This window comes from Euprymna scolopes, chromosome 24 (assembly GCF_053919585.1).
Source record: "Euprymna scolopes isolate OS-2025 chromosome 24, ASM5391958v1, whole genome shotgun sequence".
NCBI classification, from domain to species: Eukaryota; Metazoa; Mollusca; class Cephalopoda; order Sepiida; family Sepiolidae; genus Euprymna; species Euprymna scolopes.
The window spans coordinates 1,117,094-1,257,500 of record NC_136505.1 but is presented as its reverse complement, the minus strand read 5'-3'; the positions used below and the strand labels follow the sequence as shown (position 1 = coordinate 1,257,500).

Genomic DNA, 140,407 nt, shown 5'->3' with positions numbered 1-140,407 from the left:
AATAATTGAGTAGTAGTGTTAGTAGTAGAACATAATTAAAGAGAAAATAAATAATTGAATATTCATAAAGTTTATTCAATAAAATTCTACACTGTCGATCAAATGGGAACAGTAACAACTATAAATCAAGTTGCTCAATTAACAATTCATATCATGGCGAAAACAATAATCAATAAAATAAAATCAAAATGATAATCGCAGATCATTGTGCAGATTTTTATTTATAATCAAGTTGAGAAACACCTAGTGATGTTACTAGAAGCTTTCACTGCCCCCTAAACGATCTCAGGGGCCCCCTATATAATAAATTTGGCCACCACCCACCTAAAGTCTCATACAGACCCCTTTGTGAAACCCTGGTTTAGAGCTTTTGGTATCTTGATAGTTTTGTTTTTTTTTAAATATTTATTTTTTATTTGTGGACTTTTTCAGAGAATATTAAAGAGCAGCTGTTGTCTATGAAGCTATAACAGTCAATCAAATAGGGGAATATCTCGCTTTACAATGAATTCGAATGACCAATTTGTTTTTTAAAACAATTATCAAATGTTTTGCTGTTATTTATGCTGATGATTATTTCCTCCAGAAATGGGAACCAGCTGCTAAGACTCAAATAAAGAAGAATACCAAAATCTACGAAAGGGAATGCCACAAAAATAAAGATGCAGAGAAAAGGGAGGTAAGTCATGATTATTTGAATTTCTTTATTGTTGATTCCACCGTCAGTGGCTTTTGCTTATTTGTTCTTTGATCTCATTATTGAAGCAGTAGAAAAGAAGGTACTCCCTTCTATTGGTGATCTTTTTAAACCAATGCATTTCAGGTGAAAACATTACATACTTACATATCACGTCAAAATTAGTATAAATTTTAACAAGTTATGAAAGTATTTAAGTAAAAATTCAGTCACAAATACAGTTTGATATCTTTATTAAAAATGGTGATACAGATCATTTAGTTAAAATTATAATAAAATAAAATATGCATCAAGTGCGCTTGAAACCAAATCACAACGTAATATTAGGAAAATAAACAAATATTTGACTTGTTTGAAATTTATCACAAAAATATTTTACCCTGCATATCAAATTTTGAGTCTGTAGACTTAAAATTGACACAGTTATTGCGTAGGGAAATGTACACACACAGACACGTTCACTTTTATATATATATATATATATATATATAATCATATGAAAGTTATCAAGTAAAATTAAAAAGATGCCACATGAATCCATTTCAAGTATTTAGGGAAACTGAGAAAGTAAATGACAAATTAAATCTCCCCTGGCCCTTCATTCTATTTTCATAAGGAGACATTTCCTTTTTTTTTTTCTTTCTATATACAGGTTTTTTCCCTCCTTTCTTTTAAGCTATCTGGTTTGAGACATTTAAAGAATTTTTTTTTAACTTCATTAACTCTGACATTTAATTTATGAATAATATAACCACATTGAAAGAATAGATGAGTTTTTGGTTAGTAGAACAGTTGAAACAGCAGTTTCATTTCAGGAAGGCTAAAAATAAAAACATGGGAGAAAGTAATAAAAATTGAACTGTGTTATTAAATACAAATCTAACCAGAGATAGATTTTAAAATTCAATTTCTTAAAACCATCACACGTATGCCAGTATGTAAAATGTCCATTCATATAAAGATGAATGTTAATTTGAACACCAACAATTTTATATTTGACATTTATTTATGAGTGTACTCTTGTAATAAAATATTTAGCCATTTTGAAAACTGATTTTTATTCTAAAATGTTATACTTTTTTTTTCTTCAAAATCTTAGGCTGAAGATCAAGAGAGGAGGGAGAAAAACCTTGAAGAAGCAAAAAAGATTGTGATTGAACAAGACATGTCTTTACCAGAACCAAAGCAGGTTTGTATTTATGCATGTGCACTAAATTAAACTAAATATAGCCTACATTACCCACTTTTCAACTGTCAGCTATGTTTCAAAATTCATAAGGATTGTTTATTTATTTATTTTTTTTTAACTTTAACTTAAATTTCATGAAAATATATATATATATGTAAAGAAGAGATGTTCTCATCTGGAGCATTATTTTCACGTTTTGGTAGATGTAACTTCAGATCTTCAAGTTTGGGAATCTGCACAGAATTTTGAATAGAATTCTTTAGTTAATCGATGGGGATAGCATGGTTTCGTTCCATCAGCCATGATTTGGCAGAAGTTTAAAATAATTCACAATTGTATTTTGAGTGTCGCCCATACTGAGGATTGGACTTTCCGCCTCCAGAAGAGTGTAACTTCGAACTAAATTTTATCTAGTACTTTATCCACTACACCACGGATTCTTGTGGACAATTTTGCTATGAATTCAAGGCTCTTAAAATGGTTCTATTCCAAATTCCATGCAAATTCTTAAGTTTGACAGAAAGATTCCTATACACCTGATTAAGATCAGAGATTATATCAAACGAAATGTGAAAATAACACTAAAGATAAGAACAGAATAAGCTTGAATAATTCAAATAATACAAATAACTAATCCTGTCAAAAATTCAGAAATGTAAAGAGATTTTTTTTTTTTTTTTTTTTTTTTTTTTTGTGAAATCCATTAAAATTTTTTTGGGGTGCAAATTAAATGACATCACCCGTCAGATGGATTATATACTGATATAAGATTAAAGAATTTTCTAAGTATAAAAAAATGTTTTGGATATTATAAATCTTTTTTTTTTTTAATATTTAGTCTTGGTTTTATTTATGGGGTATTTTTTTTTTTTTACTTATAGTCTCTACTAATAGGACAGATTATCACTATGATGTAACTGGGATATTGTGAATTAGGGTCCAAATTTATAGGAGCATTCCATTTAAAGTTCTGCATGTTAATACAGTTTGGGAAACAGAAAGCCGGGGGGGGATATTCTAAAAGCAAGTAGTTTGAGGAAAGAAGCTATTAGAATAGAAAGGTTTCCAGCATCTGGATAACTTCATAGTGAATGAGTGAGATCTTGCTAATTGTTGGCGATATTAATTTTGAGGGAGCAAAACAAGTGCAGCAATTTTATCGTGGGTGATTCCATTGAAGTACTTATAAAACGAGCACAACAATGCAATGTTGTGACGATGGTGCTGGAGCTTGGTAGACAGTGTTTAAAGGGAGAAACTAGTAGTTGGAGCACCAGCCCAAATGTGGCAACAATACTTTATGGCAGTTGAGATGTTTTATATTCTCCTAGAAATACTCAACTGAAATAGTTCACTGTAGCAGACTTGACAATGTTTTCTATGTATTTGTTCCAGTTTATATGACCTGTGAATGCTAGGCCTCAAAGTTTTAATGTTGGACTCTCAGTTCGGGACTCTTGTTGAAGGAAAGGAGCATTCAGCTTCTCTTATTGTGTATGTGTTTATAGATGATCATTAAGATATCCACAGTAGAACAAGCTTGTCTAAATCCATACTGTTGCCCAGCAAAAAGTTTATTAATCATGAAGTGATGCATTATTATAAGATTAATGATTCAAAGATTTCAGTAAAGAGCATGAGACGACTGAGGCAACAATAATTTTGAAGGTTAGTTGATACCACAGAGCCAAGTTTTCTAGCTATCAGGGAAGCAAGATTTGGTGAAACATTTATTATAAAGTTTGAAGCTGAGCATTTTTTTTATGAAAGATTGTTTATTTCATATATATTCAAGATTAAAATTTAAATTGAATACATTTATTAAATGTTCCATTTTGCACACGTTAAAAAGTTTCTATAAATATTGTTGTTCTATTCTGAATAATTTGTTTTAACTGCCAATTTTTATATTTGTTGTTAAAAATTGTTCTTGCTGAAAAAACATGAGTTCTATGATATGTTCTCCTCTAAAATGTTTGTTACTTAAAAAATTTTTTGATTATCTGATATTTAGATCTTTAAAAACGTGTGCATTTTTTTTTTTTTTGTGGTAAGATGAATTTTTTTACTCTTAAGTCAAATCTAAAATGGGTCTTTCTACTTGATTGTTAGTAAAAAAATACTGTTTATTTTTATGATTTTAAGCATTTTAATCATTAAATATAAAATTTTAAAAAGCAAACTTCAATATTCTACCTGAATTAAAATACAAAATTATTGAAACAAAAAAATACATTCCATTGTTCTGTAATTATTTCAACCAATTTCAGATCAAATTGCGAGATTGTGGTCAGACACGTAATGTCCGGGTGAAGATTTTTGGCTGGGTTCATCGCATACGAAGACAAGGTCAGTTTTTTTTTTTTTCTCTTTATCCTTTAGTAAAATACAATGAATTTGCTTTTTACAATTTTTGTTCTTCCATTCCGATACATAATTCTGTGTTTAAATGTGTTATGTAAGTATGCAGAATACGGAACCATATTTTACATACTGTCTTCATTAGAATTTAAAATTCAACCGAAATATTTTTTTCATTTTCTGTTTTCTTTTTCTATCCTTTCAGGTCGTACTTTAATATTTATCGTCCTTCGTGATGGAACAGGATTTTTGCAATGTGTCATAGCAGATACAATGGTAAGTAGTAGATATATGGGTTGTTTTTATATATATATATATATATATATATATATATATATATATATATATATACAAGTTAATTTAGTATCCAACCAAATGGCTACATATAGGCATACATGTTTCGGCGAAAACCCGGCAAGGGAATCGCTTCGTCAGGCCAAAGACATCTCTTACTGTTTCAACTCAAAAATTTCCAATTTATAACTAGTACTACATCGTATTTACGTGTAAAGGGGGAGACAGGATCTAAAGAGAAAGTATATACATTAAAATGTGATCATCCATTATGTCAATTATATTAATTTATTAATTATTTTATTTTATTTTATTTATAGTGAGTAATGAGTTTCAAGTAGAGTTTCAATGTTATTAGTAAATTCCTAGTTCAGTAGGTAAGTTGTGTAGAATAGGTACCCTAGATTAAAAAAAAAAAAAAAAAAATTTACGTATAAAATAAATGGTTAACGTGTAAATAAATTAGTATCCGTATAATATTACTTTTGTAAATTCTAACATTACAAAGATTACGTGTAAAATAGGCGATTAAAATATAAAAATAAAATAAATTAAATAAATTAGGCTCGATGAGGTGACCATTAAAACCTACGTTAAACGATTATGAAAAGTATACTAATGGTAAGATAACTACATTACAATTAAAGATAAATAAAAAATAAGAAATAAATATCTTTAGTTAAAAATTTAACCTATTAGGTATAGGGTATGGTTATTTGATGGTAAAATACAAATATTTAAAATAATTAACGTTTAGAATGGTTTCATGTATAGAAAAAAATTAATTATGAGAAAGGGCGGGGGGAACTGGAAAAAAACTATGAAAATATTATTTACAAACTTAGGCGTTTTATAATTTTTTTAAGCGTATGTATCTGAAAATGCTTGCAGGAGATGGCCGATTCTTGTTTTATATTTAAAAGTTTGTCACGGTCTTTAAAATTAGTAATCTCCATTTTCTCATGCAGGCATAAGAAACAAGGTGACTGCAAAGAGTAACATGCTTTAGCCTTTATTATTATTTTCCAATGTATTCAAGGCGTTTTGTTTTCTCTAATTAGCTTCCAATAGTGTATAGATAAGGAAGTATTTTTTCGTAAGTTAGGTTGTTCATCGATCTTTTATGCCCGTAGTATCTCCCTTTGAACGTTAATTTTGTACTCCCAATATAAAATTTTTCATCATTAGGGTTTTCTTCTGGGAATATTTTAGCTAGATACACTACCGAAGGTGTTAGACACATTTTGTTTACGGGACAGGTCGTAGGAAATTTACAATTACAATTGTTAACTACTTTAGGATCATTAACTGTTGCAACATTAGATTTCATTAATATCTTATTGTTATGCTTTTTTATGATTCTTTCTAAGTTGTCGCAACAGCTGTAACTCACTTTTATGGTATTTCTGTTAAAAATCTTGTGTAGTAAATTACCCGGAGGAAAGTGTTTGTCGATTAATTGCAAAAACTTTTTTCCAATTTTAGTTTTAGTGAGCTATTGTATGTAGGTGAAAACCAAATCACTTTTCTAGATCTATTATTAGTACCGCTATTTTCATTATTACTATCATTATTACTATCATTATTATTATTATTATTATTATCAATACTACTGCCCTCCTCCAGATTATTGCTTTTATTATGCATATTATTTTCATGTTTATACGTAATGTTAGCGTTTTTGTAACCACTATTTTTTAGTTCCAGGTTATAAATATTTTTATGATTATTGAATACCTCTTCATTAGATGAGTTAATACTAATTCTACTTTCTATAGAGATGGGTAAACGTAAATTTTTTTTAATCTAGGGTTCCTATTCTACACAACTTACCTACTGAACTAGGAATTTACTAATAATATTGAAACTCTACTTGAAACTCATTACGCACTATAAATAAAATAAAATAATTAATAAATTAAAATTGACATAATGGACGATCACATTTTAATGTATATACTTTCTCTTTAGATCCTGTCTCCCCCTTTACACGTAAATACGATGTAGTACTAGTTATAAATTGGAAATTTTTGAGTTGAAACAGCAAGAGATGTCTTTGGCCTGACGAAGCGATTCCCTTGCCGAGTTTTCGCCGAAACATGTATGCCTATATGTAGCCATTTGGTTGGATACTAAATTAACTTATTTTGGCTCTGTCTAAACATTGAGCACTCTTTTGGTAGACACACTTAATAATTACTACCAATACAATATATATATATATATATATAAAGAGGGGATTAATGAAGTATTTAAGGATTGTTTAAATGGAAACTTACCGGAATAAGAAGCTCACTATGCACAGTGGAGATACAAGAGGAAAAATATCAACACTACAAAATGTATTTACTTGTGCATATGGATTTAATTATCAATTCAATAAGTAAAATACATCAATGGGAGCAGGAATTATCAAAGCTCTTTATGTCAGGGCATTTCAAAGCCTAATGCTTCTCATTAGAAGGTGAGGGTACTAGGTAAACAAAAGGAATGTGACATTTAGTAATAAGCACATTAGGGATGAAAATTGCTAGACGTATTTCTAAACAGTTTTCAGTTTTCACCTTAATTTTATTTTTTGCTTTGAAGTTTTTGAAAGTCATCCTTTTGCACTTGTAAAAGAGTTTTAAATAAAGAAGAGAGTTAGCGACATCAGAAGTTCTTATTGGAATCCTTTGAGATGAGTAATTTGAATATTTATTTATTTGCAGACTGTTATTTTCATCTTAATAGTTGTTGTTTCACAACATTTCAGCCTTCATCAGGTGATTAACCGCAATGGGATAGGAATGCTAAGTCTCTTAACTGTATCCTCATTAATTACTGCCTTCCATAGTTGTTGTTGTACTCACCACGTTTTTGTCAACTAATCCTACAGCCTACTTTCGGTAGGATAGAAACTGTTATCTTCAGACAGTGCTCACCTGGAACCATAGAGATTCAATGTCTCCATCCACCACGCCACGGGAAAACACCTGATGAAGGCTAGAGGAATAGTTGCCCGAAACATCATAAACAACAACTATGAAGATGAGGATAACGGTCCACAAATGAATAAATATTAGAAGCTCTGATTGGCTGAGCAAAACTGTGTTGAGAGAGGACATATTTGAAGTTGTCAAGTAGTTTTGTAAGTGTTCAGCAGCAGTGGCAATCAGAATCCTCAAATAGTTTTCTATCCATATAAAGAACTATGAAGAGAAATCTTAATGGAAAGTTTCCCCAGAATATTTGCAACTGATCACTTGGATAAGTCAGATGCATAAACTGGCTTTTTGTTTCAAGATTTTATTTTGTTTTTACAATAAAAATATCTACTTCATTTTCTTTTCTTTTTTATTCCTATAAGAAATACTTTTTTTTTTCTCTAGAAAAAAAAAAGTATTTTCTTTTTCTCTTTGTTTCACCACTATAAAAGAAAATCTATTTCATTTTTTTCTTTTCTTAGTGTCAAACCTATGATGCCCTTTTGTTATCTCGAGAAGCTTCTATTTGTGTCTATGGAGAAATCAAAGAGTTACCAGAAGGAAAAACTGTAAGTATATGCATGACACACAAAAAAAACTTACTGGCCTCTGACAAAAGAAGGGATTGGACCTAATAATTCACTCCCATTTGTTTGTTTGCACTTTTTTCAATAATGCCTTGAATTTTTTTTGAAATTTTACACAAACATTAGTCATGGTGAAATATATTTTCCAGGGTAACTGGTTGTTCCCCTTGGGGAACATTACAGGGGTAAAATTACCCCAAAATAGTTTCTCAGTTCATTTGCTCGCACTTTTCTCATTAACCACACTTTGGATTTTTTGTTAAATTTTACACAAATATTAGTCAGGGTGAAAGTAAATTTTTCACTCGTGGAGGGGGACCCCGCATGCTCGGCTTGTTACATTAAACAATAGTAATATTATCTCTAAATTTCAAACGAGACATATTTTTGCATTTTTCCTGTTGATAAAATCAGTTCAACTGTTTAAACAAAGAAAACTATTTTATTTCAACACTTTTGTCATCTATTGGAAAGAAAATTTTGTCCATTTTTTAGCTTAATAAACAAATTTTATTTAACCATTAATATCACCATTCTTTTCTATGACCATCTCTCTGTTTTGTGTACTAGTTTAAGAGTATCAACTATTTACTGTAAAATGGATTTCAGTATTTCCAAACAACTCATTTTTATCTAAAGTATGTTAGTAAAAATAAGGATAAAAAAATAACATTAAATTAATTTTAGCAAATTGATTTGTGAACTAATGAATAATGCACAAAGGCTGTTGCAAAGAAGGTAGGCTCTCTCTACCGTGCTAGAAAGCTACTTATGCCTGGAAGTATCCTGTACCTCTATAAGGCCACCATTCGCCCATGTATGAAGTACTGTTGTCACATTTGGGTTGGGACATCTGCTGCTTGTCTCTCACTCCTGGGTAGGGTTCAAAAGAGAGTCGCCAACTTGATAGATCCTGAACTGTCATCTAGGCTTTAGCCTCTGTTCCATTGACGAAATGTTGCATTCCTCTGCCTGTTTTACAAGTATTTTAATGATAGATGCTCTGACGAACTACAAGCACTTGTACTCCCCAACAGACCCGACAAGCAGCTAAATCCCACCCCCTACACAGTAGAGATCCCTAGGCGTAAGAAAGCCTTCTACTCCAATAGTCTCTTCCTCGGAACTTTGGAACTCCCTCCTGGGATTCTGCTTTCCCAACTGTACTGACATGCAGAAGTTTAAGTGTCATGTGAACAGACATCTTGCTACTCTTCTCCCTTCATAATATCCCTGCAACTTATGTCCCCGATAGTAGCCCTCTACTTGTGCCTTGTTTGGGATGAAAATTGAATAAAAAAATAAAAATTAGAACAAAATAATACTAAAGAACACTTTTTATGTATATGAATTTTTCATTTATGCTTCAGAAGTTTTTTAGATGAGGATTGATTATTTGTATTGTTTGGATTATTGTTTTCACCTTGTATGCCATATCACAATGCTTTGGCCAATCGCTGACCTTCTTCTGGTGCTTCTTCTCGTCTTTGGGAATCTGTGCGAAATATAAAAAGTTTGGTTCTAAATTCCATGTAGATTCCTAAATTTTACAAGTTGCAGACAAAGTTAAAGGTTATGTTTGCCAAAATGTGAGAATGGCATTCAAGATGAGAAAGTAGACAAATGATTTAATTTATTGGATACAAGCTGAAGGTTTTAGACGTATCTCAAAAATGATATCTTTTCTATTTTTGTTGCAACGGAATAATGGGAAATCTATGTTTCAGTGTTTCATTCTGTAATTTAGTTTAGTCTAGCCTACTATTCAGTCCATAGCTGAAGGGAAGATGAATGGACATGTACGTTTTCCGAGGGTATTAATGAGTGATGTAATGGACACATTGTTGCCACATTTGGGCTGAAACACCTTCCAGGGTCTAAAGAGTCTTAAATCTAATAGATTCTACACTATCAACTAAACTTAGAACTACACGCCTGTGGAACTGTCTTTCGTTTTCCTGCTTTCCAGCTGACTACAATACGGTTGTCTTCAAGTCCAATGTAAACAAGTTCTTGATAAGCCATTCTCCTTAAGTTAACAAAATTACTGAATTTCCATTACTGACAATTACTATATTGTCCAATTGACTACTGTACACGTTTTAACCCTTATCCTTGAGTGGCCCCTGGGCCTTGATAAGTGATGATACCTATTGTAAAAAAAATAAATAAATAAAAGGCTCATAAGAGTAGTGGTTGATGGGCAGAAATAAAAAGCCCACAGTATTAATGCTGGACTCCCTCAGGGGTCCATCCTGGGCCCAACTCTCTTCCTGATCTACATCAATGATCTCCCAAAACACATACTTAAATCATTCATTGACATCTATGCTGATGACATGACCATCTATGGCAACACATCAAAGGCTGTAAATGACAAAGTTCTCTCTGATTCTCTTTCCTCTGATCTTGAGCGCGTGGTACAATGGGGATAGAGGTGGCTGGTTACTTTTAATGCATCTAAAACCAAGCTTCTATATTTACATCATCAACGCTCTGATCCCCATTTGGCATCAATTGAAATGGATGGCTCTCATCTTGTGGAGGCTCCATATTTTTTGACAAGCTTCTGGAATTGAACTTTACTCCTGATCTGAAATGAAACACGTACATCAAATCTGTTGCCAAGGTCGCTGGAAAAATGGTGGAATCGTTCTACCGCTCCAGAAGATATCTCGCTAATGTGCAATTCCCTATCTATATAAAAGCCAAGTACGTCCAAGGATGGAGTACTGCTGCCACATCTGGGCAGGAGTTGCTAAAAACAGCCTATCCTGCCTTGACAAAGTACAAAATAGACTTCGTAGCTTAGTAGGGGATGCCCTTTTTTCTTCCCTGCAGCCTCTCTCCCACAGGAGAGACATTGCGAGCCTGTCTTTGTTTTATCATTCCATGGCAAGTGCTTGTCTGAGCTCCAATCTATGGTCTCCCTTCGCCAATCATTCACAAAAAACACCCGTCTAGCTGAAACCACTGTCAATAATTTTCCCTACTCTTTGACTGCCTAAGTACAAACGCAGATTCCATGAACAAAGCTTCTTTCTTAGAACTGCACGCCTGTAGAACTCTCTTCGGCTTGTCTGTTTCCCACCTGACTACAACTTGGATGTCTTCAAGTTTAACATAAACAAATTCCTGATAAACCGCCCCCTTAAGTAATCCAATTTATCAAATCTCCATTACTAACGATTACTACGATATTATCCTATTGATTACTGTACACGCAATAACCCTTATCCCCAAGTGGCCTCCAGGCCTTGATAAGTGGTGACTACCATGTAAAAAAAAAAAAAAAAAAAAAACCCTCCCTTTTTCCCATTGCCGCAATGTCACATTCCTGTGCCTGTTTTACAAGTACTTTTAATGGAATGTGATCGCAACTAACCTGATAAGCAGCAAAATCCCATCCCTTCACTGTTAAAGTCCCTAGATGCCGCAAGGCCTTCTACTATAATAGTTTATCCCCTCAGGCTGCTGGACTTTGGTATTCCTCCTTGTTTCTCTAACTGTACTAACCCACAAAAGTTTAAATGTAATGTGAACAAACCTCCTGCTGCTCCACTCTACTCAGATCCTAAATAGTAGCCCCTTACATTCCAAGTGGCAGTTATTATATTATTGTGGGTGAAAATAAGTTTAAAAAAAAAAACAGGAAGGACCTACACTCTCTGCCTGTAACCACTTTACTTCCATGGCTGGCAAGTATAACGACTGAAATCTAGTGCAAATCATAAAATGATGAAAATAGTCTGAAACAACTGATGAAGACGATAATGTACATTTTTTTTTTTTTTTTTTTTTTTTTTTTACACAGTGATCACCACTTATCAAGGCCCGGAAGCCACTCAGGGATAAGGGTTATTGCAAGTACATTAATTTAGTGAGGAGATTTGCTGAAGTGTTTACTTAAGGGGGCGGTTCATTAGGAATTTGTTAACATTGGACTTGAAGACATCCAAGTTGTAGTCCGGAGGGAAGCAGGCAGACGGAACAGAGTTCCACAGACGTGCAGTTCTAGGAAAGAAGCTTTGTTCATGGAATCCGCGTTTTGATTTAGGCACAGATAAAGAGTGGGGGAAATTTTTCACAGTGGATTCAGCTAGACGGGTGTTTTTCGTGAAAGATTGGCGAGGGGGGACCAGAGACTGGAGTTCAGACGAGCATCTGCCATGGAAATAACGATAAAACAAGGACAGGCTCGCAATGTCTCTTCTGTGGGAGAGAGGTTGCAGGGTAGAGAAAAGGGCATCCCCCACTAAGCCACGAAGTCTATTTTGTACTCTGTCAAGGCAGGATAGGCTGTTTTTAGCAGCTCCTGCCCAGATATGGCAACAGTATTCCATCCTTGGACGTACTTGGCTTTTATATAGATAGAGAATTGTATCAGTAGTGAGATATCTTCTGGAGCGGTAGAAGGATCCCACCATCTTTCCAGCGACCTTGGCAACAGACTTGATGTACGTGTTCCATTTCAGATCAGGAGTAAAGGTCAAACCCAGAAGCTTGTCAAAACACGGAGCCTCACCCAGACGAGAGCCATCCATCACAATTGATGCCAGCTGGGGATCAGAGCGTTGATGATGTAAGGATAGGAGTTTGGTTTTGGATGCATTAAAAGTAACCAGCCACATCTTCCCCCACTGAAACACGCGCTCGAGATCAGAGGATAGAGAATCAGAGAACTTTGTCATTTACAGCCTTTGATGTGTTGCCGTAGATGGTTGTGTCATCAGCATAGATGTCAACGAATGATTTAAGTATGTGTTTAGGGAGGTCATTGATGTAGATCAGGAAGAGAGTTGGGCCCAGGATTGACCCCTGGGGGACTCCAGCATTTATATTGCAGGCCTCCGATTTTTGTCCATCGACCACTACTCTTATGAGCCTATCGGAGAGAAATGATTTAATGATTGAGAAAACATTTCCCGTTATACCGTAGCTGGAAATAGTTTTATTTTTTATTTATTTATTTTTATTTATTTATTTATTTATTTATTTTTATTTATTTATTTTTTAAGGCTCCTGGCAACCATGAAATGATTGTTGATTATTGGGAAGTGGTTGGACACTCCCCACCTGGCGGTGCTGACAACTTGCTGAACGAGGTAAGAGTTTTTTAGTTTTTTTTATTGGCTTTTTAGATTTGTCAAAACGTAATTCTATTGAACTTCAGTGTTATAATTTTTGTTTATTTTTTACTTATAATTTATTTACTATTTAATTTTAAGATGTTTTATAATTATAATTTTTCTAATTTGGATTTTGTTTATATATTTTAGAAAATAAATTTTGAATTAAAGTTTTTTGTTTTTTTTTTAAGATATTTGTAAATTTATTTTGATTTTTAATTTTGGTTTTTATTTAGAATTCAACTTATTTAAGAAACAAAAATACAGACAAATCTTTATGATGTATGTACACATCACTGAAAAAAGATGTCATACTCAAAAAATCATGTAAATTGATAAAGTATTTTTTTTTATAACTAAGAAAATCTAAATTTATGATATTAACCAATGAATTTTGAATACAAACAAAATTTCAATAGTCGAATTGAGTTGTCACCCTTAAATTTTAAATCCTTCCGAAATAACATGGTGGCTTCTGCCTCTTTCATCACAGAATTTAATTTTGATAGTTTTTTTTTTTTACTCCAGTTCACCCCAACAAGGCATATCACCACTTTGACGTGAGGGGCTACTATTTGGGACCATTATTAAGATTAATGGGCCACTATTAATTAAGATTGACAAAATGTTGGTTTACATCATATTTAAACTTCTGCATATCAGTACAGTCAAGAAAGCAGGCAACAGAAAGGAAAACTATTACTGTTAGAGTAGAAAACTTTCTGGTATTTAGGGACCTCAACAATGAAGGGGTGTGATTTTGTTGCTAAAGTGGGTTTGTCAAGGGGGCATAAGTGCAACAAGTTCATCAGAGCGCATTCCATTAAAATACTTGTAAAACAAGCACAGAGATGCAACATTGCGATGATGGGACAGAGATTGGAGTTTAGTTGACAAACCTATTAGACTGAAGACTCTTTTTTGGACTCTACTGCTTGACCAATTTTCATGATTTTTGGAATATGACAACTTTGTTTCCTAACAGGTACAAACGTCAAAAGATTTTTCTACATTTTTTTTTAAATTAAGTTGAAATCTGAATAAGAATCTTAATTTCTTTTGTCATTCTACAAAATGTTATTCTTAGAAATTAAAATTCTTCTTACTAAAAATAATTTTGTTGAAAAGTTTTATTAATTTTTTATTTTTATTTTTGTTTTTTTTTTAATTTCTATTTTAAATTTAAATATTTTATTTTTTTCTACATAGAATTTTTCTTAAGCACAAAAATAATGAAGCTTTTTCCTATTATTTTCTTCAGGAGGCTGGCGTTGATGTGCTGTTAGATAACAGACATATGCACATCAGAGGAGAAAACGTAAGTTTTTTTGTTTAAATAAGAGTAAATGGTAACGGATAAAACATTTAAGATTCACTGATAAAAAGTTATTTTCAAATCTTTTTAATTAAATTTCATGAAAAGTACAAAATGAATAATTTATAAAAATGTTAAAATCCTTACAAGTTTGTCATATTGTCAGGTTATGTGCATCAAATTGATATGATTACATATTACACATCTTCATCGTTATTTTGCTTGCTGCTCAAATGATTGTCTTGTAGAAAAATTACATCTACTACTAGAACACTGGTCCATGCTACCCCTATGGATTAAGTAAAGAGTTCCATTCAAAATTCCTTGAAGATTCTTGAGTTTAACAAGATACATGGAGATTACATTGACTGAAACATTGTTAAAACGGTCATACATAATTAAACTTTCATACGATGCAAACCTAATATCTAATTCATGGCTCCTACATATTTTTTTTTTTTTTTTTTTTTACTTTTTTTACTTATCAAGGCCCAGAGGCCACTCAAGGATAAGGGTTAATGGATGTAAGGTGGTAGTGAAGTAGTCATTAATGATGTAAATTGTGTGGAATTTGATTATTTATGAAGATGACTTAATAGGAACTTGTTTACATTAGATTTGAAGGCTACCATGTTGTATTTAACCAGGAAGCATGCCAATGGAACAATGTTCCAAAGGCAGGCAGTTCTGGGAAAGAATCTTTGTTCATGGAATCTGTGTTTACATTTAGGCACAGTTATTGAGTGAGGAAAATCATATATATAGTGGTTTTAGCTAGTCAAGTGTTTTTTATGAAAGTTTGGCAAGGCGAAACCATAGATTTGAGTTCAGACGAGCACTTACCATGAAAATAGCAATAGAGCAGAGACAGGCTCACAACGTCTCTTCTGTGAGAAAAAGGTGGCAGAGGGAAAAAAAGAGCATTACCTACTAGGTTTCAAATCCGGTTATGAACTATCAAGACAGGGTAGGGCATGCTAAGCAGCTTCTACCCAGATGTGGCAACAGCACTACACTGTTGAGCACACTCGGCTCTTATACAGATAGAGGATTGTATCGACAATGAAATACTTACTGGAGCGGAAGAGTCATCTTTCCAGCGATCTTAGCAACCGATTTGATTTCAGATCAGGAGTAAAGGTCAGTCCTAGAAGCTTGTCAAGATACAGAGCTTCCCCAATACTGCCATTCATTTCAATTGGGGCATAGTGGGGATAAGAGCAATTATGATGAAAGGAGAGAAGCTTGATTTTCAATGCATTAAAATTAACCAGCCACCTTATTCCCCATTGCACCATATTCTCATGATCAAAAGAGAGAGATTCAGTAAGATCTTTGTCATTACTGGCCTTTGAAAGTGTCACCATAGATTGTTATTTGTCTCCATAAATGTCTACATTGCTCTGGAGACAAAGCCTGTATCAAACGATTCGCTAATCCTGTGTGATATAACAGTTAGTTCATCAGCTGTAGATCTCACAGAATGGAAACCATACTGCATGTCACTGAGCAGGTGGTTGGCCAATTCTCTGTTTATCAGTTTCTAGCAACTCATGATGCACAGGAGGCTGATTGGTCTGTACTGAGAGGGAGATTATTGATCACCAGAACATATATGTCCTATCAGTGAAACTCTTCTTTTTGATTTACATTTTCCATATAAACAACTACATAAACTTCTAACACACTTATGTCTACAAAAAAAAAATAACCTCCCCCAAATTAAAACTGACTCTGCAATAGATAACCAAAAACAGTTGATTTGCTGTAAAAACAAACAAACAATAAAACAAATACAAATTACCATTGCTCATCTCAAAAACTACAAAACCTGATTTTTTTTTTTTTTTTTTTTTTTTCAGACATCTCGTGTGTTGAAGATGAGATCTGTGGTGACACAATGTTTCAGAGAACATTATTTTGCTGAAGGTTATTTTGAGGTAAGTATTTGAAATTCTGATTATTTTCTAGATATGTCTCTTAAACAGCATCCATTTATTTCTTCAACTTGAACTAACTGTATTTACCGGGTTTAGAGTAAGTTTTTTCCATCTTCTATTATATGCATATAAAATACCAAACAAACCACCACAAAGTTGGTATTGTCTTGATCAGTATTGCCCCATATATATAATATCTAAATATTTAGAAAAAAAAATATCCTTACTGTGAGGGTTAACTGGGCTTGGTTTTGTATGAGGGTCGGTTTTTCAGCTATTTCCAATGTTATCTATTCTGTTAAGAAATGAATGACTTTAACTGTTTTCAATTAAGAGGAATGGCCTTAGCAGAGGTAAAAAAAGGGTAGAGGAAGAGTAAAATAGAAAAGGAAGAAAGACAAAAGTTTTAATAGGAAAATGTCAGACACATTTTAACCTTTCCTATTTTATTTTATGGTCTTGGGCAATGCCGAGTAGGTAGCCCTATTAGTTCAATATAAAACTTAATGAGATAGATTGTCAGTTAAATGATTCCTTTGCTTTTTTTAAATATGATCTGTTTTGTTCTTTTAGATAACTCCTCCATCTTTGGTGCAAACACAAGTTGAAGGTGGTGCAACGTTATTCAAATTAGATTATTTTGGTGAACAAGTAAGTATTTTTCTGCACAAATCTATGGATTGTGTACAATAGTCCGTTTATAGGTGATTTGTTTTTTCTAAGTTGAAATCAGAACAAGAAAGTAATAAATCTGCCTGTTTAAAACCGTTTTCAAAGTTAGCATTTTCACTGATTGATCATGCTCAAGTTTACAATATCATTTTCATTGGTCAGTCATGCTTAAGCTTGAAATATCATTTTCACTAGTCAGTCATGCTTAAGTTTGAAATATCATTTTCACTAGTCAATCATGCTTAAGCTTGAAATATCATTTTCATTGATTAATCATGCTAAAATTTGAAATAAAATGAATATGCCTTTTCTTTATTTGTTTAAAATCATTGCACTTTCTTTTAAAACCCTAAATAATCTGTCTTCTAACTACAAAAACATTTTTTAGTGAAATATTCAAATTAAAAAAAAAAAAATGTTTTTTTTTTTATAATCCACAGAAGTACGAAAAAGTGGTCAAAAATTAAAAAGTATAATAAATGTTATCAAAGGCAAAATAAGTTACTCTTCTAATTATCTGGAAAAGTTTTTAGTGGTTTTACACACTTTAAAACGTGGAATCGGTTCTGAAAAACATCATGTAAAACGATTGGTGCAAACAAGATAATGGTGGTGAAAACTGACACCCTAAATATTTAAAGTTCTAATAATTCTTAAAGATAAAATTAAACAAATTACTGTTAGAAATCCACGCAATATATGTTACCGTTACATTTATTTTTTACGTCTTTGAATTTTTTACCACTTTTTCATACCTCTGTGGATTGTAAAACATTTTGAAATGTTTTTTATTTAAAATTGTACTATACAGCATAATTTGATTTTAAAACAATTAATTTTTAATGGGTAAATTTGGAATTATTTATCTTAACGACATCAGATTTATAATCATCTTTGCTTACCAGATAATCCTAAAATGAGGGTGGAGGATGATAGCATATATACAAACATTAAATTGCTTTAGCATATCATATTTTTATTTGATTGTTTTTTTTTTTAAGGCCTACTTGACTCAATCGTCTCAACTCTACCTTGAAACCTGCATTCCAACTTTGGGTGATACTTTTTGTATAGCTTCATCATTCCGTGCCGAGCAGTCTCGTACCCGACGACATTTGGCAGAGTGAGTTATCTTTTTGTTTTTTTTTGTTTTGTGTTTTTTTTCTTCACCCTAAAAATGATTCATTTTTGTTGCTCTCTTGTCCCGATTAACTTTCCTCATCATGATGGCAGTTAAATGCAAGGTTGATTTTCAATGTAGAGCAAATCCAGCTCCTCTAAAACAAAAAGATAATCTGATTTAGGACAAAAATAAAAATTGCCTCAATCTAAAAGGGTTTCTCCTTCATTGAGCAAAGATAGAATAAAAAAAATGAAGTGTAACATCAAAACAGATACTACACTTTTGCAGAAGTATTTAAAAAAAGCTACATTTACAACAAATTAGACACAGGCCATCAAAAATGGGGGGGGGAATGGGTGTCACATGTCATTTTTGGTCACAAATACTTATAAATGTTTATGCTACTGTTAACTGGAATTATATAGGTCACCACAATACCACATTTACACTAGAGGCCATCCTACTTAAGATATCCTCAGATTGATTGGAAAATTTTAATTTTTCATAAATATGCATATTTATAAATGTATATATATATATATATATACAAAGATTTCACTGGAAGAAAAATGGTGAGTGGAGAAAGAACAAAAATTAAAATTTTGTTAGATCCTTTTTAAATAATAGATAATAAACTGATACTACACTTTGCTTGTAGTCAAAAGGCTAACGGCTCTTGCTATATTTAATAAAAAGATAAAGTTTACATTATTTTCCTTCTATATCATATTCTGATTCAACTACTCGTCACCTCATTTTGACTTTTTCACAAGTTTATACTTGGGTTTTTTTTTTTGAAGATAATTATTTGATTGGGTTCTGAGATAGTTTGCTGTACACTAAACTTTTCTAACCTCCCACACGCTTAAACTTTTGCTATTTGAAACCGTTATCTTCAGACAATGCTCACTTGGAATTGTAAAAACTCAACACCTCTATCTAAGCAGGCCAACTAATCTGACCTGCTTGGATAAAGGTGTAGATTCTATACGACTCCCAGTGAATATTGTCTGAAGATAATGGTTTCAATCCTACCCAAGCAGGCCAGAGGATTAGTTGGCCAAAACGTGCAACAACAATTATGGAAGGCAGTAATTACTGGGAATAAGTTATAAGACTCAGCATTCTTATCCCGTTGTGGTTAATCACCTGAAGAAGGGCAGCTGATGAGTTGGCCGAAACGTAGTGAAGCAACAACGACTATGAAGATGAGGATAAGTTTGCAAAAAGAATGAATGCACAAATTATGAAACCTTATCTCAAAGGATTCAAGAAAAAAAAAAAAAAATTAATTTCTGTTGTTTTTGCTTTTTCAGATATTCGCATGTGGAAGCAGAATGTCCATTTATAACGTTCGATGATTTGCTCAACCGTTTGGAATTTCTTGTTGTCGATGTCGTCGATCGAGTATTGAAATCACCATTTGCTCACATCCTGAAAGAGCTGAACCCTGTAAGTTACATCATTTGAGATTTTGAAATTTTTTTACATTCGTCGTCTGGTTTATTCAGATGACCATTCTCACAACGTTTCGTTCGATCTAACCTCTGACCTTCACATCTTGTCAAAATCAGAAACCTATATCAAATTTCAAACGGAACTTCTTATTAAATCCATATGAGTAGATTATTCTCATTCTGTCAGCCTGACTGGGTAAAAATCTGAAGTAATTTGAACCTTCAATCTCCAAAAGACTTGTCAGTTAGAAGTGATTGTTACTTAAGATCTTTATCATTTGCTTCGTATGTCCATGTTCAGTTTGAAATTTCGTATAGATTTCAGAGTTGGACAAGTTGCACGTGAAGAAGATTACATTATGAGAATAACATCTAAGATGAGAATAGTTTTCTGAATAATCCATTGAATATCGTTCATTATTTAAAATCTTTATCTCGATGAATTCATTCGAATGTGTAAGAATGTTTTGTCTTTTTTGACATCGATATTTTGTTACTTTGTGTACCGTTCCAAGCGATAGTGCAAGTTCGAAAGGTTTTACTAATCATTTTCTCACTATGTTCTATATTTTTTTTTTCAATAATTAGTCATGAAAGCCACTCGAGGATAAGGATTAATGAGATTGTTAACTGACAATGAACATCATGTTTTACACTTTAATAATTCATAAAAATAAAACTGGAAAGAAATAAAATCGGGTCGGCATTTTTTTCTTTTTTTACAAAACATTTTTATTACCATTACTTTCAACACCCTGTAAAAAATCGTTCGCTGCCACCTGTCCATTTTAGCCTGGCATGCGCTTTTCTTTCTTCTGCCCACATACTGGGCACAGCCAGCCCATTATCATCCTTGACTTTATGCATCTATTTTCTTAGACGTTGACTTTCTTTCTACCCCGAGCACGTGCATTTTTCTTCTTTTTTTTTCCATTTTCTTTTTGCACACATTTCCAACTTTGCATATGCACGTTGTTCTGCTGCTGCTGCTAATCTTTTTGCATGACAGCCATTCTCTGCTGCTGCTGATATATTCACACGCACTCATATGCACTGTTACACATGTTTGATGGATTAGAAACAATGGATGAAATGGTCAGATTATTTAGGCGAGTGGCTTAACAAGAATTTAACATTGGGCTTGAAAAACGATTATGTTGTAGTTAGATGGACAGCAGCCACCTGATATTGTATTCCACGGATGGAGGTTTTAGTTTTTGGTACACAAAAAGAAATGAAAATTCTAAAGTTTGGAAATTAATGTTTTAGAGAGGAGAACCAAAAATTGGCGCTTAGTCGAGCACCTACCATGCAAATAATGTTAGAATCCTCCATATTAGACATTTTTTTTTTCTTTTACAAATGATTCACCACTTATCAAGGCACATAGATCACTTGAGGATAAGGATTAATGAATGTACGGTAGTCAATGGGACAATATCGTCGTAAAGTCTTGAATAATTCTGTAATTGATTTATCCTCAACTTCCAGAAGAGTGTCACTTAAAACTGAATTTTACTTATGTCACAGTGAGAGAGAACGGAGGCAAACACGGTCTTAAATTTTAAAACAACTTTATTACAAAAAAGAATAATAGGCTAAGGGAGGGGAGGGGGGAGAAGATTAAATCAAACAACAAAAGAAAAATAAATCTTGAGGGTGGGGGTATTACGCTAGTGTCCAAAAATTCCAACAAAAAATATATCAATGCAAAACAACAAAAATGGCGAAATAAAGGAATCGCCGATACCTTGCATGAAAGATATATATAGAGAGAGAGGACTTACAGTTCATACTTTTTCTATGTTAGGTTTCTTCGGCAGTCTGTTATTTTGAAATTCTGTGCAGATTCCTAAGTTTCGACAAAATACACGTAAAAAAGTTCCAACCCTCCCCCTCCTCAAGAAAAAACAAAAATAAAGAAAAATCTTTTCTTTACATACATATTGACGGAAAATATTGTACGCTAAAAATCATGTAAATTTATCAAGTAGTTTTATTTTTATAAAGAAAATTATTTTTAAGTGAATTTGAGTTTTCTAATACTCTCTCCTTGCATGTTAAGAATGTTTTTTTAAATTTCGCAAAAGTTTGAATTATTTTGAATTATCTCCCTTATCCTGCAAAATTGCATTTAGAGATTATTGTTTAGCCATAAAATTTCATTTGTTTTTTATATAAATAAAACTGTAGATGTATGTCTATGTGCCTGTATATATTTAACCATTAAACTCTTAAACTACTGGTAATATAACACTGAAGTTAACTGGAAATAATAATCCTACACCAAGGATGGTTTATAACGAGTAAAATCTTTATCTGAGTGGATGAATGCATACTGACATGTATCAGCAAGTTGAAATGCAAACTGTTCATTTCAACTTGCTAACATATTTTTACTTCTTTCTGCACGTGCCAAAATTAGATTAATTTCTTCAAATCATTTAATATTAATTCTTTTTTTTACGAGGCTGAAGTGTTGAATGTTTTGGTTTCGATTTTAGCTGATTGCACCAAGGTCTTTTTTTTTTTTTTTTTCTTTTTTTGAAAACTTTTGAAATCTTTACTAAATATTAGGTACAATATAATATTTAATAGAGAATTGACTCTGTAGTAATAAATATGTAATCTGCATGAATTAAAATATCTTTAAATGTATTTTACGACCCAGCAAGGCTTGTAATAGACTTGCACCTTGTGTTGTCTGCATAAATTGGAAGATCTGGATTCATTTGGATGATATAATCTGTGCTAGTGGTCAGGTAGGTGGAATTTAGTTTCATGATGCCTATACGGACTAAATTTTATGAGATTTCTCATCTTAACCTGTTGGTGACTTATTACTTGGAGTTGAGTTCACTAAAGCTATATCTTGTATGTCACATGCAAGTTAATACTGATTTTTTTTTTTTTCTTTGTTTTGTCTGAGAATATAGTGAAATGACATGCCTATGGTTTTATGGATTTGTGGTGTATGTTTTGGCATTTCTGGTTTCCTGCTATTTAGGTTGAAGATGCTCAGACAAGTCAGCTCTGCATTGCAACCGCTTACACTATTGTGGGGCGTTAATTGAAGCTCTGGTTGGGCAAATAAATGTATACACATCCAAATTGAAGATAATTCTAGAAAAAGGCAGATCAAGAAACAATAGATAGAAATATGAACAAAGAAAGGAAAAACACAAACGCGTATGTTCACATATAAATTGACTGTTGGACTTGTGTGTGTGTGTGTCTTCTCCCCGTCCTATTGATGTTACATTCGTCTATCCCTGCTTCACAGTCAACTCTAAAATTGTCATGACTCTATTTCACAGTCAACTTTATAACTGTTCAAATGTAATCGTTATCAACTCCCATCTGTCATCTAACGCATCTAGATCTCAACTGCCTGTCTCCTCTGTCTTGGTCTCTCAAGTCGCCCACCCCACCCTGGCTACCGGAAGCTGCCCTTCCCTGTTTTATCAGAAGGTTTCTATTCTTATTGTTTTGCTATTTCCTATCCATTGTTGATTGTAGGATATTTCCGGTTTCTTTGTTTATTCTAAGCTATTTCCTCTTCCTTTGTCTATTCCCCCCCTCTCAGCACTTAGTGGCTCAAATCCACCCCAGGGCCACTTTATAGTATCACAGAGCATGGTTTAGTTTGAAAGTCTTTTAATGTCAGTTGATTAGTAAGTATCATTCTGTGATATCCTAACCAGAGAAATATAACATAAATAAATCTATGAACCGAAAAACATGTATGTTGTGTTTTCTTGATAAAAGTTTTTGTGCGAGTTCCTGCATGTGTTTTTTTTTTTTTTATAAGTCATGCAGCCATTTTGATGTACGTTATGTTTTGGATACGAATGAATAAAGATGATATTTTACCTCTTTAAAAGATAGGACCACAAAACCATATTAGCCAGATTCTTTTCTGTTATTGAAACTGTAATACTAAATCTGTTAAACCTGACAGTGATATGGGATGAAGAGGGAGTAGCAATCCTAATTTAAGTCGGTGTCCTTAACGATTTTGTCTTAAACAGAACTAAAGAGGAGATAACTAAATACCAAGGTTTTATGTATGATATGAAAAGAAACTGGAATCTTAGGAAGATTTCCATTATTCCAATAATTATAGTAGCTACTGGGCTCATAAAAAAGTATTTCAAAAACTACCTGGCAAATATACCCAGTAAACAAAGTGCAAGAGAGATCAAAACAATTGCACTTAAAACAATCTCTTGATTGGAGTCTCTGTAATAGTTGGTGAATGTCTGACCTATTGTAGGATGCCACATCCTCAGCAAAAACGAAAATAAAATGAAAAATTTATTTTATTTCAAGCTTACAATGTTTGAAGGAAAGATGGTTCTAACCTTAAAAAAGAATATCCTTTACATTTTCAACCTCTTCAGTAAGCCAATCATGATCCGTCCTTAATTCAGTAAAATTACTACCATATGCAAATTTCACACAGTCATGTAAGTTTACTGACAGCGCCACCTACTGACTACTTTATTCTATTCTTATAATTCTTGAAAGAAAGATAACTCTAACCTCAAAAATTAGTATTCATTATTTAATATTTATTTCATTACAGAACTTTGAGCCACCAAAACGTCCATTTAGACGAATGGATTATAAGGAAGCGATTGAATACTTGAGGGAACACGAGATTACCAAGGAAGATGGCACTTTCTATGAATTTGGAGAGGTGAGTAAATTTAGAAAGAATTGATATGATTTATTTCCAACTGTTCTTTTTGGTATGTGTTCCAAGGACTTTCTACTACATGCACTATTAAATTTTTTTTACAGATCGTCCAGCGGAGATATATTTACACATTCCACTGTGTCAGATTGTATATTAGCTATCCCCCAGCAGAATGTTACAACTGAATGTCAGGTTGCTCATAATCTAGTTTTGTGTGGCAGAACATGCGCTTGTTGTCATTGCTGAGACCACTCATTTTCTTGAAAGCATTCGTCATCAAGCCTTGATCTTGGATAGCTATTATAATCATACCTGATCATAGTGAAACAATCTTCTTTTTTCCTTATTTATATAGTCCTGGATAAATTCATCCACAAAATACTTGGTATGCTGTTGGTCAGACCATTCTTCCAGTTTTTTAGGGTTTTTTTTTTTTTTTTTTTTTTTTTTTTTTTGCAATGGAAGGTCTTGATGTATTTTTAGCGACTCTTTTGGACTATTTTTGTAGCAGACTTGGTTTCTAATTCCGTCTTATTTGTAAAAATGTTTTGTCCAAAATGCCTGGCCAGTTTTTTTGTTTTTATTTTTTTGAATGGAAATCTGTCCAGGCAAAGCATGAAACCACTTGATGTGAGGAGTTAAGAAAAAATTAAAAGAGCCAATGATAAGTGTTGACAGATTTCGACCTAGAAAACAGCAATTCTTTCCCCAATGTCAGAACATCTCTCATGGAACATGAGGGCTAACAGACAAATAAGGGAAGTGAGTTACAAGGTTACGGAAAGTAAAGTTACGGTTCACTTTCTATTCTCCTTGTTTGTCGATGTATCATCTTGATATGTCAGAGTTTATACATTTTCAAATGAAAACAAAGTCAAATAATGATTGTGAATCTACGAATCGCGGTGTATTACTGGTATTACTATAATTTTGCTATTAATCTTATTTATTTTATTTATAAAGTTTAGTATTTATTCGTTTATTGAAAGTCAGAATATAGATTAAAGCAATTATCTAGTATGTAAATATATTAAAATTGGATTTGGTGACAAACATAAATTTTGATTGTTTTTGAGGATAAGTAAAAAAACATTTTCTTCAGAATTTTTTTTTATTCTGTTTTGTTTTTTCTCCTCATATTTGATTGTATTTTGAAATTATTGTATTTTTTAGGACATTCCTGAAGCTCCAGAGAGAAAAATGACCGACCAAATAAACGAACCTATTTTCTTGTGTCGCTTTCCGGCAGAAATCAAATCATTTTACATGCAGCGTTGCGAAGATGACAAACGTGTCACCGAGTCTGTACGTATATAAAATTTTCTTAACGTTTTTCATTTTTTTTTTTTTTTTTTTTTTCATAAAATTTCTTACGTAGAGCTGCATTTATTACTATAGCAGACATTTTTTTATTGATTACATCCCCCACTGCTACCCTCAGTAAAAGAAGAGAAACAAATCAGAAGCAGAAATATGAGTTCTTATTACTTATTAAGAATTACATTTAGTTAAAAAAAAATATATTGAAAAATCATTATGATGTACATATTCATCATGTTACGAAGATATATTCTAAAAATCATGTAAATTGATCATATAATTTTTTTTTTTTTTTTTAAATTGAGAAAAATTTTATGAGGAAACAAAGATGAGGGCAAAAGCAACCATCTTGTTTTAAATTTTGCCAAAATTTAAGGATGACAATTGAATTCGACTACAAAAATTTTGTTTGTATTCAAAATAATTAAAACTTTTTAATCATTAAAAATCGTAAAATATGATTTCTTAAAAAAAATATATTCTACTTGATCAATTTACATGATTTTTGGAATATGAAATCTTCCTTCCATCACGAATACATACATCATAAAGATTTTTCTATATTTTAATTTTTTTAATCAAGTGTAATTCTAAACAGAGTTCTCTACTTTTTAGTAGAATTCTGCCTCCCACTTTTTTTTTAATCCAGAAAACATAGGTTTCCGCTTAAATGTTTATGGAATTGTCTGTTTTTTTATCAAAATACGCTTTTTCTGTTAACAAATCACTGAAGCTCTATCTTATTTTTTTCATTGCTATTCAACTGAAATTTTTTTCTTTCTCATTTTATTTTCTTTCACTTTTTCTGTTTTTTCTCTTTTCCTCTTCTCTTCATTTTGTTTTATCTTACCTTCTTTTTCTCTCTGACAGTTCTCTCTGAAAACTGAAAATTTTTATTTTGCCATTAAAGCTAAAATTTCTAATGATTCATGATAGGGGTTGGGGAGTAAGATGATTTTATCAACAAATGACTTCCCACCTTCTCTCCCCCCCCCCATGTATACTTGGCGCATTTCCCTCCCTTAATTTTTTTTTTTTTTTTTTTTTTTTTTTTTTGCTACCATAAAAACCTGAATCCATTTGTTAATATTTTTCATATTCTTAGGTTGATCTTTTGATGCCAAATGTCGGAGAGATAATTGGCGGTTCCATGAGGATGAACGATTTGGACGAATTGATGAAAGGTTATGAACGAGAGGGCATCGATCCAACTCCTTATTATTGGTACACTGACCAGGTAAATAAAAAAAACTTGCATTTTGTTATATTTTAACATTGTGTAACGTGATTCATCAACTTCAACATATTTCAGGAATATTGTTATGTGTCGGGGGTTGACAATAGAGAACTCTTGACTTAGAATGATTGCCAACACATGCCCTACAGCAATGACGTTTACATCGTTTATTAATCCTTTCATAAATATTGAAATTATTAAATATTTTAATTCAAAGTACTATTACATCGGCTTGATCTGTAACACCAATATGAATTCTAATGATAACAGCGACATCGACTAAGAGCAACGTACAAACCCACTGACAAATGACTCAAGTGTTGTGCTTATGATACTCCTGGACGGGTGCATTCTCGTACCACTTCAAGGGATGTCTACTGAGAGCATGCACACATCATTTTCGGGCACTCTCATGCATGCCTGTCACATTCTTTTTGTTTTTATTATTTTCCTTCTTGGTGTATTATTATTCTTCAATCCTTCCAATAACATAGATGACAGTTTTTTTTTTTTTTTTTTTTTTTTTTTACAAAGGCATCACCACATTATCAAGGCCCAGAGGCCACTCAAGGATAAGGGTTAAAGAGTGTACAGTAGAAATTGGTCAATATAGTAATCATTAGTAATGAAAATTTGGTAAATTTAATAACTTATATGGAACGGCTCATCAAGAACTTATTTACTTTAGACTTGAACACAACCATATTGTAGTCAGCCGGAAAGCAGGAAAACGGAAGACAATTCCACAGGCGTGCAGTTCTAAGAAAGAAGCTTTGTTCATGGAATCTACGTTTAGGTTTAGCCACAGATAAAGAGTGGGGGAAATTATTGATAGTGTTTACAGCTAGACGAGTGTTTCTTGTGAAAGTTTGGCGAGGGGGGACCAAAGATTGAAGCTCAGTTGAACACTTTCCATGAAAATAACGATACATCAGAGACAAACTCGCAACATCTCTTCTGTGAGATAGAGGTTGCAAGGAGGAGAAAAGGACATCTCCTACGAGGCTACGAAGTCTATTTTGAACTCTATCAAGGCAGGACAAGTCCTTTCTAGCAGCTCCTGCCCAGATGTGGCAACAGTATTCCATCCTTGGACGTACCTGGCTCTTATATAGGTAGAGAATAGCATCAGCAGTGAGATATCTACTGGATCGATAGAAAGATCCCACCATTTTTCCAGCGGCCTTCGCAACAGATTTGATATACGTGTTCCATTTAAGATCAGGAGTAATGGTCAAGCCCAGAAGCTTGTCAAAACTTGAGGCCTTTCTTAATAACTTAAAAATGTTTTTTGAAATAATAATAATAATCTATCTGGTTCATACATTTTAAACATTTATGATTGTTAATGCTGAGTCAATCTTTATAGATTGATTTTAAAAAATGAAGACAGCAATACTGTCCACAGATTTTCTTTAATCATTAAAATGAAAAAGAAATAATTGATTTGAAACTCTTTAAACTAAATATGATATTGTTATATTAATCCTTTCATAAATATTGAAATTATTAAATATTTTAATTCAAAATACTATTTCAAATTCTTCTCACTAAATAAAGTTTTAAGTGAACAATAAGTTTGATTTATTAAAAACAATTATTTTCAAAACCTTCTCAGATTTGTAGCAAGCTTTAAAGTTGAGCATTATTAATACAAGAATAAAATAGTATCGAGCTGATCAGCAAAAAATAATTTTAAAGCCTCACCAGAGATACATATACATACATATATATATATATATAACTACTTTTTTTAAATTTGGAGTAAATATTGAAGCTTATACTTCAAATCAGTTAGTATGGTTAAGGTATTTCAGGGGATTGGTGAGGTATGCACTCTCCAAGTGCTTTGTTGTTTTATAACTATTTTAATTTTTACTTTTTGTCTTTCTACATGTCTGTTATAAAGTGCATTTATTTCTTTCAATCAAAGTTATCTGTTTGAGGATGACTACATATTTCTTTTTGCATTCCAATAAAAACAATGCACAACAGACAATTGCACAAATATGCAATGCCTCTGTTCAGTTTTAAGAGCAATGGATACCCACTGAAAGATTAGTTGTGCGTGAAATTGTGAGGCAAGGGTTGTGCAGTCCCAACCACATCTTTCCTGAATCAGAAATGCTCAAGTCCAGTGGTAAGGAGAAATACTACACAACTGGAAATGCTAAGATAAATGGAGAGTACATAAAGCACCTGCAATTCCCAAATGGTCCCCCATTTTATGTACTGACCAGGCTCGGCTTTGTTTAATTTTGATGATATAATGGGAACCGGTGTGTCAATGTGAATTAAAATATACAAATATTTATATACAAATATACAATGGTGAATTAAGAGCCATTTTGCAGGAATTCTCCTTTTACTTTAGAAGGATACAAACTTGAAACGTATTTGGCCTAAGTTAACTTTTCAATCTTGTTTCCAAACATATCCAAACTTTCATTTCAAATATTGTTGTATTTGACATGACTCATCATACAATGACTATTCATTTTTTTCCAATCGAAACGTTTTTTCTGTTGCTTCTCATTGCTATTTTGCAACAAACTCACAAATTATTTTTAAGTCTTTGCATACCTTTCCTTATTTTCACAAGGACAGTATCCTTGCCATTCATGAAAGTTTGGTTATTTACAATTTTTAATGTGAAACCAACTATTTTTCATTGTGTCCTTAGCAATATTTATAATTTTAAATTACATAGAACCAGGTAATCTGACAAATGACTCTGCCATAGGGAAACATTTCTTGGAGACAGACTTACATTAATGAGGCAGTTTTATGTACTGCACATAGTACAGTCTAGACATCACCTACAAATATTAGAAACTCTAGTTATTAATTATGCAGCTGCCGTGTCTGTGTAGAAAGAAATAATGGTCTCACAACTTTAAGCATATTTTGTTTTCCCTTTACCCTGACTCCCCCTTCTCCAAGTCCATTTTTTTATCCTGTATATTCTCTCCAAAAAAAAAAACAATGAACCAAACCAAGCTGATTATGTCTGCTTTCTATATTTTAAATTTCATAAGAATTTGTCCAATAATTTTTTAATGGGTTCATTTTTTTGGAGGAAGAGGACTTCTGCTTTATTGTTATGGTAGACAAGCAAAAAAAAAAAAACTACCAGCCATTTACCAGCAATTGATCTAGCTCTAAATATTCTTTTTAAATGTATGACTTCCATTACATATCTTGAATATAAATCGATTACATTATTGAAAACTAATAATTAACATATTACTTCTTGAAAATTAATGGGCATGATATTGTAAGTTTTCGGTAATTTATCATTTTGTTAAATCACTTTAATCATGTTAATATTAACAAAACTATTGCATATATATAGGAAAATAGGACGATGTAATTACAAGTGAATAACACCAGGAATTAATTTATTATAGACTGTTTAAAAAATAGTTATGCAAATTATGTATACAAGTAAGTTTATGTCTTGGTTACATTATTTTAAAAGACTGTTTTATTGTTGATTTAAATAAGTTAGTTGTTTTGATGTGATTATATTTATTTACATATAATGATTACAATAAATTTTACAACAAATATTGTAAAATTACACAACGAAATTGGCACAAGGCCATTATATAGGTGTGATAAAGAAAAATTTTCCATGTATTCATTTAAAAAGAAAATTTTTTTTTGTTTATTCAATCTTCACCCTAAACAAGGCATGTGCCACTTTGAAGTAGGGGGCTACTATCGGGGATATAATTTGTAGAGGCATTATGAAGGGAGATGAGTAGAAAGATGTCTGTTCACATTACACTTGAACTTCTGCATATCAGTACAGTTGAGAAAGCAGTATCCTGGAAGGGAGTTCCAAAGACTTGCAGTTCTGGGGAAGAAACTATTGGAGTAAAAGGCTTTCTTACACCTAGATATCTCTACTGTAAAGGGTTGGGACTTAGTTGCTTGTCGGGGGTAGTCACGTCGAGGAGGTACAAGTGCTTGCAGTTCATCAGAGCATTCACCATTAAAGTATTTATAGAACAGGCAGAGGAATGCAACATTTCGTCGATGGGAGAGAGGCTGAAGCCTAGATGACAGTTCAGGACCTATCAGGTTGGCGACTCTTTTAATTGACTTATTGCAATATAACTACACATTTTTCTCAAGTCCAAACTCTTTATTATCAACTAATCTCATTTCCATCACACAGACATAAATCATCACTCATGCACACATGTTCAACTGTTCTTTTCTTTTTTTTTTTTCTGTTCTGAATTTAACTTTGTATCTTTTTTCAGCGCAAATATGGAACATCTCCTCATGGCGGTTATGGACTTGGATTGGAACGTTTCCTCTGCTGGCTACTCAACCGGCATCATATCCGGGATGTTTGCCTTTATCCTCGTTTCATTGAACGATGCAGACCTTAGAGTGAACTTTTAAAGTTGAGCTGCATAACTCTTTTTACCTCAGATACAGAAGAAGAAAAAAAATGTTTGCTTATCAGTTTTTGTTTTGCGAATTTGTACGACTATGAGAACGGCTTTATTCAGTTTTTGATCAACATCAATCTGAATAGTTAATAAATTGATTTTAAAAATATTTCTGCTTCTTTACTTCTTTTGAAATGCTTTTTTGTTTTATTTAAAACATCTAACATGATATGTCGATAGCATAAATGTCTACAAATGATCAAGAAGAGAATTGGGCCCACGATGAACCCCTGAAGGATTCCAACATCAATACTATGAGCTGATTTCTGCCCATCAGCCACTACTCCTATGAACCTATTAGAAAGAAATGATTTAATAATTGAAAAGACATTTCCAGCTATACCCTATCAAAAAATGTCAAGAGCAATTGTCCTAGAAAGGAAGCCTCCATCGAGAGATTCACTAATCCTATGAGATATAACTGTTAGCACAACTGCTGTAGATCTAACAGAACGGAAACCATATTGCATGTCACTAAAAAGGTTATTTTTGCTGAGGGGATTGACTATTTCTTTGTTTAATACAGATTCTAGCAATTTAATTATGACACCCAAGAGACTGATTGGCCTGTATTGAGAGGGAGATAACCGATCACCTGATTTTTTAAATATCGGGCGTACTGATGAGGTTTTCCATGCTGTTAGGAAGCAATTCTCCCCAAAACAACACTTAAACAACCTTGTAAGTATGGGAGCTAGTTCTGGTTGAAGCTTTTTGAGCACTATAATTGGAATGCCGTCAGAGCCAGTTGCTTTACTGGAATCAAGGCTTTTGATTAACTTGGCAACATCACGCACAGTTATTTGTATGTCGCATAGCGTGTTTTCAGACACAGGAGGAAATGCAGGGGGTTAGCGTCCCTGATCGCAAAGGGTAGAATTAGCTGTAAAATTCTTGGCAAAGAGTTTGGCTTTGTCCAATGCTGACGAGATTACCTCAGGTTCATTGATGATGGTTGGGATAGAGCACGCACTTCTATTCAGGACTCTGCCTGTTATTTACCAAAACTGGTGGGAACCAAGCTGCTGCTCTGCTACTTTGGACTTGACAGACTGAGCATACAACTCTCTTGCATTCTTTATTACTCTTTTACAATGGTTGTGGCAGTCCCAAAGGTGGCTTTAGTCTCGGTACATCTAATAGGTTGGAAGCAATGGAAATAGTAATTTCTGTGTGTAATAGCAGCTGCACATTCTAGAGAGAACCATGGCTGGCTGTTAGGTTTTGGCTTGAATTTTTCGTATATGGTATGAAGCAGTCTATATCTACAATTAACCATTCTGTCTGGTCTGATGCTATAGAGGACACATTCTTTTTAAACATGAAACGCAAAGATAGATCTGATATAAATGTACAAAAGCTATCCCAGTCAGCCATAGAGTATCGATATACTGTACGATGGAGAGGTATGTTGAGGGACTTATTACATTTTCTTTTTATCTTAACTGAGACAACTGAGTGGTCAAAAAATTCCAGTGGAGATAGAATGGATGATGAACAGCAACACATCAAAGGCTGTAAATGACAAAGTTCTCTCTGATTCTCTCTCCTCTGATCTCGAGCGCGTGGTTCAGTGGGGGAAGATGTGGCTGGTTACCTTTAATGCATCCAAAACCAAACTCCTATCCTTACATCATCAACGCTCTGATCCCCAGCTGGCATCAATTGTGATGGATGGCTCTCGTCTGGGTGAGGCCCCGTGTTTTGACAAGCTTCTGGGTTTGACCTTTACTCCTGATCTGAAATGGAACACGTACATCAAGTCTGTTGCCAAGGTCGCTGGAAAGATGGTGGGATCCTTCTACCGCTCCAGAAGATATCTCACTACTGATGCAATTCTCTATCTATATAAAAGCCAAGTACGTCCAAGGATGAAATACTGTTGCCATATCTGGGCAGGAGCTGCCAAAAACAACCTATCATGCCTTGACAGAGTACAAAATAGACTTCGTGGCTTAGTGGGGGATGCCCTTTTCTCTACCCTGCAACCTCTCTCCCACAGAAGAGATGTTGCGAGCCTATCCTTGTTTTATCGTTATTTTCATGGCAGGTGTTCGTCTGAACTCCAATCTCTGGTCCCCCCTCGCCAATCTTTCACGAAAAACACCAGTCTAGCTGAATCCACTGTGAAAAATTTCCCCCACTCTATATCTGTGCCTAAATCAAAACGTGGATTCCATGAACAAAGCTTCTTTCTTAGAACTGCACGCCTGTGGAACTCTGTTCCGTCTGCCTGCTTCCCTCCGGACTACAACTTGGATGTCTTCAAGTCCAATGTTAACAAATTCCTAATGAACCGCCCCCTTAATTAAACACTTCATCAAATCTCCACACTAACGTAATGTACTTAACCCTTATCCCTGAGTGGCTTCCTGGCCTTGATAAGTGGTGATCACTGTGTAAAAAAAAAAAAAAAAAAAAGAAAACATAGCTCAGGGCAAGTTTCAGCGAGCTGAATGCATTCTGTCAAATCAAAGTAGACAAAGAAAGTTTGAAGCTTTTCAATCTCAATGCACTCTACCGGCAAAGCAGATTCATATGTAAACCATATGGTATACATAATGGCAGTGACGTATGTTATGCAAAAATAGCATCAATCATTGAATACATTGAAGGGTATAGAAATTCACAAGGTCACATCATTATTTGGGCAAATACTTCAAAACTTTTACAAATTACAACTAGTAAAGTTCTGAATAATATTAGAAAATCAGTTGTGAAATTAATCAGAGTTCCAATTTAACATGACCTTATTGACATTTCTAAAACACAGAATATCCAGTTGTAGGGTTGTACCTGATAACAAAAAATACAAAGTTATCATGAATATGCCAGATCCAACAAAGCAGAACTTCAGTGTTTTTAGGCATGATGAATTACTTAGGAAAATTCATTCCTAACTAATCAAACAAAACTACACCTCTTTGTTTTTTGTTAGAAAAGGATAACCTGTGATCCTTTGACAGACCACCAGAAGAAGCAGGTCAACGATGAAAAAAATCTTTCTAATAAACAATGATCACAAACTAATTGCAAAACCATTGTCACAAACTAATTGCAAAACCAAAATACATTTCTTAATGCATCTACAGAAATATAAGTTATAAATCAAATGCACTCAAAGCAAACTAATGTGCGTTGATGACACACTCAGCCGTGCAGCACAAAAACAAAAAAAGAATGAACTTTGTACACTTGATAATCTCTTTATACCCATCAGTGACAAACATCAACAACAGCTGACGACTGGAACATCTAATGATGAAACATTGCAACAGCAAATCATGGTTGGTAAGTCTCCATCCTTACTTTAATTATCAGGATGACCTGTCATACCAGGAGAGGCTGATATTAAAAGGCCAACAAATTGTGGTACCAACCAATATGTAAGAAATGCGTAGAATCTTGCATCAAACTCATCTGGGAATTGAAAAAACTCAATCCAATGCCAGCCAGGCTCTTTTTTAACCAAACATGAACAATTAAATAGTAGATGGGATAAAAAGAAACTGACTCAGATTCACTGATGTCACATGTTATACCGGACCAACCTTGGCATAAGGTTGGCACAAATGTCTTCAGACTGTAGAGGAAAGATTATCTAATGGTAGTAGATTACTACTCAAAAATATTTTGAATTCATCCAACTTACTGACACAACTGCACAAACAGTGATAAGCCAGATGAAAACACATTTTCTCCAAGCATGAAATACCTAACCTGGTAATCTCCAATAATGGTCCCCAATTAAAGTCTCATGATTAAGGCTATGACAACAGCATATTCTTTTCATTGTTTTTATTCTCGAGTATATATACAACACAGACACAATTAATCAACCGAGAATCACATCACTCTGCATAAAAACATAAGATATCAATGAATATATACCTGAGAATCAAAACAAAGAAAAGAATATGCTGTTGTCATAGTCCGACTTATGATTACAAAAAAAATGCAACAAAATGGAACTTTTCTCATGTAACAAGCAGCCCACAATATCCACAATCTAATGGTCTAGTGGAGAGGACAATTCAAATCATAAAAAAACATTGCACAAGTGCTTCCAGAATGGAGATGATCCAAACCATGTACTGCTAACCTTGCATACAACACCTGGCAACTCTCCTTTTCTTGCGACCAAACTGATAAACCATGAAATAAGAACATTGCTACCAATCATGAGAAAATATGGTCATGATATTCGCAAACCATCCTCAATTATCAAACGGAAAGTGAAATAGCAATTAGTAAAAGCTAGTTCCACTGAAGATCACAAAACCCGATGCAAAATTCATTCCAAAGCAGCAAAACTGAATCTAGCCTGCCAGGACACTATATATATATATATACAAATGTAGGCAAATTTGGGCATATTTTATTGGTTTGAAAATATAGGTTCTTTTTTACCAATTGTCATAAAATTTTAACCATAGAATAGTATTATAATCTTCAAAAAGCCTGCAAATTTTCATGTAGATTCGTCCCAGAGAACCAAAGATATGAGCATTTCAATATTCAATTTAGTTACCAGTAGAGATATATCCACACACATATATGTATCTTGTTCAATTTTCACCCCAAACAAGGCACAGTGCCACTTTGATGTAGGGGGCTACTATCGGGGACATAAGTTGCAGTGATAATATGTAGGGAGTTGAGCAGCAAGATATCTGTTAACATTAAACTTGAACTTCTGAATATCATTATAGTTGGGAAAGCAGGAACTATTAAAATACTTGTAGAACAGGCATGGGGATGCAACATTACGTCGATAGAGCAGAGGTTGAAGCTTAGATGACAGTTCAGGATCTATCAGGTTGGCGACTCTCTTCTGAACTCTGTCCAGGAGCGAGAGACTAGTAGCAGATGCACCAGGCCAAATGTGACAATAGTACTCCATATAAGAGGGAAAGGTGGTCTTGTGGAGATACAGGATACTTTCAGGTGTAAGTAGCTTTCTAGTATGGTAGAGAGAACCCACTTTCTTTGCAGCAGCCTTGGCAATGCTCTCAATGCATCTGTTCCAGCTCATGTTCCCTGTGAACATTAGGCAAAGGAGTTTGAAAGAAGTACTTTCAGGTAATGCATCTTTAGTCAAAGCTACTGGTGGTTGAGAAGGTTTCTTGTAATTATTGAAGGAAACAAGCTTAGTCTTGGCAGCATTGAATGTGACCATTCATTTTTGTCCCCATTCAACCACAAATTTGAGGTCTTTCTCTAGTGTTTTTGCCATTTCCTTAAATATGTGTTCATTCGTTTTCCCCTCGTGCCTGTTATAGAGCGTGGTTTTATCAGCAAATATACCCATCTCAGAAACAATTTTATCAGGGAGGTCATTTATGAATATTAGAAATAATAAAGGTCCAAGGATCGACTCCTGAGGTACACCTGCATTTATATCACATTGTTTATATATTTATTATATATATTGTACGACCGTCAAGAACAACCTGGATTCTTCTCTTATTTAAGAAAGATCTAATTATGTTAAGTACTCATCTAGTGATACCGTAAGATCTGATTTTCCTGAGAAGACCATTGTGCCAAACCCTGTCAAAGGCCTTAGATATATCTAGAGCTACCACTCTACCATCACCTGCTTTGTCCAGTGAATGGTATATAAGTTCAGAGATTATAGTAAGGATATCTGCTGTAGAACGAGCTTGTCAGAATCTGTATTGTTCGCCAGTCAAAAGTTTAGCAGCTGTAAAGTGATGAACTAGAGCTTGTTTAATTGACTCAAATATTTTGGCGAAAAGCAGGAGCAAGCTAATGGGGCGATAATTTAATGAGTCAGTTCTTTCGCCAGAATTCTTTTAAACTAGTACTACAGAAGCAGTTTTCCAGCAGTCAGGAAAGCAAGATTCATTAAGGCATTTGTTGTATAGTTTGAAGAGGACTGGAGCAACCTCAGTGAAGTATTTTTTAATAGCACAGCCGGGATGAAATAGGGTCCACATGCTTTGGAGGTGTCTAGGTTTTTTACGATAACATGAGAGGGAGTGATTTTCAGATCATCAAGTGTGGCATCTGTCCGCAAAGGAAAGTCAGGGAGGGAGTGGTTTTTTGAATCGAATGTGGAGTTAGAGGCAAACTGACTGGCAAGTATGTTAGCCTTCTTAGTTGCCATGCAAACAACTTTGTGATTATTGGATAGTGGGGGAATTGTCGATTGCCCATTATTTACTACACCGTTGTAGATCTTCCAGAAATCACGGGTTCCTAATTTCTGTGTTTCAATGCATTTTCTCTCTTAGCTGTCACTATTTCTTTCTTACAATTATTTCTAGCTTCTATAAACTTTTGTCTGTTTGTACTAGACTTATGTTGGTTAAATCTGCAGTATGCATGCTGCCTTTGGGCAATGATAGCCGCACAAGTAGAAGTAAACCATTGGGGAGAGTGGGGTTTGCTATAGAATTTCCATGTGGGAACATGTGTTCAATTACCATTTTGAACCATTCATTAGTCTCATTAGCACACTATACCACCATTTTTGGCAATATTATAAGTTCAAAATCTCAGCGACTATTGATCAGAGTTTAACAAATGAAGGCTCGTTGGAAAACTAATGACCTGAATTGTGTAGTGGGCTATGTGACATTTACTCTTAAGGTCACACATTAAGAGGATCGTCCATCATCTAGAGGCTATTTTTGGCACTTTTTACAGCCATAAAATGTTTCAATCATTTGTTTTCCTAGTTTTGCATATGAATTACAAAATATATGATATTTCCCCCAAACCTCTGGCCTTGATGAAGGGGAGACTAAAACTTGCTGCTATGGTTTCAAATGATCTGAAATAACAGCAAGAGGAGACTTAATTCCAAATATTTCTCATATGTCATATCTCCCCTCTTTGGTGTTCATAAATAAAATAAATTTCACAGGATCATTTGATACTGGAGATATTCATAATTGTATCATATTTCCAAAAAAGGGGGATATATAACATTTTTTGTTTTTTATTCCATTTTCGCCAAGGCACAATGCCACTTTTATGTAGGGGCTACTATCAGGGACATGAGTTGCAGGGATACTATGTAGGGAGTTGAACAGCAAGATGTCTGTTCACATTACACTTGAACTTCTGCATGTCAGTACAGTTGGGAAAACAGGAACCCGGAAGGGAGTTCCAGAGTCTAGCATTTCTGGAAAAGAAACTATTAGAATAGAAGTCCTTCTTAAATCTAGGGATTTCTACTGTGTAGGGGTGGGGTTTTGCTGCTTCTCAGGTTTGTCAGGGGTATTTACATCGAGGGGGTACAAAGGGGGTTTAAGGTGGAACAAGTATTCATTCAGTCGTTAACGACTACACGCGTGAAAAAGGAAGGAATGAAGTAGAGGACGAGAAATGGCAGTCTCGCATGTAGAAAGGGAAAGAGAGAGAGAGAGAGAGAGAGAGAGAGAGAGAGAGAGAGTGTTGGCCTCAGCAAAGCCGCGCATTCATGGTGGTACTCGTCCACATGGAAATGTCTTCAAGCCAAGAACTGTGGACGCGAACTTGCCTGGTTGATGAACCCAGACAAAAAGGGAAGAAAAAAAGGAAGTTGAATGGTTGTGTTGACTTTTATATTGGGATGAGTGTTCTGACTGCGCATATCTAGAATTCCTTTCAGGGGGAGTGACGTTTCCCATGTGTGCATACATGTGTGAGTACATGTGTGTACGTTAGCATGTGTGTGTATGCACATGAATGTGAGTGTATATACGTGAACGTGAATATATGTACGTGTCTGTGCATATGTGCGTGCGTACATGTGGGTGTGTATATGTGAGGAAAGGCATGTTCGAACACTGCAAACTAAAATGATATTTTTATGCAATCTTTCTGTAGAAAAAAAAACAAAAATTCTTAAACCTCTATAAATGTTTTATGTTTTTTAAATTATATTTTGCTACATTTTTATACAACCTTACCGAAAAAAAAATTCTTAAAACAATCTATAAATGTTTCATATTATTATATTTATTAGTTTATTTTCAGTTCGCTCATTGAAAAAAAAATTATATTAATACATTAAAATTATATTTTGATACATTTTTTTATACAATAAGTGTTTTGATTTTCATATATTTTTGTGTTATTTATTTCGTTAAACCACATGGGACTACAGACGTAGAAGTAATCCAGGAAGGGTCAAAGTATCGAATACCTTTGCTGGTGGTGAAAGGAAATGTACCGACACTTCTTGGCCGCAACTGGTTAAATAAGGTAAAGCTAAATTGGAAAGCCATGTTTTCTTTATACCAGGAAGATTCCCCTTCGTGGTTGGAAAAGGTCCTTAAAGAATTTGAGTCGCTGTTCAGTGAAGAAATGGGGTGTTTAAAAGATTTTAAGGTGAAAATACCCATTGATAAGATGGTGAATCCCAAATTTTGTCGGGCAAGACCAGTGCTTTATGCCATAAAAGGGGATGTGGAGAAAGAGCTAAATCACCTGGAAACCCAGGGAATTTACAAAAGAGTGGAGTACTCTACGTGGACTACCCCCATTGTACCAACTTCCAAAAATGATAATGGGGGCATTCGGATCTGCGGAAATTACAAGCAAACAGTAAACTGGGCATCACCATGTGACAACTACCCCATTCCTCGGATAGAAGATATATTTGCTACTTTGAAAGGAGGTTAGAAATTTAGCAAGCTTGACTTGAGCCATGCTTATCAGCAACTGGAATTGGATGAAGAAATCCAGGAACTACTAGCAGTAAACACCCACTAAGGATTATACCAGCCCACCAGACTACAATTTGGGGTACACAGTGTCACAGGGATTTTTCAAAGGGAGATAGAAAAAAGGTTGAAGAACATTCCTTTTTGCAAGGTGCGTGTGGATGACATCTTGGTTTCAGGTACTGATGACAGTAGTTATCTGAAGAATTTACAGAGTGTATTTGCTGCCATGGATAAGGCCAGATTAAAATTAAAGAAAAGTAAGTGCAAGTTTCTTCTTCCTGAAGTAACATATTTGGGTTTCAGAATTAGTAAGGAAGGCATAGCGCCTCTTCCAGACAAAGTAGCCACTATGACAGAGGCACCTCACCCACAAAACATCACGGAGTTAAGAGCCTACCTCGGGGCACTTAACTATTATCATAGTCATTTGCCGAATTTATGAACAATACTGGAACCGCTTCATAGCTTAACAAGGAAGGGTGATCTCTGGGTATGGGGTGCTGGACAAACAAGGGCCTTTGAAGAAACCAAGAAGATGCTGTGTTCTGCACCTCTTTTATCTCATTTTGATCCATCTAGACCTATTCTAATGCAAGTAGATGCTTCTCCCTATGGACTGGGAGCTGTAATGTCTCACAAAATGGAAGATGGAAGGGAGAAACCAGTATGCTACATATCACAAACGCTGTCTGAGGCAGAATGGAATTATGCACACATTGAGAAGGAGGGGCTGGCCCTAGTCTTTGCAGTGAAAAAGTTACACCAATATCTGCATGGGAAATATTTTACGTTGTTCACTGACCACAAGCCGTTATTGGAGTTGTTTGCTGAACACAAGCCAATCCCTTCTCTTGCTGCTGCCAGAGTTCAATGCTGGGCCACATTTCTGGCTGCTTACAATTATAGGTTGAAGTATCGTGCCGGGTCCCTTAATGGAAATGCAGATTGCCTCAGTCGTCTTCCAATCAGTGCACAGGAACAAGATACCATACCAAATACTAACAGGATACACATGATGAACTTGATTGATGCTCCAGTGACTGTGGCAGCAGTGAGAATGGATACGCAGAGAGACCCTACTTTGAGTTGTGACGTTAAATTTGAACTCAACTCCAACTCCAAAATCCAACTCCAAAATCCAACTCCAAAATCCAACTGTTCTTTTCTCACTGCACTTTCCACACTGACCGCATGATGCATGAGGTAAGGTTCTTTACTTTTAACCACACGCCCCCTTGATCTCTAAGATCAATAATTAGTATCATAGTCCGCCATCCACGCTGGGCGTCTTCGTTCACGGTGCGATCGTCGAAGAGGCTCTTCTTCAGACACTTCAACATCAGCATCAACCTCCTCTTCCTCTGATGGCAAGGACACTCTCCGTATATCTAAAATGTGATGAGGCATTCCGTCAATCGCTACCTTGTTTTTGGAGAGTACTTCAGTCACTGTACCTTTTCCCCAGCGAGTCGTGCAATGAGAATTGGGTGGTTTCACCCACACCTCTTCATCAACTGCGATGTCCACGCAGGCCTGTTCTTCACTCTGTGTTACAGTCAATGGATGTCGCCATTCATAAGAAAAAATAGACCGGTGCAGCACTGAATTTTCGTCTTGACCAACCTTCGGCGTCATATTGTACTAAAAAACTGCTTTTTGGGGCGAAATCCGGCTTCTTGATGCCACAGCTTTTATAGTGCGATGGTGCCTCTCTATAATTCCATTTCCTTACGACTTCTTCACGCACGTCGATTCCGTCCTTTGTGTGACAAGCAACAAACTTGTTCAGCTCACAGAAATCCAACACTGGCCTAACTTTCTTCTTAATAGGTTGGACCACAGCCATGAGTGGCAAAATTCCTTCAACTTTCCCTGACCACGGCATTAATATTCCTTCATCTATCCATCTCTCAACTTCTTTTTCAAACTGCAGCTCCGCAGCTCCTTTCAGTGTGCTTTTGTAGCAGCTGACCCGATTCGTCAATACAGGTGGCTCCGCGGTCCATCACCATTCTACCATCCATTTTTCGCCATCGAAGCAGGCTCGAAAGTCATCATCCTCAATCAGACACGGTCGGGGTTTCGATGGTTGGTTGGTTGGTATCACGCCTAGTTACACTTCCTGTTATTCCCGGTGCACTCTGATTGCCAAACTTCACCTGGCCTTTAGCAATAGTAGCTCCTCCCAATTGGTCTATCGCATCCAGGCCCAGCACCACATCGATTCCTGCAACCAGTCTATCCAGCACGATCACTCTTAGCCGCAATGGCATATTCCTTACTACAATCTCCGCATCGGCCTCTCCATAGCATTCCACTTCTCTGCCATCCACTGCTCTAATGATTGTGATCACTAACTGTGGCAACAAACTCTCATATGCCTGTTCAGTATAAAAGGGGTTACTACAATAGCATCCCTTTACTCGTTTCCCGGAAGCGAAGGGCAATTCCTGCTAATGTGCCCTACTTGGCCACACCGAAAACAGATAATGTCTGGCCGTGGCTCCCTACAGTCTCTCATCAGGTGTGGTCCTTGACATCGAAAACATTTACCGGTAAATCCACGGCCTTGCTTCATCACTGGTTGCTTCTTTCTGCTTGCCACAGCAACTGCGACTGCCCCCAGCTCACCGGGCTGTTTCGCCAAAACTCTAGCATGCCTTAGAATCTCCTCCACCTCCATGGTTTCAATATCAGTAAGTCGTTGCAGCTCCATGGAGATGCGATCAGGGAAACCAGTTACAAGCGCCAGCTTTACAGTCTTCTCAAGGCTGCATCCCCCATATCCAGCCAATCCTGCTAGTCGTCTTATCTCTGCCACGTACACGTCCACAGACTCCCCAGTCCAGGTGACTCTTTTAAGCTTGTTGTAAACCTCAAACGTGCTCTCGGAAAATGCGGTCTTTAACCGGTTTTCAATGCTCTCAGCCTGATCCGTCTCTCCCATTTCTAGATAGACCGCTAGAGCACTTCCTTCCAAATACATAGGTATTAACGTGGCTACATCCTCGATCTTCTGCAGCCTTGCCACCAACTTCAGCTTGTTAAGCCACGCAACCACATCACCTTCTCCAGTAAATGGCCTCAGGATATCGCTGCTCAATTTTACTCGGTCACCCATTTTTGTCACTGTGCCGAAATAGCTTGACGTTAAATTTGAACTCAACTCCAACTCCAAAACCCAACTCCAAAATCCAACTCCAAAATCCAACTGTTCTCTTCTCGCTGCACTTTCCACACTGACCTCATGATGCATGAGGTAAGGTTCTTTACTTTTAACCACAAGTCGGGTACACGAATACATGAATGGCTGGAGCAGGTGCATTCCACATATAGCAATGAAGCCCTACTTCAACAAGCGGACAGAGTTGACATGTGAAGATGGTGCAGTATTGTAGGGAAGTAGGGTTGTAATTCCAGTTAGACTTAGAACGAAAGCGCTGCAGCAATTGCATCAAACACACATAGTGATCGCGCAGATGAAGGCCCTTGCTCGCAACTATGTGTGGTGGCCAAATCTGGATGCTTGTGGAGCCTGCATGCTTAATCAAAGCAACCCTGGCAAGGTTCCCATTCATTGCTGAGAATATCCAAGTTCGCCATGAGAGAGTCCACTTAGATTGTGCGGGTCCATTTTTGGGGCACATATTTTTGATAGCAGTGGATGCTCATTCAAAGTGGACTTAAATATGCATAACGAAATCATCTTCAGCTATGACCACAATTGAGAAATTGAGAGGGATCTTCACAACATATGGACTGCCGGTATTAATCGTGAGTGACAACAGTCCCTGTTTTACAAGTGAAGAATTCAAAACATTCATGAATGTCAATGGAATTTGGCACATTTTCACAGCTCCTTACCATCCTTCCTCAAATGGTCAAGCCGAACGCAGTGTACGCACCTTCAAGGAAGCACTTAAAAGGATGGAAACGGACCTCAAGGCAACACTTGAAACCAAGGTGAACAGATTTTTATTCACTTATAGGGTAACTCCCAACTCATCAACTGGGGTTTCTCTTGCCGAGCTGATGTTCAAACGACAGTTAAGAACGGTGTTTCATTTGGCAAAGCCAGACACATACAGGGCTCTGGATGTGAGAAATAAAATGGAAATGGGGAGCAAAGTAATGGTACCGCTCCGTGAATTTAAAGTAGCCGATCCTGTACTTGTGCGTAACTATGGATCTACTCAACAATGGATTGAAGGTACCATTACCAGACAGTTGGGAGCAGTGAGTTTTGAAGTGGAAACTGGTAGAGGGCTAGTAAGGAGACATGTGGACCTGCTTGTGAAACTCCAATCACTGGCAGCAGTGGAACTTACGCCTGAGATACAAGCAGATAACGCTGTAGAGAATCTTGAGAATTCCGGCACACCTGAAGTTTTCAGCACACCTGAAGTTCCTGAGGAAAGTTTAGTACCTGAGAGCAGGCAGATGGAAGAAGTTGCAGGGACTCCAGCAGTGGTAGGAAAATCGGCATCACCGCCCTCTCGCAGGTCAGGACGTATTTGGAGACCACCAAAAAATTTGAAGACTATGTTTGTGATCCGGAGTAAGATTGAAGGGATGTAATATATTGGACAGAGTTATCTCCCTTACACTCTGATGAAACTATTGATGTCTTTATCACTAGAGAGCATAACAGTCTCTTACGCTGTTTTTGTAAATAAAGCGAGCGTGCATGTCCAGTTTGTTTCGGCACGTGCTAACAACTCATTCATCTATAATGTTAATTTTGTCTTGCACGTTGTTATTCATGTGTAGTATTAATGTTGATACATTTTAATATATTTTTGTGTTATTCTAAACACTTGTTTATATTTAAGGTTCATATAATGGCTGCTAGATGGCAGTTCTCTTTCTAAGAACAGGAGTCAATAATGTTCAAACATGTTTTTTCCTCACATACACACACCCACATGTACACACTCACATACGCACAGACACGTACATATATTCACGTTCATGTATATACACTCACATTCATGTGCATACACACACACACGCTCACGTACACACATGTACACACACGTACGCGCACATGTACGCACACATGGGAAACGTCACTTCCCCAGAAAGGAAATCTAGACATGCGCAGTCAGAACACTGACCCCGGTATAAAAGTCAACAAACATTCAACTTCCTCTTCCTTCCCTTTTGCCTTGGTTCGTCAACCAGACAATTTCGCATCCACAGCTCTTGGCTTGAAGACTTTTCCACGTGGACGACTGCTATCATGCACGCACGGCTTTGCTGAGGCCAACACTCTCTCTCTTTCTCTTTCTACATGCAGGACTGCCATTTCTCGTTCCTCTACTTCATTCCTTTCTTTTCCACGCGCGTAGTCGTCAACGACTGAATGAACACGTGTTCCACCTAAACCCTTTATTTTCGACAGAAAATAAACGACATGTTTATTTTATTCAGCAATTGAGTTTTGTTTCCTTCTTTCCATTCGTTTCATTATTTTCTTTTGTAGCGAGTTAGGATTATTATATCCTGGTCCGCAACAATAACTCGTCTCTGATGCTAATATGTAACTGTCATACAGAAGTGCCTCAACTTTTCATATGTGAACAAAATTTTACCGTCATCGTTCCCACCCCAAAAACGAACAGATTTTATCTCCGTTTAGCAAAAAAAAAAAAAAGAAAAAAAAAATTATTTTTTAGCTAACTAACTACTACGCGCTCTTAAACTGCTCACCAGTTCAACAATGGCCCAGAAATAAGGGATTATTTTACGTTAAATTTATTGCACAACTGATCTCCTATTCAAAATTTAAAAACAAAATTCTTTTTCTTTTTCGGTCTGTTCAGTGAACACTGTTCTGTTAACATGTAATCATCTAATAAAAGTAGAATTTCATTTTTTTGAGAGGTGGGGAGTCGGTGATTTACTTAGGGGTGCTCATAAAAAATACTAAAATGTTTAACTAAATACACTAAGGAAAATCTGCATACAAAAATATTAGCTGCTAACTTTGATAGGAATCGAACCGCGATCGCTGGTACTGGAAAAACCGTACAACGACGGCTATATATTTATTTATCTAGTTGTTCATTATAAGTTATTCATCATACTTCATCTTTGAAGAATATAAAATTAAATTAATTACCTAAATAATTATAATAAAATTTATAAAATTGTCAAAATGTTAATTAATTTACGGAAACAAACGAGTTGAGCCGAATGGTTGCGATTGGAACTTTTTTTAAGAGACACAAAATTTTCTAATTTTCATCGGAAGAAAAGTTCGCCTGCCTTCATAGATGGCAGAAAAGTGATTAATTTTTAGAAGAAAACAATGAAATATCCTCATCAAACTAATCAGGTAAGATTCGTACGTTTGAGAGATTTTAAACAAACTTGTTTTCATAATCGATTTTATCGTCTGCCATAAAAAAAATAATTTAAACCATTAATTTATTTTTAAAAAGTTTGAAAATAAATTAAATCAACAAAATTTTAATTCTTCATATTTTTTGGATCATAAATTGAAAATCGCTTTTAATTTTCACTTTTGATCGAAAATAAAATAATTTTGTATAAACGATTTTCATATTTTGTTTTTGTGTTTTTAACAAACAAAACATTTTTTGGTGTTTATTCAATTTTGCATTTGTGGCGGCAATTAAAAGTAAAGAAATTACAGAAAAATCTTTATGATGTACGTACTTATTACAGAACCAAAATGTCATATTCCAAAAATTATGTAAATCGATCAAATATTTTTTTAACTTAAAAAAATCAAAATTTACAATTTTTAGCGATTTTACTACTAATTGTAGTGAACATAAGGCTGATTTTTTTACCTCGACACTTTGAGTTGAGTTATGTCTCCCTTATTTATTTTATTAAATTTCATTATGTTCGTAAAATTTAGTTTTGTTGAATTAAAAAAGAACTACTTGATCAAATTACGTGATTTTTGGAATGTGACAACTTCGTTCCGTAACGTAATGTAAACAGAATTTTTGTGAAATATTAAACGGTTCTTTGGTCGGTTAATGTCGGTGCGTTACTTACGGAAAAAAGGGTTAATTAAACTGCAGAAGCACCTGTTAAAAACTATGCAAGTTTGATGATTGAATACCCCCTCCAAAAAAATAAAAAAGAATGTGTTTATAAACCGCTCGTTTAAACTTATTGACAGCATTATTAGCCTCCTAACACAAATGACAAATGAACGAATCTCTTAGTAAACGTGAGTTGTCTCCCTTAGAACAATGACAAATTGTAAAACAGCGCCCATATTGAAATAAAAATAACAAAATTTCAAACATCATAGAACAAATGTATCCAATACATAATATTCCCAAAATAATTTTAAAAGATTTTTAAAAGTGTTTTCAATAATTCTTTTTAAAAAAAAACTAATTTCAATAATTTTTAATTGAAATAAGACCGAAAAAAACAAAAAAACAAAACCTATTAAATAGAGAAATAGTCAACCACCTCAGCAGGAATAACCTTCTTAGTGATACACAATATGGTTTCCGCTCTGTAAGATCTACCGCAGATGTGCTGACAGTTATATCCCACAGGATTAGTGAATCTCTTGACATAGGCTTCCTTTCTAGGGCAATTGCTCTTGACATATCAAAGGCCTTCGACAAGGTATGGCATAAGGGTCTACTTCACAAAATTTCCAGCTACGGTATAACTGGAAATGTTTTCTCAATCATTAAATCATTTCTCTCCGATAGGCTCATAAGAGTAGTGGTAGATGGACAAAAATCGGAGGCCTGCAATTATAAATGCTGGAGTCCCTCAGGGGTCAATCCTGGGCCCAACTCTCTTCCTGATCTACATCAATGACCTCCCTAAACACATACTTAAATCATTCGTTGACATCTATGCTGATGACACGACCATCTACGGCAACACATCAAATGACAAAGTTCTCTCTGATTCTCTCTCTTCTGATCTCGAGCGCGTGGTTCAGTGGGGGAAGATGTGGCTGGTTACCTTTAATGCATCCAAAACCAAACTCCTATCCTTACATCATCAACGCTCTGATCCCCAGCTGGCATCAATTGTGATGGATGGCTCTCGTCTGGGTGAGGCCCCGTGTTTTGACAAGCTTCTGGGTTTGACCTTTACTCCTGATCTGAAATGGAACACATACATCAAGTCTGTTGCCAAGGTCGCTGGAAAGATGGTGGGATCCTTCTACCGCTCCAGAAGATATCTCACTACTGATGCAATTCTCTATCTATATAAAAGCCAAGTACGTCCAAGGATGGAATACTGTTGCCATATCTGGGCAGGAGCTGCTAAAAACAGCCTATCCTGCCTTGACAGAGTACAAAATAGACTTTGTGGCTTAGTGGGGGGATGCCCTTTACTCTACCCTGCAACCTCTCGCCCACAGAAGAGACGTTGCGAGCCTATCCTTGTTTTATCGTTATTTCCATGGCAGGTGCTCGTCTGAACTCCAATCTCTGGTCCCCCCTCGCCAATCTTTCACGAAAAACACATGTCTAGCTGAATCCACTGTGAAAAATTTCCCCCACTCTATATCTGTGCCTAAATCAAAATGCGGATTCCATGAACAAAGCTTCTTTCTTAGAACTGCACGCCTGTGGAACTCTGTTCCGTCTGCCTGCTTCCCACCGGACTACAACTTGGATATCTTCAAGTCCAATGTTAACAAATTCCTAATGAGCCGCCCCCTTAAGTAAACACTTCATCAAATCTCCACACTAACGTAATGTACGTGCAAATAACCCTTATCCCTGAGTGGCTTCCGGGCCTTGATAAGTGGTGATCACTGTGTAAAAAAAAAAAATATATATAAAAAAAGAAAGATTGGAAAAACATAACAAAATAAGAGTACATGTACATTGCATACAAGATAAATATAACCGCAACAGAAAAAAAAAAAAAACAAAAAAAAAAAAACAAAGGAACTGGTTTGCTTTGTGATCGCATCCAGTCATGTTACGCTGGAAGTTAGGAAGTACATTAGCTGATTATAACAAAAATTAATAAAAAAACATGTTAGCGATTTTTTTTCCATAAAACACAATTTAAATGTCTTTAAAGTAGTTTTAAGAAATGTACTTATGTTTTAATGTTGGAAAAATTCAAGTTTTTCATGTTTTGGCAATGGAATAGAAATATAGCAACTAAATTGCCAAATGGTTTCAATAAATGAAGAACCATTTTATTACTGAGATTTTATTGCATTCCCCCATCTAACCACCTTTTATATATTTTCAAATTTAGTTTTATAACCAGACATAGGAAATCAAAGTGAAATAAATGATGCTAAGGGTGTTCTCACACAGAAGTGTGAAAACCTTTTAATTCAGGAATTCACTTTTATCTAATTGAACTCAAGACTAATCATTCAAAAATGCCTAAAGCTTTTTTGTTGTTTTTTTCACACTTTTTGGCCACCTGTTGTAACATTTGCCAATTGTGGCTGTCCCCCACCCTCCGAACAAAAGTGCACCTGACAAAAGTTGACCTCCAGATAAAAGCCCACAAGCAAAAAATAAATAAATTTTTAAAATTACAAAAACACTTTTTATATTTTACTCTTAATTTAATTATCAATAATATTTGACAGTATTTTTCTTGACAAAAATGTTTTATTTCATTTTTAAGCATCTTGTTGGAACCTTGTAAATCAACTACATTCTTTAAAGGGTAGCGGATTTATGTAAAGATTCATTCTTTTTGTTTTCGACACAAAATAAATTTACATCATATTCTGATGTTATTATGATCTATAGATTTTAGTTTTATTGATAGTTTAAAAACAATAAATATTTCTCATAAGTACCGCAATGGGAAATTACGTTTGAAAAATATTAAAAGAATTGTTTTCGGAATCAGAAATTAGGTTAATTTTTTCTGATACTGATACCTTAAAAAGTTCTGATTTTTTTATTCATGATTTCGATTAATCCTTTCCACACTCAATTTCACTTAAAAATAATTTTATTTTATAAAAATAAAACTACTTGATCAATTTACATGATTTTTGGAATACCACATATTCTTTCCGTCATAGGTATGTACATCATACAGATTTTTCTTTCTTTATCTTTTTTTTTTTTTTTAATATAAAGGAAATTCTGAACAAGCACTAGAGTTTTTCTTCAGCAAAAATATTACCAAAGGCAAGAACTCTGGTGGCATTAATAATTGTCAAACTAGAGTTTTCTGCTGCTCTGTATGTGATATGTATTACTTAGATGGTATCTTATCAAAACGAACCTCATCTGGATGAATTTATTTAAAAATATTATTTACACGTCTTATAATATTTTAGCTGTTATGCTGGAAAGAGAAATGAGTAGTATACTTGATGATAATCATCAGTGTATGTTATCGATATCCAATTAAGACCACCAATAGAGTTACAGCAAAGAGGTGAAATGTTGTGAAGAACATGAAACTATTAAGGACCTGCTGTACAACGTCACTGATAATGTGCATTACTGGTGCACCATTAACATGTATTTTGCTAGATGATATAATATAAATACATAGTTATTATCGCCTGCGGTGAAGATTGAACCTACAACTCCCAAAAGGGTAAGAATAAAATAAAATAAAATAAAAATTACTTAACATTTCTACCCAGTTTTGACTGATGAAACAAGAGCAATCTACCTCCATGAATTAAATAAAGGGCTCAGTTCAAAATTCTATATAAAATCTTGAGTTCAAAATATGTACCTGAAGAAGGTTGGAGATTACATCATCATCATCATCATCATCATCAGTTTCATATTTATATTACATGCTGGCATGTGTTGAATAACTTTTAGAAATTTATTTCCAAACTAAACTATCTCTGGCCAGGTCTTTATTAATCCCCCTTTCTCTTACATGTATCCTTATAACTTCTGCTCATGTTTTCCTTGACCATTTCCTGTGAACTGACCCTGTTATCTCAACTTTTCTGCATCTACTTGAACTCTCATCCATTCTGTTAAAATAGCAACTAGGGGTCTGAATAATCCAAACTAGCAAGACCTGTGGAAATTCCACAGCGGCTGTGGACATTCAGCATGAATGGAGATGCCACAATATTATTGTAGCCCTTTTGTTAAAATTGTAAAATTATTTATTTAAGTAATCTGGTTAATGTAGTGTTAGAATATATCTGGTTATTACAGTTTATCTCCAATATCCTCATAGGAGTCTGTAACATATTCCTATTGTATGGACGCCCAGTGTGAATAAAAAATCCATATCATTATACCGTCTTTAGATGGGACAAATACTACCCTTCGATCCTAGCCAGAAAACCAAGAACGTATATTTTAGTTTCATGTACAGCCCAAAAACGACATCATTTTTTAATTTCAATTTCTTTTTTTTATATTGTGTCTTCAATGATTGGGAAATCCTATTCATTAAAAAGGAAGATAGAAAGTAATAATATGCTACGAACATTAAATTATCGTATCTATATACTAATTTAATGTTTGTTATAGGTTATCACATTCTATCCATCTTTTTAATAAATAGGATCTCCTGATCAATTTTAAAACTGTAACATGCGTACATACACATGTGAAAGGTATTACAGTATTAATATATAGATACTAGAAATTATCAATTCTTAACTTTAAAATTTTGAACAATAAAAAATATTGTATGATTTTTTTGTTTCCTTTTTCTATAATCACTTGTGATGATCTTTTGTCTTGCAGCAATCACGATCTTCCCCGATTACTGATCTGTCACTCACAAATACAATGGTAGACTGGCTTCACTGCAATCTATGCTTCACTCAACCCGGAGATGGTATCAAGTTCTGGTTGACCAGTTGTGGACATGTCTATTGTGAAAAATGTCATACTGACGGTAAGAACGCTACAAACTGTTCCACCTGAATGTTTAATGGGACATTATGGCACAAAATAGTCTTCTTACAAAAAGTCAAAGAAAATTGTTTCCTGATTTTCTTGTCGAGTGATTTTAAGAGATGCATAAAAATAAACACACAACAAATTTCAAATACTCTAATTGATTAACAGATTAATAAAACAATTATGTTTCTGAATTTTTAAGATGAGGATTGAGGTTTTAAGATTCGTATTAGTTGGATTGGATTGCAAGAACCCATGATATAGTAAATTGGGTATTTTTGGTAAAATTCAGTTATAAAGTTACACTCTTCTGGAGGTTAAAGGTTCAATACTTAGAGTGGGTGACTCTCAAGAATACAACTGTGAATCATTTAGAACTTTTACCCAGTCATGGCTGACAAAACGAGTGCATGTTATCCCCATGGATTAAATAAAAGATTTTGTTTGCAATTCTGTACAAATTCCCAAGTCTGACTGAAAGATTCCTGAGTTCAACAGAAAGATTCCCAAGTGTGATGAGATATACCTGAAGAAGGTCAGAGGTTACACCAACTGAAACATGAAAGAACCAATATTCTGAAGAATTCAAATAATACTGATTAACAAATCTGTTCTAATACCCCAAACTTTTGGGTTGCAATTATCAAAGTTAAATTTGGGGCAGATATTTTACCCCACCTCCAAAGATGGGGTGTCTTTTCCGAAAACCATTCTTAACAGGAGTAGACTGTGGATGTTCATTCTGAAAGCAATTCTTACCATGAGGATGTTGGGGATGTCTATTCCAAAAGCTGTTCTTAACATGAGGAGGTTGGGGGTTGGGCAATACCAACAACAGGCGTACTTAAACTTTTTACGAGAGGTGGAGGGGGTGGGGATATTTTCACTGGGCAACGCCGGTTAACGGGTCCTGCTAGTTTGAAATAAGTTGTTTGAAATAAGTTGTTTGAAATAAGTTGCTTGAAACCCAAATTACTGTTGATGTAAAGAGGAGGAGATAGCTCTTCAAATAAACTCATCTCTTTATCCTTTTAGCCAGGAGAAAGGTGTGATATCTCTTCTGATGCTGCATTCATCTTTTCTGTCCTCAGTGATGGAAAAATCCTTCTTGATTGAGGCAATTATTATTTTCTGCACATTAAAAAGCAACCTCGTGTCTAATTTTGTATTCATGGGAGTTTTGTTTTTGTTTAACTTGTCATTTGAAGTAATAAAAAACAAAAAAAATATGAACAGATATAGTGCCTTATCCTGCCTTGACAGGATTTAAAACCAAAACCTAGTAGGTGATGCCCTTTTCTCTTCCCTGCAACCTCTTCCCACAAAAGAGATGTTGCGAGCCTGTCTCTGCTCTAGTTGTGCCTAAATCTAAACACAGATTTCATAAATAAAGCTTCTTTCCTAGAATTGCTCGCCTGTGGAACACTGTTCTGCTGGCCTGCTTCCTGTCTGACTACAATATGGTAACCTTCAAACCCAATGTACACAAGTTCTTGTTGAATTGCCCCCTTTTTTTTTTTTTTAATTCAATTTTCACCCCAAACAAGGCACAGTGCCACTTTGAAGCAGGGGGCTACTATCAGGGACTTAATTAGCAGGGTCATTATGAAGGGGGATGAGTAGAAAGATGTTTGTTCACATTACACTTGAACTTCTGCATATCAGTACAGTTGAGAAAGCAGAATCCCGGAAGAGAGTTCCAAAGACCTGCAGTTCTGGGGAAGAAACTATTGGAGTAAAAGGCTTTCCTGCACCTAGGGATCTCTACTGTACAGGGGTGAGACTTAGTAGCTTGTCGGGTTTGTTGGGGGTAGTTACATCGAGGAGGTACAAGTGTTTTCAGTTCGTCAGAGCATTCACCATTAAAGTATTTAAATAATCAAATTCTACCCAACTTACACCGTTAACAATTGCTATACTACTGTTACATTGTGGGGTGGTGTTCATATATATGTCGTGTTATTGTGTGTGATGTGTTATATAGTGGCTTCTTCACTATCTGAATCCTAAGTTATCGTGGTGTAGTTTATTTATGTTTCGTGATCATCTAAGTGTGTTGCATGCGTGTGTGTCAGACATAACATAAACACGTACAGGTATTTTGACATACCTCATCAACTTTTCAATTGCGTCGTTGGTCTTTTGGTCCACCTGGAATTCATCTGTTGTTTACATCTCATCTCTTGTTTGCCTCGCCATTTAGATAGATAGATAGATAGATAACAGCTAATTTCTCTTCTGTTCCACAACTATATAACACTACTACCTTACATTCATTAACCCTTATCCTCGAGTGACCTTCGAGCCTTGATAAGCAGTGACTCCCTTGTAAAAAAAAAGATCTAAAGAAATAGTTTAATTTGATTAAATCAAAATGTTTTGGGTTTTTTTTTTCAGATCAAAGAAGCTTCTGTTGGTTTTATTTGTCCTCATTGAAAAAAAATTTGAGTCCATTGTAAACAATCTTGACATTAAATTTCAAAATAAAATCTAAGTTTATTTAAGAAATGCGGATAGAAATATTGATAGGTTTAAATGAGATTAAATTGTTATTGATTAATAAATTAGTTATAATATGTTAACGTTGTGGAAACGGAAGCGACTAGCAAATACTGTTTAAAAATAGCGACTTTTGATGAACGTCTTCTTTCAGTTAATCAGAAGCAAATAAATATATCCCTCTGCAAATTACAAAAAGCTGTTACAATATTTTGTACATAATATTAAAAACAAATCTATTAGCTTCCACCATCGCAGTTTCCAGTTTTTTTGTTTTTTTAAACCTGATACATGTCACATGACAAATGCACAGCCTAACACAGCAACAACAAACGTGCCTATGCAATTTTGTTACACAAACTAAATTATAATTTTTCTCACTTGGAATGTTCAAAGAAAGATGGGAATCTCAATCACTACTAACTCTTTATTTTGATTACCCTAAAAAACTGTTAATCTGTTGTCAATAAAAATTGATATAGAAGAAATTTTTAAAATCAAATTTGATGCAAAGTGATTTCAAAGGAAAACAATATGAATCAAATATTTCATCCGAGCCCGACTTTCCTCGGTGAGTTATCGTTTTATGCTGCGAGTGTAAAAAAAATCGAGCAAAGTCAAATTATTTAAACAATGAAAGTTTAATAGAACAATATACATTTTCTTTAACAAAGGCTGTTAAAAAAAAACCATCTGAAATTCAAAAGAAATCTGAATGTTTATATGTTCAAGTCTCAACATTAAATTTGGTATATATTTAGAATTACCCTTATTTAAAAAAAAAATACAGAAAAATCTTTAAGATGTACATACTCGTCACAGAACAAAGATATCATATTCCAAAAATCATATAGGTTTTGGTAGTAATTTTTCTATTTAGCTAGTAAACAAAAATATTTAATTGTCAAAGGTTAACTAAAGATAAATTTGTCCATAGAGCCCTGAACCAGGGATTTACGGACAAATTGCCTTTTTTTCTTCATTGTCGAGCCATGTAAAACTAATTAAGTCTTTGGCAGCAAAGATAATATGGCAAAGTTAAGATATCGGGTTAATAATGTGAATGTCATGGGAGTGTTGTCAATTTCTTTTTGTTTTTTTTAGATTACATATGCTATTTGTAGTAATAGATCTACACTGAGTATATGTATGCATGTTATACACTAGTGGTATTCACCTGGCATAATTCATGTGAAGATATATTGCTAGTTGTAAATAATTCAAATTGTCATCATTACAATTTTTGCCTTGAAAGAAGAATTCAAAATAAAATTTACACTAGTCAAGTACAAAAATGTTAGTGTGTTTTCTTAAAGACAAAACAAAAACTAGTTGTTATTATAGACAACTGTACAATGAAAAATAGCTTTAATGAATCAAAACAAGTTCGTTTATTTCAAATATTAAAAATACTTATAAAATAATTATTTAATATGTAAACCTTTATCTTTTATTTATTTATTTATATATTATATAAAAAAATATCATTTTTTTATTCATTATGTAAACCTTTTTAAATTCATTCTTCACTGAGATACTTTTTTTATTTCATTTGTTTTTTTAAATGAAGAAAATTTATTTAAAAACAATGAATTTCATTTCTTTCCATCCTTTTACAGATATTAACTGATAATTTCCCTTAATGGCCCAGACTGACTTGAAGGAAAATTCTTTAGATTTTAAATTTAACCTTCATTGAAATTTGTTTGGATCTTCTAAGTATTAGCATATGGATTTCTATAAGACGCAAATAAACGTTAATGCATGTATGTATGTATATATAATATATGTATATATATATATATATAATTTAAAGGAGGTTAGAACAATAGTCTAAAGAGCTGAGTGTATTTCAATGTAACAGGGAAATTACTAGTTTAATTAAAATACAGGAAAGAGAAAGTGCTCGTTGTAATTTAGATATATAATGTCTACCACAATAAAAAGCATTGTTTTCCGAAACGATCGTACAGATAATTGATTTTGTTGTTGTTCCTTTTTATGAAACGGATTCTTAATTTAATTATAATTTGATTTTTAAATTTTAAATTATCAATCACATTACTTAATATATATATATATATATATATATATATATATATATATATATATATTTAATTCAATCTTGCCTCGACAGTCGAGCTGGATATTTGATCCATTTCTTTTTTACGCACATTTTATCTTTCTTTTAATAATATATTGGAATTCTTTCCCATTTCCTTGTACCTATTTGTGAATTATTCCACGGATGTATGCCTTTTGGGTTACTTTGGATCATCTTCCAATTACGCGGTTCCCTTGGATTTTACTTGTGCTAATGGAAATTTGACTAACTTTCTTGGATTCTGCATCTTTGGATTTTACCGTCATTGGAAATTTTACCCATCACCAGACTTTCCATTCACGTGAAATCACTTTTTTATTCACCCTATTCCCTCTGCTTCACTTTTTGTTATCAAGTAAGATCTATGATTTACTTGTAGTTTCATTTAATACTTTTGCAAGCAAAATCCGATCCCGCATTTTGCTAAATCCTACCCTCTGATGAGAAGAAAAGTATTTCTTTGAAACTCCCCGGATTAAGGACTATCCATTTATTTAGTGTTTCCTTTTAAAAATTAAATATGTTTTTAACTCTTTTTCAAAGTGTTTTTTAACATGTTTTATTAACTACTTGTTCTTATATATATATATATATATATATATATATATATATATATATATATATATATATATATATATTCCGTACTAAATTTCATTTCCGATTCCAATACAATTACCTATTCTGATTCTTTGTAAATCTCTAAATATCTAACTATAAAGTTGTTATTTTTCCTGATTACCTTAAAAACATATGTTAAATGTGCATACACTTTCTCAGACGTAAAAATACTGATGATTTTAGTTTTACTGGTAATTTAAAAGCAATAAATATTTATTATTTTATCATTAGTGCAAACAATGGAAGATTTTGTTTTAAACAAAATCAAATAAAAAAAGACAATTAAAAGAATCGTTTTTAGCATCGGAAAATAGGCACAAATTTTTCTAATTCCGATGCTGATTCTGATTCCCCAAAAAATTCTGATTTCCGATTCCATTTCTTATTCTGATTAATTATCCCACACTAATATTTATATAACTTTATTTTTAATTAAGAAAAAAAAGACTGCTTTTTTTTTCTTCTTGTATATTTACAGGCACCAAGGACAATTGTAAAATGTGTAAAGCAACCAGTACTAGTATCCAACTTACTGGAAAGGTTTGTATATTTCAAACTTTTAAGCTGCCCTGTACATGGGGCCATGAATTTACTGACTGCAATCCGATGCAAAGAGATAACCCCTCACTCCAAAACAGTTACCTGTAGACTGAGAGTGGTGACTCATGATGAGTTAGGCAGCAGGTGTGAGATGTTGTTTTGGTGTTGCTTATCCCAGAGTCCGAGACAGTCTCCCCACCTTAAATATCAAGACTGAATGATGATAATGATTATTTCTATACACAAAAAAGTTCTAAAACAAGGGAGATAATCTCATGATATTATGAAGGAATTAGAAAAGGGAAAAAAAAAGAAATATGGAAACAATGTGTTCATCAGATATCTGGCTTACTTTTCTCAGGTGACACCACATTCAATGCAACAATATATTTGTCACTAGATTTTTATCATGTAGTAGATTTTTCGGTTATAGTCAGCTAACATACTTCCTAACTTCTGGCATAACGCTACCAGAAACAATGATAAGTTCACTTTTCTTGTTCTTCAGTATTTCTGTTGAGAATCGATTTATTGAAATAAAATGCAAGGAAAGGACATTATTAAAAAAGATTCAATAAAAATTAACAAAATTATACAGACAATTAGTCTTTATTTGCATTTTTAATAACAAAATTAAAAAAAATAAAAATTTTTATTTTATTTGAAATTTTCTAAGAAATATATGTTTATGAAATTATAAAAATAAATTTTTTTAAAATATTTTACAAATAAAAGCTTTTTATTTGAATTTATATAATAAATATATCTTAATGAAAGTATAAAAATATTGGAAAGGCATCATAAAAAAAAAGAGTACATGCACAGGGGAAATATAGGCGTGAGAGAAAAAAGTGAAGAAATTGATTTGTCTTGTCACTGCTTCTGGTAGCATTACACCAGAAGTTAGGAAGTATATTAACTGACTATAATCGACTTTTCTCCAACAACACCGTTTTCAATACTGAAATTTATCGCTCACTAATCCTAACCTACCATGTGCTAAAACACAAATGACAATTTTTATTAGGTTCGTCTTTTATAGATGGTAAACACATCAGTTACACATGGTCAGTGCACATAAATACTCTTGGTTCAGTTTGTAGTTGTTCTTTCTCACATCCAGGTTCTGAATGTCAGGCAAAGACAAGCTTTTTTCTTTGCTTTGTTTTTTCTATCTAACATATTTATAGGTACCTTTCTTAAAGTCACTTATTCATTTATCCAATGCAGCAGGATCAGCACACAATCTCTCCTTCCACCGTACATAATCAAAGGCTTTGTCATAGTGAAGTTAGGTCATTTTTAGATCTAATGTAGAGTATCAAATCACTTTTGGGTCTTCATTTTGAATAATGATTGTGTGACGATATTGTCGATTGTAAGTAGTATTTGTCCATACCAATGTAGATGATTTTACCTTATTTTGATTAAAATTGATGCAACATCATAATGGCTGAAAATATTGCTTTTTTGAACATGATTGAGTTTAGTCAAAACAAGTTCAACACATCTTCATGACTGATAGTCTTCTTTCTTTCTCTTTCGTTGATGGTCAGCATTCAGAGTCATACAATAAATATTGAACTACAGTCTTAGACTTGAGTTAATCATTGATTCGTGGATCGCAAATATAGTAGTATGCCAGTTCAGCCATGCAGCATCGATTCAAGTGGTGATATCGTCAAGAATACTAAAGTCACTGTTGATAGTTAAACTGAGATCTTTCAACTTAGGAAGATCCTGATCATCTACTTAGATAATTCTGAGTTCATATTTTTCAGTAGTTGAATACTGTCTTCCTGGTGTTATGTTTCAAGGTAAAAATGGGTGAATTGAGTTTATTCTTGGAAATCAGCATAACATTGTCCTCATACAACATTATCCTCATACAAGATTGTCCAAGGAACAAATAAATGAAGATATGGCAGAAAAAAAGAAAACACCGAAGAACTCTTCGCATACACTCTCAACAGCAACACCCATACAAACTCAAGCAATAACATCAATATGGGCTCGATCAGTAACGCCAATACAAACTCAAACCTCAAACAATAATGTTGGCACAGACTAAGAGCAACCTACGAAGCCACTGATGAATGATTTGAGTGTCGACCTTATATCACTCCTGGGTGGGCGCATTCTCATACTCCAACGGATGTCTAGTGTACATACCGTTCTCGGGCACTTCCATGGATGCCTGTCACAGAAGGTCCCAGGTTACTGTGTCCATTATAGCATTGAAGAGAAACAGCAAAATTGTTAATTCTTGATGTATGTTGAATCTAATAAAGGCTAAGTTTTTATTAGTGCCACTTATTAAAATCCATGCTTTATATTCTATGCCTCCATTGTCACTGTCATTTAGTATTTGTGGTTTGAGTTGTCCCCCTTTGCAAATTGGCTGTTTGGCGGAATGGAAAACTAGATGGCTCTGGTTGATAGTCAATTTGCATATAAGTGGAGAAATGGGCAGCATATAAACGGTACTTTTTTTTTTTTTTTAAAGCAGGGTGAAGAGCGCAGAGAGTGAAACGACGGGTGGAAGAAGTGACAGGGAATTCTTTTTGTGACGGTGAATTATTTTTGGACGTTGAAGAGCTCAACCTTTTGGAAGGAACAGCTGTGTCTTATATATATATTTTTTTTAATTCTTTTTTTTTTCCTACTTCACTACAGTATTATTAGTCATTGTTGCTTTTCAGGATTAATAAAGGAAATAATATTCTTTTTTAATATTATTATTATTATTATAAATGTCCGATTTTCATGTGTATAGAGTTTATTAGTGTCATTATATTTGACTTTTGTCTCCTTTTTTTTGCTATTATACTCACAGTATTAGATGACTATTCTCCCAGGTATTACCTCCCTCTTTAAAAGGAAAGATGGGTTTATTTCATGTTGCCTGAGGACTTTTGGTTTTGAGAGATTGCTGAAATTATTTTTTTTCTCAGTCTAGAATGCCTCATTTGAGGGAGCTGCATTCTTCATATTAAAGCAAGATTCACTATGCACTTGTTGTGAGGTATGTTTATAAAATCATAAGAGATACACTTATGCTTCATTTCTTTTTTTCTTTTCTTTATAGATGCAACCTGAAGTTGAAACATATTTTACTGAGCCAAGTGAGCTGATAAAAAAACACACCAAACAATTGATGCAGGTCAGACAGTTTTTTTCCACTCTAAAGAATTCGCCATATATTAGTGTCACATAAATTACTTCCCTTCATTGGAACTCTTCATGTAATTATTAGCTTGCTTGTGTATGTTATCTCTTTTAGATTATACTTGTTCTTGTGGTTTTTGCAGAAACTCTGATGAAGACCACCTCCTACTATAAATTGTAATAAAAACAAAATTAAAATATACCTTAAGGAAAGCTCAATTTTTCGTTTTTTAAATTAAAAAATTAAAAATAAAATGCACAAAAAGGATAACCTTCATAAAGGAAGTAATAATAATAATGTTATTCTGATGAAGAGTTATAATCAAGAGAAGTAATATATTCATGAAAATTATTTTTAAAAATGTTAGTTTAGGATGATTCAATTGTTTTATTTATAAACATGGACATAGTCAGGAAGGACCAAGAGGGTCTAAACTTTCGTAGCAAAAATTTTACAAAATATAATGTTTTTGTTTTATTTCATTTTAGTAAGTTTTGTATTGTTCATTTTTTTATTTTTAATTAGGCCAACCTAAAAAGTGCAATTAATGCTTGTTGAATGTTCTTGTAACATGAAATTTAAATATTTTGATTGATTTATGATTTTTTTTTATATAATTACTTTGTCAAATCACTCTGATTAATAAATGCAATTTTTTCATTGCCTTAATTATAATTTTTTCATGTTTCATAGTTTTTTGTTAAGCCTTGCTACCTTTTGTCACATTTTGGTTGTAATTAAATACTTATAGATGTATAAAGCAAACAAAAAAAAATAAATGAAATGATATGAAAAGTTTTGTTTTGTTTTTGTATAAAAAATAAAAAATGAATTAGTAAACATTTTGAACAAAATGGAATGAAATGAATCCAACCCTGCAAAATTCCCCAATAGATAGAAAAACTTTGAGGCATTATTGTGAAATGGCAGGCAAAATCGATTTGCAAGCAGTAAATAATTCGCGCATTAGCAGGCAAATTATTTACAATAAGGCAAACTTAATGTATCTAAACTTAATACGTAACCCTAAAGGTATTACTTCTTAACCAGTTTTTTAAACGAGTTAAAATAACCAGACTTTACAATTTGATAAAAGTTCCATTATAACATATTTATTATGGGGTGGAGCTGGAATGGTCGAACATTCTGGCATGAGGTAGATAATTCAATGTTAAATTTGAAAGAAATAAATAAAAATACAGAACTCACCAAGATTCCCTCACCACTGCCATTGAACATACCCTTTATATATTGGCATAAAAACACACTGACTGACCAGCATCCCCTTCTTTTTACGCTATGAACTCAAGAAGCTAAGTCACTTTTCTATCCGTAACTTTTGAAATCTACTAACATCTGTGTATTGCAAACTTTTGTTTTATTTTTTCCTTATTCCAGCTTTGACTTTAATCCTGAATATTTGTCTCGTTTTCTTTTTATTTATCTTTTTTTCCTAAATCTTTTTTGTCTAATATACTATTATTAATCAATACTTTTTTCCTGTATTTAAAACGAGAGGAAAAAAAAAAGAAGTTTTCTATGAAATTGAACATTTCCCAAATTATACCTGCATATTATCTGAACTCAAACACGGAGCTTTTATTTTTTCTCTCTAAAGTATGCATTACTTCTAGCTAGTCTAAACTTAATACGTAACCCTAAAGGTATTACTTCTTAACCAGTTTTTTAAACAAGTTAAAATAACCGGACTTTACAATTTGATAAAAGTTCCATTATAGCATATTTCTTATGGGATGGAGCTGGAATGCCCGAACATTCTAGCTCCAGGTAGATAAAGGCAAAAGTATCTATGCATTAATATGGGAGGGGAGACTATCTTCAAGTAATATCCTAAACTGGGAATGGGGCAAGTAGATATTAATAAGTCCTTCTCACCTTTTTTTTTCCCATTTTTTTTTTTTTAATGCATGTGGATGTGTTATCGGCAGCTCCAGTAACTCTCGCTTCTCCTTTTTTGTCTCTCAGTCCTCATTTCCAATGAGTGATTTTTCTGACAAAGGGTGAAGAAAAAGCTGCTTTCCAGGTCGTAGTACTTGTGAACAGTAGCCTGAGATGTCATAAGATTTCTGTTTCTATGTCTATCCTTGTGGTCATGTCACTAGTAAGGGTGCTGGAGGTAAACATTTCATCTGGGCTGACGTTATCCGCCTGAGAATCAGGGACCCGAACCTTGGATTAACCACTAAGGAGGCTATCCTATCAGCAGGTGCAAAGTACTGGGGCTGCTGTATTGCCATTTGGTGAATGGATTCTGGACCATACAATAGTTTCTGGCAGGGCTTCTTGATACTATACTAGTGGGTAATTGTTACGGCTTTACCTTATGTGCTACAAAAAAAAAACAAATTTTCTTGTCTTTTTCTCTCTTATTTTCCCTATCTGTCCTGCTCCAACCAAGTCTATCGACCTGCTCCACAAATCCCAAAACCTCAACATGACAAATCTCCCCCCCCCCAAAAAAAACGAATAAACCTAGAACCCCATCCTCCTACGTAGACCCCTACTACCATATCTCCTTCTCCAACATCAGGGGTCTACATTCCAATCTTCCAGAGGTTGAACACAATTACAGGAGATGAAACCAGACATACTTTTTTTAAGTGAAACTGGCATAAGGCCAACTACTTCCCTAGACGAATTCATAATTAAAGGATACTCTAACTTAACATCTAAATCTGACCCCCAAGATCGCCATGGGTATGGAATATGTGCCTACATTAAAGATGGCTTTTCATGTGGTAGGGATATCTCCAGAGAAGACCCTAATTTACCTTATATGTGCTTCCGGGTTGCACTAGCTTACACCACTGCATTTATATTTGCCCTCTATCGCCCCCACAACAGTTGGATTACTGTCTTTAAGAGCATATCTGAGAAAATTGACCAGATCCTGTCTGCTCATCCTTCGGCTAACATTCACATTTGCGGTGACTTCAATGTCCATAATGTGGAATGGCTGACCCACTCAAATAAAACCGATGACGAGGGGAGGTTCTGTCATGATTTTGCCACTACCTATGACCTCACTCAGATTGTTCACGAACCCACCCGTGTGCCCGATACTACCTGTCAGTATGCAAGCCTTCTAGACCTTTGCCTCACAACTTCCCCTGAGTTATGTTCATGTTCCGTTCTATCTCCTCTGGGATCCTCCGACCACTCCGTTGTAGCAGTTAAGATAAAAATGAAATGTAATAAGTCCCCAGACGTATCTCTCCACTGTACTGTATATCGATACTCTATGGCTGATTGGGATAGCTTCCATATATTCATATCTGATCTACCTCTGCATTCCATGTTTAAAAAGGATGTGTCCTCTATAGTATCAGACCTGACCGAATGGTTAATTGTAGGCATAGACCGATTCATACCATCCAAAAAATTCCAACAAAAACCTAACAGCCAGCCATGGTTCTCTCCAGAATGTGCTGCTGCCATCGCGCACAGAAATCACTTTTTCCATAGCTACGATGTAATAGATGTACTGAGACTAAAGCTCCTTTCAGGACTGCCAGCAACCACTGTAAAAGAGTAATAAAAAATGCAAGAGAGCTATATGCTCAGTCCGTCAAATCCAAAGTAGCTGAGCAGCGGCTTGGTTCCCACCAGTTTTGGCAAATAGCAAACATGATCCTGAACAGAGGTCATCTCGACAGCATCAGACACGGCCAAACTATTTGCAAAGAACTTTGCAACTAATTCTACCCTATACGACGAAGGCCACCAACTCCCCGTATTTCCTCCTATAACAGACAACACGCTATGCAGCATACAAATATCTGTGCGTGAGGTCGCCAAGCTAACCCAGAATCTTGATTCCAGTAAAGCAAGTGGCCCTGACGGCATTCCAGTTATAGTGCTGAAAAAGCTCCAACCAGAACTTGCTCCCATACTTACGAAACTGTTTAAGTGTTGCCCTAGGAGAAGTGCTTTCCAACACCCTGGAAACCTCATCAGTATGCCCTGTATTTAAGAATTCAGGTGAAAAGTCATCTCCCTCTCAGTACAGACCAATAAGCTTGTGTGTCATGAGTAAGTTGTTGGAATCCATATTAAATAAAGAAGTAGTCAACCACCTCAGCAGAAACAACCTTCTTAGTGACATGCAATATGGTTTCTGCTCTACAAGATCTACAGCAGATGGGCTGACGGTTATATCTCATAGGATTAGTGAATCTCTTGACAAAGGCTTCATTTCCAGGGCAATTACTCTTGACATATCAAAGGCCTTCGATAAGGTATGGCATAAGGACCTATTTAACAAGATTTCCAGCTACGGTATCACTGGAAATGTTTTCTCAATCATTAATCATTTCTCTCCAATAGGTCTATAAGAGTAGTGGTTGATGGGCAGAAATCAGAGGCCCACAGTATTAATGCTGGAGTCCCTCAGGGGTCCATCCTGGGCCCAACTCTCTTCCTGATCTACATCAATGATCTCCCAAAACACATACTTAAATCATTCGTTGATATCTATGCTGATGACACGACCATCTATAGCAACACATCAAAGGCCGTAAATGACAAGGTCCTCTCTAATTCTCTCTCTTCTGATCTTGAGCACGTGGTACAGTGGGAGAAGAGGTTGCTGGTTACTTTTAATGCATCCAAAGCCAAGCTTCTATCTTTACATCATCAACACTCTGATCCCCATCTGGCATCAATTGAAATGGATGGCTCTTGTCTTGGGGAGGCTCTATGTTTTGACAAGCTTTTGGGTTTGACCTTTACTCCTGATCTGAAATGGAACACGTACATCAGGTCTGTTGCCAAGGACGCTGGGAAAATGATGGGATCCTTCTACCGCTCCAGAAGATATCTCACTACTGATGCAATTCTCTATAAAAGCCAAGTACGTCCAAGGATGGAGTACTGCTGCCACATCTGGGCAGGAGCTGCTAAAAACAGCCTATCCTGCCTTGACAGAGTACAAAATAGACTTTGTGACTTAGTGGGGGATGCCCTTTTCTCTTCCCTGCAGCCTCTCTCCCACAGAAGAGACGTTGCGAGCCTGTCTTTGTTTTATCGTTATTTCCATGGCAAGTGCTCATCTGAGCTCCAATCTCTCGTCCCCCCTGGCCAATCTTTCACGAGAAACACCCGTCTGGCTGAAACTACTGTCAATAATTTCCCCCACTCTTTATCTGTGCCTAAATCCAAACGTAGATTCCATGAGCAGAGCTTCTTTCTCAGAAGTGCACGACTGTGGAACTCTCTTCCGTTTGCCTGTTTCTCACCTGACTACAACTTGGATGTCTTCAAGTCCAACATAAACAAATTCCTGACAAACCGCCCTCTTAAGTAAGACACTCTATCAAATCTCCAATACTAATGATTACTACAATACTATCTCATTGATTACTGTACACGCAATAACCCTTAACCCTGAGTGGCCTCCGGGCCTTGCTAAGTGGTGACTTCCATGTAAAAGAAAAAAGAAAAAAGAGGCAAATGCCTGCCTACCTATCTCTGGCTGCCCTACTGGCACTTTAAATTCTTTTATCTTCTTTTATCTTCTTCTATTATATAAATCTCACCTGTCTGGTAGTGTGTGCGTATGTATGTATGTTTGTATGTCTGCCTAAAACTTTCAACAGAGGCAACGGATTTTCTCTTTTTGATTGTCTAGCCTTAATTTAAACCTACATTTTTTGTCTCCTTTGCAGTATGAGTTTGAGCCTGCCTGCCTACTACCACTTTTTTTTTTATTGCACTTGCAATTTTGTGTTTTTTTTTTGTTTTTTTTTTGCTCAACCAACACCCTTACACACACCTCCACTTTCTTTTCCGCCTTCGCATCACGGGTTCGAGCTTGCCTGCCTACTACAACTTTTTTTTTTTGCTCAACACACACTTACAAACACCTGGGCAATGCCGGGTACCCTGACTAGTTGTTTATAAAGATTGCAATATGCAACTCACACTCATAATAATCTCAGAATAATATGCATACAGTTTAAAATTAATGAAATTAAATCAATTCCTGTTAAAGTCAAGTTCTTGTATAAGTAAACTTTTGAACTTATAATATGCCACAAATCTTCAGATTTTGTAGAGCAGAAATTTTTAAAATATACTTTTATTTACTCCAAACAGCATATTGCCGCTGAGTCATAAGGGGGCTACTGTAAAACGTTTAGGAACTTTTTCAGTGAAAAGGATAGGATTTTTTGCTTGTCGGATTGGTCAGATGGTCAGAGGTATGTACATTGTGGGGTACAAGTACAGTAAGTTTGTGAGAGTGCATTTCATTGAAGAACTTTTAAAACAAGCACGTAACATTGTGGTGATGGGACAGGAGCTGAAGCTTGGTAAACAGTGCAGGATCTATCTATGTTTTTTATTTTATTTTTTTAAAATTTAATTTTCACCCCAAACAAGGCACAGTGCCACTTTGAAGCAAGGGGCTACTATTAGGGACTTAATTAGCGGGGTTATTATGAAGGGAGATGAGTAAAAAGATGTTTGTTAACATTACACTTGAACTTCTGCATATCAGTGCAGTTGGGAAAGCAGAATCCCGGAAGGGAGTTCCAAAGACCTGCAGTTCTGGGGAAGAAACTATTGGAGTAAAAGGCTTTCTCGCACCTAGGGATCTCTACTGTAAAGGGATGAGACTTAGTAGCTTGTCGGGTTTGTCGGGGGTAGTTACGTTGGGGAGGTACAAGTGTTTGCAGTTCGTCAGAGCATTCACAATTAAAGTATTTGTAGAACAGGCAGAGGGATGCAACATTTCGTCGATGGGAGAGAGGCTGAAGCCTAGATGACAGTTCAGGACCTATCAGGTTGGCGACTCTCTTTTGAACCCTGTCCAGGAGCGAGAGACAAGCAGCAGATGCACCAGTCCAGATGTGACAACAGTACTCCATACATGGGCGAATGGTTGCCTTATAGAGGTATAGGATACTGTCAGGCAGAAGTAGTTTTCTAGCACGGTAGAGGGAGCCAACCTTCCTTGCAGCAGCCTTGGCAATGCTCTCAATGTATCTATTCCAGTTCATATTCCCTGTAAACGTTAGGCTGAGGAGTTTAAAAGAAGTACTTTCAGGCAATGTGTTCTTGGCCATTGCTATTGGTGGTAGAGAAGGTTTCTTGTAGTTATTGAAGGAAACAAGCTTAGTCTTAGCAGCATTGAATGTGACCAACCATTTTTGTCCCCATTCCACTACAGATTGGAGGTCATCCTCTAGTGTTTCTGCCATTTTCTTGGATATGTGTTCATTTGTTTTCCCCTCATATCTGTTATAGAGAGTGGTGTCATCGGCAAATATACCCATCTCCGAAACAATTTTATCAGGGAGGTCATTTATGAATATCAGGAATAATAGAGGTCCAAGGATAGACGCCTGAGGTACTCCCGCATTTATGTCATATTGTTTAGATGTATGACCGTCGAGGACAACTTTGATTTTTCTATTACTTAAGACGGATTTAATTACATTATGAATTCTTCCATTGATTCCATATGATCTAATTTTCCTTAGAAGACCATCGTGCCATACCCTGTCAAAAGCCTTAGATATATCAAGGGCCACCGCTCTACCCTCCCCTGTTTTGTCCAAAGAACGGTATATACGTTCAGAAACTACAGTTAAGATATCTGCTGTTGAACGGGCTTGCCTGAATTCATATTGTTTGTCAGTCAGGAGTTTAGCAGCTGTTAGGTGCTGGACTAGGGCTTGATTAACTAAGGACTCAAATATTTTAGCGAAAAGCGGGAGGAGGCTAATGGCACGATAATTTAGTGGGTCAGTTCTTTCACCAGAATTCTTTTCTATATCCCATTCCCTATCTCAGTTGGTTACATTTCCGACATGTTTCCCAGACCAGTAAGATCAACATACCTCACTTCTAGATCTCTTTCTGACAACGGTTCCCAATGACTGTACAACGGTTTTCCAGCAGTCGGGAAAGCAAGATTCGTTAAGGCATTTATTGTAAAGTTTGGAGAGAACTGGAACAACCTCGGCAGAGCATTTTTTTAATAGCACAGCCGGGATGAGATCTGGTCCACAGGCTTTTGAGGTGTCTAGGTTTTTTATAATAGCATGTACCTGAGAAGGGGTGATTTTCAAATCGTCTAGTGTGGCGTCTGTTCGCAGAGGAAAATCAGGGAGTGAGTGGTATACCGAGTTCAGTGTGGAGTTTGAGGCAAACTGACTGGCAAGCAGATTAGCCTTGTCAGTTGCCGTGCAAGCAACCTCATGATTGTTTGATAGTGGGGGAATAGTTGACTGTCCATTATTTACTACGCTATTGTAGATTTTCCAAAAATCCTGGGTTCCTAATTTCTGTGCTTCGATACGTTTTCTGGTGGTTTCAGAGTAATCTGTCTTAGCTGTCTCTATTACTCTCTTACAATTATTTCTAGCTTCTATAAACTTCTGTTTATTTGAGCTGGACTTATGTCGGATGAATCTATGGAACGCATGCTGCCTTTGACAAATGGCAGCTGCACAAGCAGAAGTAAACCATTGGGGAGAGTGGGGCTTGCTATAGAATTTCTGTGCAGGAACATGTGCTTCAATTGCAGTTTTGAACCATTCAGTGGTCTCATTTGCACACTTTTCCGCTGGAAGATATTTTGCCATGGGGCATCTCTGATGAGCTCCCTGATGGCTTCCCAATCAGCCTTTTTGTAATACCTCGTTGTTTTGAGTAGTGGGTCTTCAGTTTTAGGGCGAGAATTTAGGCTGATTTCTACCATTATCACAGCGTGATCAGCATTTCCGAGTGGGCTGTGGGCATTTGTTGTACAGTCATTGGGAACCGTTGTCAGAAAGAGATCTAGAAGTGAGGCATGTTGATCTTGCTGGTCTGGGAAATGTGTCGGAAATGTAACCAACTGAGATAGGGAATGGTATATAGAAAAGCTATGTATTGCGCTACCAGCTACGTCTGTGTGATTAGAGAATTCTAGCCAGTTACTGTGGTGGACATTGAAGTCACCAAATACATGTATTTGTGCGCTAGTATCGAGGGAGAGTGCTATATCTATGCTGTCTGAGACTTTGTTTATTAGGGTACAGTCTTGGTTTGAGGAAGAGCGGTAGAGAAAATACAAGTAGCTAATATTGAGTTGCATATTTAGTTTGAAGCACATAAAGGCCTGGTCCTCTGATTCTAGTTTTATTTCTCTAGTCAGGGGGAGGGTGTTACGAATATAGACTCCAAGCCCATGCATATGTCTGTCCGAGTCCTTACGGTAGAGTGGGAGATAACCAGGCATGTTAAAGTGGTTAGAGGGAATGGAGGAGTGAAGGTTAGTTTCACTTAATGCTAAGATATCCGGGGTTTTTAAAAGGAGATATGATTCAACATCATCTAAGTTAGTTCTAAGCCCGCGGATATTAGTAAATGCAAGCCTCCTTCCTGTTTGCCTGTTCTATTAGATTATGACCTGAAAAACTACTGCACCCTAAACAAGCATTGTCCAAATTATACCACAGAGTGATCTCCCAAATTGTCTTCCATGGAATCATTAATAAAATTTGCAATTCATTCCAACCATACTTGGTACAAATAAACTTCACTCTATATCTGAGTTGTCCACCAAGTTTAAATCATGAATATCCAACAGTTTTTGTTTTATCACTGTTAAATAAATGCACTGGATACGACTTTTGACACTGCCTTTAATTTGACTGTGATGGCTCTTTTCAATTCGAGAATATTCTGGGGATTATTTTGATAGACATTTATTTGAGGTAATCCTCCGCCAATATAAATCCAGGAAATTATGGTTTAGTGAAAAGAGAGTAGCTGAATGCATTTAAATCAAGACGGATTCAATAATTACAGTTTTGATAAGTTTCAACTAATATTTCCTTTGGAAATGGGGCCACATACCTGAGTCTGTATACATCGCATGCAGGCATATAAATTACATGACAAAATAAAAAAGTCTCTTTACGTCTTTATAAGAATAATGGCAATATTGCATATTTACCGATCCAAGCAACATCTGGTTTTGAAACTAAATTAACTGAAGATTTTGCTATATTATGATCTTTTATTTAATCTATTGCAATTTATTTTCATTTTGGTTATTTTATTTTATTAGGTTGAGAAGAAAGTTCTTTTTAATTTTGATTTCAAATGATGTATTTTCAAAGTTTTGTTATAATGCCTTTACTTTATATATTATTTAAAAAAATGTTTGCACTCGATCTAATCGTTTGAATTGCAATTGTTTTAAAACAATGATGTCTTCTTTTCAGAATGTTGAATACAAGATGGAAAAAAGTAAATTCACACAATTTTCCTATTTCTATTCAAGCTAGGCCAAAAAGTTGCTGAAACAGTTTACAATATCAACGAAGCGTTTAGTGCAGGAACCACTACTGAACACACAGTACAATGATGATTTAAGAACTTTCGTGGTGACAGCAGGAGTCTTGAAGATGATGAGTGTAGTGATCGGCCATCAGATGTTGACAACAATCAATTAAGTGTCTTAGTTGGAGTCGATCTACACACAACTGTTTGAGAACTTGCTTCTGAATTAGACGTAATGTATACAACAATTTCCAACCACTTGAAAGAGATTAGAAAGACAAAATAAATCGATAAATGGGTGTCTCATGAATTGAACGATAACCAATAGAAATGCCGTCATGAAGTATCATCTTCCCTTATTTTACGCAATTGTTGTGACTTGTGATAAAAAGTGAGTTCTTTATGACAATCAGTGACACTCAGCTTAGTGGTTAAATGCCGATAAAGCTCCATAACACATTCCGAAGCCAGATTTTCACCGAAAGAAGGTCATGCTGACTGTTTAGTGGTCTGCGGCCGGTCTCATCCCTTACAGTTTTTTGAATACAGGCAAAACTATTACTATGAACAAATGGATGAAATGCATCAGAAACTTCGACCACAACTCCCAATATTAGTCAACAGAAAAAGCCTAATTCTCCTCCACGATAATTCCCGATCGCATGTTGCTAAAACAATCCTACAGAAGCTGAACAAGTTGAGCTACGAAACTCTGCTCATCTGCCATACTTTCTAGACCTCTCACCCACCGACAAGCACTTTTTCAAGCATCTCACTTTCTGCATAAGAAATGCTTCAAAAACCTAAGCGATATCAAAAACGCCACCAGAACACAAGATTTTTACATTACTGGCATAAATACACTTGTTTTGTGTTGGCAAAAGTGTATTGATTCTGATGGTGCTTATTTCGATCAATAAATTTTTGTTTGAGCCAAGATATGTTTATCTGAATTACCAGAACTTATATAATAAGAAATCTCTAACTACTACTACTACTACTGATAATAATAATAATAACAACAACAAAAATTTGCTAAAACCTTTGAAAAAAGAATGGGAGAAATTGGAATCAGTGGAAAAAGTTGCGAAGATACAATGGATAGCAATAATGCAAGCATCTAAAATCTTAAGGAAAATCCTTGAATGCAGAAACTAATCCACATGAACTACAAATGCTAACCATCCATATGGAAAATTGCAACTGAAGTAAAAAAAAAAAAAAGATAGAGAGAAACACCACATAGAATCAAGAAACCTGAAACCACAAAATTGTAAGATAATTGCACCCCCCCCTCCTACTTCCACAAAAAACATTGTAATGTCAGCATTGACTGGCACTGCACCAAATATTTGAGAAGGGTCGATGAAGATGGAAAGACTGGTGAGAGCAAGCACTAACTAGACCTCCACTAGAAAAGTACAAAGAGAACTAGAACCTTAGGGATGCTTATTACTACCCAAATTCCAGTGAAGACCAATAGTTATTATTAGTCAATGACAAACAGTTGTTGCGATAATGCAAATTCATTTGCATACGTTATTAAAAGAGTTGAAGAGTACTGAAAATCTGGGTAAACTTGTTGTCACCCAGACCCAAGGGAACATCACTAATTGTTGTCAGTGAGTAGTCATTGATGATGATGTGTGTGAGAACTCCTAGTGAGTACAAATAAAAATAACACAGAAGTAAAGAAACATATTTTTAAAAATTATTTGAGAATAATGTCTGAGTTTATGAATTTTCTGATGAAATCATTATAAAATGAATAATGGTTGTGATTGTGACCCGATGGGTCACAGATGCGTCTAATTAAGGTATATATTTGATTTTATATATTTTGAGAGAAAATAATTTAATGCTGAATCTGACATGCTATTCTTTCATGATACCATGTTTTAATATATTGAATTTTTTTAATAGGTCATAGATTTTCAAACAAATCACAGACGAAGATATATGAATTATTTAAAGAATAAGGTATATATTTCTATTTCTGTCTACAACCTATATCTAGAATTCCCAAGTGGTATCCATATGGATCCCTGGGAGTTTACAAAATCTTTAACAGGCCCACAAAAAATAATTTTCTATATATTTTGGTTTGTTTATTAAATGTATATTTGTTTATAGAAATATTGCAGATTTTTATTCTTATTCTATTTTCTGATTATCATTCAAACACTATCATGTTCTAATATATGGTTAAGTGTTAGTTTTACTAATTTAGAATTGCTTTGCAACCAAATTTTAAACAATTTTTACAGTTCATAGGTCACTTTCTCAGCTATATTTAAAAATATTCAATTTTCATTCATTAAAACAAAAGTTATAATAAAATTACTGGTGTTCAATAGTCCTCAGACGTGAATGTGAGAGATGGTTTCTTCTGATTGGCTGTTGATTACCATTAACTTTTTTGTTGTCGACACCTTCATAAATCATAGTAGAAATGTCACTTGCATGTTAGCTTGATATCTTATTGATATAGTAAAATTAGCTAGAAGAATACTAATTAAATAATACAATAAATATTGGATTAGAAAAAAGTAGAGAACTAAACTTTGGTGTTACTATAAGTGTCTCAGACTGCACAGGTAATGAACTTAGTAGATTTTTACATTCTTAAAAATTGCTAGAAAGGTACCAGATATAAGAGAGAACCTTTATAGAGATGACACAGTTTTTGTTAATTCCAGTAATAGGAATTTATAAAAAAAACAAAAAAAAACGATGTTACATAACTTATTTAGAAATATTGACTTAAAAATAATTATTGATATTAACCATAAAATAGTTAATTTCTTTAGATATTACCTTTAACTTAATTAACAATTCATACGAACCATACCATAAACCCAATCAAACGTTATATTATATTAACTATAAGTCAAATCACCCAATCTCAATGGAGAAACTCATTGTCCCTAGTATATCTAAAAGAATATCCCAATAATCTTATGGCCCTGTCGGTGGGGCATTAGAATACACCGACTGCCCCCCTGCAGAGGGTAAAAGTCCCTCAATGGGGGTCCTGGATATGACCTTAAACTATATCCAGTGGTGAGCCCCCAGCTTGTGGGCTTTGGGGAGTGTGAAGCCACCCTTTAATTACCATTGCTCCCAGGTCCACTCTGACCCAGAGTGGTAGTACCTGTTAAGGTTCCAACTATGGGTTAAATAGAAACCGACTTGAAAACAACAAATATATTCTATTAAAAAATTTTTTCTTCAAAATCTTTGGATTCAGCATTAAATAATCCGAAAAGGGTTGATATGCCGTAAAACAAAAACAACCAACCAACCCAATAATCTTATAACAAACAAATATTTAATATTAAGAAAAATATTATAATGAAGCATTAGCTCAATCAGGATATAAGAATGAAATTAATTATATTAAATGAATCAAGGGATGGAAAAGTTACAACATGGAAATCATCCTATGTTATTTCATACAATATGGTCATGAGTTGTCCTAATCGTAAAAATTATAAAAACAATATTACTAGTAAAAATAACTCTGATAAAAACAATATGTGAACCCCACAAGATAATCTCAAAAATAAGAATAAAAAGAAAAACAGACTATAGTTAAATGGGGCCTTAAATAGATGGTAACACTTAATGCTAGTAAAACTAAGCTGCTCTCCTTTAACAATTACAAGACACCTCTCCTATATCCATCACAAATAGCACCCTACCTGAGAATTCTACCTTCAAACTCCTCAGACTAACATTTGTGGGCAATATGAATTGGAACAAATATGTAGAGGACATTGCAAAGACTGCTGCAAAGAAGGTGGGTTCCCTCTATCAAACTAGAAGACTACTCATGCCTGAGAGTATCCTTTACTTTTACAAGGCCACCATTCGCCCATGTATGGAGTATTGTTGCCATATCTGGGCTGTGCATCTACCACTAGTCTCTCCCTCTTAGATAAAGTCCAAAAAAGAGTTGTCAATTTAATCGGTCCTGCTTTATCAACTAATCTCATCATCGTAATGTTGCATCACTGTGCCTGTTTTACAAATATTTTAATGGAATGTGTTCTGATGAGCTCGTTTCACTGGTACCCCCTCAACGTACATATCCCCGACAAACCCGCTTAGCAATAAGATCTCACTCCTTCACTGTTGTTGTCCCTAAATGCCAGAAAGTTTTCTATTCTAATAGTTTTTTCCCTCGAACAGCTAGACTTTGGAATTCCCTTCCTGCTGCCTGCTTCCCTGGATGTACTGATATGCAGAAGTTTAAATGTAACATAAACAAATATCTTGTTAATTTTTCCTAGACATGACCCCAAATAGTAGCCCCTTACGTCCAAGTGGCGATATGCTTTGTAAGGGGTGAACATGAGTAAAAAAAAATGTAGAAATTGTGCATGATTTAATCCATTAATTACAGCACGTACATTGAAAATGATTTACCAAAGAAATTTTATCAAATAATGACTCAATAAGAACTTCCCTAAAAGGAAAAGTCATCAACCGAAATACAGTTAAATTATCATTCTCAACAACTACTAACTTAGCAAAAACTATAATAAGTTCTAAAAATGCAAAAATTGGTAAAGAAATTAAGAAGGGTTGGTCAGACATCAGCCAGAGTACTGAAAATGAATTATTTTGTAACTGTAGAAATATTAAAGAATGTCCCTTGAGAAGGTAAATGTCTCATTTTTGACATAGTATATAACTGTGTAGGGTCCACAGAATTCCGGTTTAAGGATAGTTTTGTAACTATATAGCATAATTTAAAAAGAAGACATCATTAGCTAAATGGGAAAGAGAACTAAAAATTAATAACATAAATTGAGATGATCTATATTAGGAAGTGCTAGTAAACACTCATCAAGTAAATCTGGCCGTTGCAACCTTTGAACCCTAGAATCATATCATATAATAATGTTTAAGAAAACGTTACTAAATAAAAGATAGGAGGTGGGCCAAAATTGTTTACATAGAGCAGTTAAAACCAGATTAGGTTCCTGAATATAAATTAATAATTTATATATATGGGATTTATTTGGTATAAAAAAAAATTGTTGGGGAAGTTGTAATATTGAGTTAGAAAAGTCAAATTAAATGACCCAAATATAATAATAGCATGAATGGTACTGAATTTTTAATTGTCATTTAAATAAATAACTTATCATGCATAAATAGTGCATTTACAAGTATAAATTTACTATATCCCAGATCATTGCATTATATTGGAAAATATATGACTGTTTATATATAATTGTATTTTTGATATAAGTATTTGTACCTAGTAATTTTTGGGTTAAAACCGAATAAATCTTAAGCTTATACAAGAAAGAGTCAACAAAAGTGTATATATAAATTTATAATTGTTTAGATTTCTTGATCTAAATTAAGGATTTATATAATGGGTTTTATATGAAATTATATTGGAGTTAAATAAAATAATCCAAATATAATACGATGATTGCTACAATTTAATTATAACACAATTTCATAAGTAATTGAGTTTCTAATGTTGAACTACAGCCATTACACTGAATTTGCAACATACGTAGGTAAGAAATAAAGAATGCTTTTAATACAAAGAAAAATGTTAATTAAATCTAACTAAATTAAATCCTTATTTGAACATAATTGTATTTCTTATATAAATATTTATTGATTGTAATAATCAGATTAAAGCTTACTAAATCTTAAGCTTATACAAAAAATTAACTAAGAAAATGTAAATATGATATTACAATAAGAAGTTTTTTTCATTTAAAAACCCAAATACACCCATTGTAGATTTAATCATAGTTAACATAATTTAGACGATAAGTATTAGTTGTTTTGAAATAAATAAATATATATAATAAATTTTTAATGTTGATTAAAACAATATGGAAATGTTATATCAATATGTAAAATAAGGCTTGAATAGCTCTTCTATGAAATCAAATATGGTTTCAATAACATATCACACGATACAACTATTCTTCCAATTTTTTTCAGCTTTGTGATCATACTCTATTCTTTTTTCTTTTTAAAGTTAAAAAAGTCCAATTTTTCTGATGAATCAATGTGGAAAACATTCAATATTTACATACTAATAACTGATATTTTTGCGTTATGAAACAGGCGCTGTAAAAAAAAAATGGAAATTTTGACATGGTGAAATAAATAAATGGTAAGATGAATAAAATCTTGAAATTTGGAATATAACTGTTTTGTATATGCTCTGTTATAAAATTTAACATGCATCGAGCTTCAAAAATTAAAGGATTGGTATAAATAAAGAATGAAAGATAATTGAATAAGTATATTCCCCCCTCTCACACACACATATATATAGAGAGAGACAGAGAGAGAGAGAGATAGAGAGGGAGAGTGATATTATTTACTTCCTTTAACAAATTCTGAACTGCCCCAGGTGGTTTAAGATTTTCTGAAAGGAGGTAAATATATATATATATATATATATATATATATATATATATATATATACGAGCAAACAGTTAATAAAACATGTTAAAAAACACTTTGAAATGAGTTAAAAACATATTTAATCTGAAAAGGAAACACTAGATAAGTGGATAGTCCTTAATCTGCGGAGTTTCGAAGAAATACTTTCCTTCTCATCAGAGGGTAGGAATTAGCAAAATGCGAGATCGGATTTTGCATGCAAAAGTATTTGATGAAACAACAAGTAAGTCAAAGATCTTACTTGAAAACAAAAAAAGTGAAGCAGCGGGGGATATAATGAAGCAGAGGGAATAATATTAATAAAAGAAAAATAAGATATGCTTTTCACTCTACTGCTGAGATATAAATATTTATATCTCGGCAGTAGAGTGAAAAGCATATCTTATTTTTCTTTTATTAATATTATTGGAATTTTTTCCTTTTTTTCTTTGTACACATTTTTGTGAATTTTTCCATGGATTTCTGCCTTTGGATTATTATGAACCATCTTCTTCCAATTACGGGATTTCCTTGGATTTTACTTAGGCAAATGGAAATTCAATTAACTTTCTTGAAGTTATATATTTGGATTTTACCGTCACCGGATTATTCATCTTCCAACAGACTATCCATTCATGTGTAATCACCTTTTTCTTCACCATATTCCCCCTGCTTCACTTTTTTTGTTTTCAAGTAAGATCTTTGACTTACTTGTTGTTTCATCAAATACTTTTGCATGCAAAATCCGATCTCGCATTTTGCTAATTCCAACCCTCTGATGAGAAGGAAAGTATTTCTTCGAAATTTCACGGATTAAGGACTATCCACTTATCTAGTGTTTCCTTTTCAGATTAAATATGTTTTTAACTCATTTCAACGTGTTTTTTTAACATGTGTTATTAACTGTTTGCTCATATTATAAGCTCTATCTCCTATTTGGTTTTATCGAGCTTTTACATCTGGCTGAGATAACTTTATAAATATTAATCCTTTAATATTTATAATATACTTTAATTTTACCATCTTGGATCATTTTGGTAAATTTAATTGTAATTTTTATTTTATATATATATACTAACTAGCTCTACCTACGTATTGAGCACTTTTGAAGTAAATACTTAAAGTTTACACATAAATCTATACTTTCATATATTAATTTTATGTGAGTAAATGAAGTAGTTATATATATATATTGCATATACTTTCAATTCTTTATATATAATAAACTTTTTAAAGTAGAAGCTCAGTAATTGTTAACATATTACAACAGAGCATGTAAAAACAAATAATATTTTGCTTCATTCTAAAGACCAAGATTTTATTCAGCTTACTAATCATTTTTCTTTTCAAAACAAAAACTATGTTATAATTACAGATTCGTTTCGTTCACAGTAGAACAAACAATATTTGTATATTGGTTTTGGATTTTTCTTTCATGGATTCATAAGAGAGCCAGAAAGTTCTCAATCATAAAAATACATAGTGATACAACAAACAAAAATCCCCAAGACGAACAACTCACATCGAGTCCTTCTCCAATTAAGAGAGAAATTTACAAATTGCTACCCATGAGGCGCAGTCATCTAATATTATAAAGAAAATTTGTATTTTTTTTTTCCGATTAAGAAAACTTGGTCTTTGGAATGTAACAAAATGTTATATAATGCAAAGCTTTTTGATTGTAAATAAACAACTTGAGCAATGTAAATAGCAACAGTCCAATGTTAAATTAATACACATTTGAGGAGGTCGTTTAGGGACACCAATTCCATTGGCCGAAGGGTAGAATTACCAACTTACAACTTGATGTTTGTAGGTTGGAACTCTGATTCAGGATGAATGCTAGTCTAGCGGCACTGAAGAGCTGTGATACAGTGAAACAGTTTGTCTGTGGATGATTACTAAATATATATATATATATATATATATATTGTATAAGTCAACTGAATTAAAAGAATAAATTATAAGATGGTCAACGTCATGAATTTTGGAATATAACTTTTTGTCATTTATTCTCTATATTGCTCTGTAATTACATTGAGCTTCTTAAATAAGGATTGATATATATTATAAGAAAATATATTTCTACAAATATATATATATATATATATATATATATATATATATATATATATATACTATTTCATGTATCCACATAAAATGTTATTAGAAGATATAATATTTTGTATATAAATTTTCGATATTTACTTCATATGTGAGTTAGCCTGACAAGACTCTTTGGCGCTGAAATGCAGAAGATTCTGTGCAGTTTAATTATTATATAGATTTTTGTAACTTACTATTAGGTTAAGAAGAAAGTTCTTGCAGAATTTCTAATTTTGATTTCAAATGACATATTTTCAAATAAATTTTCATTATAATACCTTTACTTTATATATCATTTTAAAGAGTGTTTTTCACTCTTTTTAATCGTTTAAATTACAATTGTTTTAAAACAATTATGTTTTCTGTTCAAAATGTTGAATACAGGATGAAAAAAAGCGATTTTGCACAATTTTCTTATTTCAATTCAAGCTAGACTGAAAAGCTGCTGAAATCACTCATAATATAAACGAAGCGTTTGGCTCAGGAACTACTACTGTAAGCACAGCACAATGGTGGTTTAAGAAATTTCATGGTGGCGACAGGAGTCTTGAAGATGAGCATTGTGATTGGCCATCGGATGTTGACAACAATCAATTAAGAGCCTTAGTCGAAGCCAATTCATGCACAACTGTTCGAAAACTTGCTTCTGAATTAGATGTAATGTATACGACAATTTCCACTCACTTGAGAAAGATTGGAACAACAAAAAAAATCGATCAATGTGTGTCTCACGAATTGAATGACAACCGAAAGAAATGCCACTATAAAATGTTATCTTCCTTTTTACGCAAGAAGAACAACCCATTTCTCAACCGGGTTGTAACTTGCTATAAAAAGTGGGTTCTTTATGACAACCGGCAATGCTCAGCTCAGTGGTTGGATGCGGATGGAGCTCCATGACACTTCCTGAAGTCAGAGTTGCATCAAAAGAAGATCATGCTGTTTGGTGGTCTGTGATCAGTCTCATCCATTACAGTTTTTTGAATGCAGGCAGTGAAGTACTGTCAAGAAATAGATAAAATGCATCAGAAATTTTGACAACACTCAGTATTAGTCAACAGAAAAGGCTCAATTCTCCTGCACAACAATGCCCGATCGCGTGTTGCTAAACTGACCCTGCAGAAGTTGAACGAATTGCGCTACAAAACTCTGCGTCATCCACTATACTCTTCAGACCTCTCACCTACCAACTACCACTTTTTCAAGCATCTCGACAACTTTCTGTGTGAGAAATGCTTTAAAAACCTAAGCAATATCAAAAATGCCTTCACTGACTTCATTGCCACCAGAATGCAAGATTTTTATGTTACATAAATATACTTGTTTTGTGTTAGCAAAAGAGTGTTGATTCTGATGGTGTTTATTTCGATCAATAAATTTTTGTTTCAGCTGAGATATATTCATCTGAATTTAAAACTTAAAAATCGCAAAATCTTTCTTATCAACCTGATATATATATATATATATATATATATATATATATATATATATTTTTTTTTTTTTTTTTTTTTTTTTTTTTTTTTTTTTTTACACAGTGATCACCACTTATCAAGGCCCGGAAGCCACTCAGGGATAAGGGTTATTGCAAGTACATCACGTTAGTGAGGAGATTTTATGAAGTGTTTAATTAGGGGGGGCGGTTCATTAGGAATTTGTTAACATTAGACTTGAAGACATCCAAGTTGTAGTCCGGAGGGAAGCAGGCAGACGGAACAGAGTTCCACAGGCGTGCAGTTCTAAGAAAGAAGCTTTGCTCATGAAATCCGCGTTTTGATTTAGGCACAGATATAGAGTGGGGGAAATTTTTCACAGTGGATTCAGCTAGATGGGTGATTTTCGTGAAAGTTTGGCGAGGGGGGACCAGGGATTGGAGTTCAGACGAGCACCTGCCATGAAAATAACGATAAAACAAGGATAGGCTCGCAACGTCTCTTATATATATGTGAATAGGTATTCCTTTACATTAAAGAACACAATTGAGTATATATTCAAATGAACAGTGGCAGCAGTTGACTGAAATATTTGTATTATTTGTAATGCAAATAAGCTGATGACTGTTTCTTCCAAGTGAATTTAAAAATGCGTAGGGTGCGATTTGTAATAGAAAAATATATTTCTTTATATTGCTATGTGTATCTATTTGTTTGTCATGCAACATCATACAAAGAACCAGTAGCAGCTAACTTGAAATATTAGTATTATTTGCAAACAAGACAAAAACTACTTTTTCCAAGTGACTTTAATTTTAAATGTTTCGACTTAACAATAAAATGAGTATGTTGCCATTTTTAATGACACAAGCACATAATTGTATGAGCACCCATTAAAGTTGTATATGTCTGACTCTCCAAATGAGGATTCTATTTGTGTTTAAATGCTTCAATACTCAATTTTAATTTTTTTTTTCTATTTCTGTAAAAAAAATGTACAAACACAAAGATTAAAAACTAAAATAATTTTGCTGCATTTTGGGTAATGCCAGGTCGGGACAGTTGGTTTAATATAAATTAAATATGCTGCTTTTATGACAAATACCTCATCAAGTTAAACTGCTTTTTTTTTCCTTCAGATTTCCAAACAAAATGAGTATCTTCAACAGGTGAAACAAGCCCTCATGATTCGACCAGTACTACAGAGGTTCGTTTCTGGCAGAATTTGTTAGTTGAATTCTTGCTCACATATTCTTCTAAATTAATAAATGCAAAAAAAAAAAAAAAAATTCCACTTATCCCAATTAAACTAACATTAAAACACCTGAAGCTTATTTTATTCAATAATGCAACAAAATATCTGAAAAAACCAAATAAATAGTAATTGATAAACATACACACACAGCTATGTGTATGCTTAATTGTCATACTTTAAAAAAAAATTGTTTCTAATATAATTATTCTGTATGAGGTGCCTTCAATAAGTTTACAGGCTTTTTTCGTATGGGCACTTTTATTGATAGTACATACATGAAACTCTAGTCGCCTTCAAACTAATCTCCTTCAGCTGCAATGTACTTGCTGTACTGTGCTAACAACTTCTAGAAGGCCCCATGGAAGTCCTTGAGTGTGAGTGTGTCAGTGACCCTTGTTAAAGCCTCTTGCATCTCCTCAATTATCTCATAACAACATCCTCTAAGGTTTTCTTTGAGCTTAGGAAATGACCAAAAGTCACAGGGAGCAAAGTCTGGATTATAGGGAGGATGAGGAATTGTCTTGACGCTCATCTTGGTCAAATAGTCTGTGGCAAGGATGGAGTTGTGGATTGGTGCATTGTCCTGTTGGAAATGCCACTGACTTGATTTGAAGAATACTGGCCTCTTCCGACAGAATCTTTTCTGGAACTTCCTTAAAATCTCACCATAGTATCCATATCTGTCTAGTATGAACCTAGTACATAATTTTATTGCATATCGTTTTTCTAAAATGTCCTTACGTCCAGATTACATTTTTGAAATTCACCAGCTGTGATAATCAGGTTTTAGTAAGGTGCATTCCAATTCCTGCTGTAGCTGTTCATTTGAATCTGAAATCATAAAAATTGGTCAGTCATCTCATGTATAGCAATAACATACTGAATTTTCAAGAGTTTATGATAATTTTAAATGCTTGTACAAAAAAAATCTGGAAACTTATTAAAGGCATCTTGTACATTTGTACACACAATAACAACTTTTGAATAATTTGTTTTAAAAAAATGTGTTTTAAAAACGCAATAACTAACAAAAATTTTTCCTTTAATAAATAGATTATTTTTATAAATATAAATAGTTTTATAAATATAAATAGTTTATTTTTTAAACTAAATTTCTGTTGAAATTGATATAACTCGTCACAAAATTCTTTTGGGTTTTATCTTTTCACATTAAATTCTTTGTTATTTGCTAATGAGTCACAACTTTTCAAGGTTGGGCATAAGGGTTGATGATAATGGCCAGTTGAATGATGAATAATATTATGAGATGATTGAAAATAATAAATGCAATGAATAAAATTTGATTACTTATGAAGACAGTTTGTGATTAATATTTATTGACATTGGATTTGGCGATTACTGTTTTTTTGTTTTTTTTTTAATTCAATTTTCACCCCAAACAAGGCACAGTGCCACTTTGAAGCAGGGGGCTACTATTAGGGACTTAATTAGCGGGGTCATTATGAAGGGAGAAGAGTAGAAAGATGTTTGTTAACATTACACTTGAACTTCTGCATATCATTGCAGTTGGGAAAGCAGAATCCCGGAAGGGAGTTCCAAAGACCCGCAGCTCTGTGGAAGAAACTATTGGAGTAAAAGGCTTTCTTGCACCTAGGGATCTCTACTGTAAAGGGATGAGACTTAGTAGCTTGTCGGGTTTGTCGGGGGTAGTTACGTCGGTGGGGTACAAGTGTTTGCAGTTCGTCAGAGCATTCACCATTAAAGTATTTGTAGAACAGGCAAAGGGATGCAACATCTCGTCGATGGGACAGAGGTTGAAGCCTAGATGACAGTTCAGGACCTATCAGGTTGGCGACTCTCTTTTGAACCCTGTCCAGGAGCGAGAGATAAGAAGCAGATGCACCAGCCCAGATGTGACAACAGTACTCCAATCATGGGCGAATGGTTGCCTTATAGAGGTATAGGATACTGTCAGGCGTAAGTAGTTTTCTAGCATGGTAGAGGGAGCCAACCTTCCTTGCAGCAGCCTTGGCAATGCTCTCAATGTATCTATTCCAGTTCATATTCCCTGTAAACGTTAGGCTGAGGAGTTTAAAAGAAGTACTTTCAGGCAATGTTTTCTTGGCCATTTCTATTGGTGGTAGAGAAGGTTTCTTGTAGTTATTGAAGGAAACAAGCTTAGTCTTAGCAGCATTGAATGTATTGTATATTGACTGTATTGTAACCCTCAGGAAAGCAATCTCTTGGTAGTATGTTTCAGAAGTTTTTGGAAAGAAATTCTGTTCATGGAAATTCATGTTATGCACATGGAAAAAGAAAGGTGGTGGAAAATGAGTTCTAGCTGTGAATGCCTTAAAAAAAACGAAGCAGAGAATGAAACTCAGCTAAGTATTTTCCATGGAAATACCAATAAAGTATTGAAATTATTGAAAGACAATGTCGCTTCTGTGAGAAAATGGCGGTAAAGAACAGACCGTCTTAGGATGTATCTAAGTCTTATAAAGGTAGAGAATTATTTAGAAATTAAGTAATTTCTGGAGCAGTGGAATGATGCAACCATTTTTCCAGCAAATTTTGCAATAGATTTGCTATAAACCTTCCATTTTAAATCATAGGAGTTTATCAAAACAAGGTGAGAGCCATTGATTTCAACCAGGTGTCATAATCGACTTTTATTATGTAATGTCGCAAATGGGCAAACAAATAAAACAAAATCCAGGTTGGCATTTCTTTCTTTTTTAACACAAGTCGTTTATTACTGTTTTTCTATCTCCCCGTCTTGACACCAGCTTAAAAGTTTCTCATTGCCACATGCCATTTCACCGGAAGGCGTTTCTCTTTCTTCCAACTGCACACTGGCTAAAGTCAGCCCATTCTCACCTTCACTTTACGCATTCATCTCTTTTGGCGATGACTTTGTTTCTCCCCAACCATGTGGTGTCCTTTATTTTATTTTTCTTCCAACGCAAGGCCAAGCATACTTGCAAATTTGCATATGCATTCAAATGCTGCTCCTGCTGTTAATGTAATCGCTTGCCATCCATCCTTTGGCTGCTGCTGATATTTTCATATGTGCTCATAATATTCTTCATCATTCAACATTATCCATTCATTTCATTAATTCTTATCCTTAAGTGGCTTTTTGCCTTGAAAAATTGTGAATTATCAGTAAAAAACAAAAAAATTAATTAAAATAAAATCTTGCAAACAGTAATTTCATATTTTTTATATTATTTTCAGATATGATAATGTATTGATATAATTAGATATAATTCAATTAGCAAAAACGAATATATATTGGAAGGAAATGGTTTTTATTTTATTCATAATGATTAGGGTCTTTTTTACCACATATCAAGGCCTGGAGGCCACTTGAGGATAAGTATTAATGTGTGTATTGTAGTCATTGGGACAGTAGCATAGTAATTGTTTGTGGTAGAAATTTGGTATAATTAGATTATTTCTGAGGAAAGTTCAATAAGAACCTATTTACGTTGGACTTGAAGGCGACAATATTGTAGTCAGCTGGAAAGCAGACCAGCAGAACAGACTTCCACAGATGGGCAGTTCTAAGAAAGATGGAACCCATATTTAGGTTTAGGTGGCGATAGAGAGTGGGGAAATTTATTTTGGCTAAACGATTTTTTTGTGAAACATTAGCGAGGGGGAACATAGATTAGAGTTCAGTTGAACACTTGCGATGAAAATAGCGATAGAGCAGAGACATGCTTGCAACATTTCTTCTGTGGGGAAAAGTTGCAAAGAAGAGAAAAGGGCATTGCCTACTAGATTACTAAGTCTGTTTTGAACTCTGTCAAGGCAAGATAGGGTCGCCGAGCAGCTCCTGCCCAGATGTGGCAATAGTACTCCAACCTAGGACATACGTGGCTCTTATACTGGTAAAGAATTGAATCAGAAGTGAGATATCTATTGGAGCAGTAGAAGGATACAAACATTTTTCCAATGACCTTGGCAACGGATTTGATGTATGTGCTCCACTTCAAATCAGGAGTGAAGCTTGTCTAAACATGGAGTATCCTCAGGACAAGAGGCATTCTTATCAATAAGGGCCAAATGTGGGTAAAAGCATTGATGATGGAAAAAGAGAAGCTTGGTTTTAGATGCATAAAATTAACCAGCCACCTTTTTCTCTATTGCATTACGTACTCCAGATCAGAGGAGAGATAATCAGAGAGATCTTGACTGTTTTTGTTGCCATAGATGGTAGTATCATCTGCATAAATGTGTATGAATGATCTAAGAATGTGATTTGGGAGATCATTGATGGAGATCAAGAAGAGAGTTGGGTCCAGAATGAAACCCTGAGGGATGCCAGCATTAATACTGTGAGCTTCTGATTTCTGTCCATCAACCACTATTCTTATAAACCTATCAGAGAGGAATGATATAATAATTGAGAGGTTATTTCCAGATATTCCGTAGCTGGAGATCTTCCGTAGTAGGCCTTTATGCCACACCCTATCAAAAGCTTTTATGTAAAGAGCAATTGCCCTAGAAACAAGAGATTCACTAATCTGTGAGATATTACTGTTAGCACATCAGCTGTAGATCTAGTAGAGTAGAAACCATATTGCATGTCACTGAGGAGGTTTTTTTTTTTTTTTTGGTTTTTTTTTATTCACCTTCACCCAAAACAAGGTATATTGTTGCCACTTGGAAGCAAGGGGCTACTAATTGGGGCCATGCCTAAGAAAGATTAAGATGTTGGTTTACGTTGCATTTGAACTTCTGCATGTCAGTACAGTTTGGGAAGTAGGTAGCAGGAAGGGAATTCCAAAGTCTAGCTGTTCTAGGGAAGAAGCTATTTGAGTAGAAAACTTTCTGATATTTAGGGACCTCAACAGTGAAGGGGTGTAATTTTGTTGAGGTGGTTGAGCACTTCTCTGTGTAACACAAATTCCAGTAACTTATTCATAATGCACAAAAGACTGATTGGTCTGAACTGGAAGAGAGATAACCAATCACCTGAATTTTTAAATACAGGGCAAACTAAAGAGGTTTTCCAGGATGTTGGGAAGCATTTCTCCTTAATACAACGTTTAAATAGCTTTGTAAGTATGGGAGCTAGTTCTGGTTGAAGCTTTTTGAGCACTATAATTGGAATGCTATCAAAGCCAGTTGCTTTACTGGGGTCGAGATTTTATGCAAGACCGCATCAGGGATTATTGTGAATTAACTTGGCTTTATAAATGTATCTCCATCATCATTATTTGTGAGTCTGCTCTCTGCCTGCCAAGTCAGCAGGACATTTGATGAACTTTTCTGATATTTGCATATTAGTTTTGAAATAGAATATTTTATTAACTATGAAACAAATCTCTATTTTTTTTTTAATAAAAAACATTTAAATAAAAATATAAATATTTATCTGATTTATCATTTTTTTTCTTTGACAGAGAAATTGCAAAGTTGAAGGAAGAGAATAATTATTTAAAACGTTTGATCTCAGACAAAGTGAGTTGACTTGTTTTGATGCATTAATCATTCATGAATATTTTTTTTAATGGGGGCATTTTTATCAAGGCCAAAAGCCACCTGAGGATGAGAATTAACAAAACAGATGATAAAGAATAATATGAGAGGATTGAAAATGATTAATGGTATGGACAAAGTTTTGTTACTTATGAAAATGATTGACCTTTTGGTTAGGATTAAAGTGTAATAGCTGTTTTTGCAAAGAGGAAGCAGACATTGAAGCTCAGTTTGGCTAAAATAAATAGAAAAGAAAAAGATATTATGAGCAGTGGCATATGACTTCAGCGTTTGGACGGCTGCTGTTTCAGAAAATTCACACAATTTCTGATTTTGATATTTTAACTTTTTAACAATATTTTATTCTGTTCAATTCTTAAAAAAAAAGAATTTCCAAATAAAAAAAACAGTTATTTATTTCAAATAATCTATGTATATAAAAGCGAATATGTATGTATGTATGTTTGTGTGTCTGCTAAAAACTTTCGACAGACTGAACAAAAATTCACAAATTTGGTCTCACATGAAAGCCCCATCCTTCGCCCGACAAATATCGAAAAATTGGCCAAAAACGTTAATTTTTTCCCCTTCAAATCAGCACTTTTAAGCTTTTAAATTGTTTATTTTTTTTCATTCCAAACAAGGCATATTACCATTTGGAACATATGGGATTGTGTCTAACAGAGAACTGTGGGGAGTTGAGCAGCCAGATATCTATTCACACATTTAAACTTCTGCAGGTTAGTCAGGGAAGCAGGAAACAAGGAAAGAATTCCAAAGTATAGCAGTTTGAGGAAAGAAACTATTATGGACCTCAACAGTGAAGGAGTCGGATTTGCTGTTTGTCGAGTTAGTTGAGGCTATGTACATCAAGGGGGCACATGCTGTACAGGGACACCACATTGCAGCGATGGGACAAAGGAGCTTGTCCGACAGTGCAGTGCTGAGACTCTTTTTTGACCCTGTCTAAGAATGAGAGACTAGTGGTGGATGCACCAGACCACAAGTGGCAACAATACTCCATGCATGGGTGAATTGTGGCTTTGTAAAGATATAGGATACTCTCTGGTGTGAGAATTTTCTAGCATGGTAGAGGGAGCCCACCTTTTTTGCCTGTGAATGTTAACTTGTTTAACTCTTCTTAACTCTTGTTCTATCAAGACATAAAGTTGATATGTTATACATGGATAAATTTTCTAATTACTTTTGATATTGCCTTGAAAAGCTTTTAAAGTTAGACCATATTGTTTGACATTAATGATTTAATAAAGTTTCTTTGATTAAAGAAACCTTGCTATCCTCCTACAATCTCTTAGTGTTTGTTCTTCAGCTGACTTTATATCCAAAAGTGTTCTTTTCCTTCACTTCTTTATGATTAACGTTACATATCAGCGATTATTACATGAGATAATGTAAATTATTACATGAGATAATGTAAATTATTACATGAGATAATGTAAATTATTACATGAGAAATATCTGTAAAAACTTCTGAGCATTACAATGTCTTCTAATTGAATCAGAAACATTAATATACTTTCTTTGATATATTTTAAAATTAATTTCTTTTTTTTACAGGGATTCAGTTCAGGCAGTCGGTAAGGATCATTTCTCTCTTTCTCTGTGTGTGTATATATATTTTTTTTGTTTTGTTGTTTCACCCAATGCCAGTAGGCACAGGTGAAACGTGAACAAATTCCGATTGCCAGAGTTCTCGGTTGGCCATTGCAGCAACCAGCTCAGTTCCTGCCAGACCAGTTTCGTCTTCAATAATAGAATTCAGTGTTACACATGGACGTCCAACTCTCCTTTTTGTGTCCGGACTCCAAAGTAGGAGCTTTCCTGCGACTAATATGACCGGCAAGTGCTAGATGTTTCTGTCTCACAATATTGGAAACACGAGATAGGGAACCATACAATGACTTTTTTGTTCGGTGACTTTTCCAGGATATTTTGTAGGCAAATCAAAGCATTCTTGTATATTTACTATTGAGATTTTTTTGGCGTGATACTTTTAGTGTCCGTGATTCTGAGCCGTACAGAAGAATTGACTATGCAGGCTTTGAAGATCTTGGTCTTGGTTTCTTTCTTGATTGGAGATTTATATACTTTCTTTAAAGAATGAAGTGCACTCCATGCCAGCACAACCCTAACATTTATATCATGTTCACTTTCGGAATAGGTATTTGAAGTTGTCAACACAGTCAATTTTTAGGGGAGTGAACCCTAACAAAAAAAATCCCTCTACTTTTTTATGGGTAGTTGTAGTTCCCGTGGCAAAACTACTTTAATTTGTGACTATATGAAACTGTCTAGATGAGGGTACGGAAAAAAAACAAGAAAAATTTGCATGGTATTAAATAAGGAATTCTAGCCGATATTTCATGTAGACCATGTCGATCTAACCATCACTCAGGAACGTGAATGACAAAGTACACACTTGCTATTAAGCAAGAGTTTCTAGAAAAGTTAATTGATGTGATTCTCAAGCAGCTTAAGAAAACGAGTAATAAAGTGGGCAAATTGAATTTTAAGTAAAATCGCACATTATGTTTATCTGTGCCTTGGCAGAGTGAACATCACAGTTTCGTGGAGGGTCATCCAACATGACAACGGGATGATGCAGTGCTCCAATGAGCAGAGAACCATAAAACATATTCAGGTATGGCGAACCGTTTATGTATCCAGCCATTAGAAAAAAACGTGAAAAAAAAGTGTGTGTGTGTGTATATATATATATATATATATATATATATATATATATTTAATGATTTTGAATTCATTCCATTTGTGATTTTTTCCAAGGAATTCTGCCTTTTGGATCATTTTGGACCATTTGGAACTTACCTGTTGGATTGGAAGTTTTTAATTCTACCGTGTTTGGATTTTACCATTCTTGGATTTTTTACCCTTCACCGGACTATCCATTCATGTGAAATCTTATCTTTTTATCATTTTTTCTTTTACCTCCTATTCCCCTTACCTCACCCTTTTTTTAACCAAGTAAGATCTGTGACTTACTTGTGGTTTCATTAAATACTTTTGCATGCAAAATCCGATCCCGCATTTTGCTAATTCCTGCCCTCTGATGAGAAGGAGAGTATTTCTTCGAAACTCCGCGGATTAAGGACTATCCACTTATCTTGTGCTTCCTTTTTAAAATTAAATATGTTTTTAACTCTTTTTCAAGATGTTTTCTAACATGTTTTATTAATCATTAATTATTTGTTCATATATATATATATATATATATATATATATATATATATATATATATATATTACAAATGTGAACAAAAAATAATAAAAAGACATTTATGAATTACAAATGAACAATGAAACAAAATGCCCTCTGGGTTCGCTACATCTTGCTGAAACAGAAAGAATGGGGAGATTTTCATAACCTGTAAAAATGTATAATAGACGAACGAACAACGCGTGAAAGTAATGAAGACAAACACCAGTGATAACGTTTTAAAGTTAATTTTATTATAAATAAATTTAAACTATGGTGGTGGGTGGGGTGAGATTAAGTAAAAATTTAAACAAACAGAAGTGTAGAAGGGGTATCTTAATCTACTATCTGAAAATGCAGACGAGAAATCTATCGATACAAAAAAATACATCAATACAACAAACAAAACAATGGCAAAATGAACTCGCCAACTTAATATATGAGGGAGGTATGTAGAGAGAGGGGACTCACAGTTTGTATTTTTTTTTCTTTTGTTTCAGATGGTTGGTTAAAATAAATGTCTTCAATATCCGTCTCTTCATTAGTCCATAATTTGAAAACATATTTGTAAAGTTCGCCATTTCTTTGTCATTTTATGGTCAGCGTTATCTCTTTTTGTTTCGGTTATTCTTCGCTGTATGAGTCATAAAGATAGAAGATAATATATTAATATAATAATATAAAATAATAATGTACTAATATAATAATATAACTAAAAGTATATAAGAATATGTTAATAAAGTAAAAATTAAAATAAAGATATATATATTTATAGAGTAAAACAAGGAAATATTAGTATATTAATATGACATGTTAATATGTAGAAAAATATTATATATATATATATATATATATATATATATATATATAATTATTACAATAATAATTATTTTTTTTAATACCTACAGACACTAGTGTTTCATCCTTTCGGGAATCATCAGTGCAAGATGGCATGATTACTACTGGTCAGGAGATTTGAACTTGGTCACGAAGTCATCTCTGACTCCATTAGCAAGGAGCAAACCTCACAGCCAATCTCAACTGTGAGAAATATTGTTGAAATTTTAACACTTATTTTTTAAATGTTGTAATATCTGGCCATAGTGATCTAATGATTATAACATGATCTATGCATGCAAGCTTAGGTGACTGACTTTCTATTTCAACTTTAAAGTGCTTAACAATAAAAACCGAGTTTCTTAAAGGAGCTGACAATTATTATAATAATAATATTTTTTTTTAATACCTACAGATACTAGTGTTCCATCCTTTCAGGAATCATCAGTGTAGGGTGACAGGATTACTACTATTATTATATATAAGAAATAAGAAAATAAGGACAAAGACCTGTACACTGAATGCACATATTGAGTGTGATCATTGTTTTGTTTTGAATTGTTAGCTTCACATGTTTTCTCAAAAATCACTTTGTGGTTTTTGTGTTCGTCACTGGGTTGGTCTGTCACACTTCAGTTTAAAATAACATTTCCATCACTTTATGTGCACATTGAATGATTGAATCCTATTTTAGAAGTTTATTTTAGTATTTGATTCATATTGTTTCTAATCAGTCATGCTTATGTTTGAAATAAAATTTTCTTTGCTCTGTCATACTTAAGCTTGAAATAGCATTTACATGCAGGTTGGATGTACACGTTTTAAAAATTGTTGTTTTAATTATGAATTTATTCATTCATTCATTCATTCATTCATCATCATCATCATTTGTATTCACTTCGAGATTATTTACTGAAAACAACTGGTGGTGGTCCCTGGAATCTGGATGACAACAAGTCTCCCCAGAATTATTATTATTATTATTATTATTATTATTATTATTATTATTATTATTCACGATGGTGGTGGTGGTGGTGATGATGATGATGGTTGCTAATGTGCTGGAAGATTAGAGTTCAGTCCTCGGTCAAGTTATATGAAAGATTAAAAAAATAGTACTTAATGCCCTTTGCTAAACATTTAGTATTATAAGTGGAAGATCAAATGCAAGTGGATTAGTCCTGGGAATGCGGTGGTGCTTTTCCCTACATCTAGGTGTAGCAGCTAATGAAAAAGGGAACCGTTGAGTCATCCTCGACTGTAGTCAGCCACTTAGCTTTCATATTTTAGTTCTTTTCTTTCTTGAGGGTTTGGGTTCTTTATTTGTTGTCTCTACAATTTTTTATCACTTGCATCTTGATTCATTAATCTCAACTGTCCTGTGTCCTCAACAACCAACTGTTTGCAATTCCTTCAAAATCCACCTACTTTCGTAGACCATCTAACTCCATTAAAACTAATCTTGGATCTTGACCAAACCAATTTAATCTTATATGTTGGATAACTTCCATCAATGATGCCCAACTTCTCAATTGATGAATTTGTTCTTGCAATCATAGATCTGTCAATTTATTTTACAAAAGCTATGGAATTGTGTTCAAGAGGACCAGATCGGATACATGCACTATACAACTGTCCACTCATCTCATATTTTATGTGCGTTTGACACAAGACATCTGCCATTGAATTGAATGCCATCCATGCTGTTTGATTCATGCACTTCACTGTCCATTCACAGCCTCCCAAATTATCTAAGGCATCTCCGAAATATTTAAAATTGAAAAAAAATTTCCAGTTTCTTTGCAGCTGAATCAACTTCGATTTGAAAGTTTGAGGAAAGCTGGAAACTGAACACACTTACATTTGAAACATTTTTGTTAGTCTGTCATATTAGTATTTTTATTGGTCATGCTTAAAAAGATTTTTTTCAAATAACAAGTCATCGTTTATCAAGGCTCAAAGGCTACTCAAGGATAAGGGTTAATGAGTTTTTCAGATAGACAGTGAAATCATGTAGATTAGTAACAATGATTGTAGCTGATTAGAATTTGATTCTTAATGAGATGGCTAAACAAGCATTTATTTACATTCGACTTGAAAACAAGCATGTTGAACTTAACTGGTAAGCAGCCCTTCCACAGACAGGTATTTCTAGGGAACCGACTTTGCTCTTAGAATTTTCATTTATGTTTTATGTTGTGAATGTTTTTAAAGATTTGAGCTTAGTTGAGCACCGATCATAAAAATAATGATAGAGCAGAGAAAGACTAACAATGACTTTTTTACGCGAAAGAGGTTGCAGGGAAGAGAAAAAGACATCTCCATAAAAGTTCATATATATATGTCCATAAAAGGACATAGATTTCAAAGTCAATTTTGTACTCAAAAATTTATTCCGTCTGTTACACCCAAGTTTGAAATGGCGTTTTGGGTGGTTTGTCAGGTTTAAGTTTGAAATAATATTTATTTTGGTCTGTTATGCTTAAGCTTGAAATGACATTGGGAAGAAGACTGTCTTAAATTTGGAACAGTATTATCTCTGGTCTGTTAAACTTAAATTTGAAATAGCATTTTTTAAATGATTTTTCTTCATTAAGTGCTCAGATTAAATGGAACATTTTTTTTAAAATTAATATTTAATTTATTTCAGGAACAATACACCAAGCAGAGCTGCATTTCCTTCATATCGAGGTAAATATCAGCTTAATTATTATCAGACTTTTTTTTTAATTGAATTTAATTCACGAAAATTTCAATTTGGATTTTTTTTGTGAAAGGCAACATAGAACCAAATTGTAAGTTCAACATTGATGAGTGACTTTTTTAAAGATTATCTTTATCTGCATACAGATGAGCAATATCAAACACAGCAAATTTGTAAAACATCTTTGCATTCAAGTTCTCTCTAGTTGGCATTCAAACTCTGTTCAGAAGACATTCACATCCTTTCTAGAATGCAATCAATTTCTTTCCAGTAGACTTTCAAGTTCTCTTCTATAGGTATTCAAGTGCTCCCTAGTATGCAGTCATTTACTGGCCATATGTGTTTCTTAATGGCTTAATATCTGATATCCAAAACTAACAATATATAAAGAAAAAAAAAAGATAAATAGATAAATAAAAAAGATAAAAATTCTGCCAAAAGAGAAACTCACCCTCCCTTCTGAGACACTTAAGTATTCACCATAGATTAAAAACAAGCAGAAATGCATTTGGTCTCATACCTAGCGGCCAATAATGCTGAACGCAACATGAAGTTGGAACATTCATGAAAGACAAGCCTCTCTTATTTTTCCGTATTCCTTCCTTGCTTACTATAAAGTTGTTGCTTAGTTAACTTAAATTTTAATTTCCTGCCTTAATTTCCAGACAACTAAAATGATGTATCACAGGTGATTGGTTATTTTCATAATCAGGCATAATTCAATATGGTCTGTGCTTGTCCATGGTTTATAAAATCTTGTATCTTTTTAGCATATCAGAAAAAGGCATACATTATGATGAGGGGGAGTATGATGTTGAAAACTTGAAACACCCTGATAATCCAAGCATAACATATCACTAATAATACCTTCTGCTGCCTGTTAATAATGTGCATTAAAAATAACTAATACTCCTCATTTATATCATATATGGGGAGATTGGCATCATGGATCTGTATGTTAGGAACTGGCATTTATTATACACTAGCCTCGGTGCCCGGCATTGCCCGGGTGTTTGGAGGTGTGTGTTGAGCAAAAAAAGTGGTAGTAGGCAGGCAGGCTGAAACCCGTAACACGAAGGAGGAAAAGAAGTGAAAAAAAAAGTGACGTCTTTGCCGTTGCGTTCATCGCCAAACTGGAAGTGGCAAAGGTTTAAATTAAGGCTTATCAATCGAAAAGAGGGGATGACTTTAAAAAATATTGGCGGAAAAAGCGACCCCTCCCTGTAGAAAAGTGCCCAATTAAGGGTGAAAGAATTAATGTTTTCGATATTTGTCATCTGAAGGGTCGTGCTCCAAAACAATACCGATCTCGTGAAAATCCATTGCCTCTGTTGAATGTTTTAAGCAGACATACATACATACATACATACATACATACATTTAAGCATGTGAGATTTATATTATAGATAACCAAACCTCCTGAGTCAAAGGAATATGAGTTTCAGTTTTGCTAGAAAAATGTCAGCAATTTATTTGATTAATTTTCTGTGCAGATTCTTTTGAAAAACAAAAAAATTATGCTGGTTAAAAATCAGTACTGGTCATGATAATGATATATATTTAGAAAAACACAAAGTATGATATAGAAATAACTTTAAAGTTATAAAACATTATTATTAACCCATTCTATTTACAGCATCACCCACAATGACACCAGAAATGATGTCTCCTTATTCAAAGATTAATACACCCATTTCCAACACTTCCAGAGGCAACACACCAATGAATTTTCAGTAAGTAACACCATTTTTGTTTCTTTTAAAAAAGTGTTTGGTTGGTTGGTTGGTTGGTTGTTTTTGTTTTACGGCATATCAACCCTTTTCGGGTTATTTAATGCTGAATCCAAAGATTTTGAAGAAAAATTTTTTTAATAGAGTATATTTGTTGTTTTCATGTCGGTTTCTATTTAACCCATAGTTGGGACCCTAACAGGTACTACCACTCCGGGTCAGAGTGGACCTGGGAGCAATGGTAATTAAAGGGTGGCTCCACACTCCCCAAAGCCCACAAGCTGGGGCCTCACCACTGGATATAGTTTAAGGTCATATCCAGGACCCCCATTGAGGGACTTTTACTCTCTGCAGGGGGGGCAGTCGGCGTATTCTAATGCCCCACCGACAGGGCCATAAAAAAAAGTGTATATATATATATATATATATATATATATATATATATATATATTGTATGAGATACCCATTGACAGGTTCATAAGACTGGGCCATTTTTGGATCCTTTAATAAGTGCAGTCTTCATTAGAAAATGAATCCCAGATATTCTCATAATAGTTTGAACTAAAGCTGCCACTCACCTGCAGATATTTGTCTTCAAGTAAATTTATTCCATATTATCTATTACATAAAGTAAAGTTGTTTTTTTAAACCTTCTGTCAAAACTCAGAAACTATTAAAGATGCCCTTATAAACCTTACACATTTTGATTTAGTATGATCTGAAGCAGATTATGGTTAAAAAAAAAAACATGATTAATTTGTTTGTAGTCACTAAGAAGCACATTTGTGATTGCGGAAAAGAATGTCCTTTTGTTCAAGAAATTAAGGGATATAACTCTATAAATAATTTTAAGGTTATTTTCCCAAAATTGATCTTCAGGAGTTTACAAGGTGCCTTCAATAAGTTTCCAGACTTTTTTGTACAGGCATTTAAAATTGTTGTAGACTTTTGAAAATTCAGTATCTTATTGTCATACACCTTATGAGATGACTGACAAATTTTTATGATTTCAGGTTCAAATGAACAGCTACAGCAAGAATTGAAATACACTCTACTAAAGCCTGATTGTCACAACTGGTGAATTATAAAAATGTAATCTGGACGTGAGGACAATTTAGAAGAATGTTATGCAATAAAATTCTGTTTTGAACTTAGTAAAAATGCCACAGAAACATATGGAATGCTTCAGACTGCTTTTGGACCATCTTGCATGAACTGTGGATCAGTTTTTGAGTGACATAAGATATTCAAGGATGGCAGGGAGTCTGTGAGGAATGATGAGATGTGTGGGAGAAGTAAGGAAGTCAGACCACCAGTGTTGATTGGCTAAATAAAGAATTTCATGGATAAGGACCATCGTATGTCTACAGAGACAATAAGTGCACAGTTTGATGTCAGTGTGGGAAATGTATACACAATTATTCACAAGGAACTAAAGATGCAGTATCAAGCTTTGTTATATACAGCTTCATCAATTATTAGAGCTGATATGCTGAGGTATGATCTGATTTGACAGTGTATATACATTTGATTATTGCTCTTTTCTGAAACTGTGCGGGTGAGGACTAGATGTTTGCCCAGCTGTTACCTTTATACAACATTATGCTCCTAACATTAGCTCTTCATAGTCTAATATATTTCTTCTGATTATCTGAATAATTCGTTGGCTCATTCTCACATAATCCTTAACCTGATGAACCTCATCCAATGGTGGCTCATCTGTAGATATTGGGAGTGGGGGGCATTTTAGGGTTCCAGTATTTTGGAGAAGACATTTTGAAAGGAAAGCAGTTTAGGTAATAATCAAATGTGAGAGAGTGATAGAAATGTTATACGATAAACAAACAAAATAATGAGTTCCAAAGCAAAAGTTCACAAAAGATATATTTTTTTAAAATGGAAATTTACATAGGAAAACAGAATGTTTGCCAATATTTTAAGAGTCCTAGTAAAACAAGAGGGATTCATTAGCTGAGATATCAAGGAAGCTTGAGTCAATAATTTAAAGGATGTGAAGTATGCATGGGTTTGAAAAATCATAATCAAAACAATTATAGTTGATTAAAAGTTATTAATAAGTCGCATAGCCGCAGCCAAAGTCACCTTCAAGAGACACCAAATTCAGAATACTCTGAACGTATGTATTTTGTTCTTTTATACGGTTATGAGTGCTGAACAATCACCGACAGCATGAGGAAGAAACTAGAAGCAACTGAAACTTGATTCCTGAGGAGAATTTTGAACATATCCTGTACAGAAAAGAAAACAAATCAAGAAGTATTAGAAATGGCAGACACAGAAATATCTCTAACAAGAACAGTACGAAAAAGACAAATGAGATTCATGGGCCATATCTATAGAAAAAGCGCAATAGAACAAATTAGTTTGATGGGAAAGATTGCGGATAGAAGCAGAGGACAGCCAGCGAGAAGCATACATTGACAGTCTGAACAGCTGGGCAACATCGAAAATGATGAGCAACAATGAATTCATGAATGCCTCGAACGAGGGAGATAGATGGAGAGCCGTAGCTGTCAATGCCTGTACCAGGCAAGTTACCATTTGAATTGAATGAATAGATGAATAAGAATCAATGTTCATTTGTTTTCATTCTAGAAAGTTCAGAGAGAAATGTTAGAAAGATTAAAATGAATAAGTTTATACATTTGTTTTCAATCAGCAAATGTGTGAAAGAGTTAATGTGTTGTGTATACAGGGTGGAATGATAAAAGTGTTGTCCTAAAGAAAACAACACGACAGCTTTATTTTAAAACTTTTATTGAAACAATCAATTCAGGTAACTTGATTATGTAGTAGAGTTGACATCTATTCAATGTAGCCACCTTCAGCCTCAATCATCGCCTCGATATGGATCTGGAACTGGGAACATGCCTTTTCCACAAGCGTTGGTGGGAGCTTGGCAAAGACTTGGCAGATGGCAGCGATCAGGCTGGCTTTGATGTGGGAGGTTATGTTGGTGATGTTCTCGACATATGACCAAATGAAGTAGTCCAGTGGGTTTAGGTTGGGGGAGGAGGGGAGCCAGTGAAAGAAGGGTACAAAGTTGTAGCATTCCTTCTGAAGCCAAGCCTGGGTCTTTTTGGACTTGTGGGCCAGTGCCAAGTTTTGCTGCCACACCCAGGGTCTGCCAGCAGCCACCTGATTGCACCAGAGGATCACCAGGTACACTTTGGTGTTGACTTTCAAGCCGACTTCAAGAAACCACACCAAAGACCGTAACCATGTGTGGTCCAATGTATTGAGTTGTACCCTCAAGCATTGAACCATCTGGATTTGCATTTTGAGATCGGTAGAGAGCATGAGTTGTACAGCGGTGCATCATCCTGGATCTCACTCGTTGAACATTGTGTCACTTTCTGATATAATAGAGGCTTCTATTTCTCTTGGGATTTGTACAATGGCCAACTAGTAGATGGTCTGCAGCAAAAAAAAAAGAAAACCTGTTTTCATCAAATGGAAATGGAATCATGTCGTCTTTTCTAAGGTGACAATTTTATTATTTCAGCCCGTATGTGTGTGTATTATAGTGTCAGAATGCATATACGGTTTTTGAAATTTTCTTATTTTGTTCTAGATGGAGATGGGGCATCCTACTAAATGCCAGACATCCACAAGCTATCTCATTAATTCCGAGGGATCTTTTTAAGATTCTTGTCATCCCTTTAAGTGCAATTGTTTGTATCTCTCTTGCACTTGGTTCATCATGTATATTTGTTAAGTAGTTTTTGAAATTATTTTTCAATAGTCTGCTTGCTGCTATAATTACTGGAGTGATGGAGATCTTCCTAAGATTCCAGTTTCTTTTCATGTCGTACATAAAACCTTGATATTTCGTCATCTTTTCCATCTCAGCTCTGTTTAACCCAGCATCATTTGGGGCACTAACTTCTAATAAGGTTGCTTCTTTCTCCTTCATGTTCCATATCACTATGTCAGGTTTACTAGTTCCATTTTGTAGGTACATTGTTGTAAGACTCTTATTGTCATAGTGGATGGTATATGACTTATTTTCAACTGTTCTTTTTGGTATACGATCCCATGATTTGTTGCTATATTTGATATTTAACCTTATACAGATGGCCCAACGGAGATATTTACATGCTCCGTTGTGTTGCATTATATATTAGTTGTCCCCCAACAGAACGTGGATGTCAGATGGCTTATATTCTCTACTTCTGTGTGGCAGAACCTACACTTGTTGTCATTGCTGAGATCACCCATCTTCTTAAAATTGTTGGTTATTAAGCTTTGATCTTGGGCAGCTATTATAATCTTCACTTTCTTTTTTTTTTTTTTTACATGGAGGTCACCACTTATCAAGGCCCAGAAGCCACTTGTGTATCAGGGTTATTGTGTGTACAGTAATCAATGGGAGAGTATCGTAGTAATAGTATTAGTGATTTGATAAAGTGTCATCACTTAAGGGGGCGGTTCATCAGGTATTTGTTTGTGTTGGACTTGAAGACATTCGAGTTGAAGTTGGGAGGGAAACGGGCAAGCGGCAGAGAGTTCCACAGGCATGCAGTTCTAAGAAAGAAACTTTGTTCATGGAATCTACGTTTTGATTTAGGCACAGATAAAGAGTGGGGAAAATTATTGACAATGGTTTCAGTTAGACGGTTGTTTTTCATGAAAGATTGGCGAGGGGGATCAGAGATTGGAGCTCAGACGAGCACTTGTCATGGAAATAACGATAAAACAAAGATAGGCTCGCAACGTCTCTTCTGTGGGAAACAGGTTGCAGGGAAGAGAAAAGGGATCCCCCACTAAGCCACAAAGTCTATTTTGTACTCTGTCAAGGCAGAATAGGCTGTTTTTAGCAGCTCCTGCCCAGATGTGGCAGCAGTACTCCATCCTTGGACGTACTTGGCTTTTATATAAATAGAGAATTGCATCATTAGTGAGATATTTTCTGGAGCGGTAGAAGGATCCCACCATTTTCCCAGCGACCTTGGCCACAGACTTGATGTATGTGTTCCATTTAAGATCAGGAGTAAAGGTCAAACCTAGAAGCTTATCAAAACATGAGGCCTCCCCTAAACGAGAGCCATCCATTTCAATTGATGCCAGATGGGGATCAGTGTTTATGATGTAAGGATAGGAGCTTGGTTTTAGATGCATTAAAGGTGACCAGCCACCTCTTCCCCCACTGTACCACGCGTTCAAGATCTGAGGAGAGAGAATCAGAGAGAACGTTGTCATTTACGGCCTTTGATGTGTTGCCATAGATGGTTGTGTCATCAGCATAGATGTCAACGAATGATTTAAGTATGTGTTTTAGGAGATCATTAATGTAGATCAGGAAGCGAGCTGGGCTCAGGATGGACCCCTGAGGGACTCCAGTATTAATACTGTGGGCCTCTTATTTCTGCCCATCAACCTCTTATAAGCCTATCAGAGAGAAATGATTTAATGATTGAGAAAACATTTCCAGTTATACTGTAGCTGGAAATCTTGTGAAGTAGGCCTTTATGCCATACCTTATCGAAGGCCTTTGATATGTCAAGAGCAATTGCCCTAGAAATGAAGCCTTTGTTGAGAGATTCACTAATCCTATGAGATATAACCATAGCACGTCTGCTGTAGATCTAGCAGATCGGAAACCATATTGCATGTCACTAAAAAGGTTATTTCTGCTGAGGTGGTTGACTACTTCTCTATTTAATATGGATTCCAGCAACTTACTCATGACACACAGGAGACTTATTGGTCTGTACTGAGAGGGAGATGACTTTTCACCTGAATTCTTAAATACAGGGCATACTGATGAGGTTTTCCAGGGTGTTGGAAAGCGCTTCTACTTAAGGCAACGCTTAAACAGTTTTGTAAGTATGGGGGTAAGTTCAGGTTTAAGCTTTTTTAACACTATAATTGGAATACCGTCAGGGCCAGTTGCTTTACTGGAATCAAGGTTCTTGATTAGCTTGGCGACCTCATGCACAGATATTTGTATGTTGCATAGCGTGTTGTCTGTTATAGGAGGAAATATGGGGAGTTGATGGCCTTCGTCGCATAGGGTAGAATTTGCTGCAAAGTTCTTGGCAAATAGTTTGGCCTTGTCTGATGCTGATGAGATGACCTGGTCCATTGATAATTGTTGGGATAGAACGCCTGCTTCTGTTCAGGATCCTATTTGCTGTTTGCCAAAATTGGTGGGAACCAAGCCACTGCTCAGCTACTTTGGATTTAACGGATTGAGCATATAGCTTTCTTGCATTTTTTATTATTCTTTTACAGTGATTGTTGGCAGTCCTGAAAGCAGCTTTAGTTTACTTGATCATAATGGAGGGATTCTCTTTTTAACCAGTCGATAGACACTTCTTTATTTATATAGTCCTGGGTAAATTCATCCAGAAAATACTTGGCATGCTGTTTGTGGGCCCATTCTTCCAGTTTTTGGAATTGGAGGTCTTAATCTATTTTTAACGACTCTTTGGAGCTATTTCCAAAGAAGACTTGTTTTTTGATTCTGTCTTATTTGTCAGACAGTCTTGTTCAAAATGTTTGGTCAGTTTCGCAATAGAAGTTATTCTGCCGGCTCTTGTTTTGTGATGTTGATGTACCATCATGAGATTTAAATTCTGGGACCTCATCAGATATTTCCTGGTGGCACAATGTTGATGATCAATTTCTGAGAGACCCATACTTTTAGGCAGACATTAGTTTCTGTATGTTATTCAGTACAATGTCAACATTTTCCTCGTTTTAGTGTCTAGTTTGTTTATATCTTTCATGGCGAGTCAATACTGCCAAAGCTGTATGTTATCACAGATATGGCCAGTTGGTTAATGTTTTTGTTTGTAAGTTCTGTTTTACAAATTTTTCTTACTTAGCATGTATGTATTCACTGGGAAATTTTTCCTTATCTTGAATCCTTTTCTTCTAGACCAAGGTATTTGTATTATTCCTGCTCTTCTTGCGCTTTAATGTCAGTATCTTCATCAAACTGTATGGCTTTCTTCCCAGTTCTGATGGAGCACTTACCACATTATCCAGACCAAAACTCATTCCAATATATTTGGAGAAGGTATGTACGATTTGCAAGGGTTGGCTTGTCAATATCTGATCTAGCAGACAGCTTGAGGTCATCCATGAAGAACAGGTGATTGACGTGTGTGTGTGCGTGTGTGTGTGTGTGTGTGTGTGTGTGAGAGAGAGAGAGAGAGTAAGATTTGAGAAATGCTTCCCCAATTCCTAACAGAGGGGTGAGAAAAGCTGGTGTAAAGCAGATGTTAACTTTGTCGTGAACTTTGTCGTGAACTTTGTCGTGAACTTTGGCTCAAACTTTTTGTTGAAGAAAAAAATTATTTTTTATGTATTTGGGGTGAATCAAAACCGCAAATTTAATAAATTCAAATACACTTGATTGGCTTAAAATGTTTTTAGTAATTCAATTGAGTGCATGCGCAGAGATATATGCACAGAAACGATTTTAAGTATTTTCATTTTGGACATCGTACTGTGACACTGCAGTATCCCCATTCAGTTTCACAGCATATTTTCACTTTTTACTTCATTTAATTTTATAGTTTTTTTGGTTTTTTTAAATCTAAGAGTGTGATTTTTTGGTTAAAAAACAAGCACTCTTTCACAACGTGTGAAATGTTTTATTAATTTATTGCTAAAATCATGCTTTTCCAGCATTAATTGATCATTTTTAAATTTTATTTTATTTAAAGGATAAATATTATACAATGTATAAATATTACAGAAAGGCAGTTGTTCAGTAAAAGTTTCATTTTATACATGTTACAACAATCAATATAAACATTTAATGTATGACTGTCCTATTCTTGTAACAGAACGTGAACATGCATATGGCGGTTATATGCAAATACTGAGCCATGTGCGAAATTATGTCATGGTAAGGAAAAAGAAAACGACTATAAAAAAGAGAGAGATCACATTAGAGATGTGGATGACGTTTGAGAGGATAAAAAGAAGGTGCACAATCACGTTTTATTTGGGGAAAGTAAATGTTGTTATTACAAAAATAAAAGGAGTTGAGTTATTACTTGTTCTATGTTCCTTGCGACGTAGACTGTGTACAACATGTGGATCCTGTGTGTAAACGTGTGTACTACATTATATTCTGAATAATCCAACCGACAAATGTAAATTTGATCAGATTCCCTGCTCGTTGAGAGCAGACTCAAAGCATTCCTTCAAATATTGAGGATGGAGTGGTACTTGTAGATCTAAGTTAACTCACAATGATCACTGCTGTATGTTGAAAGTCCGATAAATCTTGGCTTTTTATTATTTCCCCACTACTCCCCAGCGGCATGCCACTGGATCAAAGCAATGCAGGAAAAAATTGATCCTCTAAAAAAAAATGTTTACCAGTTAACATCTTTACCTAAAGGCAAAATGACAGTGAATCGTAGATGAGTGTACAAAAACAAAGAAAACTCTGATGGTTTCCCAAAATACAAGGCAAGATTCATCGCAAGGAACTATAACCAAACCTAAGGAGTAGATTATTTAGAAACTTTCTCCCCGACAGTCGACATCACATCGGTTTGCATACTAATGCAAATGGCTACCCAGTATGATCTCATTGTACATCAAATGAATGTGAAAACAGCATATCCCCATGCCCCAATCCATTATGAAATTTATGTGGAGCAGTCAGAGGGATTTAAAGTAAAATGGAAAACAGATGAGAAACAAATATATATGCTAAACAAATCCCTATATATACCGCTCAAGACAATTGGGTAGAAACTGGAATCAAACCCTGCATGACTGCCTCACCAAACATAACTTTACCAAGTAGATCATTGCGTAAATATATGTCACAATGATAAAGAAAGAGTTATTATCATCTTATGGGTTGATGATTTAATTATCACTGCCGATAACATCGATTCACTAAACATCACCAAACAGTTGCTAATGTCAGAGTTCAAAATGAAAGTCCTGGAAAAACTCCATCATTTCCTAGGGATAGATTTCAAAATAGCCAAAGGCTATATATAAATGAGCTGAGAAAAGTATGCAAAAAAAATACTAGAAAGGTTCAACATATTTGACTGTAAACCTAGAACAACATCATGAAAACAAAATTTGAATTCAATCAGCAATAACTCCGATGACATAATCAACCCTAGAAAATATTATGAAGTTGTCAGTAATTCATTTGACGATCTGTACTCGGCCAAATCTGAGTCAGAAAACTATCACAACACCTATCCAAACCACATGAATAGCACTGGACAACAGCTAAGCATGTACTAAGGTACATAAAGTACTACCTACGCTATGCAAAAATGCATAACCAACTTCAGCTAATTGCATACAGCGATGCCAATTGGGCATCAAACTAATGCAACAAATGAAGCACATCTGGGTACTGTTTCAGTTTAACCCAAAATGGACTATCTCTTTCTTAGAGATCAAAAACACATCCCACCGTTGCGTTATATACATGCAAAGCTGAATACATGGCGCTAGCAAAAACTAATCAAGAAGGTATGTACCTCATACAGCTATGATACACAGAAATAGACATATTAAAACAAAGTGCTATAACACTTTCCAAGGACCCTAGACACCGACAAAGGTGTAAACATATGGATATAAAAATACCATTTTATTAGGGTGCCCTAAATAACGAGAGTATAAAGATAATTTATTGTCCCACAACAAATATGCTAGCTGACATCATGACAAAACCTCCAACTCGAGCAAAACTAGAAAAATGTAAAGGACTTTTATTTGGACTTTAAATTTGTTTACCGATATGACACTCTTACACATTTTTTCTTTTAAAATAAAAACAATATAACATTCTAAGAGCAAATGGGGGTGTTAAAAATCCGATAATTCATGTTGGAAGTCCGATAACTCTTGTCTTTTCATTATCTCCCTTGGTTTGTAAATATTCCATAATCCTTTGCTTGTGTCCAATAAAGATTTCTTTTCTCTATCGTTTATACTTGTTGTAAATTTTCCTCCCTGGAATTTCTGCTCATTTTTTCATCTCTTCCACTCACAATGCAACTCACAACATTGTGCCATGACATTGATATATTTATTATTATATGATGTGTTAAGTTTCATGTAGTCGAACCAATCATTTTACTCGTCTCCATGGCGATCAGTTGGAATACAAATCTGTTGAGAAGACATGTTGATCTTTTGTGGCTTTCTACCAATGCTGCCACATGGCCAGCTTTTGTCCGCAATTATTTTGAAAACAATTTTTAAATAGAAATATTCAATAAAAACGAAACTGGTACTGACATATGGAAAACTTAAATTCAAATGATGTTTTTGTTCTTAATGTTTCATTTTTTCAAACTTGAATATTCAAACTTTTTTCAAAATTGAATATTTCAACTTTTTCAAACGTTAATATTTTACATTTTAAAGGTTTTATTTTAGTTTTGTTTCACAAATAAGACGTTTTTTACACTTTCTTATTGGTCCCCGACAAAAGGAGGGTGGACTTGTAAATTCACCTGTGTCTGTTCATCCGTTCGTCTGTCCGCACTTTTCTCAATAACTACGCCTTAGAATTTTTTAAAATTTTGCACAAACATTAAACATGATATGAATGAAAAAGCAACAGAACGGATTTTCTGGGAAAATTCCTGTTGCTCTCCCCCCCCCCCCCAGGTGTGCCTTTCAGGTTAAAACTTTCTGAACAGTTGTAACTAACTGATTTCTATATAATTTTGTTTGTCTGTACCTCGCAATAATTCTTGAGTGTGCCCCAGGGGCTCTTTTAGGGCTAATAAAAACACTCCATTTTTGGGACTATTTTACCATATTTGTCCAAAATTTTCTGTGTATGTCGCTTTAGCAGTTTTGCATGGTGCTGAACTTAAATTTAAATATGTTAAGGCCTTGGGGACTTTTGGGGCTAAATGGGGTGGGGCAAATGATGGACTTAGTCATTTCTTTTCTTGCATGGTGCAGAACTCAAATTTACATATGTTAAGGCTTAAAACTGCACCGTTTGTTCATTTTCACCAGGATTTGACATTACCTGGGGACTTTTGGGGGCTAAATGGGGAGGTGGGACAAATGATGGACTTAGTCATTTCTTTTTTTGCCTTCTTCACTGTGCACTCACAGGGAACCATGCATGCTTCACTTGTTTTACTTTTATTCACCCTAATCAACGCATTATTGTCACTTGGACGCAAGGTGTTGCTGATGTATTCTGCTCTGCTCTCTGGTTAAAGAAAAAACACCACAAATTTTTAGAAAAATAAAATATATTTATTTCTGTTCACAATGCTGAATTTAGTTTATTCATATACCGGTGAGTTGCAACAAGTGGGAGCTTAGGTGGTGAGGGACAGAGGTGGGTGGAGGTGACGGTGCGAGCTTCAGACAGGCACGTGTGTTGTGGTCGGCTGTCTCTCTCTGACTGACTCAAGCGAGCTGAGTTATTATTGTATATCGTCTCACGTTCTCTCACCTGCGTGTCAACGATTTTGATCTCTGATCTCATCACCATACATCTGGCGTCTCGGTGACAGCTTGCTTCCTGATTTCCCGTACAATGCACCCGTGACACTCCTCCCCCACAAATTCAATATATATATATATATATATATATATATATATATATATATATATATATATATATATATATATTGTTTTTCTATCATACAATCAACATTTCAGAACAATTTTATACATCGAAAATGTCTGAATAAAGGAAAACAAGCATTTTTACATGTATTTCACATCACAACAGCTGTTGGAAAACTGCTTCTGTGCTACCAGTATTCAAGAATTCTGGCGAAAGAACTGGCCCATCAAATTATCGCTCCATTAGCCTCCTCTCACTTTTTGCCAACATATTTGAGACCATAATTAACCATGCTCTAGTCCGGCACCTTACAGATGCTAAACTTCTGACTGACAAACAATATGAATTTAGACAAGCCCGTTCCACAGCTGACATTTTCACTGTAATCTCTGAACGTATATACCATTCACTGGACAAAGCAGGGGAGGGCAGAGCGGTAGGTCTAGATATATCTAAGACTTTTGACAGGGTATGGCATGAGGGTCTCCTCAGGAAAATTAAATCATACGGTATCACTGGTAGAATACTTAACATAATTAAATCCTTCTTAGATAAGAGAAAAATCCAGGTTGTCCTTGACGGTCATACATCTAAACAGTGTGATATAAATGCGGGAGTGCCGCAGGGGTCTATCCTTGGATCTCTATTGTTCCTAATATTTATTAATGACCTCCCCGACAAAACTGCCTCTGATATGGGTATATATGCTGATGACACCACACTCTATAACAGGCATGACAGGAAAACAAATGAACACATAACTAAAGAAATGGCAAAAACACTAGAGGAAGACCTCCAATCTGTAGTGGAATGGAGACATAAATGGATGGTCACATTCAATGCTGCCAAGACTGAACTGGTTTCCTTCAATAACTACAAGAAACCTTCTCTGCCACCAACAGCAATGGCCAGTGACTCCCTGTCTGAGAGTACATCTTTCAAACTGCTTGGCCTAACGTTCACAGGAAACATGAGTTGAAACAATTATATTGAAAACGTTGCCAGGGCCGCTGCGAAAAAGGTAGGCGCTCTCTACCATGCTAGAAAACTACTGACACCTGAAAGTATCCTGTACCTCTATAAAGCCACCATTCGCCCATGTATGGAGTATTGTTGTCACATTTGGGCTGGTGCATCTGCTGCTAGTCTCTTGCTCCTAGACAAGGTTCAAAGAGTCGCCAATCTGATAGGCCCTGAACTGGCATCTAATCTTCAGCCTCTGTCCCATCGACGAAACGTTGCATCCCTCTGCCTGTTCTACAACTATTTTAACGGTGAATGCTCTGACGAACTGCAGACACTTGTGCCCCCACGACGTAGACACCCTCGACAACCCAACAGGCAGCTAAATCCCACCCTCACACAGTAGAGATCCCTAGATGTAAAAGATCTTTCTACTCCAGTAGTTTCTTCCCCAGAACCGCTAGACTCTGGAATTCCATTCCAGGTCCCTGCTTCCCTAACTGTACTGACATGCAGAAGTTCAAGTGTAACGTGAACCGACATCTTGCTGCCCAAATCCTAACATAGTGCCCCAGTAGTTGCTGCCCCTAATAGTAGCCCCCTACACCAAAGTGGCAATGTGCCTTGTTTGGGGTGAAAATGTAATAAAAAAAACAAAACAAAAAAAACAACAACAATGAACAATTAATGTCTTACGTAAGAGAACGAAAAAAATGATTCCTCTCTTTCTTTTTCCACCCAGTTTTTTTTCTTTAGATGATGCATTACACATCCGTACACACAAAATAGTCAAATATACAGTTTTTTGTTCGTTATTATTATTATTCCACAAACACACCCGATGCATGGTGAAAACCCATTCGATGTTAATCGCGTTGTAATTAAAAGAAAAAAACATCGGTTGGTGACACTTGATCACCCCGTGCATGCTCTGCTGCGTGTCAACGATTTTGATCTCTGACCTCATCACCATACATCCGGCGTCTCGGTGACAGCTTGCTTCCCGCTTTCTTGTACAATGCACCCGTGACACTACTATGTGGAACCATGTCTACAGTGGAACTATAGAGGGAGTTGAGCAGTGAAATATCTGTTCACATTACATTTAAACTTCTGTGTGTTAGTACAGTTAGGGAATAAGGTAACAGGGATGAAATTCCAAAGGCTAGGGATTTATATAGTGAAGGAATGGGATTTTATTGCTTGTCGGATTAATTGTCGAGAGGGTACAAGAACTATGAGTTTGTCAGAGCACATTTCATTAAAGTACTTGTAAAATAGGTACAGGGATTTTGCATTTCGAAAGACAAGCAACAAAATCCCACCCCTTCATTATAGAGATGCCTAGATATCAGAAAGCCTTCTACTCTAATAGTTTCTTTCCTCGAACTTCTAGACTTTGGAATTCCTTCCCAGGCCCCTGCTTCCCTGACTGTATTGACATGCAAAAGTTCAAATGTAATGTGAACAGACATTACACTGTTCAACTCACTACATATGGTCCCAAATAGCAACCCCTTATGTCCAAGTGACACCGTACTTTGTTTGGGGTGACTACGAGTTAAAAAAAAAAAAGGTGGAACCACTGGCCTTGAATATTTAGTTTACATATAATTCTTAAAAACATTTTGTTCAATTTAATAACTAAAATGTATTTTCTTTTTTTTCTTTTTCTAGATCTCAATTATCTGACTCTAGAAGTAACCTGTTAAACATGGTAAGAAAAATATATTATTTATTTCATGCAAATAAGTGTACATTACACGTTCAAGTAATAGCATATACATTTGTATACTGTTCGCGTTTGTACTGAAATCCTATGACCTTTAGCATTACATATTGAACTAGCCTGGGTGCCCGGCGTTGGCCGGGTGTTTGGAGGTGTGTGTTAAGCAAAAAAAGTGTTAGTAGGCAGGCAGGCTCAAACCTGCACCACGAAGGAGGAAAAGAACGTAAAAAAAAAAGTGACATCTTGCTGTTGTGTTCATCGCCAAACCGGAAGTGACGAATGTTTAAATTAAGGCTAGTCAATCGAAAAGAGGGGATGACTTTCGAAACTATTGGCAAAAAAAGCAATCCCTCACTGTAGAAAAGTGCCCAGTTGAGGGTGAAGGAATTAATGTTTTTAGCCAATTTTTTTATATTTATCATCTAAAGGGTCGGGCTTCAAAACGATACCAATCTTGTGAAAATCCATCACCTCTGTCGAAAGTTTTAGACAGACATACAAACATACATACATATATTTAAACAGACAGGTGAGATTTATATAATAGACTAGCGGAGTTACCCAAAAGTTGGCTGGGTAAATGAAAAAAAAAGTTTTAATAGGAAGGTAGGATTGAACCCCGAAGCTTTGAAGCGAAGGTGGAAATGAAAGGGAAAAACAGACAGACACCTAACCATCTCGGCCACGAGGGGAGAGGAACTGATAAGCACATTAAGTGAAGGGTTATAAAGCAAAATAAGCAGGTGTGAGGAAGTAGCGTGATGTCTGACCTAGTTTTGCGCTGGAAGCCAGATCATTCGCTTTTCGAAGACGCGGCAAACTGGTAAAAGTCATGCAAATTAAATACACACACGACTCTCGTTGTTAAGTCGTAGTTATTTTGATTTAGACGCAATATAAAAAGTTTTAAGAAGGAGTGAGCCGACCAAGAATCACGGCGAAAAAAGCTTTTTACAGACATACACAAAAAGCGAACATACATACACACACACACACATTTTCGCTTTTATATATATAGATGACCTTGAAAAAGATGAAAACAGGAAGTTGGTTGTCAAATGAATCAAAGGTTAAAAGTTGATTCTATTTACTTGCCTCCCCACAAGGGTAGAGTTAGACACAAGGTCAGTTATTGATATCTATGATAATTAGTGTGTAGAAGACAGAAATAGAATTAAGGAGATCATGTGATAATTAGCAGGTGAGTGTTGCAGTGGGCCAATGGTTGGGTGTTGATCGGCCATACAATTAAGAAAATAGACACAGGCAAAATATGTCAAATGTTTGTGAGGGAGAGAGTTAGTCAACCTGGAAGGATGTTGTTGCTGAGCTTGACTTCTTACAGTGAGTATGAAGTCAAGAGATTCAATATTGGTTGTTGACTGAGTTTGTTGAGATGTTCAGAGTCAGGGTTGATCAGGTCTAGACGATATGTCATCTTCTTTGCCATCCATTGCCTGTTTGGAAAAATTGCGTCAGGATCACAACTTAGTTGTACAGTTGATCATCATTCAATGATCTGACTCACTGCAACCAGATGTTTTTATTCATATTCTTTGAATTCAGTGTCATTTTCAGAACGTTTTGGTCGATGTAACCTTTGACTCATTCCATTAGGGAGTGCCATGTCAAGATGCTAAGAGTCTTTTCAGAGAAGTCTCCACAGCAGGGACACACCAAGTTACACTCCTCGGCAAGCGATCTTACCAACCAAAAAAATGGAAACAGTTCTTAAAAGCATCTTTTAAGAATTTCAGTTTGAAAATAGGCAGAATGACTTTGAAAACATGTGTAAGATGCAATTTTTTTTTTTTTATCAAAAAACATTAATTTTTTTTTACATGCTTTTAAAGTTCTATGCAAAACTGATTTTGATTGCACTAAGAAGAAAGGACTCTTCTACTAATAAAAAGATAATACCTTTTTATTTGCGATGATCCACTTTGGTCTTTGATGAATGTTATTTTATTTGTAAAAAAAAAAAAAATTAAAAATTAAAAGAATTAGCTTCAATAAAAAAAAAATATTTGCATCTTATACTTGTTTTTAGAAGTATTTTACTTATTTTCAAATTTACCATATTATAAATTTTATAACCAAAACCATCTTACCCAAATTTGCTTCCGGATATCTTCAAAACTTCTAATGTGAAAAATTGTTGAGAAAAAATATTTGTTGTAGTTTCAGCCATAGCTTTCTTTGATGAAGAACTTGTTAATGATTATGACAAAAATTACATTGATAGATTTAAAGAATCTATTGAGTTCAACAAGAACTCTTATTTGATATAGCAACCTCAGCCTGAAGACAAGATTGATTCCATACCTTCTAATTACTATGTGGATTTAAAGTACTTGACAGAATAATGCTTTTGCTAAAGAAAAAAAAATTGGATAATGGTTATAACAATATTTATTATGTACAAGAGTTCAAAGGGATGGATTGAAGTTGTCCTGCAAGATTTCCGTGAATACAGCCTTCAGATCTGATCGACTAGTACCCAAGTGAGGATTTACGCTTTCATTTATTTGATAGATTCAAAAATGTATAATTTTGGATGTTATTTTCACAATGTTGCAGTTGATATAACTTCCAACCTTCTTCAAGTATAAGGTGTTTTTTTTAGAGCCAACAAACTTTAAATCCACAACTCTATTTTCATTAATTGAAGATTTGTCAACTATTGGTTATTTTGACTTTTTTGTTTTTTTTGTTTACACAGTGATCACCACTTATCAAGGCCTGGAAGCCACTCAGGGATAAGGGTTATTGCAAGTACATTACGTTAGTGTGGAGATTTGATGAAGTGTTTACTTAAGGGGGCGGTTCATTAGGAATTTGTTAACATTGGACTTGAAGACATCCAAGTTGTAGTCCGGTGGGAAGCAGGCAGATGGAACAGAGTTCCACAGGTGTGCAGTTCTAAGAAAGAAGCTTTGTTCATGGAATCCGCGTTTTGATTTAGGCACAGATACAGAGTGGGGGAAATTTTTCACAGTGGATTCAGCTAGACGGGTGTTTTTCGTGAAAGATTGGCGAGGGGGGATCAGAGATTGGAGTTCAGACGAGCACCTGCCATGGAAATAACGATAAAACAAGACTTCGTTTGATAATTCATCATGTTGTTATAGCAGGATGGAGCCACATGCCACAAAGTGTGCAATATGATCAATTTACTGAGATAAATATTCGATGAACGAATAATTTCACCAAATGAACCTATCAACTGGCCACCTTATTTGTGCAATTTAAATTCATTAGATTATTTTTCTTTGGGATTATGTAAAATCCTATGTCTACACTGATAAACCAGGTACAATAGACTACTTGGAAGATAACATTTGATGTGTTATTGCTGAAATACAGCCTAATTTAATGTGTAATGTTGTGAAAATATAAACCTCTAGATTACACTCTATCTGTGCAAGCCATGGGGAGCATATACCTGAAATTATATTTAAATTATAAATGCCAAAAATTAATCTTTGGAATAAACAACATATTTATATGATAGAAATATTTTTCTGTGATTTATTTTCATTTAATTTAAAGTTCAATGTCTCTCTAAAAAAAAACCTTTACATCTTGCCAAACTCAAGAATTAACATAAAGATTCCCAAGTTTGACAAGATACAAGTGAACAAAGTCAGATGCTATGTTGCTGCAACATTGTAAGAATCCGAGATGAGAACAGTAGTCAGAATGATTCAATTGTCAATCCACATCTAATAAAATTATTATCACTTTCTTTTGTTTTTGTTTTTTTATCTAGAGTGGAAATTTTCTACCTCAGATGTCAGGTCGGGTCTCCATCAGAACACCTCCATGTGAAGGAAGAATTGGTAAGTGCCTAACGAACCAGCAACAAATAGTTAATGTTCATGTTTAAGAAAGACTGGCTTAAAATATTTAACGTTTTGCAAATGGCCACTGAACACTTTCATCATTATCTTAATGTCTTTCTTACATGCTGGCATGTGTTTGACAACTTTTAGAAATTGCCTTCCAAACTAACATATCTCTGACCATATTCTTATTTGTCCTTCTTTCTCTCACATCTATTCTTATCGCTGCCATGTTTCCTTTGTTTTTTTCCTGCCAAATGATCCTGCTAGTTAAACTATCCTACCCAATAACTCTCATCCACCCTTTCAACATGGCCATACCATAGAAGTCTCCTGTTTTGCACACATCTCTCAATGCTGTCTGGATTTAATCTTCCTTTGGGGTCAACAGATTTAAGCCTGTCTTTAAACTTCAGTAACGTAACATCATATGTCAGCCAACTAACATATTTTTCGACATTACAAGAACATGCTATGTCAGCTAAGTAAACTGATAATTAAAATTTTCCACAATATTTGTATCATTTTTGCAAATATGTTTAATATTTTTTTCTTTTCAGAAACACCAATAATCAGTGAGACTCCAACTCCAACCAAGTTCAATGTTTCAAATTACTGAAGGTAAAAAAATATAATTTTTTTTCAATTAATGAAATTTTTATTGAATTGCTTTGGATTTTTTATTAACATTCTTAAAAAAACATTCTTTTTATTCAACCGAAACAAGCCATGTTGTCAATGACATGTAAGGAACTACTGTGATTAAGGGCTCAATTAATAGGGGGCATTCTAAGTGGGGAGTTATGTACCAAGCAATTTGTTCACATTATATTTCAATATATGGCACAATCACGTTGACACACTGGTTCTCGTCAGATCACCAGAGTTAAGCAATGATGAGCCTGGCCATTGCCAGATGGGTGACCATTTGGGAAGGCTAGGTGCTATATGTACTGCGCCGAGTCATATAAATTTCCAGGTTGGTATCTGGGAACACGTTTAACTCACTGGGGGAGATGCACCCATGAATCAAGATGGAAAGTAACGGGAAACTACCATCTTTACTTGTCTTCCCGAGATTACCATAACTCTACAATTTGGAGAGCTGTGGTTACCGACATTGTTAAAATGATATTTCAATCTTTGTATGTTGGTACAGCTGGGGAAACAGTAAGCAGGGAAGGGATTCCAATAAGCAAGCAATCTGTGGAAAGAAACTATTAGAGCAGAGAGTTTCCCGGCATTTGCAATAAAGAGCTGGGATTTTGCTGCTTCTCTGATTGGTTAAAGTTATTTTCTCAAGGCTATTGTTTTCACCATCAGTATTTAGACTTAACTAGTGGGAGAACGCCCGGCTTTACCCGGTCATAAAATATGCTTAATTATGATATTTTAATTCGTCCAAATTTTGTACATTAATAGATACAAAGATATATATATATATATAGAGTCGTGATTTCAAAATTAAAAAAAAAGTATTTAGGTGCCATCAGCTAGAATTGAAACTGAAAGCAAAACTGTAGCATTAAAAGCTGGTGACGTTACCACTATACCAACGTGACACACATATGAACTGATTAAAAATAAACTAAGATGAATGTACAAAATGTATAACGATTTTTTCAATTTCGACCCCTTTTTGACCCCTTAAAACTATTTTAACTGGCTAAAGACCAATAAAAGAATAGTCCATAAAAGATCCAATCATTTGAGGCCCCTAGCATTGCTCTGTGACTTTTAGTTTAGGTAGAAATAGAGTTTGGAAATATGGAAACAGACAGACAGACATAGTGAGATTTATAAATTGGATTATGTTTAGGCGGAAGTGATCTCCAGCCTTCTTCAAGAGGATTATTTATGGTGATGTTTTGAACTGAAATTCACTCTCTGCTGCCTCTTTGTAAGACATTCACAGTAAGAACCCATCTTCTACCACAACTGCAAAGAACTTTGCTTTCTTCCTCTGTGTGTCTAACCGAGAACTTTTGTGAAACACATTTTTTTTTTTTTTTTTTTTTTTTTTTTTATTACATTTTCACCCCAAACAAGGCAAATTGCCACTTTGGTGTAGGGGGCTACTATCAGGGGCAACAACTACTGGGGTACTATGTAGGGATTTGGGCAGCAAGATGTTGGTTCACGTTACACTTGAACTTCTGCACGTATAATGAAACTTCTTCCCTGCAGACTATAACATGGTTATCTTCAAATCCATTGTCAACAACTACATCTAAAGTGTCATAAGTAATAAATTTTTGTTCATTTCTATTCATTATTTTTAACCCTCTCATAATATCTAAATATTAATTTACTTGTCTGTACGTTCAGTGTCACAAAAAAAAAATTATCATCGCAGTTAAAAAATTATTAAAACCATTTCTTCTCCAAAAATTGAAAACAAAACATAGCTGTCTGTTTACAGTTTTAAATTGACTTTTTTTATTTTATAATTTTTTTTATTTTATAATTTTTTTATTTTATAATTTTTTTATTTTATAATTTTTTTTTATTTTATAATTTTTTTTTATAATTTTTTTATTTTATAATTTAAAAAAGTCATGTTGAGAGGAGACTGTAAGTTTTTTTTATTATCGTTTCTTTTTGGAATTAAAAAAAAATGAAGTGAATTGACACCTGTTCCTTTATAATTTATATAAGAAAATTATTCAGAAAAAACAAACAAACAAAACAAAACAATGTGTGGTGTGTTAAATTTTCGTTGAAAAACAATCTCAATTTTTTTAATCAATTCTTTTTAGCTTTAAAAGATTAAAAAAGAATTTGCTAAAAAATTGTTTTTAATTTATTTGTTTTATTTTATTTTTTATTAATTTTATTTATAATGTGTTTTTAAAATTTTCAACCACCATGGAATTTCTATGGGTTCTATTAGTTCTTCGTTATTCAATTAGCAATCTATTTCATTAACATTTACACTTGAGTGGTTTTTAGCCTTGATAATTGGTCACTCGTTAGTAGAGAAATGGAGGCAAAGAGAGAGAGAGTGATTGCTTAACTACTAACAAACACATCTTCACCTACTGCTCACCCATGCATCTGTGACAAATTACATATCATTGTGTTTTTTATCCTGTCCCCATCTGGTTCTTATTATCTGCTTCATCTATCATAATTGTAGAGGCCAGAAAGGAGTTATATCCCTTTCGCTCAGACTTTGCATAAGTGCAGTTATCCCCCTTATAAAAGGACAGGCGAATCACCATTATTTGTTTACACTCGTTCACGGCGACACGCTGTCGGATTGGAAAACCAGCTTGCTTAAAACGCAAACCTTACATGGCGCTACGAACATATTGTCACTTTAAAACGTGAAATACTTATATTGCAGCATTGAACTAAAGATATCGTTACACTATGGAACAAGAAAACGTTCTCTTATTACGTCAACTAGTCGAGTTACAAAAAGAAAACATCGAATTACGGAAGGACATCTTACACGGACGAGCGAACACGTCGCAAACAAAAAGAATGCAGCGACCTTCTATAGGTCTGGACTCAACAGATAGCGAATGGGCACTCTTTTTAGACACCTGGTCACGGTACAAGGAGATGTGCAGACTCGAAAATCCAGCTGCAATTCGAAACGAACTGCGAGAAGCATGCATACCGGAAACGAACAGGTTACTGTTTGAGCTCATTGGACCAGAACGACTCAACAATGCGGCAGAGGAGTACCTTCTTCATCAAATACGACTGGTGGCCGTTCGAGGCTTACACAACGAAGTCCACCGACAAACGTTTCACTCCATGAAGCAAAATGACCCATTTTTTATCTAGGTTATGTGGCCAGGCGAAATTTTGTGAATTTCGTATTCAATGTCCGAACGAACCCACTTGCCGGCAGCAGGTTAATTACTCAGACGATATGGTTGCCGGGCAAATGATGGCAGGGTTAAGAAATATCGAACACCAGAGAAGGGTACTGGTAGAGGCAGCTACACTTCCTACCTTGGATCTAAAGTTTTCACGGTTGGTTTGCCTGGAGGCAACAGACGAGGCAACTCCACACTTTTCCGATACCACACAACCTCTCACGATATCTGGGGTACAAAGGTCGAATCAAGTACAACAAATGCATGAGGCAAAGGCCCTGTCGACCCCACGGGACACCAAACCTTGCAACGGTTGCGGAAAAACATCAAACCGAGGTGGATCGATGAACCGGAAAGATTGCCCAGCAGTGGGACTCAAGTGCCACTTTTGTGGAATAGTAGGGCACATTAAAAAGGTGTGCTGGAAAATTAATAGATCCAAAACGGAGGGTATAAAAAGCGGGGAGTCATTCATGTTTTGCACCACGGATAAAGCCCCTACTCACAGACACAATGAGAGACAACCGGCAAACATTCCTCACCTTGAGTGGAATGGGAAACAGTTCCAGGTGGGCGCCCCAGAACCGCCCCCCTCAGTTACAGCAGTACAGAAGACTGTATAAATTCCAGGTAAAACATCGACTGGGGAAACTCAACTTGGCCCCTGACTGTGCATCTCGGTACCCATCGGGCACCCCACCAAGAGACCAGGACCAATCCATTGACACCGCAGTCAAAGCTGCCTTCACATCAATGTACGAGAATGATATTACGTTAAGAGCCATCACATGGGGAAGGATTGTGGCTGCGGCAGCCACAGACGAAGAATGCAGGACTTTGAAAGAACTGATTCAAAATGGCTTCCCCCAGTCACGTAACAATATCCCAACCGTAGTTCGAGTCTTCTGGCCTATGCGTGAGGAGTTATATTGCCTGGAAGGAGTGATCATCAAGGGGAACAAAATCCTAATACCTCGACAACTCCGCACAGAGGTATTGGAATATCTTCATTCCGCTCATCAGGGTGTGAACGGAATGCTGGCGAATGCGAAACAACGACTATTCTGGCCAGGGTTGGATGCTAACATCAGGCAAACAAGAGCCCAGTGCCGCACGTGCAATGAAATCGCACCATCTCAGCCCAGGGAACCCTTGATGTCCCCAGCAGACCCGGAATTTCCATTCCAACAAGTGGTGGTTGACTTCGTCCAGATGCAGGGTAGACACTTTATGGTATACGCAGACAGGTATACGGGATGGGTTGAAGTGGCCCTAATGACGTCGGGAAGAGCCAAGACGGTGTGCGATACCTTGAGGACTTGGTTCTGTACCTACGGCGTACCGGAAGAAATTTCGTCGGATGGTGGACCACCATTTGAATCCCAGGAATACGACTCCTTTTTGAGGAATTGGGGCGTACGAAAACGTACCTCATCAGCGCATTATGCTCAAGGCAACGGCCGCGCAGAGTTAGCCGTCAAAACCGCGAGACGTATACTGGCGGACAATACGGACAGTTATGGATGCCTGTGCCATGATCGGGCGGCCCGAGCACTACTGACCCATAGGAACACGCCTGTCCAAGATCTGGACATGTCCCCAGCCATGATACTGTATGGTCGGGTCATTAAAGACCACCTTCCTGTCCTGCGGGACAAATACCAGGTTCGAAAACAGTGGACAGAAATAGGCAAACTAAGGGAAGTGGCAATGGCCAAAAGACACATGAGGAACGAGCAGTATTACAACCAACATTGTCACCCACTCCGGGAACTCCAGGTAGGAGATTACGTCCAGATCCAGAACCAGGACGGGAACCACCCACGTCGATGGACAAAGACGGGGAGAATCGTGGAGACCCAGGGGTACCGACAGTATCAAGTCCGGGTCGATGGAAGCAATCGAGTGACATTGCGCAACCGTCGGTTTCTCCACAGAATACACCCGGTAGTGGATGGCCCTCGTAACATCGGACAAGAAATCCTGAACCCACCTATAAATGTGGAGACCCCACAGGCACAACCTCCGGAGGAGGCAATGGAGGTGGAACAACAAGCCGACACGGAATCCCCAAGCAAGCATGAGGAAGAAATGGAAGTGGAAGATACCACGGGAGGAGATACCCAAAAATACAGTCCTCCTCCGTTAAGGGAACTGTTAAGTCGGAGGACGAGAGCCCCAAGGGGTTTGTCGCCGCAAATGCGGGGGAAATCGCACGAGTATTTCTCCACATAAAAGATGACCAGAACAACTTGCTTTTGTGGTCACGAGGGGGAGGGGCATGTAGAGGCCAGAAAGGAGTTATCTCCCTTTCGCTCAGACTTTGCATAAGTGGAGTTATCCCCCTTATAAAAGGACAGGCGAATCGCCATTATTTGTTTACACTCATTCACGGCGACACGCTGTCGGATTGGAAAACCAGCTTGCTTAAAACGCAAACCTTACAATAATATCTCTATATCCCTTCTCTATATCCCATTCCCTATCTCAGTTGGTTACATTTCCGACACGTTTCCCAGACCAGCAAGATCAACATGCCTCACTTCTAGATCTCTTTTCTGACAACGGTTCCCAATGACTGTACAACAAATGCCCACAGCCCACTCGGGAATGCTGATCACGCTGTGATAATGGTAGAAATCAGCCTAAATTCTCGCCCTAAAACTGAAGACCCACTACTCAAAACAACGAGGTATTACAAAAAGGCTGATTGGGAAGCCATCAGGGAGCTCATCAGAGATGCCCCATGGCAAAATATCTTTACTCTTCTTTATGCGGAACAGTGTGCAAATGAGACCACTGAATGGTTCAAAACTGCTATTGAAGCACATGTTCCCGCATGGAAATTCTATAACAAGCCCCACTCCCCCCAATGGTTTACTTCTGCTTGTGCAGCTGCCATTTGTCAAAGGCAGCATGCATTCCGCAGATTCAACCGACATAAGTCCAACTCAAATAAACAGAAGTATATAGAAGCTAGAAATAATTGTAAGAGAGTGATAGAGACAGCTAAGACAGATTACTCTGAAACCACCAGAAAACGCATCGAAGCACAGAAATTAGGAACCCGGGATTTTTGGAAAATCTACAACAGCGTAGTAAATAATGGACAGTCAACTATTCCCCCACTATCAAACGATCATGAGGTTGCTTGCATGGCAACTGACAAGGCTAATCTGCTTGCCAGTCGGTTTGCCTCACACTCCACACTGAACTCGGTACACCACTCACTCCCTGATTTTCCTCTGCGAACAGACATCTCACTAGACGATTTGAAAATCACCCCTTCTAAGGTACATGCTATTATAAAAAACCTAGACACCTCAAAAGCGTGTGGACCAGATCTCATCCCGGCTGTGCTATTAAAAAAATGCTCTGCCGAGGTTGCTCCAGTTCTGTCCAAAGTTTACAATAAATGCCTTAACGAATCTTGTTTTCCCGACTGCTGGAAAACCGCCTCTGTGGTACCAGTCCTCAAGAATTTTGGTGAAAGAACTTACCCACTAAATTATCGCCCCATTAGCCTCCTCCCGCTTTTCGCCAAAATATTTGAGTCCTTAGTTAATCAAGCCCTAGTCCAGCACCTAAGAGCTGCTAAACTCCTGACTGACAAACAATATGGATTCAGGCAAGCCCGTTCAACAGCAGATATCTTAACTGTAGTTTCTGAACGTATATACCGTTCATTGGATAAAACAGGGGAGGGTAGAGCGGTGGCCCTCGATATATCTAAGGCTTTTGACAGGGTATGGCACGATGGTCTTCTAAGGAAAATTAGATCATATGGAATCAATGGAACAATTCATAATGTAATTAAATCCTTCTTAAGTAATAGAAAAATCAAAGTTGTCCTCGACGGTCGTACATCCAAACAATACGATATAAATGCGGGAGTACCTCAGGGGTCTATCCTTGGACCTCTATTATTCCTGATATTCATAAACGACCTCCCTGATAAAATTGTTTTGGAGATGGGTATATTTGCCGATGACACCACTCTCTATAACAGATATGAGGAGAAAACAAATTAACACATATCCAAGGAAATAGCAGAAACACTAGAGGATGACCTCCAATCCGTAGTGGAATGGGGCCAAAAATGGTTGGTCACATTCAATGCCGCTAAGACTAAGCTTGTTTCCTTCAATAACTACAAGAAACCTTCTCTACCACCAATAGCAATGGCCAAGAACACATTACCTGAAAGTACTTCTTTTAAACTCCTCGGCCTAACGTTTACAGGGAATATGAACTGGAATAGATACATTGAGAGCATTGCCAAGGCTGCTGCAAGGAAGGCTGGCTCCCTCTACCGTGCTAGAAAACTACTTACGCCTGACAGTATCCTATACCTCTATAAGGCAACCATTCGCCCATGTATGGAGTACTGTTGTCACATCTGGGCTGGTGCATCTGCTTCTTGTCTCTCGCTCCTGGACAGGGTTCAAAAGAGAGTCGCCAACCTGATAGGTCCTGAACTGTCATCTAGGCTTCAGCCTCTGTCCCATCGAGGAGATGTTGCATCCCTCTGCCTGTTCTACAAATACTTCAATGGTGAATGCTCTGACGAACTGCAAACACTTGTACCTCCCCGACGTAACTACCCCCGACAAACCCGACAAGCTACTAAGTCTCATCCCTTTACAGTAGAGATCCCTAGGTGCAAAAAGCCTTTTACTCCAATAGTTTCTTCCCCAGAACTGCGGGTCTTTGGAACTCCCTTCCGGGATTCTGCTTTCCCAACTGCAACGATATGCAGAAGTTCAAGTGTAATGTCAACAAACATCTTTCTACTCATCTCCTTTCATAATGATCCCGCTAATTAAGTCCCTGATAGTAGCCCCCTGCTTCAAAGTGGCACTGTGCCTTGTTTGGGGTGAAAATTGAATTTAAAAAAATAAATAAATAAATAAAAATAAAATAAAATAAAATAAAGTCGTATTCCTGTTTGTTCACAATTTGATTAATGTGTACAAAAGCTACACTATTTCATAAATTTTATTCCAGCATGATTTCTATATAAAAAGAAATCTATTTATTAATTGTTTGTTGTAATAGAATTATTTTTATTGTTCTATTTAGAAATATTATTTAAAGATGATTTATTTAATTTATTTATGAAAAAATACTGCTTAGTATTTGCATGAGAGAGCAAGTAACTATGATGTGTTTTTTATCCTGTCCCCATCTGCTTTTTATTATCTGCTTCATCTATCATAATAAAGTCGTATTCCTGTTCATTCACAATTTGATTAATGTGTACAAAAGCTACACTATTTCATAAATTTTATTCCAGCATGATTTCTATATATACTTTTTATTCAAAGGAAATCTACATTCAAAAAGTTACCTCATTTGGATATTACATTAAAAAGAAATCTATTTTAATAATTAGCTCCATATTATTAATTGTTTGTTGTAATAGAATTATTTTTATTGTTCTATTTAGAAATATTATTTAAAGATGATTTATTTAATTTATTTTTAATTTATTTTTAATTGTTATTAGCTGACACCAATTGCCTTTTAAAACAGAAGTTTATTTAAGCTGTGAGAGTTATATTTCTTTTAAACTATGAGAGTTGTTTCCTGTTTAATTTTCATAAACAAAAATGGATGTGTTTTATACTTCTTTAAATCCAATTGTGATCCACTTTTAGGAAAATCATAAGAAGTAAGGATATTCAGTGTATCTTAAATAGTATGTGACTAAACCTTTCACTCGCCAGTATGTTTCAACCTGGAAATGCTGGATATATGCAGCTAGTATCTATATACTACTAGCAGGCTGCCCTGTCATAAAATATGCATAAATATGTATATTTTAATTAATGCAGAACTTGAGACATATACCTATGAGTATTAGGTTTTTTCTAAACAGTTCACTTCTTGTAAGTAAAAGAAAAATACTCGAGCTGGGATTGAAACCAAAACCTAAAGACAGTGAGTCATATATAATAACCAATAAACTAGCTTGCCACGATCATTAAAAGTCTTTTCAAATCTACTTATTCTTAACATAAAGAAGCTATCATGTTTCACGATCATGCACACGCAGTCGTGAAACAGTTGACAAACAGATAAAAACCCCGATGACTCCCATGATCCAATTTTTCAATTTTGACCCCTTAGCAACCTTTTTTCTGAATGAAAACTGATTAAAAAGTTTTCCAAGTGTCTGAATACCCTATATACCAAATTTCAAATCTAGATCAAAAATTTGTTGACTATATAGGCTGAGAAGTGTCCTCACACACACATAAGCATTCTCACTTTTATAGATATATAGATTAAATTTTTTTTTTAGATTTTGGAGATTATCTGTTCATACGCAAATAAAAACAATTGGTTTCGAAAAAAGGAATAGGCAGAATACACATTACTAACAATACTCAAGTTTGAATCTCATGCAAATTTTTTTAATGCTTTATAAATTAAAAATATTAACATAAGATAAAAAATATTAGATTAATATTTTTTTTATAATCTGCAAAATAATCTGCAAAAAAAAGAATTCAGTAATATTTTAAAGCAAATTTATTTTTGTGTAAAAACATATTTTCTGTTTTTTTTGGACAAATAAAAAACAACACATAAATACTAGTGTTGGGACGATTAATCGGAATCGGGAATCAAAAAGATTATAACTATTTGGGGTATCAAAATCTGTATTGGACTCTGAAAAATGTGTGCCTATTTTCCGATGTCAAAAATGATTCTTTTAATTGTCTTTTTTATTTGATTTTGTTTAAAACAAAATCTTTCACTATTGTTGTACTGTTCGAATAGTAAATAATTATTGATTTTAAATAACCAGTAAACTTAAATTCAATAGACTATTCCTCACAAGTGTATTTTTATGTTATCTGAACATTTAACATGTTTTTATGGTATTTAGGAAAAAATAACAATTCTATAGTTAAATATTTAGAGATTTATAAAGAATCGGAATCGGTAATTGTAGTGGAATTGGGAATTTGGTACAGAATTGGAAATTGTATCGGAATCAGGAAAATTCTTGGAATCATCCTATCACTAGTAAATACATTCATCATAGTTACTTGCTCTCTCATGCAAATACTAAGCAGTATTTTTTTCAAAAAATTTTACATTTTCCTTCGTACTAAGTATAAAGCAAAACAAACTGAGCAAAGATAGGAATTGACATACCCAGTTACAGTGTACCAACTGTCATCAATGAATGGGTAGAAACTAGTTCTTATATAGAAAAGATATCCCTGTACAACTTTTAAATAACAAAAGTACACAGCTATAATTTGCTGTCATGAACATCGTAAATGTGATCTGTTTGATTCCAACTGACACAAACTTCTGGTGCTTGTACAAAGACAGGTGACAGAGCGATTTTTTTAAACATTTCCTTTTTTAAGCAAAACAGAATATTACTAAATTATTCTGTCGAAAAGAGTAATATATCTAAATAAATTATGGAAATTCATCAAATAGAAAGTTATTTATAGTTAAAAGTAATTTTTACGGAAAATTGGGGAAAATTGCATTTTTCATAGATGTTTTAAACTATTAATTTATAGTTAAAAGTAATTTTTTATTTTGAAAATAGGGGAAAATTGCATTTTTCGTAGATGTTTTAAACCATTAATTTATAGTTAAAAGTAATTTTTTTTTTTTTATGAAAATTGGGGAAAATTGCATTTTTCGTAGAAGTTTTAAACCATAGATGTTTTAGACCGTGAAGATTGCAGAAACAGAAGACATAACTCAGATCGCTTTCGTTTTTACCATTTTAATGGTAACCATGCTGTTTAACTAACATTGATAGACTTTTTTTTTTTAATTAAAAACACATTAGTAGCTGTTCTACTTGATGAATTTTCATAAATTTTGTAGATATTATTATTTTCGACATGCCAACTAAGCAAGAAATAAATTTTTTGTTTAAAAGGACATATTTAAAAAAATAGATCTGTTGGACCAAACTTCTAATATTGTAAATTTTCTGACTTATCTGACATAAGGCCAACCCATATTGTAACAATCTTGCTGAACTTTCTTCTAACAACAGATTAAAACGCACTCTGATTTCAATTTTGTTCTTTGTTTCTTTTTAGGTGAACATTTTTTCTGCAAGTAAACCAGAGAGAAAAGTTTTGGTGTGATTAATAAACAGCTTGACTGCCTTCTATTGATTATTTTTACTTGTTGAAAGAAATGGAAATTTGATCAAAATAAAAATGCTATCTTTTGCAAAATTGATAGATGCATCATAAATGCTATGTCAGTTAAATGTCATTTATTTCAACAGACTCACAGCATGATCTTCAGACATAACTGACTCACAGCATGATCTTCAGACATAACTGACTCACAGCATGATCTTCAGACATAACTGACTCACAGCATGATCTTCAGACATAACTGAACTATTTGACATCTCTGGTAAAACTATTTGACATCTCTGGCAAAACTGATAAAAGTTCTGGGGAGGAAGAATTTTCTTTTAAGGACCTCGGCAAGGAGCTTTATTTATTCTTTTTTGGAAGAAGAAAATTCAGCTTTTTTTTTATTAAATTTTCATTTTTGTAATCTTTGGTTTTAAAAGTAGCCAGTCTAAGGATTTCAAAAGTAGCTGTTATTTTTATAGTTTATCTTTATAAGTCAATTTCAGCCTCCTCATCTTTTTGTAATCATACTCATCACATCCACCTGCACACATCTTAACACGTGGATGCATCCATACATGTACAAACATGCACATAACTAATTAGTTTTCACATTGAATTTATATCTTTAATTTAATATCATCTTAACCACGTAGAATTTAATTAACTAAAATTAGTTTATTATATTAACTAAATTAAATACCCATGATATTTTTGAATATCTTATTTAGGATTTTTTTTTACAAATATTTAGTTTAATAATCTAACTATCTTGTATTGTTCCAATTTTAGGTGTTGAGTTATTTATTAAGTTTACCGATTTATTATTTTGAACTTTTTTCTGGTTTAATATGTTATTGAATTCATACTCTAAAATTCAGATTTTCTCCTTCACGTACAGGTTACATTTTTTGCTTGAAGCTCTTCAAGGTGTTTTACTTACATAGGGTCGGCCACAAGTGTCAGATTATTTACTTTCAGTGCAGATGATATAAATTATTATATTTAACTGACATGGTGATTTGAGTTTTCCTATTCAATTTTGTTTATATATATATATATATATATATTGACAGTATTTTTTTCTTGAAGACACATTTTATTAAATATTACAGATGACTTGTGTTTGCATATTTTTTCTTTGATTCTTTCTAGATGCCTGATTAATCTTTGAGTTTCAGGCTGGAACTGGCAGATGAATTTACCATACTCATTTCATTATTCGCCTAACACAAATACGATAGCACAGTATCTAAAAGCTAACCAATCTTTCTCAATTTCAAAAAATTCTAATACGCAACATACAACTCTATGAAAATATAAAAATAAAAAACTAAGACTACATATTTTTGAAACTCCACACATTCAAACTAAAAAACTTTTAATAAAATTAATTTTGCTAAAAGTGAAAACATTCTAAAATTCTTTTCATACTGATACTAACGCTTTTTAATACTACAACCAATTACACAGTTCTCATCAAACCCTCACTACATATTTAAAAATAGATGTTCTTTATTCAATAACCCCCTCCTTCCTCTGACGATGGCTTCAAAAGGAAACTAAAGAACTAGTGTACACAATCTATATGAGAAATATATCTAGAAAGGATTGAGGAAAAAATATGTGCACACAAATTGTAATTTTTAAGGAAATATGTTATTTAGTTGTTATGTTGTACCCATATGTAAACCTGTTGAAAAATGTTCTACGACTAAAAAGAACTTTTCTGTTATTTGTGTTCAACTATTTCTTTGGCATTGCTTGACAAATTTTGCATTTAGAAAATAAATATCTACCCTTTATTTTGGTTTATTTTATTCATTTGATTTTGTTATGCATTTTTCGGGGGGGGGGGGTGAATGGGACATTTGAACATTCCTGTGCTAAAATAACATTTTAGTTTAAATAACATTGTTGACTTTTATCTATTCACTTGTCACAAAAATCCTGCAATTGTTAACAACGTTCATGACATAATTTGGACAAAGTGGGTCATGCTGAGAACATTTTATTTTATTGGAAATTCAATGAAAACATGAGAACAGCATGTATTCAGGAACTACAAGACTTAACCAGACTTTGAAGTTGCCAGCAAAGCAGTAAGACTCTTCCTCAACGTCAGCAAAACAAAAGGCAATGAAAGTAACACGGGCACCAAATGATGAAAACCTAATTGTGGAAAATCAAAATGTTGAAAATGTAGATTTCAACTGCCTGGGTGGAGTTTTCACAAACAAAGTAGATGACATCAAGGAAAGAAGACGGCGTATTGCAATGGCAAAGACAGCAATGATTGTGCTAACCAATATCTGGAAAGACGGATCCATTTCATACACTATGCCACAGGTTTTTACAGATTGTGGATTACATAAAGAGCTCTGTTTGAAATTCCATGCAGATTCCTGAGTTCAACAGAAAGATTCTTGTGTTTGCCAAGATATACCTGAAGAAGGTTGAAGGTTACATTGACTGAAACATTGTGAAAATAATACTCAGTAGAAATTTGAAGTATCTAAATAATATGGATTTACACTGTTAATGACGGTTGGGTTGAAGAATCCTCCTCAGTGGAATTAACAAACATTTAATAATTAGGATTAATTGTGCTCTATGCTCAAAGTTAAATGTGTTAGTTAGTCTGCACAATTTTGAAAGCATAAGATTTGCAGGTGGGTTTGCAGATTTGAAGAGACAAATCCAAGTGGGTCGGCACAGTTGTCAAGCCATATTCATTTGAGTGGATGATTTCTAATGTTGTGAAGTTAATGAGTTGTGAAGTAACTAGTACATATACACATGTACTTATTTTAAACTGATATGCCTTTTTTTAATGGAAACTGATCAAGACAAGGCATGAAGCCACTTAATGTCAGGAGCTGACAAGAATGAAAAATGATTATCATAAAGACAGGATATACTTACTGATCTTAGTCTTGAACATACCAAGGCTGAAGATGGAAGGAAAATAGTGAGCAGGAAGAGAGTTCCACAACCTGTAAAAAAGAAATATTATCTCCAGCAACGAATCTCTGAACAACGAGCACTAACAAGAAGCCAGAACACCTGATCTTAAATGGAACACATACATCAAGTCTGTGGCCAAGGTCACTGGGAAAATGGTAGGATCCTTCTACCGCTCCAGAAGATATCTCACTAATGATGCAATTTTCTATCTATATAAGAGCCAAGTACGTCCAAAGATGGAGTACTGCTGCCACATCTGGGCGGGGGCTGCAAAAAACACCCTATCCTGCCTTGACAGAGTACAAAATAGACTCCGTGGCTTGGTGGGGGATGCCCTTTTCTCTACCCTGCAACCTCTTTCCCACAGAAGAGACGTAGCGAGCCTGTCATTGTTCTATCGTTACTTCCATGGCAGGTGCTCATCTGAGCTCCATTCTCTGGTCCCCCCTCGCCAATCTTTCTCAAAAAACACCCGACTAGCTGAAACCACCGTCAATAATTTTCCCCACTCCCTATCTGTGCCTAAATCAAAACGTAGATACTATGAACAAAGCTTCTTTCTTAGAAATGTATGCCTGTGGAACTCTGTTCTGCTTGCCTGTTTCCCTCCTGACTTCAACCTGGATGTCTTCAAGTCCAACACAAACAAATTCCTGATGAACCGCCCCCCCCTTAAGTAATGACACCTTAACAATTCTCCAATACTATTGCTACACTATCCCTTTGATTACTGTACACACAATAACCCTTATCTCTGAGTGGCCATTGGGCCTCGATAAGTGGTGAACTCCATGTAAAAAAAAACAAACAAAAAAAACGTCAAGGGTGAAAGATTTCAGGAGATGAGGAGGGAGGCGGGTCAGAGCTAGTCCCTCAGAGGAGGAATAGAGAGTGGGAGTTATACGGTTGAAGTAGACAATTGGTTTTCAGGAAAGCTCCCGGACAGTTTGTCTGTTGTGCCTCTCTGGGTAGGTTGACTCCCTTTTGGAGCTTTCAGTAAAGGACATAGTTTTGAGTTTTGATCTGGTCAGACAAGGATGCTGCAAGTCTGTCATACAACTACACAGACGGGTATCATTTGTAATCTTCAAAAATGACAAACATCTTTCATTTGTTTATAAGCTCAACTTATGGTTTTGCTTGCTATGACGATTCTTGGTTGTACCACTGACTGGATAGATTGACAAATAACTTTGGCCCGAATGCAACATTTATCGTTATTTTCATGGCAAGTGTTTGACTGAACTACAATCTATGATTCCTCCTTGCCAAACCTTCACAAAAACATACTCAACTATCTATGATTTCCCCCATTTTCTATCCATCTTGTGTCGTGACATGTTCATGCTATAGATGAAATCATGGTTAGTGTTCTTTATAGGTTTTGGTCCACTGTTGGTCTGATTCCTCTGAAGACATCACATGATTTTGAACTTGGCAGAATACATAGCGTTGGTTGCCATTACCTTCCCCAGCGTAGTGACATCTGACTCGCCTGTTTTGCACCTATCCATTGTCCTTAGATCATCCGCATAGCTGCAGTCAAATAATGTAACTCTTAATACCATAGAACCATTGATCTGCTAGAGATTCATCCTCCTTCATAGTCATCTAATGTCCTGCTGCCAATGTCATCAGTTACCTTCTAGACGCATGTCTTAACTAAGACTAGGGGTGCATCTCTCCCAGTGAATTAATGTGCCTCCAGATATCAATCTGGAAATTCCTTATGATTCTCTATTTGTGCCTAAATCTAAGCACAGATTCCATGAACAAAACTCCTTTCACAGAACTGCCCATCTGTGGAACACTGTTCCGCTGGCCTACTTCCCGGTTGAATACAACATAGTAACCTTCAAATCCAATGTTGACAAGTTCTTGTTCAGGCGTCCCCATAAATAATGAAATTCTACCTAATTTACACCATTAACGATTACTACACTACCACCTTACATTCATTAACCCTTATCCTTGAGTGGCCTTCAGGCCTTGATAAGTGGTGACTCCCAAGTAAAAAAAACCTTGCTGTTCTTGAAAAGAAACTACTTGAATAATAAGTTGTATTACAATGATGTATTAAAACATCTTAAAAAATATTAAAAAAATTTTTTTTAAATTCAAGAAGTGGTTATTGAGGAAAGTGTAAATAAATGAACACATGTGAATTACTAGGTCCAATCCCTCCTTTGTCAGGGGATCAATTATCATATTAGATTCACCATTTGTTGTGGGAGCCAAGAAAGACAGAAGAACTCATGATTCAATGAGTCAATAGGAAAGATGACGGATTGTTATCATAGGATGGTAGTGATTATTCTGGCTGAAATATCCTTTGATCTGTTTGCTGGTAGTTGTTGCCATTGATGTAGCTGCTTTTGAACTTTGGCTAGCCAGAAAATAAGCTGTAGTTGATGATGATGATGATGATGATGATGATGATGATGACCATCTCGAGCTATGGTTAATTTTCTGATAAGAAACAAGCTGTTGCAGTTGTAATGATAGTGATTATGATTGCAAACATACTGAAAAAAGAAAGACAAAGCTGCTATTTCTGTCTTTTGTTGTCATGGTAGTGAAAATGCTGTTCCATCCAGCAGGGATTTGAGAGGGAAAAGGCAATCCCATGAATAAACTTCATTTATAAGCTTGTAGTGAAGAAACACACATTTTTTACACTGTTTGGCAAGCTGCTGCTGATATGAAGCTTTGATCAAATCTGATTGTTGACTTGAATAATATGGACACAAAAACAAAAGAACTGTTTCTGCTACAATGTTAAGGTGTTCAAGGATTGAACATCTGTTGTTTTTAGGAGTTTTACATCATAAACAGGGTCTGCACAACAACTACACTATTTTGTTTTTATTAATTATGAGGTGCCTTCAGTAAGTTTCCAGACTTTTTGTACAGGCATTTAAAATTGTCATAAATTGTCATTGACCCTTGAAAGTTTAGTATGTTATTGCTATACATCTTATGAGATGACTGACCAATTCTTATGCTTTCAGGTTCAAATGAACAGCCACATCAAAAATTGGAATACATCCTACTAAAGCCTGATTGTCACAGCTGGTGAATTTCAAAATGAAATCTGGACGTGAGAACATTTTAGAAGAATGATATGCAATAAAATTCTGTTTTAAACTTGGAAAAATGCCACAGAAACGTGTGGAACGCTTCAGACTGCTTTTAGACAATCTTGCATGAATCGAGCATGAGTTTTTGAATGGCATAAAAGATTCACAGAAGGCAGGGAGTCTGTGAGGGATGATGAGAGGTGTGGGAGGAGTAAGGAAATCAGAACACCAGATTTGATTGGCCAAATAAAGAATTTCATGGATAAGGACCATCGTATGTCTATAGAGGCAATAAGTGCACAGTTTGATGTCAGTGTGGGAACTGTACACACAATTATTCATGAGGAACTGAAGATGTGGAAGATTTGCACATAGACTGTCCCAAGGGTGCTCCATCTTTGTCACAAACTCTTTTACTAAGATCGGCATCAAGACAGTTCCTCACCCTCCCTGTAGTCCAGACGTTGCTCTCTGTGATTTTGGTTATACCCTAAGTTTAAGAAAAACCTTACAGGCTGTTGTTATGAGACAATTGAGGTGATTGTGGTGACACACTCACACCAGACGACTTCCATTGGGCCTTCCAAAAGTTGTTGGAACAGTACAAGTGCTTTGCAGCTGGAGGAGATTACTTCGAAGGGGAGTAGAGTGTCATGTGTGTACTATCAATAAAAGTGGCCATTCAAAAAAAGTCTGGAAATTTATTAAAGGTACATCATATATTTTAAAATAGGATTTTAAAAGTTAAATTGAATTATTACAGTGTACCCCCTACAGCACCCACAGACTGTGCACACACAATATAAGGCAACGTGCGCTAACCCTAAGTGCATGTGGCTACACTGTAACTGGACCCCTCAACATACACCCTCTCTTTCAGACCCTCGAAAATTAGCCCGCTGATACTCAGGGTTTACAGTGCTCACAACCCCAAGTCCGGCAATACCAGATGCTGCTAGGTGATCGTCTACGTCAGGTTCTATGGTCGGATTCTCTCACAGGCATTAGAACTGGCAAGTAGGCGTCTCTCGCTGTTGCGGCTTAAAGATCAGGGTCCTGGCAGCTGAAATCAATGGGTCATTCTTCACAAGTTGCAAGTATTAATGATCAACAACGCCAGGGAAGTTCTCTATATCACAATTTACATTATTGACAATAAATTCAGCATACATGTTGTGCAGAAAGGAAAACTCAGGTTATTAAAATCAGTATTTTTTGTTGCTAATTTCAAGCAATGATTCTAGATGCAAGTGCCTTTTTCTCTTCTACTGGTGATGCTCTCGGCTAGTTTTCAGAGGGCCTCTTCCTTCAGTTGGTTTATCACGACAAGCTTCTGCTGGCTAGAGCGAAAAGAAGACGCTGATTAGCCAAGTGTCTCGTTTTTATCAAATCAGTAATTCCTCCCTCTACCTTTTTGGAGTTATTCTTTCTTTTTCTTTTCCCCCCTTTCTCTCTTCCTATTAATTTGTACTCCCTTTTTCTTTTCTTTCTTTTGAATTTCCTCCCTCTCTCTCTGTTCCCCTAATTTCTATTCCTCCTCTCAAACTTATCTCTACTAAATTTTAACCCTCATTTGCACTGAGGTGTTTACTTATTATCAAATTAGGGGTGATTAGTCACCTCAGGTCGAACAATGCTTGGCGGCGACCTTTACTGTTGACCCCCATTCTAAGTTGTCAGCTTTAATCAGCTAAGGATCTCTGGATTTCTTTATACCTCTCAACAGAGGTTTTAAAAACAACCTTTCATGTTAACAGATATATAACGACAATGAGATAAAAACAATTATTATTTGTTTTTTTCTCTTTCCTTGTCAAAATCCCATAGACATTTCTGTTTTGTCCCAATCAGATATCAACACCCCCTCTTCTGCCCTCTCTTCCTCTATTTGACAAGCAAGACCATCTGGTGTCGCCCGGGGTCTTGCCATACAGAATCTTTTGTCATTAAATTATTAATAAAACAAAAGTGTTGTAAGATTGCAACTAATTTAAAGTAATGTTTTTTTTTGCTAATGATTTTAAAGCAAAAAAATATATATATATATAACCTTCTATTCAATTGCTTAAATGCTGCCAAATTTTGAAGAATCACAAAGTAATCCATTCTTTTCTTTTTCAATCATAATAGTTGATTTAAAAAAACAAAAACAAATTTTTTACTTGTTTACGCCATAAACAAGACATATTACCATTTGGAATGTAAGTGGCTGCTATTTAGGATTGTGTCTAACAGAGAACTGTGGGGAGTTGAGTAGCGAGATGTCTGTTCACATTGCATTTAAACTTCTGCAAGTTAGTACAATCAAAGAAACAGGAAACAGGGAGAGAATTCCAAAGTTTAGCAGTCTAAAGATAGAACCTATTAGAGTAGAAGGCTTTCTGGCATCTAGGGACCTCAGCAGTGAAGGAGTGGGATTTTGCTGCTTGTCAGGTTAGTTGGGAGTATGCACATCGAGGGGGCATAAATGCTGAGTTCATCAGAGCATAGTTCATTAAAATACTTGTAAAATAGGAACAGGGATATAACATTTCAGTGATGAGACAGGTTGGAGTATGGCCGATAGTACAGGACCTGTTAGATTTGAGTCTTTTTTATACTCTGTCTGAAAGAGAGAAAGAGAGAGAGAGAGAGAGAGAGAGAGACTAGCGGTAAATTCACCAGCCCAGATGTGGAAACAATACTCCATGCATGGGCGAATTGTGACTTTGTAAAGACATAGGATACTCTCTGGTGTGAGTAATTTTCTATTACAGTAAAGAGAGCCCACCTTCTTTGCAGCAACCTTGGCAATATCTCCAATGTATTTGTTCCAATTCATGTTGCCTGTGAATGTTAAGCCAAGGAGTTTAAAGGATGGGCTCTCAGATAAAGAGTTAGTTGTCATAGCAATTAATAATTGAGAAGGGATTTTTTTATAGTTGTTAAAGGAAAGAAGGTTAGTCTTAGTAGCATTAAATGTTAACATCCACAAAGCCACATTCCACTACTAATTGAATGTCATTTTCTTGGGTTTCTGCCATTGCCTTGGACATATGTACATTTGGTTTTCCCTTATATCTATTATAGCATGTGATGTCATTGGTAAATATACCCATCTCGGACACAATTTTATCAGGGCGGTCATTTTTGAACATCAGAAATAATGAAGGTCCATAGATCGACCCCTGAAACACATTTGCATTAATATGATGTGTAGACATACGGCATCGTGGTGGATTTAATCCAACTATTTTTGAGATAGAATTTTTGTTTTAGCACTATATGTTTTTGCTATTTTATTTCACTAAATAATTCATTTATCTTCTTCTATATATATAAAAGCGAAAATGTGTGTATGTATGTATGCATGTATGTTTGTATGTGTGTTTGTGTGTCCACTAAAAACTTTCGACAAACACGACGAAAATTCACAAACTCGGTATCATATTGAAGCTCCATCCTTTGCTTGAAAAATTGGCCAAAAATGTTCATTTTTTCACCCCGAAATCGACAATTTTCGACAGGGGGGGGGGGTCAACAAAAACGGTCCTCTCGTGACGACGACCGGTTCTACACATGCATCAGATTATGTCATGACCTGATTTACTTTAAATAGTTGAAAAACTGACTAAATTTCATGTACGTTGCGTTAGCTCAGTTGGTTCATTATCTAAACGTTTTGGGTTCGAATTGTGGTGTGAGATGTCTTCTTTTTTTTTTTTTCGATTTTTTAAATTTAAATATTGAACCAGTGTTATTTAAGCCATTTTTCACGTAACATTCCTTTTTCTGTTTTTTTACTTCGCTTATCCACCTCCGACCACACACCCAAAAACACCCGGGTAGCCACCTATTTAAGCCATTTTTCACGTGTTCATTTTTCTGTTTCCTTTTTTCGATTTTTACATTTAACATCGTTTGTTTGCCTTACGTTAGTTTTTTTTTCCAATGTTTTGATTACCTCCCCCGGCTTAAGTTTTAACGTTGTTTTCGTTTTTTACTTTGCTTATAACAAACAAACCTGGGCATTGACCTCATTTGCTGAATAGTTATTGCTTACGTCGTCGTCGTTGCAACGCTCTACGACTTCCGTGCGCACACCTGTCAATTTGGTTCTTACTTAAGTAAATTCAAACATCTTTCAGTAACTCATTCTGGCTGGCCGAACGGTTCATGTTTTTTTCACATTTTATTTTCAAACTTTGTCTCAGGGCTTCGGGTTCGCGCCCCCACCCCCGGTTTCTTTTATATTTAACAGCATACACACCTCCAAAACCCGGGCAACGCCGGGTACCCCGCTAGTAGTAAATAAACAAAAAGGGTGTAATTGTGGCTCAACACCGACAGCCAAATCACTGTAGAATAGAAAGACATAAAAACAATTCTATTGATTATCTTCGTTAATAAGAGTTGAGCAGAAAGGAGAAAAGGATTAGTTGTAGAATGAGTTTACGAGTACGGATGGTGATCAATGGTTGGGAAGTTCTGCTCGAGTAGAAAAGTTCATGTATGTGTAGCGTATTGAAGTCAGGATCCAGTGGTAGCTGTACTCGATTATTTATCTCCTTGTCAAAGTTGAACCCAAGGACAAAAGCTTGGGAGGGTTCTGTTGTGCCCTAAGAGAGAAGTTTAGGGATTGGTCTGAGTCATGTGGTAATGTTGTCAGTACCCATGCTGATCAAGAAAGAGGAAGTTGTTGTGTGTTTAAGCCCTTTTTCTAAACTCTGTCATGTACTCATCTATCCTGAGGGGTAACTCGAAAAAGAAAATGAGCCGTGGTGGCTGGGCTCAAAGTGAAATGCGAAAGAGGAGAAGGCGGCAAAAACTTATGGACAAACGCTTTTGCCCATGTGGTCATGAGTGCTCATGACGTTATAACATGTCAAAATAAGTGTTTTAAACATAGTTTTAGTTTAATACGCATGTGTGACTTGTGAAAAAACAGATGCAAAAAACTCCCCCCACTTCCAAAACTTGATTCAGTTGACCACCACACAACGATTTTTTTTTTTAATTTTCACATATACATCCAGGGCATTGCCCTTTCAGATGGTACCAGTTTCGCCCCTGTCAGATGCAGATGACAAAAGTTTTTAGCAGGCATACAATCACACAAACAGGTCCCCTTTACATAATAAACTAGCATGGATACCCAGCGTTGCCCGAGTTGACATGAAATAAAGTTCAGTTTGGACACACCTGCTATACTATGGATATTGTGCACTTTCATTGATACCTTCAGAACAATTTCAAAAATAAAAGAATGGAATTGCCCTCCAAAAAAGTAGGTAGCAACCTCCCCCACCAGATATTTTGGCAGAAGGTATACGATGAGAAAAAGCTATTCTCCAGTATTGAGCATTTTTTGTTGCCTGTGTGCTGGAACTCCAACCTATTTTTTTTTTTTTACCAGTTTTTCATTTTGTTGAGTATTTTATTTAATTTTCTATTTTTGATCGATTATCTAGACTTCAAAGATGTGAGTATACAGGTGTCAAATGAGAAATTGACCTGCGCATATAGATATTATGCTTATGATTATGAAATCGGACTAATCGCACAAAAAAATAATAATTACAACATTTTTTTTAAATTATAATCTCAACGCAGAAAGAAAAGAGTCCCCTTCTAATGGCATAATGGACTAACTGCAGGAAAAAAATTGTTTTTATTACGTTCCATTTACTTTTTTTTAATATATTTCTTAAATACAAAAAAGTGCAAAACTGCTGAAAAATAAAAATCATTCTCCCTCAGCCAAGAAAAAAATCGAAACAGCACACATAATTTGATTACAGAGGAAGATGGAATCGCCATATTGGTGTTATGTTCATGGATTAGTATCAGAATGAAGACGATACAGAACTAAGTGTAATCGCAGCTTTATTGAGCAGCCATCATGCAATGAGAAGTCTTCCTCTTTTTATAGGAGAGTTATGTAAAAAGGGGAGAGGGCTAGGAAAGACAGTGGTGAGGGTTTGATTATATGTAACCCCCCCCCTCTCCCCCTATCAAGGAGGGTGTTTGTTCATTTTGTTTTCTTCTTAGGTGGAAGGGGTAAGGACAGGGTTTTGAATGGCAACATGGAGAAGGGTGGATTGTTCGTTCATTATAGCATGCAGGTTTTTGAATGATGCATCCTGAACATGTAGTCAGCTGTTGGCTGTCATTCCTTCCATAAATGCTTTCTTCAGCTGACTCGTTTTCCTGTGCAACCCTTTCTCCTTGTAGTATGGGGTTTTCAGGCTGTATTTGGGACTGAGGGTGAGCATCAGTTGTGGATGTAGTCTGGAAGGAGTGCTTTTACGTGGGCGTTTTGCGCAGGAATTAGTTGTCCGTCTCTTGCTTCTACTTCATATGACCTACCAGTCATTCGTTTTCGGACTGTTACTTCTCTCCACTTTCTTGTATAGGGATTGGGTGGCTGGACTTGAACATTGTCACCAACGTTGAGACCTTTCAGCTCTTTCCTCATCTCATAGTGTCTAAGCTTCCTCTCCTGTTTTCTCCATGCTTCATCAGTTGAGTGTGGGTAGAGGGACTTAAGTTTTAATTTGACAGCTGGCACTGTTGACCTTATCCTTCTACCAAAGAGTTTTTGTGTTGGGCTGGTGGTTAGTCCTTCGGTTGGCGTGTTATGTAGGGTAAACAGTCCTAAGAATGGATCTTCTTCTCACGCTTTGCATTCGTGGAAGAGGCGTTTGGTGATCTTTATTGCTGCTTTGGCAGCACCATTTGCTTGGTTGTTGCCTGGTGATATTGTTTCGTTGCATATTTTCTGAATGTGTATGATGAAAATTGGAGACCATGGCATACAAAATGTGCTTTCATGCATTCAATCATAGTTTCTGATGTTGGTGTATTCAGTTTGTCAAGTTCAAAGAAATTGCTATGTTTGTCTACTGTGGTCAGATAGCTGTTCCCTCATAAAAAACATATCATAAAAAACCTAGACACCTCAAAAGCATGTGGACTTGATCTCATCCCGGCTGTACTATCAAAATAATGCTCCACTGAGGTTGCTCCAGTTCTCTCCAATAAATGCCTTAATGAATCTTGCTTTCCTGACTGCTGGAAAACTGCTTCTGTGATACCAGTTAACAAAAATTTAGGTGAAAGAACTAACCCATTAAATTATCATCTCGTTAGCCTCCTCCCTCTTTTTGCCAAAATATTTGAGTCCATAATTAATCAAGCTCTAGTCCACCACTTTACAGTTGCTAAACTTCTGTCCGACTAACAATACGGATTTAGGCAAGCACATTCTTCTGCAGATATTCTAACTGTAATCTCTGAACGTATATACCATGTACTGGATAAATCAAGGGAAGGTAGGGAGTAGCCCTAGATATATTTAAGGCTTTTGACAGGGTATGGCACGATGGTCTTAGGAAAATCAGATTATATAGTATTACTGGACAAATACTTAACCTAATTAAATCCTTCTTAAATGAGAGAAGAAACCAGGTTATCCTCTATGGACATATGCCAAAACAATATGACATAAATGCAGGTGTACCTCAGGGGGGCGATCCTTGGACCTTTATTATTCCTAATATTCATAAATGACCTCCCTGATAAAATTGTCTCTGAGATGGGTATATTTGCTGATGACACTATGATGATTCTATGGCAGGCACGAAGGGAAAACGAATGAACACATATTTAAGGCAATAGTAGACACCCTAGAGGAAGACCTCCAGTCTGTAGTGGAATGGGGACAAAAATGGATGGTCACATTCAATGCTGCCAAGACTAAGCTTCTTTCCTTTAATAATTACAAGAAACCTTTTCAGCCACCAATAGCTATGGCTAATGTTAAATTACCTGAAAGTACTTTGCTTAAACTCCTCGGCTTAATGTTCATAGGGAACATCAATTGGAATAGATACATTG

At 35.2% G+C, this 140,407-nt stretch overlaps 2 protein-coding genes across 2 annotated transcripts in view; both read left to right on the top strand.

Moving 5' to 3' along the window:
• Positions 1 to 31,567, top strand: part of LOC145246567 (asparagine--tRNA ligase, cytoplasmic-like) — a 76,099-nt gene extending 44,532 nt beyond the window's left edge. Inside the window, exons 4-18 of the mRNA XM_080108170.1 lie at positions 587 to 679; positions 1,797 to 1,886; positions 4,157 to 4,235; positions 4,453 to 4,523; positions 7,990 to 8,076; positions 13,113 to 13,199; positions 14,485 to 14,541; positions 16,401 to 16,478; positions 17,052 to 17,129; positions 18,152 to 18,273; positions 19,590 to 19,725; positions 24,319 to 24,432; positions 25,606 to 25,737; positions 26,858 to 26,989; positions 31,264 to 31,567. Coding sequence (XP_079964296.1) covers positions 587 to 679; positions 1,797 to 1,886; positions 4,157 to 4,235; positions 4,453 to 4,523; positions 7,990 to 8,076; positions 13,113 to 13,199; positions 14,485 to 14,541; positions 16,401 to 16,478; positions 17,052 to 17,129; positions 18,152 to 18,273; positions 19,590 to 19,725; positions 24,319 to 24,432; positions 25,606 to 25,737; positions 26,858 to 26,989; positions 31,264 to 31,395 — 1,488 coding nt within the window. The 3' untranslated portion in view covers positions 31,396 to 31,567. The remainder of the gene's footprint in view (positions 1 to 586; positions 680 to 1,796; positions 1,887 to 4,156; positions 4,236 to 4,452; positions 4,524 to 7,989; positions 8,077 to 13,112; positions 13,200 to 14,484; positions 14,542 to 16,400; positions 16,479 to 17,051; positions 17,130 to 18,151; positions 18,274 to 19,589; positions 19,726 to 24,318; positions 24,433 to 25,605; positions 25,738 to 26,857; positions 26,990 to 31,263) is intronic.
• A 14,735-nt stretch (positions 31,568 to 46,302) lies between these two features.
• LOC145246564 (uncharacterized) lies at positions 46,303 to 128,287 on the top strand. Its single transcript, XM_080108165.1, has 14 exons — positions 46,303 to 46,482; positions 51,830 to 51,983; positions 57,688 to 57,749; positions 60,838 to 60,912; positions 73,141 to 73,197; positions 82,325 to 82,392; positions 87,819 to 87,876; positions 89,473 to 89,492; positions 94,616 to 94,656; positions 96,306 to 96,402; positions 110,612 to 110,651; positions 114,436 to 114,505; positions 115,069 to 115,129; positions 126,432 to 128,287. Exons 1-13 carry the CDS (start codon positions 46,456 to 46,458, stop codon positions 115,125 to 115,127), a joined length of 828 nt encoding a protein of 275 aa, XP_079964291.1. The 5' UTR covers positions 46,303 to 46,455; the 3' UTR covers positions 115,128 to 115,129; positions 126,432 to 128,287.
• The last annotated feature ends 12,120 nt before the right edge of the window (positions 128,288 to 140,407 follow it).

What these genes read in the sequence shown, in the direction of transcription:
- LOC145246564 (XM_080108165.1), top strand. Translation starts at nt 46,456, where the DNA reads ATGAAATATCCTCATCAAACTAATCAG. An exon ending in ATTCGACCAGTACTACAGAG is followed by an intron (nt 82,393 to 87,818) that starts GTTCGTTTCTGG and finishes TTTCTTTGACAG; the next exon opens with AGAAATTGCAAAGTTGAAGG. An exon ending in TGCATTTCCTTCATATCGAG is followed by an intron (nt 94,657 to 96,305) that starts GTAAATATCAGC and finishes TTCTATTTACAG; the next exon opens with CATCACCCACAATGACACCA.